Genomic DNA, 114,162 nt, shown 5'->3' on the forward strand with positions numbered 1-114,162 from the left:
ACATGGGCTGGTCCTGACCCTGCCTTGTACGCATTAGTGACTTTAGGCAAGTAACACTACCCTCTGTTGCATCATAATTATTATTATTTACACCTGTGGATTTATCCAACTAAAGCCCTCCAGAAAAGCCTAGAAGCAGAGAAGGCAAGACTACTGCTGGTTGTTTGTTCTTGCTGTCTGATATTTGAAGATAAAAGTTGCACCAGAGCTTGGACAGGGCTTGGGTTAGGCTGTTTATAAGCTTTATATTATAATTAATTATTTGTAGAATGAATAGATGCAATTTTCTTTTTGAAATCGTCACTTGCAAAAATAAAGAAATATTGAATTAAAATTAGCTTTGACTTATGGGATCAAACAATTCATGATTTCCCTGCAGAGGTTTTTGGCAGCCAGTGCTGCCTAAATAAAGAGTCTTGTCCCCCTATAACAACAACAACAGAGTAGAGGAGGAGGAAGCCTAAATTATTATATCAGTATAAATAAAGGAAAATTACTTAAGGCAGTGAAAATAGAGAATATTTTGAAAACAGAAAAGAATACTCAATAAAGACAGTTTGAAAATAAATTAAACAGCTGGAAAAATTAACAACTACATGGCCAACACCTGAGAAAATATTGATGGTAAGTATTATCATAATTCAACATGGGCATTGCTAAAACTGGGACCCTTAAGAAAGAAACCGAAGGTTTGCTTTTTGCTTCACAAGAACAAGTACTCCAAGCCAATGTGATGAAAGCTGAGATACGAGAATTACAGTACTGCCAACAGCATATGTCGACTCTGCCAAGAAAAAGATGAAACTGTGTCACACCTCATCTGTGAATGTCCAAAAATTGCACAAACAGATTACTAAATTAGACATGATAGAGTGGCAAAGTTAGTGCACTGGTCATTATGCAAAAAATATAACTTGGCAGCCTCCAAAAAGCCATGGGGACATCGGGTAGAGACGGTGTCAGAAAATGAGGAAGTCAAGATATTGCGGGTTTTCCAGATCCAAACGGATAGACATCTTGAATATAAGACATCATATGAAGTAACAGAACAAAGAAATGTCTGGATTATTTTTCTGAACATATCAAGCTCTAATGCCTATTATCTTGAAGTGAAAGGAGAGGGTATGTGAGTCTTGCAAAATCAAATGCTGAGTAAACATGGACTTAAATTATTGAAACAAAAAGAGAACTAAATGGGTGACACTTGGGATATCAAGTTCTTCTCTACCAAGATTATTTCCTTCCCTTCTTCTGCACTCAGTTGTTCTTGTCATCATCATCTTGCATTCAGTGTCACTCATTTGAAAAAGAGACATCAGAAGCATTTAAATAGAAATACTGTAGTGAGTCAGCTTTTGGAAAAGATGCACCATCTTCTAAATCGGGGTCTCCAAACTGCAGCCTGCCAACCACAACCTGTGTGCACAAGCGCGGTGGGGGGGCATGTGGGTGGGTGGGCATCCATGTGCATGTATGCATCCAGGTGTGGGTGTGTGCGTGCATGCAGGGGTGCATGCAGGTGTCCATGTGTGTGGCTGCACGTACATGTATACACACAGGCATTTTCCTGTTCCTTCAGCCCTCAAAAATGTTGGAAATATCCACTGTGGCCCTCAGGGTCAGCAGTATGGAGACCCCTGTTCTAAATGAAAAAGTTCTGTTATGCTGGAATAACAGTATCCTACTTTTGAAGCAGTCCCCTAACATTTGGTACTTGTGTTAGCTGGCAGCTGTCTCAGCAAGAAAAATAAAGAATGCTGCAATGGACTATTAAATGTCATCTCTGCTTCTGCCTCTAGCAAATGTTTACGAGATAGTCATGCATTTTTCATGCTAAGTAACCTAAAACTTTTATAAGAATTCTGAACAGTTATTCTATCCAGCATGAAAACCAATACAAGAGATGCATCTAATTACTCAGTTACTTGATAGTTTTGCCCGAACAATTCCCTTATATTGTTTTCAATGACTGTTGGTCATACCTAGTGCCATCTTAAAGGACATACTCCTGACAAATTGCATGTAAAAACACATACATTTAAAAACATATACAAATAATGCAATCCAATAAATTGATTGTGATAATAATCCTGATTTCATCTAAAGGGGCTTGATTCTCAAATTTCCCTTCAAATCAAGGAGCATAAGCTCACACAGAAAATATTTAATGGCTTAAAGCCTTTTGGCAGAGCTTCACCACACAACAAGGATGACATCTGCTGCAATTGTGCTGTGGCCATTTTGAGGCAATAAAAGCTGCCCCAGGAAGAAGCGGATTCCTAAGGATCCACGAAACCTGATGGGAGGGACAGGCTCTAGGAGGGCTTTTTATTGCCCTGAAATGGATACAACATGGCTATGGCTGATGACATCATGCTTGTTCCAGTGTAAATTTGCACAAGGCATCAGCCAGTGCATATTCTCTGACCAAGTATGCATCAGGATTGTATTAGTATCGCCAAAAAAGAAAACTTTCAACAGTGTGACTGGAGCACCTAATCTTCAAGGTGCTTAATGTTTCTATATCTTTTTAAGGCCCTAATGGTTTGGCCAATGTAGTGTTTTTCAAAAGGATGTTTTAATTGCATAAATTGTGCTACTACTATAGTTGGTGACTCTGCAATGGTAATATAGTACTGGTAAAGTCAACAGGACTGCAAAAGAGTAGCAACTTGATAGTACACTTGAACAATGATGCTTATGTGGGAATTAGGAAACAGTGCAGGCTGCTTAATCTATGTGTCACTATGAAGTATTTCAATATGTTTGCCTGTCTAAAGTGGGTTATCCCAATATATATCGATTTCTTGTTTGTTTTAGGTAACTTTTTGTATCTCAAATGTATCATTCAGCTGTTAGTATAAACTGACAACACATACAATTGTATTGTTTACACTTGGGATTTCACCTTCTCTTCTTTCCCCATTAGTGGTATTTTTAATAGGATTGCACCCTATTGTTTTTATTTGCTTGCTAACCTCTATTGCTCATGGTTTTAACATACGTTACTAGAAACAAATCAGCATAACGCTAAGTAACATACACTATAAAAACTCCGATGTCTTGACAGTTGTTTTCCATCATTTTATTAAAAAAATAGATCTATATCAACGTGTGTATCAGCTTGCTCCATTGCTTATTGACTACCATAATTTTAAGAGGGAAACATTGCAATCTTCACATCTTGGGAAAGGAACACAAGCTCCAGGCCATTCTCAAGATTAAAACTAAATAATCAGAAACTAAAGGACAACACAACTTGTTTAGAAAAAAAAGCAACTCCCCCCACATCTCATTTTGCTAAACCAAAAAATTGCAACAAGTAATTTTGCAATGGAAGATATATATTTTTCCAGACAGATCTCCTCTACTAGAATGTGTTCAGGAATGGGGGGGGAGGTGTTTCAAAAAGAACAAACTGTGTAAATTTGTTGTGACTCTCTTATGTGCACTCCAGCTAGCTTTTTCTATTTTTTCCCCTCATAACTGTCAAATAATTCAGGCACAAATACAGAATAATTTAATTTCAGTTATCCACTTTTTAACTGATTGTGTAAGAGTTGAACCTATTTGAATCTTAAGAGTGGTCAATTTCACTAGTATTTTGCAACACCAGCAATGTCATGATGGTGCTGCAATTTATCATCTGATGAACACAAATTATGCAGAAGAGTGTGATAAAAGAAGTCACCAAAGCTGCAGGCCCCATTAAACTTCTTAAACTACGGCCAATGGCATTTAAGCAGCTTGTGTGATGGACCAAAATGATACTGCCTACTGCCTACTGTCCAGGCATGTGATCTTTGGAACATCTTTCGACAAAGCAATCTTAATTTAGACAAAACAAGGCTGGGCTAGCTGCTTCTGCAAAATGTGATTACAGAGCAAGTAACACCACTGTGAGAATCAAGAGCTGACACAAAATGGTATAACAGTTTCCATGTAGAGTGTTCTCCTGTAAACAGACTGAAAAACTGGGCTGATGATGGGATGAACACCCTTCTTCATCTACAACCCCTTCTTCCATTCAACACCATTATCCCTCACCATAGAAGAACACAGGGTCTTTTTTTTTTTGACACAAAAATTTCTATTCCCTTATTTTCAGTACAATACTTTTTGAGTATTTTTTAAAGGAAAGTAGGTGCTTTCTTTCGAAATTTCAGAGAAGCTGGTATCATAAGGCTGTTGGTTTTATGTAACTTAAAATCCAAATTACGCTGTGGAAATATGCCAACAAGTTGACGCAGTAATATTAGACAGCTCTACCTAAAGTTAAGAAGCAAGCAAGCAATGAAGTCCAGCAATATTTTGGTTTTCTGGGCATTACAAAATATAGTACTCATACATTTAAAAAATGTTCATCAGATAGATAAAGCACATAGGAATGCAACATTCAGAATTCTGACACAGAAAAATGTGATGTGAGCAATTTGCTATTTCAAGCACAATTACCAAAAATACAATTTTATAATGAAAGAATTGTCAAAATACAGTTAAACAACATTCAGGAACCACAAAAAAGGATCCAACAGTATTACTTAAACTGACTGTATTTGAGATTGTATTAAATACTGCTTGAGTAAGATTTGTGATCAGAAAGCAGCATTATCCCAAGCACTTGTGAAGTTCCCTCTTTCATTATCTGAAGCATTCCTTACTCAAGATTACATTGCCTGCACTTGGATTTTAAATGCAAACCACTCACCTTGGAAACACAATGCATTTAGACACATTTTTACATTTTACATAGCTGAAGCAGAACATCTTGTAATGGCAACTGTAACTTAAAAGTATGGATCTGATTACCTTGCTACATAAGAATCCCCCATGCATTATAGAACTCTTAATGGAAAAATGTTGGATGACAACTTTAAACAGGAAAAGTTAACCAAATCATCCTATAAATATTTTCTTTATTTGCTTTGCCTCTAGAAGTTGCTATTAAATTCTATTAACAAAAATACATAACAAAGGTTTCCTAAGTAGTGAAAAACTTAATTACAAATGTTGAAAAAAGTTGGCCTAATTAACATATGTACATATTTGTCCAGTTAATACATTGAGGGGAATCTGTTCAATTAATGAAACATACTTATAAGGATCAACAGTAAGTCTGAACTGGTAATACTCCAAGTCCTTAGTTTGGGCAGAGAGAACATGGAACATTTCAGGGTTGTTGTTTTTTTTGTTAAAAATGTAGAGATAACATGCAACAGACAATAATCAATCTGAAAGGCTGCTGATAAATTGTTCTGTTCCTTCCTGAAAAGATTTTTCTGTAAAATTAATGTCCTTCTGTCCCTTCTTTTCCTTGTTCTGCTGTTCTTGTAGATGCAGGATTATGTTTCTTATTTCTTCTCGTTTTGTTTTCATTCTTGAGCGTGGAAACCAGTCAGTTAAATTCATTGGTAGTTCAAAACTTACAATGGGAGTCTAGTGGGGATAAATGAAGGAAGTTTAGAATAACTACCTTTATCGAAAGCTTAAATAATAATATTGTCTAATGTACTTAAAATATGAAGAAACAAAGAGCAGGAAATGCTATTGTCTTCCTCGTCTCCATACAGTCTGAATTACATTAGACCTTTTCCTTACAATACCAGCATTTCTTAACTTTTCCACAAAGGTTTCGTTTCTTCCATTATCTATGTTGCATAACCATTTTAATCTATAGTCAAGACTATTCTGCCCGTTATGAACAGTATCAAGGTGCTCCTCGTAAGACAACTTACCATCAAGAGATGTCTTCCTTTGTGATAGGCTACGAGGGTTATAATGGAAGGCAAATGTATGTATGCCTTCTCAGATCTAACCATGTGGCTCCCCCACTTGAAATGCACAGGCAAGATACAAAGCAAAATGAGACTCAGTGCAATTAAGAGTGCTTCTCTCTCTTATTTTAATTTTATACCACTATCAACGTTTCCTCTAATTTCTGTCCCACTGCATGGGAAACTCACTCCGTATACACAGGGGTGGGCAGGGCTTCATTTGAAATGGGAAGTAAACAAACCAGCTTCCTGTGTGCAGCCCCAACAGAGCATTTCACAGTTTTAAAACTTTAACATATAGGATTTTAAAAACTAGGGAGTGCTCGAAGAATTTGGTATTTCTGAACTCTAAAACTAACTCAATCTGCATATCACTCACTGCCACCAGAGTGGATTGGGACCTAGTTATGTAATCTGTTTCTTACATGGTCAAGTGCAGCTCAAAACAATTATTACAATACATTTTAAAATTGTCTATTTAAATATGCATTTTGGAGCTTTTAAAAAAAGCAGTAACCAATTCATGCAGAACTGAATTTCTCTCAGCTCTGCCCATCTGGGTTTGCTGGGCAGCAACAAGTTAGACCTGGGGTGCAGTGGGGGCGGAACTGCAGTGGCCTATCATGATTATATTCCCCAAACGTACATGGTGCCCTAACCTAGTCTTCTGGGTGTGAGTTTGCATACCTGAAAGTGGATGCCTAGGACAGAATTGGAATTCTGCTGATGTACAGCCCACCCCACTGCTCATCAGTCTCCCTTCTCGCCATAGCTGAACTGGTCTCAGGCTCATTGTCCTAGGGAACTTCAACATCTATGCTGAGGCCTCTTTGTTAGGAGTGGCTCCTTGACAATTATGGCTCTATCCCAACTTCTGAGCTTGTTCTCTCTCCCCCTTCCAATTCAGTTTAAAGACTTCCTAATTAAATTCTTCTTGCTGCAGCCAAACACATTCTTCCCAATCCTTATGAGGTGCAACCCATCACTTGCCAGCAGTCCATCATCCAGGAAGTGTAGCCTGTGATCACAAATTTCCAAAGCTCTCCTGTCAGCACCACCTTGATAGCCAGTCATTCACTTGGAATATCTTCCTTTCCCTTTCTATTCTTCTTCTGAGTACTGGTAGGCAGGACAAGAAAACTATCTGGGCCCCAAAGTCCTTGAGTTTCCTTCCCAGAGCTTCAAAGTCTGATGTGATTTCTTTGTAGCTCCTCTTAGCTGGGCCATTTGTTCCCACATGGAAAAAAAAAGGATTTTGAAGTTCCACTGATGAAGAGTGTCTTCTCCTTCTTTTGCTCTTAACTGTGACTCTTTTCCATAGTGCTTCCTCCACTATGTTGTCTTCCTTGGTCTTGTTTTTCCACCTCTAGTGTCTCCCTTGACTGCTGCTGCTCAACAGTTCTGTCTACATACTCTTTTTCTTATAAACTTAAGCACAACCACTTGCTGCTCTGATTCTTTTAATGGTGCTAACAGTTTGCACTCGCTGCACGTATACACTGTGTTGTTCTCAGGCACAAAGACAAACACTGCACATGCCTTGCAGGTCACCACTACTGAAGTGTCACTTCCTTCCTGTTAACCTTTTTACTTTCTTCTGTTTGTCTATGAGTGCTCTTTCCCTTGTCTGCCTTGAAGGATGCTCTCTGCCTTTGACTCCCCCTTTTTGTCTCTTCCTCCAGTAGACCCTTTCCTTATTACTTTTCTTTACTACCTCTCCCCCTTCAAATTCCTGTCCGCTTTCCCTGTTCACTCGCTCCCTGGGGTCTTTCTCTGTTTTATTCCTCTGCTGTGCTCTGTTAGGAGTCAGCAAATAGAAAGGAATCTTACTAAATATGGTGGTATCTGTGGAGATGTAGGTGACAATGACAACTAGAAATGGTTTTCAACAAAGTGGATGTTACATTGATTGTTCATGGACTAATTACATCTAAATTAGACTGTCATGGAGCATATAAGGTGTCAATGATAATTCAGCGAATACAAATGGTGCAAGATGTGATTTCTCATAAGTTGTTGATGATTATTTATGTTTTTACATCTGTGAATCATCTTGCCCAGAAATGCAGTCTAAATTCCTTTAATAGATAAAAATAAATAAATTCTATATTTATGCTTTGGAGAAAAAAATACATTCTGATTTCTCATTACAATAATAGTACTTCTGCGCAAAACATTTATACATTTTACAAACACCTGACAAACAAAGAGATCAGTATTCTGTTGAAGCAGTGTTGCTTCTATGGAGCTTGTGCAGGGAAGTAACCAATACCTCCTTGCACAAGCATAAGCCACCCCGAAAACAATTGGGATGATCTTTTACTTTCACAATAGGGAAAACTGAAGACAATGAGAACTCTACCAGCAAAGTCTTACATTCTGCTCATGATGAAAAGGACACTAGCCGAAATGTTTTATTTTGCATTTAAATAGGTGTTATGTATTTTTATTGTAAATTGCTAAGAAATATTTCTGTTATGGGGCAGGAGAAGAAGAAAACCAATCTTGTTGATAAATAATCAACTAAATGCCAAATTCCATGAATAGAGCACAGCAGAGATAATGGCTCTAGAAATGTGTACATTTGCTACCTCATTTGATGTGCTGAAGCCAATTATATTTAAAACTGTAACTAACAGTATTAATAAGCTCACCTCAAAAAAGCTCTCCACATACTGTAACACATAAACTCCACAATCACTGAAGTTGTTCTGCTGTGGCACTTTAGGGTTTGAGCCTTTCATGACATCTTTGGAGAAATGTCTTTTACTACCTTTCTTTACTCTCCACTCCACTTCCAAGTATCTGTAACACAGAAGAATGAGGCTTGGAATAATGTTCTTATAGATAAAGCATTTGAAAACTGAACATGAGGGTCTATACTAGAAATTAGCTACTCACTCCCGTAACGTTTTTACGACATTTGATCGGGATGGGCCTCTCAAGGAATCCATAAGCAGGATGCAAGGCCTACAAGAAAACACAGTCATTTTCTCTCCTATTATTATCACATATGCCAGTTCAAGATACATTGCACAGAGTTCAAGAGATAATATGCACAAATTACAGCTATGACATAGACAGGGAAAAGGTTCCCTGAAACTGCTTCACTGTAGAACATGTTTCATTTCCCTTTGCTACATATCCTGTTCTTTGGATTTCCTGGGTATTTGAAATGTAAGGATTTTTTTCTCACCAGCTGTATCAAACACAGGGGGAAGGAGGGATAAAACCCTGAAAATTCAAGCTGGGGCAATTCCAGCAGATTTCTAGATACTGTAGCTCAAAAAAATATAAGAACACCATTTTATTCAAAACCTATATTAATTTTGTTTTCATCTGAGTGCAAACTCCACACAAATTGAAAATTAAGCACAGTTAGATTTAATACATGGCTAAATGCATGTATTAAAGACATGTATTTGTATATGTCTTTAAATTCTACTTTTATTACAAAAATAGATGCATCCAGAATTACAACACTTCAGAGAAATATTTGCTTAGCATTCTTCCTCCAGTTTATGACAACATAAACCAGTTTTTCCTACTTACTCAGCAGTTTGAGATCTGCATACATATGCTCTAACTGTGATCATTTAGAGAAACCATACTATGATGTTAGAAAAATGTATATATTGCAAACTGCCATGATAAGATAGATGGAATCAAAGATTGTGAGAGAGTGGCTTGCTTAAGACTACCTATTCCATTCATGGCAAGGGGGACATTGCATATTTGGACTTCCTGATTCACAGTTCAGTCTAGCTGCAAACTAGCAGAAAACTAAATAACAAATAAGGTAAAGTGAATGGGCGGAAAGTTATTGAGAACAATTCCAAAAGAACAGATGTTGCATGGCAGTTCTAGTAGCAAGAGCTTCCAGTAACAGAAAAATATTACCATTATGTTTAGACATATTTTCAATTACTCAGTTTTTATGCATTCAGTATTTGGAAATGACACTTTTTAAAGTCTAGAGAACTTGCATATAAAGGGAGGAACACTGAAATTTGAGTAACAAAATATTATTTTTAAAAAGAGAAGTTCCCAATGTATTTTTGTGGCATTGTTCAATTGTGCATTTCATATTCAGTTTTTTTTTGTAAAAGAAAGAAATATGTAAACAAAATAAGGAACCTTGGATTTATACACTGAAGCCACTGTGTACCTTTTCGAAAACAAAATTGGTATTTGAAGAACACATAGGTCATTAAGTCTTTAGATCTGAACTGGACACAGAGATAATTGATCTGAGATCTTTGTAATACAATTCATGCCAAGCTACAGCCAAGATTACAGTAACTCCTGACTGTGATAATTTGAAAACTAGCAAAAATTAGCCAGCTTCTTTCTACTGCAATTGACTGGTAACAAAAAATAAAAATAAAAATATTTTATTCCATGTTTTCTTTGCCATTAATATGTTGCATGCTTGCTGTACATAGCAATAATTTTGTTTTATATATGTAACATAAAACTGGTGAATGGTGAGAGGGAGATAAATAATTTGTATCACAGCTCATACACAATTTGCAAACCTTAACAAGTCAGTGCAATTATTGCAACTTCCTGCCTAGGCAGCTTTGGAATGTATTTTTTCATTTGAATTTTTGATTTTAAAATAACAAACGTTGGAGATATATTTTTTGCTGTTTTTGAAATGCAGGTGAAACAAAACAACCTTCAGTGAGCAAATTTAGAGTCAAGACAAAGAAAATTTCATCTATATTTAGTAACATTTTTGTTATTAAAACTGTCTAATAAACTTTTGCTTAGAATGAATACTGCATCATAGCAAACCAATCTAGGCTGTCAGAAAACAGGAAAGGCGTACCCCACATGAGTGTACCCTCTAGAAAGGCCTCTTGTTGGAAGAAGAGAATAGGGTGTCAATTTTCACTGATTCTCCCTTTCCCCTTGCAGGTCCCCAGTTTGCACTTCTCATGCGGTTTCTTCAACAAGCACAGCTGAGAGGTCTGACTATAACCATATGGCTTTATCTTTCATCAATGTTATTATATAGAGAATTGTGCAAAAACTCCACACTCCTAGTTAGATATTTAAATATACTTGATCACTGAAGTTAGACAGGACTGATAATTCTCTTCTTTAATGAAACACTTGATTCTACAATGCAGCTATGATATTCACAGAAAGGCAAGAATATCATACAATAAACTTACTGTTTACATATAGTTGGTTTCAGATGCCACTGTCCCAATTCTGAATTACAATTATCATCTGCAAGACCATCATCATCACTGCTATTGTCCTACCCAAAAACAAAAAACAAAAAAGAAAGATGCTATCAGAATGGAGAGGATAAATGCATAAGAAATAACTGATCAAAGAACATACTAGAGATCAAGACTTTCCAAACTTGTGTTAAGAACAGAAAACGAAGTGATAAAAAAAAATTCTAAACAACTATCTTTCAAGTGTAGATTTGGGCAAAATGCCCAAAATAATTCTCTAGCTAGCTATTTCTTCAACATCTTCACTGAGCTTGGGAAATATATGCAATATCTACCAGGTATGTTTCCTTGCCAGACCAATAAATAAATAAAGGATCTTGAAACTGCTGCCTCATGACAAAGTGTGCTAGACCAGTGGTTCTTAACGTGGGCGATAATGCCCCCCAGGGGGCGATTTCATTTTTCAGGGGGTTGGTAGAACGAAAAGGGGCGGCGTGGGGGCGCTGGAGCAGAAGGGGGCGGTAGGGGGGCGCTGGAGCAAGCCAAACCTGTGAAGATGGCTGCAGCCTTTTTACAGTGTGCATGAATATATATTTTCCTCCAATTTTAATTTAGTTTCAGACTTTTTGTCTTGAAATTTTTAGTTCCTGCATTTGTTTTTATGCCCTTTTTATATTTCTTTTTGCGTCTTAAAATTCACTTGCTACTAAATCATTAAATGTTACTTTTTGGGGGGCATTTCATTTTCTTGGTATTTGTGTTTTCAGGGTCATTGGATTTAAGTGTCTAAAATAAATAAATAAATAGATAGATAGATAGATAGATAGATAGATAGATAGATAGATAGATAGATAGATAGATAGATAGATAGATAGATAGATAGATAGATAGATAGATAGATAGATAGATAGATAGATAGATAGATAGATAGATAGATAGATAGATAGATAGATAGATAGATAGATAGATAGATAGATAGATAAATAAATAAATAAATAAGATATCATCACCGCGGGGAGGGGGGGCGATGATAACTTCCTCAATGGCTCAAGGGGGCGTTTCTTTCAAAAAGGTTAAGAACCACTGTGCTAGACTACCAGCCACCACTCTGGGACATGATTCCCTTCTGTAATCTATAAACTCCCTCAAGCATTTTCACACAGAACATTTGAAAGAATTGCTACCATTACACAATTGTTCCTCGGACCTCTGAAGTGCCACATAATCTGTAGCATACACCTAGACAATATACTGTGCTATGCTCTGAGTACTTTGAAGACAAAAGAAAACAATACATCTTTTATGCACACATAAAAGGAATTGATTATAAATGTGGGTGCAACTGAAGAATAAGTTTCATAGTGGACTTCACTTAGTGGCATCCTAATTTTGAAAAGGAAGAATAAATGAAATAGTGTGTAGCAAGCTATAATGAAGGCCAGAAGTAACACAGGCAGATATTCTGAGGATGCTAAGAACACATAAACTACATTAAGGATAATATAGAAAGACAGATACTTCAGAGGCGGTGTTATGTGCCATTCAGTCGTCTCCATTTTATGTCGACCCTGTGAATGATCAATCTCCAAAATGTTCTTGTAAAGTAAACTCAAGCCTTTGGCTTCCTTGATGGAGTCAATCCATCTTGTATGTGGACTTTCTCTTTTCTGGCTGCTTTCAACTTTTCCCATTATTACTGTCTTTTCCAGAGAATCTTGGCTTCTCATGATGTGCCCAAAGTATCACAGATTCAGTTTCAACATTTTTTATAGTTCAGGCTTGATTTGATCTAGAACCCACTTTTTCATCTTTCTAGCAGCCCAGCATATCTGCAAAGCCTTCCTCCAGCAGCATATTTCAAATAATTTTTTTCCTGCCTCCTGACAGCTTTCTTTACTGCCCAACTTTCATACCCATACATGGTGACTGGGAATACAAGCATGTGGATAAACTTGGTCTTGGTCTCCAGTGACAGCTTCTTACACTCAATTATCTTTTCTAATTCCTTCATTGCTGCCTTCCAAGTCTCCTAATTTCTTGACTGCAGTCTCCCTTTTAACTTCTTAATTGTCAACATCAAAGTTCTTTTGCTGTCATTATTTTTGTCTTCTTAATGTTCAAGCGCAATCCTGCTTTGGCACTTTCTTCTTTCACTTTCACTAAAAGCTGCTGCAAGTCATTGCTGCTTTCTGCCAGTAAGATCGGTGTCATCAGCATATTTTAAATTATTGATGTTTCTTCAAACAATTTTCACTCCTCCTTCACCTGAATGTAATGTGGCTTTCCGTATGTTTGACACCTTTGCCTATAGGAAACCATCCTCTCTCTCCATATTATCTCCTCATTCTTGTCCACAACAGAGGTTACACTTCAGAGGTTACTGACCACAAAAATGAGGCCATTGTTCCATTTCAAAATGAATGAAACACCACGGAGGAAATGATACTATTCTGCTCCAAAATGTACTAAGGACAGAACATTCTTCTCAACTAATTTTTTTTCATTCCAAGACAGCCACAAAATGCATTCTAAGTGCCTCTTATGTCTCTCCAGAAAGAAATTACTGGCCACCAACCATTCTCACCATGCCTTACATGTACAGCTAATGAAAAGAAAGAAAGCAATCCTCTGAATGAAGGATCCAACTACTCCATGAATTTTTATTATTCTACAGAAGTCTTTTAACTTGAGCAGCCTGTCAATAGGTATTCAAATCAGGCTCCCATCGAATGTCAACACTGGAATACCATCTTTGAAGGAGGAAGAAGAAAAGCAGTACTTCCTTAGTGGCGAGTAAAAAGCTCCTCAAAATGGACCTTTATAACCCAGCTTTACAGCCAGTCTATCTACTTGTCTACCTGTAGTCTTTCAGCATGGATGTTAAGAAGCACAAGTACACAGGTTTAGTAATCACAATGCTGGATAAAGCTTGCCTTCTAGTGGTTGGAATCAGAAAAACAACTACAAAAATGGTATCTAGAGGGGATATTGGAGATTATATTTTCAAAAACATGCAAAGAAAATAATGCTACTAGCACTGGGGGAACTGTCTAATCTTACACAATTATTATTTATAAGCAATATGCTAGTAAAAGTTTTCTTCCATCTTCCAGTGCAAATCCACATAGACATGAAAACAGAACAAAATCCTCACAATCCCACTGAACTAGACTACAGTGGTGCCTCGACTTACAAACTTAATTGGTTCTGGGACTCCGGTCATAACTCGAAATGATCGTAAGTCGAAGCACCATTTCCCATGGAATGCAATGAAATGCAATTAATCTGTTCCAGCCAAAGAAAAAAATGAACCCCCCCCCAAAAAAACATGTGATTAATCCATTCCGTCTGAAGGGGAGGGGGAAGAAAAACAAACAAACCGTGCAAGACCCATCGGAAATGCAAAAAAAAAAAAAAAGCAAAGCAGAAAGCAAACAAACTGTGCAAGACCTATTGGAAATGCAAAAAAAGCAAAGCAGAAAGCAAACAAACCCTGCAAGACCCATGGGAAATGGGGGGAACCCCAAAAAGCAAACAAACCCCGCAAGACCAATCAGAAATGGGGAAAAAAACCCAAAAAGCAAACAAACCCCTCAAGACCCATTGGAAATGGGAGGAAAAAAAACCCAAAAAGTAAACAAACTCCGCAAGACCCATTGGAAATGGAGGGGATCCAAAAAGTAAACTAACCCCACAATACCCTTTGGAAATGGGGGGAAACCCCCGAAAAGCAAACCCTGCAAAACCCATCACAGCATAGAAACACCACCCAGCCCAAAACCACACTGCAAAACCCACCCAGAACAGCTTTTAAAAAGTAGAAAGCAGCACCTTACCTTACCAGGCAGTCTGAAGCCATCGAGGCCAAACTGCTGGGGCGAAAGAGCTACAAAGAAGCAGCTTCTTCGCCACCAATGGTTAACAATCTGAATTCCCCGCCTTTTTTCCCTGCCTTTTTCTGGTTGTAATTCAAAGCTCCGGCCACAAATTGAAGCAAAATTTTGCAGCCAGAGCGGTTCGTAACTCAAAATGGTCATATGTCAGGACGTTTGTAAGTTGAGGCACCACTCTACTAGTTTCAAATCAATGACAGTTGCAGTACATCTTCTATATTCTACTACAGCACAAACACACAGACACTTAATTCTTCAAAACATTGTTGTAAGATAAATTATTTCAAATAGGGTTTTTGCTTAATTGTAGTGGATGGCGCGGTTAAACTGCTGAGCTACTGGGCTTGTAGATCGGAAGGTTGGCAGTTTGAATCCAAACAAGAGTAAGCTTCAGTTGCTTGTCCCAGCTCCTGCCAACCTAGTAGTTTGAAAGTATACAAATGCGAATAGATGAATAGGTACCACCTTGGTAGGAATGTAATGGCATTCAGTAACTAGTCATGCCGGCCACATGACCACAGAGAGTGTCTACAGACAAACACCGGGTCTTCAGCTTAAAAAACGGAGATGAGCGCTGGCTTCTTGAGTTGGACACGACTTAATTGTCAAAGGGAACCTTTACCTTTAGCCTATATATTCACTAAGCTTTCAGGGTTTTTTAAAAACTTCACTGTTAAAACAGAACTTCACCTATTGTTGTTTTTAAATACTATTGGCTTTTTACCTGGTTATCCTGATCTTCCGAAAAATCTATAAGCTCATCTTCATTTAGTTTACTGCTGTCAGCTGAATCTTCGCTATAGTTTAGCCTGATTTTCTGTAAACCATCTGCATTGACCATAAAGAGTAGTAAATTATTTTAGAAATGACACAGACATAAAAACCTCATATCCCACATAGGAAGGGTAAATCACAAAGTGAAATAAGGCAGGTTTATGCCACTAGTCTATGTGAGAACATATAGCTGAAATTATTCTTGCAAAATAGTTTTAAACCTGAAGCAGTTTTGAAATAGTTTTAAACTTTAAGATTATCAATGTATTTGTTATAGCTGCTTTTCAAGAAATGCTTGGACTCCACAAATGACTACAGATGATTAGAAATAGCCAGAAACATTTTATTTATGCAAGGCCTAGTAAGGTAGATAAACCAAGTCCACTTGCTTTATCAAGGTTGCCCAAGACTAAGCAGTTTCTTCCTCGCCAACACTTATGAAACAAATAGCCTTCACTGCCATTAGTTTGTTAAAGAATATCTTCAACACAGTTTTCATCGCTTTTTGTCACCCCAATAAATAATATGCCCCCATCCTCACCAAAGTGGATCCCACTTCTTAGAGAGGAACACATTATGAACACTTGTTGAAGGAAAAATAATGTATGAAGAAAACAGTCTAAAATGATGAGTAACCTCTTTAAGGAGGACGCTTCATCTCCAAACCTTCTCTTTAACATACAGGCTGAATCATGCCCAGGGGGTAGGCAGGGGAGGATTTAGCTGTATGAACAAAAGCTATGCTGAAAGATGTGCCAAATACAGTTGCACTGGAAAGCACTGAAGACAGCTAAATGGTCCAGGTACTGACAAAACAAACTACAGGCACACTATCATCTTTATTCTAGACATAACTTTTTATGGCAAGCTTCTTCTTGGCATCTGGAGTTTTCTCCCTCATTTCACCTGTTTATAACCTTGTCCCAATTTGTTTGTGCAATACAAAAAAATCACATAGTACGTTTTGTAAGGAAGGTACAATTTTCATCAAGCATATACATTTTAAATTTAGAAACACTGAACAAGTTAACTTTTTGATAAAAAATACTTGACAATTCTGATTTTCTATGGGACACATAAAATGAAAGAGGAGTTGTAAGCTTGGAATACACAGTTCAGTGTTTTTAATGTGACAGGAATATACTTTTTGGGTTATTGTACTTATGCATTATTATATATAAAGCAATGTGATTATTGTTTTATATTTACATATTTCTCATTATATATTTCTCATTTCCTGATGCCATAAAGATACTGGCCAACTGTTGTGTAGTGTAATAAATTGCACTAGAGTAGGTAGATTTAGTGATTTTAATTATTTAACTATGCTGAAATAAGTCACAGCTGAGTATCTTATATCCACAAAAGTAATGAATAAGGCAGTGTGATTTTCACATCCACTGGTCTGGAAGATTCAATAGGAGGATAATCAAAAGAGAACTATCTTGTACTGACCAGAGAGAAGTCAATATGAATTTCTTTTGGCTATTATTTTATTGAAATAGTGACACATATTTTATATTTATTTTTTATTTATTTTATTTATATCCCGCTTATCTAGTCCCTCAGGACCACTCTAGGCGGCTTACAACAGACATATAACAATATAAGTAAAACAATTTTAAATAAAGGGAAAAACATTAAACAAGATGGGGCAAACACTAGGAGAGGAGAAAAGGGAATGCTGTGGTAGTTTTCTGCAAGAGGACATCTCAACAGTTATAATTTGGTGAATGTAATGGCAAATGAAATCTAAATGTCAAAGTAATCCCTGCCTAAAGTACAAAATCCTCAAATAAAACCAAATGAAACTGAAGAGAGTATGCTTCATTATCTTCTTCATTTTCCATTCCCTTTAAGGTAGCATGTCACATGTAACAGCAAATATTGTGACCCTCAGTATCACCTCATTCACTTGACAGAAAAAGTTGCCAAAAGAGGGAAAAGAAAAAGAAAACACTATAGCACTTTAACAACTATATTTCACTACTGTATAAGCTTTTGTAGATCAAAGTTTACTTCCTCAGATACTGGAGAGGAAATACACGACTGGTATATTTATACATATCTCCATTATGAGGTGCAGGTACAGATAGACGAAGCAACAGTGGTTCTTATTTGCAGGAATGGGACTATCAAACTGTTAATTATTTCACTTAGAAGACAACTGTTTATGCAGCCAATTTCTCCTGTCTCTCGAGTGTCCCTTTGTAATTCCCTTTTCTAGAACAGTCAATTTGAGGTCCGTAACAGAGTATTACGGGATGGTACAATTTCTGAAACTGGTTTCTCTGTGTTGCCATTCCTCATGGTAGGTTTGAGTCCATTCATTTTTTTGTACAGAAAAAATAAAGCTAACACTAAAACAAAACTGTTGGTATTTAAATTGCTATAATATCTTCTTTTTTTCTTTTCTTTTGCCAACATGCAGAGAGATGGATACTTCTACTAGTCGCACAACTGGTGCATGCCTAGAAACTCCCCAAGGCCATAAAAGGTGGTAAGGTTTTGCAACAGTCAAAGAAGCAACAGAATGGTCCTTATTATGCACATACACTCCAACCTGTTGCATTTCTAGTATTTTTCCAAGTGTACCTTGTTTAACCTCACTCTTTAAGAATTTCAGAGCCCTTTACAAGTGACCCCCAGCATTTCCCACACTGATTATACCCATTCCTACTTCCTTTCAACAATACTGCCCAGTGAGATCATTCACTGAGAATTATTTTGCTAACTTTGCACACAAAGTAACTGACCTCCAAGTTATGTTGTTCATTAATAGCATATATCCTTTAATCAGATTAGAATCCTGTATAGTATACAAGGTGGTACACTCTCTTCCCAAGAAATAATTTTCACTGAATTCAATGGGGATTACTTCTCAGTAGACATGTATGCATTAATAAGCCAAATGCTAGTAAACATTTAATGCAACAAAAAACAAAAGCTAGTACATACCAGCAGCTTGGATCTGAGTTTTATATTCACACTGTATGCCATTTGCCTCTAAAGTCCTCTGGTCATGTTTATGACATACGTATTCTACAATTCTCAGTTCTTCTGTGGTGTTATTTAACTGATTCAGTTTTTTAAAACCACCCTTGACAGAAGAGGTTTTTTTGCAATACAGTGACTCACTCTCCTCAGCTTCTGTGTTTGTTTCAGTTAATGCTGGACTGAGCTTCTTGTTCGCCACCTTCCTTGCAATCATTGCAGGGGACTGCTGTAATAAATCTAATTCACTAGGTAAAGGAGATGAAGTGCTTCTCTCAGGATCTAAAGAAGATGACTTAGTCTGTGCAGATACATGTTCCTGGTAATATGGATTAGCTTCATATATTGGTTTTTCTAAACCTGGAAAACAGATGACAGCCAAAAACCAATGTGCCCTGTAAAAGAACAACAACAAAAGAATAGTAACCAAGCTACACATAACAAATCCTTCTTGCCTAGATATGCTGTGCCACACAGTAGATACAACTGATAACATCTACGGTGATTTCTTAACTTCGGGCAGTTTCGCACCAAAAGCCATGGTATCTCTAGTGAGAGGATATTTTTGACTCACTTTGCTTCTAAGCATAACTGGCAGTTGCAGAATCCTTTGGGTCCCATAGGCAAGACATCTATCTGCTCACTGACTCCTTGCTGAGCAGAAATAAAGAAACAAAGATGGAACTAACAAAGAATTAGATAACTTGCTCCATCTTTGTATGGCAAGTCCACTTATCTTGGTCTCCTCCATTCAGCTCTGCACTGGAAGTGAAAAGCAATAGCGCTTGCTCTTTCTTTTTACAAGACTGATCTTGTAACATTTGCCTGGTGCAGAGGGAAACTATATACCTTAGAGCAATGGTCTCCAACCTTGGGCCTCCAGATGTTCATGGACTACAACTCCCAGAAGCCTTCACCACCTCCTCTGCTGGCCAGGATTTCTGGGAGTTGAAGTCCAAGAACATCTGGAGGCCCAAGGTTGGGGACCACTGCCTTAGAGTGGTACCTCGACTTACGAACTTAATCCGTTTTGGAACGGCATTCGTACGTTGAAAAGTTCGTAAGTTGAAGTACCATTTTCCATTGAAATGCATGGGAAGGGAAATAATAATAATAATAATAATAATAATAATAATAATAATAATAATAATAATAATAATAATAATAATAATAATAATTTATTGTCATTGTAAGTATATACACAGTATACCCATACAACGAAATTCACAGACACCCAGAGACCAGACACATGCACAAACATAAAATTCCCCAAACACTCCCCACCCATTAAAAGTCCCCCACTAAAAATACAAACATCTACACCGCAGGCCAAGTAACACAGTCCAACTAATTATTCACTACTGGTGGTCTTTAAGCTCATTATTAATTGCAATTATAGCTCTGGGATAAAAACTATTGAGAATCCGTTTTTAATCCGTTCTAGCATTTCAAAAAGTTACTTTCGGAGGTCTCAAAGGGCTTTCCCTCTGACATCAGAGGAAGCCCTTTGAGACTTCTGAAGGGAAAAAGGCAGTGAGAAAGGGTGGGAAATTCAAATTCCCAGCCCTTTCTCCCTGCCTTTTTGCCTTTGGAGGTCTCAAATGGCTTCCTCCAATGTCGGGGGAAAGCCCTTTGAGATTCCCGAAGGCACCCATAGTGGCGGCAGGGACCCCCAGGGAGGTCTCCAATGGTGGCAGGCAAGCCCTGGGAGACCTCCCTGGGGGTCCCCGCCACCACGATCAGCGCCTTAGGAGGGCTCAAAGGGCTTCCCCCCCTACATCTGAGGAAGTCCCTTGAGAACTCCGAAGGCAAAAAGGCAGGGAGAAAGGGTGGGAAAGTCTCAAAGGGCTTCCTCTGATGTAGGGGGGAAAGCCCTTTGAGCCCTCCGAAGGCACTGATCGCTCCGCTCACAAAAAATGGCATTGATTTGTGAATGGAGCCTCAACCTCATTCGTAGGTCAAGGCTCTGTTCACAAGTCGATGCCAATTTTTGCGAATGGAGCCGTTCGTAAATTGAAAAGTTTGTATGCAGGGACATACATAAGTCGAGGGTTGACCGTAATTTCCTACTCAAAGCAGGAGACTGGAGGAAGACTCTTTCTTTCCTATGTGGCCAGGAAGAACAGAGCTAAAGCAGGTTGCAAGCTTGGGCAAAGTTTTGAAGCTGCAAATAATTTTGTCACTGTTTTTACTTTTCAGTTTGAAAGAAAACTTGGGCTCATCTTGCTCCACAGAGCCGACCTCTCTCACCATGGTGCAGGTGACAAATGAGATTACTGAACTCTGATGACGTATTCAGCACTTATCATATTGTACTCAGTGAGAGCACCAAAGAGTGTGATGGACTAGGACGGGGGTCTCCAAACTACAGCCTGTGAGCCAGATCCGACCCACCTTGCCTTTTTATCCCAGTCCTGTGTGGGGCAGCCCTTCTGAAACCACCTACTTTCCTCTCTATGGTACTCACAGCAGCTGTGAGATGATTGGTGTCAGAGGCATCAAGTTCTTGTCAGAAGCGTGGCCTGGCAAGGGGGGTGTTGGCATGCGCAGTGGCCACCGAAGAAAGGAGGTAGAGCAGGTGAAAGGGCCTGCTAATGGTGACGCTGACAACGGCAGCAGCAGCAGCTGTTATGACTTGGGTCAGTGTGTAACATGGTGCCGCCGGGGCCACCTGTAGGGGTGGAAAGGGAGGTGGCAGTAGAGGCTCCTTCTCAGGAGAGGGAAGCTGGAAATGGCGGTGGCTTGGAGGGAACCATATTGGATGCTTTTGGTGGTGGCTGTGATACCTGCTAGTGGGCGCTGAGGGGCCCACCCCTGCTCGGGCCACTGGTGGGTGGGCAAGGGAGTAACAGGCAATCTCTCAAGAGGTGCTGCTCCGAGGGGTCGGCGTCGCAGAGCCAGGGCTGAGGCACCAGCCAGGGCAGGTGCGAGGTCTCTCCCTCCAAGGTGGGGCTTGGCTCCCTTTGTGCGGGTCTGTATTTCTGCCTCCCTGCGTGTCACATCCGGATAAGCTGGAGCACATCTGTGGCTCCTCTGTCTGCCCTTCCTGGTGGGAAAAGCCTGAAGGTTTCACCTTGTGAGGATTCCTAGAAATAGTCTTCTTCACACTCTGTATCTCGGCTTTAGGGGCGAACCCAAGGGTAAAGCCTAAAAATGAGGAGCCCAGACCTTTACAGATGAAAAGGACTTTGCAAAACCACTGAGATTTGAATATCAGAAAAGGAAGTCACTTATAGCAGCTGTTATCATCTTGATCGCCTTAATTCTTTATCAGCCCCATTTAGTTTAAAGAAATCAAAGTTTTTGTGGCTTTTGAATATTTTAAGTTTGCTGAATGTGAATGGAGAGCCACGGTCAGAAAGGTTTTCACTCTGAATTAATTTTTCTCTGATGTATTAGATATGTAGTATACAGCTTTATGGAGAGGATATCATTTTCCCATCCATCTGTTTTTCATTAAGGACATTCTGGAAAAGAGAGTGTGTTTTACTTTTTAAGAGTTTGTGTTAGACAAGGATTGTGCTCTCTCTCAGCTACCTGCCACGGGGAAACAATGAAGCTCCCACCCTTCCCCAGGCTTCTCTTTCTCTCTCTCTGGCTTGAATGGATGCTTCTTATTGGTGGTGACATGATGCAGGAAAGATACAGACCCTGAGAGGGATGGTGGAGCCTCCAGCACTGGAGGGAATTTCCTAGGGAGTCAATGCCATGGAACATTAATGGGGCTTTAAATCACAGTAGAGACGTCTAGGGTTGCAATGAACGTGCTAGAAATTAAAAAAGAGATAAAAACTTCGCTTTTTTAAATGAGGGAATATCTTTGTCTTCAAATTAGGTTGAGGGGGAATATGATTCAGGAGGACCCTGGGGACTCAGAAAAGCTTTTACTGCAGATATATAATCTGAAGTATTTTATTTCTTAATGGCATTTGCAATTGTATACCTAAAGTGACAATACTAAGGCTGTAGTCATACAGGAGGTAGCCCTGTTAATATGTGCATTCTAGATAGAAATAAATTTGATGAGCATGTTCAGTCCATTCTAATAACTGGCTCCTCAAGCTTGAAACCTGAGTTCAGCAATATTTTGAAATTAAACAAGCAGTTCCATCATTCCCATTAATATTGTAGTATACAAGTTTGTAGATCCAATTAAAACGTATTCATTCATTATAAAACTGTTATACTTTGGCCCTCGAAAATGTGTAAAATATAGGATGTGACCCTCATACTGAAATGTTTGGAGACCCCTGGACTAGGACATAAGAGACCTGAATTTAAAATCCCTGCTCAGCCATGGAAACTCACGGGAGCGGGGGTATGGAACTAGTAAAACTGTTCCTTAAATATCTCACTTGAAATCCCTATTAGGGTTACTGTATGTCAATTCCAACTTGATGGCACATAGGACTTATAGAAGTTTATATTATTTCTAAATAATTGGTTGGTGGTTGTTTTGCAAATCTTCTTCTTGGTGATCTTGGTCACATTCTGAAATCAATAAAAAGCCACTGCAACTGTGATTTGTACAAACTGCAGTCAGAAATTTTTACATTTCCTCCTCACAAGCATAAAGATGGAAAGGTGGGGGGGGGGAGGTATAAGCATATTCTCATGGTGTGGTTGTATCACTGAATGCAAGTAATAGGCAAAATCCAAAAGGCACCAAGGTTTCTGAGATTCTCCTTTGTCATGAGACTCAATAGAAATGAAATTCTACAACCACACATACTGAGGCAGAGTCTACTTACGCTTCATTAAGGGGAACAAAAATAAAATCTTTTTCAAAGATATCAACATGTCGTGTCCATGTTTTCACTCGGCCATGGCGTTTCTGCTGGATTCTGTGGATACATCAATAGAAAATAAACTATTTATAAAATTTCTGTTCACATTTAGGGGACTATGTGGTTTCTTCTTCAATTAATGAGGGATCAAATACTAGCATAATCTTGCAGCATAACATGTCTGATGATCAGGGCCTTTCTTGCACCTTGTTTGAGAATAAACAGTATCTTTGAAAAATGTACAATGTTAAGCAATTTTCCAACAGCTGATCAGGTTCATATGTAAATTATTATTTAACCTTATGTGCAGCAGCCTCTGGCTTCTCACACTCTCTGCTCCCCTCGCTTTCTCTAACAGAACAAATAAGATTAGATTTGCTTGCACTTACAATTAAGTATGGACCTATTACAGTACTTAGCTGTGGTTTCAAAGCCTTCCCAATTTAGGCTTCCTAGATGTTGCTGGAGTACAGTTCCCACTACCCCAGCTAGCATGGTCAATGAGCATCAATGATGTAAGTGGAAGTCCATCAATATCTGGGGCTTTCATTTGGAAAAGACTGGTTTGGAGAAAACAAGTCATGGTTGTAAACCTTAATTTGAACATTGCTTCTTCAATTTAACTATAATTAATATAAACCACCCCTTCATGGATTGCTGCCTTGTTGTGGCGAAGGGGCTTGAGTAACTCAGAGAAGCTATGGGCTATGCTGTGCAGGGACACCCAAGACAGACAGGTCATAGTGGACAGTTCTGACTAAACGCAATCCACCTGGAGTAGGAATTGGCAATGCAACTCCAGTATCTCTGCCAAGAACACCCCATGATCAGAAACAAAATGCTAAAAGATATGACGTTGGAAGATGTGCCCCTCAGGTCGGAAGGCATCCAACATGCTACTGAGGAAAAGAGGAGGACAAGTACAAGTAGCTCCAGAGCTAATAAAGTGGTTGTGCCAAAGCCAAAAGGACGCTCAGCTGTGGACGTGCCTGGAAGTGAAAAGAAAGTCCGATGCTGTAAAGAAAAATACTGCATAGGTACCTGGAATGTAAAATCTATGAACCTTGGTAAGCTGGATGTGGTCAAAGAGGAGATGGCAAGAATAAACATTGACATCCTGGGTGTCAGTGAACTAAAATGTACAGGAATGGGCGAATTCAATTCAGATGATTATCATATCTACTGTTGTGGGCAAGAATCCCGTAGAAGGAAAGGAGTAGCCCTCATAGTCAATTAAAAAAGTGGGAAAAGCTGTAATGGGATATAATCTCAAAAATGATAGAATGACGTCAATACGAATCCAAGGCAGACCTTTCAATATCACAGTAATCCAAGTTTATGCACCAACCACCAGTGCTGAGGAGACTGAAATTGACCAATTTTATGAAGATTTACAGCACCTTCTAGAACTGACACTAAAGAAAGATGTTCTCATTATAAGGTATTGGAATGCTAAAGTTGGGAGTGAAGAGATAAAAGGAACAACAGGAAAGTTTGCCCTTGGAGTTCAAAACAAAGTAGGGCAACGACTAATAGAGTTTTGTCAATAGAACAAGCTGGTCATCACAAACACTCTTTTTCAACAACACAAGAGGCGATTCTATACATGGAAATCACCAGATGGCAATACCGAAATCAGATTGATTATATTCTCTGTAGCTAAAGATGGAGAAGCTCAATACAGTCAGCAAAAAACAAACAAACAAACAAACAAACAAAAAACCTGGAGCTGATTGTGGCTCTGATCATCAGCTTCTCATAGCAAAATTCAAGCTTAAACTGAAGAGAGTAGGAAAAACCACTGGGCTAGTCAGATATAATCTAAACCAAATCCCTTATGAATACACAGTGGAAGTGATTTAAGGAACTAGTTTTGGTGGACAGAGTGCCTGAAGAACTCTGGACAGAGGCCCGTAACATTGTACAGGAGGCAGCAACAAAAACCATCCCAAAGAAAAGGAAATGCAAGAAAGCAAAGTGGCTGTCCAACAAAGCCGTAGAAATAGCAGAGAAGAGAAGGGAAACAAAATGCAAGGGAGATAGGGAAAGTTACAGAAAATTGAATGCAGACCTCCAAAGAAAAGCAAGGAGAGACAAGAGGGCCTTCTTAAGCGAACAATGCAAAGAAATAAAGGAAAATAATAGAAAAGGAAAAACTAGAGATCTGTTCAGGAAAATTGGAGATATTAGAGGAACATTTTGTGCAAAGATGGACATGATAAAGGACGAAAATGGGAGGGACCTAACAGAAGCAGAAGACCTCAAGAATAGGTGGCAAGAATACACAGAGGAATTATACAGGAAAGATTTGGATATCCCAGACAACCCAGATAATGTGGTTGCTGACCTTGAGCCAGACATCCTGGAGAGTGAAGTCAAGTGGGCCTTAGAATGTTTGGCTAACAACGGAGGCGGAGCTTGCCGGCAACAGCTCCCGGGAAAAGTTGGAACCGCCCTGTCTGGCATCCCTCTAGAAAGGGGGGGACGGAAGGGGAGGCCAGGAGAAGTCACCCTGAAGCAGATGGTGAACCCAGAAGGTAGAAGATTTGGCAGCAACTGGGTCTTTCTTCCCTCTGAAAATTCACCCAAGCACAGACCGGAGATGGGAGGCCATTTTATGGCAGAAAGCTGCGCGAAACTCCACCCCCAAATTTCCGAGGAAATGCAGCCGAAAATACACAATAACAAAATAAGCCTTTGATTTATGAATAACCTCATTAAGATGTAAAAGAAACTAAAGGGAAAATACCTGAAAGAAAGGGGAAAGAGGAAGCGGCGAGCTGTGCCTGCCAGCTTGTTTTTTCAAAGCGAACTGACTGTTAAACAGCAAGTTTATAATTAGCAAGGTCATTGAGATACACTGTGAGACAGAAAAATTTTGTGTTTCTGGAAAAAAATCCCAGAGGAAATACTACTCAACAGGCTTCAAGGGACTGTGGATTTTTCTCCCTAGTCTGAGTGGGACTTTGAAAATAAAATCTTGTCTTTGGAGCAGGAGGTATAAGCTTTGGGAATAAAAAAACAAGTGATGAATCATCAGTATGGAGACATAGATTGAAGAGCGGGAGAAGCCAGGACTAGAGTCGAATGGGACTCTGATAACAGAAATGCCTTTGGTTTTGGAAGGAAGAATAAATCTCTGGGAGCAACGGACAGTAAATTATCAGCTCATGAGCGAGAGGAATTTAACAGAATAAGTAGACGGAGGACCAAAGAAAATCAGCTCTGGAGTTATTAAAGGACTATGACTTTTTTTGGGGGGGGGGAGAGAGACTGGTTCCCTGTTTGATGTCTAGTCTGGAATCTCTTTTGGTTGGACTGTGTGGATTTTGATAATATTACTATAATATCTGGGCAAGGAGGGGAGGACATAGGGGAGGTTTATGATGATGGGTTTGGTTTGTTGGTAAAATAGTGGAATCAAAAAAATATTATTTATACAAACCATATGTATTGGAAAGATGGAAATGTTAAATATCAAAAATATCAAAAATGTTAAATATCAACGGTTGGGAATGTTGCCAGATAAAGAATGGCTGGTTAACATGCAAATGACAATATTAACAGGATTTCAGCAGGTAAATGAGCACCTCAGCCAGGTAGAAGACCTGATGAAAGGGAAACCAATAGAGGTCAAACAACAGCTAAATGAAATTGTATTAACTCCAGAACAGTTTTTATTGACAGTGATGCCTGGTAACATAGATGAGATTAAGAGTTACCATGTGAGCTACCCAGCTATAATAGTCAGAAAAGGTGATGTTAAAAATCAGACTACTGTCCTGGATTTAATTTTATCTCCCCAAAACTGGAAGAAAATAAAGGCATAGAAACGAGAGAAGGATACTGAGAAAAAATGGGAAGTGCCAGAAATGGATATCTTTCCAGACAGGCTGAATGTACGTCCAAGGCAGAAGGAAATTGAAAGAGGGGATGTATTTTATATTTGGTCTCGATTTCTTGATAGAGTTGGAATAACTTAGATTTAAATTAAAATATGAATATAGGCTGATATTTAGAGGATAACCAAACAGTATATAGATATATTTTAAAAAGAATACAAAGTTGTTTTTTGTATTGAAAAATGAACAGATCAGAGGCTTGTATACCTAATATGAATAGATTGGATGATTGTATACTCTGTGTTCCCCTATCCTCAAAACCTTTTCCCATCCCTTTACACTTCCTTTTACCTTTTGTATTCCCTACCCTATTCCTAGTAGTTTAAAAAAATAAAAAAGAAAGAAAGCTTGACTAACAACAAGGCCAGTGGAGGTGATGGCATTCCAGTTGAACTATTTAAAATCTTAAAAGATGACGCTGTTAAGATGCTACATTCAATATGCCAGCAAGTTTGGAAAATCAACAGTGGCTAGAGGATTGGAAAAAATCAATCTACATCCCAATCCCAAAGAAGAGCAGTGCCAAAGAATGCTCCAACTACCATACAATTGCACTCATTTCACACGCTAGCAAGGTTATGCTCAAAATCCTCCCAGGTAGGCTTCAGCAGTATGTGGACAAAGAACTCCCAGAAGTACAAGCTGGATTCCGAACGGGCAGAGGAACTAGAGACCAAATTGCTAACATGCGCTGGATTATAGAGAAAGCCAAAGAGTTCCAGAAAAATATCTACTTCTGCTTCATTGACTATGCAAAAGCCTTTGACTGTGTGGACCACAGCAAACTATGGCAAGTCCTTAAAGAAATGAGAGTGCCGGACCACCTTATCTGTCTCCTGAAAAACCTATACGTGGGACAGGAAGCAACAGTTAGAACTGGATATGGAAACACTGATTGGTTCAAAATTGGGAAAGAAGTACGACAAGGCTGTATATTATCTTATTTAACTTATATGCAGAATACATCATGCGAAAGGCTGGACTGGAGGAATCCCAAGCCGGAATTAAGACTGCCGGAAGAAATATCAACAATCTCCGATATGCAGATGATACCACTCTGATGGCAGAAAGTGAGGAGGAATTAAAGAGCCTCGTAATGAGGGTGAAAGAGGAGAGTGCAAAAATGATCTGAAGCTCAAAAGATCATGGTCACTGGTCCCATCACCTCCTGGCAAATCGAAGCGGAAGATATGGAGACAGTGACAGATTTTACTTTCTTGGGCTCCATGATCACTGCAGATGGAGACAGCAGCCACGAAATTAAAAGACGCCTGCTTCCTGGGAGGAAAGCGATGACAAACCTCGACAGCATCTTAAAAAGCAGAGACATCACCTTGCCAACAAAAGTCCGCATAGTCAAAGCTATGGTTTTTGCTGTAGTGATATATGGAAGTGAGAGCTGAACCATAAAGAAAGCTGATGGCCGAAGAATTGATGCTTTTGAATTGTGGTGCTGGAGGAGGCTCGAGAGTCCCCTGGACTGCAAGGAGAACAAACCTATCAATTCTAAAGGGAATCAACCCTGAGTGCTCACTGGAAGGACAGATCCTGAAGCTGAGGCTCCACTACTTTGGCCATCTCATGAGAAGAGAAGACTTCTTGAAAAGACCTTGATGTTAAGGAAAATGTGAAGGCAAGAGGAGAAGGGACAACAGAGGATGAGATGGTTGGACAGTGTCATCAAAGCAACGAACATGAATTTGACACAACTCCGGGAGGCAGTGGAGGATAGGAGGGCCTGGCATGCTCTTGTCCACGGGGTCACGAAGAATCAGACATGACTAAATGACCAAACAACAACAATATAAACCACAATTTGCCCTGCATCATATATAATAAATGAATGCAGTTCATTAGGAACAGAAGCAAAAGTTTACTATCTCCACAAAGGAGGATAAGGAATGCACGAGTCACTCTTACTAACTCATAATTTTAATCTTTCATCCGAGCAAGATGAGGTGTTCTAATGAGGTCCAAGTATCTGCAGTTGTACAAACATCTGTTTTAACATGACTTACGTGAGTTCTGAGGTTTCTTGAAGGTTTCTCCTTTCTCTTTGATTAAGGCGTTTGTAGAAGAATGAGCTGAACACATGAATCCTATCAGCATCTTCCTGTTTCAACTTTTCAAGGACAAGGTATCTTTAATTTGAAAAAAAAGAAATGAACAGAAGGTTTGCATTTCCAGTTGTTTCACTCCTGTCTGTAAATATTTATTTTTCTTGAAAAGGCTGCAACATTCTATCCAAACAAAACACATATTGTATCCAAACAAAACAGCTTGCCAAAGAGACATAGAATTTTTCACCAAATTCAGACCAAGACAATAAATTGTAATCATCTTCAAATTACATTTTCAACTCCCTAATTTGAATGTGAAATATTTTACAATTTCTTTTCACAACACAGGGAAATGTTTACTTTTTATTAAAAGACCACCAGATAACAGAGAACTAATATAGCTCAGTGGACTGCAAGACAAAGTTCTTAGAGTTTGAACCTCCACTGTACACCCTACAAAAGGAGCCAGCCGAGATCACTAGGAGCATATGTGGCTGATTGGGTTACGTGCCCTGCCAGCTATGTGGCCATGGGCAAGCTGCACAGTTCCAGATCCCACTAGAAGGGAAGGACTCTCAAACCACTTCTGCAGACTCTATACTCAGAAAACTCTGAGAGGGCTGCCACAAAAATAGTGGGGATGCTGTGGATGCAATATACCTTCACTTCAGCAAAGCTTTCAGCAAAGTGTTCCAAGATATTGTGATTAGCAAACTAAGTGGATAAAACAAACATTAAGTACATACACAGTTAGTTACAGAATGATTCTCAGAGCATGCTTATCAATGGTTCTTCAAAGACAGAGAAGATAACAAGTGGGCTTAGGCCTGGGCCCACAGCACTTCAGCATTATTACTATTGACTAAGTTGAGGATGTGCAGGGAATGCTTATCAAATTTGTGGATGACAAAAAAATGGGTGGAATAGCTAATACCCTGGAAGGCAGGAGCAAAATTTATAAAGAGCTAGGCAGGCTCGATCACTTGGTTTAAAAAAAAAATGAGAGAATAAAATTTAACAGGGATGAGTACAAAGTTCTACATCGGGGGGGGGGAGCAAATGCAGAGTAACAAGATGGGGGATACTTGGCTCAGCAAGATAGATAAAACCTTTATTGGCATAAGTAAATTGGACATAGTCACAATGGTTTGTTAGGTAACTACATGTATAGGCATGAAGATGGCAGAAAAGTGTTAGACATCCTTAAAGGGACAACGGTTCGTCTCCTAACAATAGTATCAAGGAAGTCTGTGACTCTTTCTGCAGTATCAGTCATCTTGGCCACCAGCATAAAGCGAACTTTATCCAGATCTGACCTCCTTTCCAGCTTTAATAAAATTGAGACTATCAACCTTGATCAGCCAATCACGTGCAGCAGGCAGTGCAAGAATATATGAACAAGGGTTTCCAACACCCCTTGTTCACATGGGCAGTGCCTTTCAGAATAAGGAACTGCATTAAATCTGCCATATAATATAGCAGTAGGCATGACACTGCATCTGGCCAAAGAAAAGGCCCTACATTTTGGGGGGGGGGGGGCTTTGAGCAAGGAAAGGTAAGCAGCAGATTTACCCATTTTAGAAGGAATATGGAAAAAATGGTGAGCAGAATTTATTGGCAGCACTACTTAAGTTCCTGGAATTCAATATCCAAAATTCCTCTTTTAATAATTTGGAAAGCTAGCTCTTGACTTAAAGCTCTAAGGTAAACACTATCTATACCAATTGATTTAAATTTTTTCAAGAAGATCGTTGACCCAAAAGGTGGGACCCAAAAGAGTCCCACAGAAGCTGGTATAATGAACTATCCATGTCTGGATTGTAATAGATACTTAACCAAAATTTGAATGATCTCAACCACGCTACAGTCTGTATTAAAGATACTCTGGACTCCAGACAGAGCACCGAGTAGGGTACACATCTAGGTAATCTTAATGCTTTGCATAAGAAGGAGGATTGTAACTGTCCAATCAATCGATCCATAGCACTTGCCCAAATTGGGAAACCATAGAGGGTTTGTGGCATATTTTTGGACTTGTAAACTTGTGATGCTGCCGGGACAAACTGATTTCCTGAATTATATTGATTTATTATAATTTAATTGCATTTTATTTTTGCTCAGATACTTTGCACATCCATTAATCAGGAATGTTAGGCTCAGCAATATTACAAATGAGAAGGATCTTGGAATTGCAGTAGACCACAAGTTAAATATGAGTCAACAGTGAGATGCAACGGTTAAAAAAAGCAAATGCTATTTTAGGCTGCATTAACAGAAATAGAGTCTCCAAATCCTGTGAAGTATTAATTCCCCTCTATTCAGAACTGGTTAAGCCTCATCTTGAGTACTGTGTCCAGTTCTGGACACTACATTTTAGGAGGCATGCAGACAAACTGATACAAATTCAGGATAACAAAGATGATCAGAAGACTAGAAACCAAGCCCCATGAGGAAATACTGGAAGTACTGCATGTTCCAAGACTGGAAGTACTGCATGTTTAGCCCTGAGAAAGGAAGACTGAGGGGAGACATGATACCACTTTTGAAATACTTGGGGTGGGGGGGGGGAGACAGAGATAATATACAGAGAAGGGGCAGGATCTGTTCTCAATCATACAGAGTACAGGGCATGCAATAATGGGCTCATATTTTAGGAAGCCAGATTTCAGTTGAATATCAGGGAAATCTTCCAAATTGTTAGAGCAGTACAACAGTGGAACCAATTACCTCAGAAAGTAGTGAGTGCTCTAATGCTGGAAGCATTCAAGAGAAAGTTAGACAGCCAGCTATCAGATATACTCTAACTTGGGAGACCTGCACTGAACAGCAGGTTGGACTAAATGGCATTATAAGCCCCTTCCAACTCTATTATTTTATGATTCTAAGTAGAAAATGACAGCACATAATTATTATCGATCAGATAATAGAACAACTCATAATCTGGAAGTGCACAACCACACACAATGCAAAAAACAGACCAAATGCCATTGCAGAGGTTAGCAATTCCCCCATGTTCCTCTCCTTTAATATTTAGTCCAATATAACATATAATCCAACATTATTATCACACCTGTCCTCCAAATCATAGGAGGGGGGAATGTCACAGAAATATACAATACAATGGTATCAAATTATGGATAAATTGACCAAGAAAAAGGGGACATGAGAACTTTCAGGAAAGGTCCACTTTTCTATTAATTCTAACTGAAATATATTAATGCAAATTAATGCCAGGACCTCCAAGATAAACAATATGCATGGACAGGAACCAATGGCAGATTTTGTTAGAAGAACAGTAGAATCCAGAGAAATATGGGAGATTGATGATTTCTCACTGCAGCTCACCATGCCCCCAAAACCAACTCTGGAGGGCTGGAGAACCTCTGGAGTTGGTTTGCAGGCAGTGTAGAAGGCTGCTAGGGAGGGGGGGAAACCCCATTAACAAAACACTGGTTCCTCCCCATATATAATAGTAAATAAAATTATTAAGTGTAGTATCCATGTATTAAATGACAATACACTAAGTAAATTTATTAAAAATACATGTAAAAGCTGAAACATTAGCCAATATGAAAACATGCAACTGTCTAACATCTGGACTGCTATTATACTAACTGTACATTTTACCATTACTTTTCGCAAGTATATATTTCTACTATTAAGTGATATAATATTGACATCAATTCTAATAGTTAAAGAATCTAAGAGCAATATATTTTAATCAGAATGCAGCTATATTTTGGAAGAAACATCTAAACCAATGGTGTCCAACCTTGGCCCTCCAGATGTTCTTGGACTTCAATTCCCAGCAATCCTGGCCAGCAGAGGTGGTGGTGAAGGCTTCTGGGAGCTGTAGTCTAAGAACATCTGGAGGGCCAAGGTTGGACACCACTGATTATTGATTTACCCGTACATATGCAGTACAAAGGTTCTTAAAATGGCTACTTATTCATTTAACTTTTTTTAAATCACAAATTTAAGACTGAGATAATATAGAACTTTATATTGCCTGTATGAAATAGATATCATGCAACTTACTTTAAATAAAAATCAATGATGACGTCATTTAAAAATTCTCCTTCATTTAAACAATGAAGATCTTCATTGGTCACAGAAATGCCACCCTTTGATGGAGGAGCAGGATAAACTATCAATCTGGAAAGAAAAAAGAAATGCATTAAATACAGAATTTATATGATCTAACTATTCCCACAGCATGCCGAAATATGTCTTACTTTTCTATAGGACCAATAAAAACTGTATGGGGCTCCCCACTTTCATCATCATCAAAGAACTGGAACTCTGTTGCATTTCGCAGTTGCATCCTGGACTCAGAGACAACCTTAGAAAAATAATATGCAATACAGAAGCCGTAAGTACTAAAATGCTTCCCAACATTGAAACAATACAGCATGCCTTTCTTTTCCAGAGAAAAACTAAAAAGAACACAGTGGTGCCTCGCTTAACGAGTGCCCCGTTTAACGATGAATCCGCACACCGATGGAGTTTTTGCGATCGCAAAAGCGATCGCATTGCGATGTTTTAAATGGGGGGAAAGCGCATTGCGATGATTGTGGGGAAGTGCTTCCCCACGATCATCCCAAAGGCCCCGCCAATCAGCTGTGTTGCGAGGGGTGGAGAGAGAGAGAGCCCCGAAGCCCAGCTGATGGGCGCGGGTTTGGGAAGCTGGCTTCCCTGTGATCTTTGCAAACAACCACCCATCAGCTGTGCTTTGGGCTGCTCTCTCTCCCCTCCCAGCCTGGGCTGGAGCTGGGAGGGGAGAGAGAGCAGCCCGAAGCACAGCTGATAGGCGGTTGTTTGCAAAGATCACGAGGAACCCAGTTTCACAAACCGCCGCCTCCGCACGCTCTCTCTCTCTTTCTCCTCACCCCTTTCAACTCCAGCCTCGGCAGGGAGACTGAGGCACTGCCGCCGCCACCCCGGCCAAGAAAGACCCTCTGCGCCTGCAGCACCCTTTGCTGCAGGCGCAGAGGGTCTTTCTCGGCCGGGGTGGGGGCGGCGGTGCCTCAGTCTCCCTGGAGGAAGCACAGCTGATCGGCGGGTTCCAAAACAGCAGCGGCTGCTTTGCCTCGCTTTAGAGGCACCCAAAATGGCCGCCGCTATGGAGGAATTTTGCTTTAAGGTAAGTTTTTAGCCCATGGGAACCTATTGAACACGTTTTAATACGTTCCTATGGGCTTTTTAAAATCGCTTAACGATTAAATCACTTAGCGACGTTTTTCCTGGAACGGATTAACGTCGCTAAGTGAGGCACCACTGTACATTCTAACAGAGTGGATTGGCTCAGATGTAATATTAGCCATTTCATAAACTAGTGGTAGGCCCATATACAGTGGTGCCTCGCATAGCGACGTTAATCAGTGCAGCAAAAATCGATAAGCGATTTCATCACTATGCAATTTTAAAAAGCCCATAGAAACACATTAAAACCTGTTTAATGCGTTCCTATGGGCAAAAAACTGACCTTAAAGCGAAGATCCTCCATACGGTGGCTATTTTTGCTGCCTCTTAAGTGAGGAATCCGTGCAAAAACACAGCAGGCGGCCATTTTTTTACCCGGTGGCCATTTTGGAACCACCGATCAGCTGTTAAAAAATCATCGCTTTGCAATGATCAGTAAGCGAAACAGGGAACCGATCATCGCAAAGCGAAAAAAAACCATTTAAAACATCGCAATGTGATCGCTTTTGCGAGCGCAAAATCTTCGTCACTATGCAATTTCATCACTAAACGGAGCGCCCATTAAGCGAGGCACCACTGTACTTCTCACTTCCTGTTCCCAACTCCTACTTTCATCCTTGCTTCAGCAGAGAGAGGCAGGATTGATAGTTCCCTATTACATCTGGAACCAGATTTAGTCTGATGTTAATTTACTAGATACAAGAAATTATATAGTAGCTTCCCAATCCAACCCATTTCAGGGTCACAAGCACAGATTTATGTCTCTAGTACTATACTTTGTTCCAGATATGTTCTACCTCCAACAGAATTACCTTCTGCTTGAGGAATACTTTCACCGTCAACCAATCCTGAGCAACCAACGTATCTGCAGGTTAGGATCTGATGGTTGATAAACCAACATAACTCAAAATTTCTACTTCTGATGAAGCACAGAGGTGTGATTCAAAAACTTGCCCCCAGCATCATGAGCTTATATGATAAAGATCAGCATGTCAAAACCTTCATAAACTCCGTGAAGATATTAGTCCAAATGAAAAATACAGATACGAAATCAAATTGACACTAAGGGAAAGTTCAAAAGGAAGAAACCTTCCCCCCCTTTAGACTTTATAATCATATTTTCATTTTTTGCAATTTTGCAATTTTACAAGCAAAGAGATAATTAACAAAATATAAGCTATAACATAAAAAAACCATTGCAAGTAACATTTTAAAGTTAATGACATAAAATATTTAACACTAATCCATAAGTTTAAAAAGGAAAGAGTACATGTTTTGTTTTGCCTTCTTTATGAGTAATGCTTCCCCTTGAAGTGTCTTCAAAGGATTTTGTAAAGGCCACAAGCCTACTATTTGCTTCTTCAAAAGAAATCTTCATAAAAAAATCAGGAATGTTATTTCTGACACCAATATCAGTGATTATTTTTTCAAATACTGCATTTGCACGAGGGTCAAGGCCTGTATCAAAAATTAAAATTATGTATTGTTCTTCTGGGTCTATGGAAAAAATTAAACAGAAAGAGAAAGGTAAGGTGGGAGACAAAGAATGTATACATTTAAAAACAAAACATTCTGTAATTCAATTTGTTCAATTCGATCTATAATACTGCTTAATAATGAAGAATAAATAAAAACATAAAGGGAGGTGTCCATTAAATTTCAGATGACATTCAAGTGCATCTGAGAGGGAAACAGGGCAGTTTGAATTTAAGAGTGTGCATATAGAACTAGGCCTCTGAACTGAGACCAATGCAAGGAAAAATAAACTAAGGATATTCAGATTTTCTTTTTAAAATAATCATCATTGTTCTGTTGCATATGAACTACTTCTTATGCAAAAGGGAAACCCTCTTAACTCCTTGGACATGTGAAAATCCTCACTGCTATCATAATTGCAAATGGAACAGAGCAGGGCAAATATGGAACAACTCAACAGGATAACCTTTAAGCTTCACATTGGTTAAAAAGGATTCTGGTGAACTGCTAATAATCTATTGTTTTTTTCCTCTAGAAATCCAATCCATAGATGGAAATGTGTACACATTACAGATGTGTAATGTTCACCAACCACACATGATTTGGTTCAAAATCTAATTGGGAAATTTTAAAAGAAGTCCAATTTGCAATGAGCTGCCTCAGACGCCACTAAATGAACTCTGATCTGAATCAGAAATTTGTTTTAGAAAAGACAAATCTCCATGCCTTCTTATTTTTCTAACTGCAGCTACCAGAATATTCCAACTAGCATGACTAGTGAACACCATAGCAGTGGCATATGCAGGGAACAGTAGTAGGAAAACAAACAACTTTCCCATCTCCAACAGACATTCCCTGTTAAGAGATCCCCCTCAATTAAAGCATCCAGCATCTGTGAAAACTTCTTGAATATTTCCAGTCAGCAACATAGTGGCCTCCCCCTTCTTCTTCAGTCTGTGAGTTTCCATTACAATACTGCAGCTACATCCTCCAAGGAGTAAATATATATATACTGTACAGTGGTGCCTCGTATAACGAGGGCCCCATTTAACGATGAATCTGCATAGCGATTTTCCCCACAGGCCCCGTTTGCCCCCAGCTGACCGGCGGGCGCTTCGGAGCACACGGTGGAGGATTACTGGGCGGTCGCTCCGAAGCCAGCGCCGCCCAGCTGGGGGAGAAGGCTTGGGAGCAACCGCGGTGGAGGCTTACTGGGCGGTTGCTCCGAAGCCAGCGCCGCCCAGCTGGGGGGAGAGGGCTTCAGAGCGACCGCGGTGAAGGCTTATCCGGCGGTCGCTCTGAAGGCAGCGCCGCCCAGCTGGGGGAAAATGGCCGCCCGCAGCGTTTTCGCGCCTCGCTTACCAAGGCAGCGAAAATGGCAGCCGAATGGGGGATTCTTCGCTTACCAGTGAGTTTTTCCCCAATAGGAACGCATTAAACGGAGTTTAATGCATTCCTATGGGTTCCCCCCCGCATAGAGAAGAATCTGGATAGCGATGTTAATCCTGGAACGGATTAACATCACTATGCGGGGCACGAATGTATATACAGTGATGCCTCGCATAGCGAGGTTAATTCGTTCTAAAAAACCATCGCTATGGGAAAACATCGTTAAGTGAAACGAGTTTTCCCATAGAGATGCATTGAAAACCAGATAATCCGTTCTAATAGGAATGGATTATCTGGTTTTCTTCCTCCCCCCGCGGCTTGGATCTGACCCGCGCGGCTACCTCAGCCATGGCTGGACTCCCTAGAGTCCGGCCATGGCTGGGGTAGCCGCCGCGGCTCGGATCCAAGCCGCGGGGGGCAAGTCGGAAGCATAGCCGGACTGTTCGGCAGCCGCTGCGGCTCGGATCCGAGCCCCGGCGACTGCTGAAGAGTCCGCTCCCAGCCTCCCCCCATGGCTTGGATCCAAGCCGTGGGGGGAGGGTCGGAAGCATAGCTGGACTTCAGCCGGCTAAGAGGCCGGCAACCGGGCAGGAGGAGGTGGGAAGATTCCCCCGCCTCCTCCCGAGCGAACGCCCGCTTGTTCAGCCGGCTGACAGGCCGGCGATCGGGCAGGAGGAGGTGGGAAGATTCCCCCGCCTCCTCCCGAGCGAACGCCGTGTTTTCAGCTGGCTGACAGGCCGGCAATGGGGCAGGAGGAGGTGGGAAAATTCCCCCACCTCCTCCCAAGCGAACGCCCGCTTGTTCAGCCGGCAAATGGTGCCTATGGGGAAAACATCACAAAGCGATTTTTTCCCATAGGCAACATCTGTATGCGATCGCAAAAGCGATTGCAAAAAAGCCATCGTTATGTGGATTCCTCGTTATACGAGGCACTCGTTATACGAGGCACCACTGTATATTTTTACAGTAGGAATGTGCTGCCTCCCTTTGGTAGCTAAAAACAGAACAAAACAGAATCTGATGGAATTTTTTTCTGCCACAAACTGTCACTGCTCCTGCCTCCAAGCAGTGAGACCAGCATGTTTCTGTTTGATGGAGGAAAATGCTTTTTGCTTGTGACAACCCCTTGGCTATTCTAGGGACAGGACAGGACATCACTTGCCACCAGGCATACATTTCATATTAAAGAGTTGTATGTAAAACGTTGATTACTGCATCAAAAGGTTCACTTACTTGCTCCTTTGCAGTCATACCAGACATTATCTTTCTCTTTGTTCATCTTCAGTTGAGATCTCAAGCTTTGGCAGGCAGCAGGTATAGTTTGCAGAAAAACAACTGGCAACTTTCGTACACCACACCATTCACATTTCGTAAGTTCAGACGTTTTTAAATTAATTTCCCTAGTGTCATTTTCAGATGCTAAAAAGTTAAAAAAAACATATTACAGGTTCAAAAAAGTTCAATTGCAAGAGCAGAAACTGTCATCCATAGGATATTCTTGGCTGATTACCCCTCTTCATGGCAGCCCAGTGGCTCTTAACCTTGGGTTATTCAGGTGTTCTTGGACTGCAACTCCCAGAAGCCTTCACCACCAGCTGTGCTGGCTAGAGTTTCTGGGAGTTGCAGTTCAAAAACGCCTGAGTAACCCAAGGTTAAGAACTACTGGTCTACACCATGCCTGAGCCACACTAGAGCATATTTGCTTTCTTCTACATGCAAAGAACATGGCATCTGCAAGGGCAAACTAGCAAATGGAAGGCAAAAAACTACTCCTTAACTCACTCACCACTTTTTTCCTCTGCCATTATAAATTACTTCCCTTTCCCAATTCATAAGTTGTTGGAACTCTTCAGCAGAGACTTCATTAATTACTTCCCTAAAAGGGAAGTAATTAATGAGAATTAATGAGACTTCTAGCCAGTCCAAAAAAGTCAGCTTGTTCATAGCAAGGCAGGGTGGACAAAAATGTATAATTTTTTTTAAAAAAATCAATTTGATTTAAATGACAATTTAAATTTTTTTTAATGATTTGAATAATTTTAAAAATGCATTTTTTAAAAATTGGATCAAGTCTGCCCTGCAAGGAACACATCTATAGTTCCATCTGTAGGCATGTAGGCATCCTTCAATCTCGAGAGACTATGGTAACATGCTCTGAGTAGAGGTCTTGGAACAACGTCTAGTGTGTCTGAGAAGGCCAATTCAAGAGTGACAATCCCTTCCACACTGAAGACAAATACAATCTGTCCTTGTCCATCTCCCTGATTTTGCTGCTTTTGTGGCTGCCTCTTTGCCTCAGCCTGCTGGACAAGGGTCTCTTCAAATTGGGAGAGGCCATGATGCAACGGCTGCCTCCAGGCTGAATGCTCAGATGTCAGGGTTTCCCATCTGTTGAGGTCCATTCCTAAGGCCTTCAGATCCCGCTTGCAGATATCCTTGTATTGCAGCTGTGGTCTCCCTCTGGGGTGCCTTCCCTGCACTAGTTCTCCATACAGGAGATCTTTTGGAACCCGACCGACAGTCATTCTCACAACATGCCCGAGCCAACACAGCCGTCACTGTTTCAGTAATGTATACATGCTGAAAATTCCAGCTCGATCTAGGACTACTCTATTTGTAACTTTGTCCTGCCAGGTGATACCAAAAATGCATCATAGAGACAACGCATATGGAACGTGTTCAGCTTCCTCTCCTGCCGTGCACAAAGGGTCCAGGACTCACTGCAGTACAGGAGAGTGCTCAGGACACAGGCTCTATAGACCTGGATTTTGATATATGCCGTTAACTTCTTATTCAGCCATACTCTCTTTGTGAGTCTAGAGAACATGGTAGCTGCTTTCCCAATGCGTTTATCCAGCTCAACATCTAGGGAGAGAGTGTCAGAGATTGTTGAGCCAAGGTACACATGAACAACCTCCAATTCTTGCATGGAGATGGTAATAGATGGAGGTGAGTCTGTGCCCTGGCCCATGACTTCAGGCTGATTGTTAATCCAAAGTCTTGGCAAGCCTTACTAAAACGATTCATGTGTTGTTGGAGTTCTTTAGCAGAATGGGCAGCAATAGCTGCACTGTCGGCAAAGAAGAAGTCCCACATGCATTTCAGCTGGACTTTGGTCTTTGCTCTCAATCTAGAAAGATTAAAGAGCTTTCCCTCTGATCTAGTCTGGAGATAGACACCTTCTGTTGCAGTTCCAAAGGTGTGCTTCAGCATAACAGCAAAAAAGATCCCGAACAGGGTTGGTGCGAGGACCCAGCCCTGCTTCACTCTGCTTTGGATGTCAAAGGGATGTGATGTTGAGCCATCAAAAACTATAGTGCCCTTCATTTCCTCATGAATGGACCTGATGATGTTAAGGAGTTGAGGTGGACATTCAATCTTGATGTATTTTAAAAAGGCTGCCCCTGCTAACCAAATCAAAGGCCTATGTAAGATCTATGAAGGCCACAAAAAGTGGCTCATTGTTCCCTACATTTCTCCTGGAATTGTCTGAGGAAGAATACCATGTCGATGGTGGATCTATTAGCTTGAAATTCACATTGTGACTCTGTCTGCAAGCACCTGAAGTCTCTTCAGCACAACAGGAGCAAGCAGCTTCCCTACAACGCTGAGAAGAGGGATGCCATGGTACTTATTGCAATCACCCGTCTCCTTTGTCCTTTGTTCTTATACAATGTGACTATGTATGCATTCTTCATTTCCTGTGGTACTCCACCTGCCCTCCAGCAAAGAAAAAAGATTTCATACAGCTCAGTGGTGATGATCTCCTTACAGCTCTTCAACAGGGATGTTATCCTTTCCAGGTGCATTGCTGCAGGCGAGGGAATCCAAAGCCGCTTTTATTTCTGCTAAAGTTGGTTCGCTGTCCAACTCTTCCAAGACAGGCTGGCACTCAATGTTATTTAATGTCTCTTCAGTTACTGCATTCTCTCTAGAATATAGCTTAGAGTAGTGCTACACCCAGCGTTCCATCTGCTGTACTCAGTCCTGGATGATCACGCCTGTAGTAGTCTTCAAAGGAGCCGATTTCTTCTGTATTGGACCTGAAACCTGCTTGATACCATCATACGTTCCTTTGATTTTACCTGTGTCTGCTGCTATCTGTATCTGAGAGCAGAGCTGAAGCCAATAATCATTAGAATATCTCCTGGCAGCCTGTTGAACTTTGCTACGATCAACTTGAAGAGCCTGCAAGTTTTTGAAATGTTGCCATTGTTCAGGTGTATTTGCATCAGCTGAACCTGGAAGGGTTTCCTCAAATGCTTGGGCAAATTCCTCCACTTTTCTTTGATTGCGAGTTTTGCTGATGTCAATACATGGTCTACCTTCCTTTCTCGTGTGATACAATCTCTTTGTTCGCAGATTTACTCTACTACACACCAGGGAGTGATCAGTATAGCAATCAGCACCCTGATAACTGTGTGTGACCATAATACTAGGAAGGCTAGAGCATCTAGTGAGGAATCAAGCTGATGCCAATGTTTCGATCTTGGATGTCTCTAGGAAACTCTGTGTTGAAGCTTCATATTAAAGAATGTGTTGCTGACACAAAGACCATAATACCGTAACAGCAAAACGGCAGCATAATTAGAATTATAGTTCCATCTATAGTTCTAAAATTAAGTGCAATTTTGCAGAAGAAATAAAATATTGCCCAGTTCTCCTCCTCTTAAGAAAAATGTATCAAGCTAATTTGTATGGAAAGCTATTGTAGAGGCTGTTACGTAGAAGAGAGTAGGACATTCTGCTTTGTCTTAATGTCTTGAAATCCTTTTGCATGGTGTCACAATTAAAGTAGGCCCATTGAATAAATAGTACTTATGGAGAAGCTAACTCATCAAATCCCCAATGATTCAATGGGCCTACTCTAGTTGCAATTCACCATACCAAGAAACATGAACAGTGATTTAAATCTTTGCTTATCCCACCCTCACATGTGAAAAAAACGCACAAAAATTGTCCTCATTCCCTTCTGCCCATTTTGATAACAGTTTTTGCAGTGCAAGCATGATTTTCTCAAAGTTGCAAGTAACAAACCACACTCTTAAACTATAATACCTGCTACTTTCTTGGACTGATTCTGAAAAATTAAAAAGCAAAGCAAAGTGTGCTGCTTATATACCGCCCTATAGTGCTTAAAACACTCTATGGGTGGTTTACAATTCAATTATACAGGTTACACATTGCCCGCCCCCTGCAGCGAGCTGAGTACTCAATTTATCAACCTTGGAAGGATCAGATAGCTTGTTTGTATCTTTCTGATCAATTAGCCATAGTTCTTCTGTGCCTGCTGTGTGTGCGTGTGTTTCTGTGCTTTGCTTCATAAAGATAAGGTGTGATTTCCCAGAAATTATGTGAATAGGTGAACTGCACAAACTGCAAAAACCACAACAAAAAAGTGTTCAATGCTACATACTTGCACTGAGGGCAAGACGTTAATGAACGTTTGAGCAGCTGCTTTGACATTTTTTGAAAAAGAATGTCTCATTAAGAACAAGTAATTTAGCAAGATATCTTAACTACACTGGAAGAGTACAATTACCTAGTGTGTTTGTTGTAATGTGTGTTATTTTAAAATCAAGATATTTTTATACCATCCTGGTATCTACAAGACTGGCTTCATAGAGAAATGAACAACTAAGCCTCATTTCTCTGCCTTTCCTTTTTTAAACACCATTGTAAAATATCCCAAGCAAAAGGAGATGCATAGGTAAATTTCCTAACATTTTAAGTTGTCTTCATTGATATGCACACTGAATTTCAAATCCAATTGGCAGAGACTGGGAAAATTACTTTGTTGGACTACAACATGCAACAGAATCCTGGTTGGCAGATTCTATAATCCAAAATGCAAGTTTTCCAAGTACAGCCAAACAGATTACCCATTCAGCATTCTCGGTCCAGCAGACCATTTGGTCCTAAGCAAGGCTTAAATTACAGTTGTGCCTCACTTTACGATTGCCCCACATTATGACAAATCCGCTTTACGACAATCTTTGTCTAAATGGTCTAAATGGGGGAATTTTGCTTTGCGATGATCAGTTCCCTGCTTCAGGAACCAATTCTTCGCAAAATGATGTTTTTTAAACAGCTGATCGGCGGTTTCAAAATGGCCACCGGATAAATGAAATGGCTCCCCGCTGTGTTTAGAGACGGATTCCTCACTATACAGGCAGCAAAAATGGCCGCCGTATGGAGGATCTTCGCTGGACGGTGAGTTTTAAGCCCACTGGAATGCATTGAAAGGTTTTCAATGAGTTTCAATAGGCTTTTTATTTTCACTTTACAATGTTTTCGCTTAACGGCAATTTTCCTGGAACGGATTATTGTCGTTAAGCGAGGCACCACTGTATTTGCATTGGGATTTTTCAGTGGCAGCTTCTTGCAACCTGGGCAAGCAGCAGAAAAAACATTCACACCATACTTCCAACTGTATTTTTAGAACAACCATAGACAATGACACAATTTGTTACTCTGGGTCCTTATTTCACACAGAACAAGCATAAAAAAACCTACCACATGTGCAAGTCAGTTAACCATCATGAGAGAGAAGAAAATACTAACCTTCCAAGTATATCTTGATAAAGTCTAGGCAAAACTGTAAAAGAAGATCTAAATTACCAAAAATGTCTCAGTAACAACCTTCCCAATTAGCATTTTATATTTGGAGAAAGAAATGAAAGAAACCTCAGCATTGCATATTTTAACCCAAAAGCCATTCTCTGACTTTCAGATATCTCATTCCATGACACATCACAAAATCTATTTTTAAAAAATCCCCAGGACATAATAATGTATTGTGTGTAGTTGTTACACTCTGATGAGCTACAACGAAGAAACTGTTTTAATTAAAACCTGTGAGCATCTCTCCCGAATATCTACTAAGTGGGGCGTGGATCCTTTTGAAATTAACTGCCTATAGCTTAAGCAACTCAGCTGAGCCTATAGATAACTAACATTTGCTCAACTGACTGCAAGTACAGATGGAATAATCTTATTGCACATCACTGAGTGTCACCATCTGATTTGCTAGGCATACAAAGTAACACTGGCACACATGCATAATGCACGTAAGTCATAATTTCCTTGTTACAGGAAAAGAAATTAGAAAATCCAGACAGAGTAGAATGTGAATGTTACTCTTAATTTTAAATTACAGTACTACATTAATGCAATCCCTCCAAACTAAGACCATATTTGATAAAATGTTTCACTATTTACCATCCAACATGCTTGAATTTCTATGTGGAAAAGAGGCCAAAAACACTGAGAAATATCCATAGATACTGCATTCTGTTTGAAGTTCAAACAATTCCAACAGTAGCCACTCCTGTCCACATTTCTACATTGCAGGATTACATACAGCACACAACAGTTCTAGCTCAGTGTTCACCTGGATGTCAGATCTGAATACCTGTTTTCCCCACCCCAACAAGCTCTTTCATTTTGCTCCTTTATGATTTAAACTTTCATGTTGGAGACATATTTAAGTCTTGCTTCCCTCCCCAATCTCCTCCCTTTGACGTCCATATCTACAGTTACCATCTACTGCCACTGTCATTCTCTTGATCTTATCTTCAGGAACTATGGTCTGGGAGCTGCTGTATTGTGGAATTCTCTGCTTCTGACATCACTATGCCTTCTTCAAACCACATGTACTTTCTATCTTCCTCACAACTCCTTCCATGATGCAGCATTTCCGTCTGTAGCTCAGAAGCACAACTCTTCTTCTCTCAACAACATCTATCAGGGCAAACAGCATGTGGCATGCCACCTGCATGCAGCCGTGAAAGATACAGTCATGGCCAAAAATATTGGCACCCTTGCAATTCTGACAGAAAATGCAATCCTTCTCTCAAAAAATTGTTGCAGTTCCAAATATTTTGGTACTCACATGTTCATTTCTTTGATTTGTTTTGGAACAACACAAAAAAAGAGAAGAAAAGTCAAATCTGATACAATCTCACACAGAAACCCAAAAATGCACTGGCCAAAATTACTGGCACCCTGTGTAAATTGTAAGAAAAAATTGCTTTTCAAGCATGTGATGTTCCTGTAATTTGTATTTATCGCAAATAAGAGATGTGGGCAATATAGTAATCCCACTTGCAACCAGTTAAGATGGAGAAAAGTTGACTCAACCTTTTTGCTGTGTGTGACACTGAACATGGAGAAAAGAATGAATTATAAAGAGTTGTCTGTGGATTTGAGAGAAAAAATTGTGGACAAACATTGACAATCTCAAGGCTACACCTCCAGAGATCTTAAAGTACCTGTGTCCACTGTGCACAATATCATCAGGAGGTTTACAGCCCATGGCACTGTAGCTAACCTCCCTGGACGTGGATGGAAGAGCAAAATTACTGAAAAATTACAATTAAGGGTTGTAATTCATTACAATGAATGGTGGATACAGAACCTAGATTAACTTCCAAACAAATTCAAGCTGATCTGCAGACACAGGGTACAGCAGTGTCAGAAAGCTGTGTCTCCACCAGAGGTCATGGGTCTTCCAGCAGGACAATGACCCGAAACACACTTCAAAAAGCACTCAGAAATGGTTACAAACAAAGCGCTGGAGTGTTCTGAAATGCCCAGCAATGAGTCCAGGTCTGAATCCCATAGAACACCCGTGGAGTGATCTCAAAACAACAGTGGGGAGAAGGCATCCTTCAAATATGAAGCCCTGAAGCAGTTTGCAAAAGAAGAGTGGTCCAAAATTCCAACAGAGGTGAAAAAAACTCAGTCATGGTTACAGGAAGTGATTGATTTCAGCTATTTTTTCCAAAGAAGGTACTACCAAATATTAAGTTAAGGGCACCAATAATTTTGGAGAGTGCATTTTTGGGTTTCTGTGTGGGATTGTATCAGATTTGACTTTTCTTCTCTGGGGGTGTGTGTGTGTGTGTGTGTGTGTGTGTGTGTGTGTGTGTGTGTGTGTGTGTGTGTGTGTGTGTGTGTGTGTGTGTGTGTGTGTGTGTGTGTGTGTGTGTGTGTGTGTGTGTGTGTGTGTGTGTGTGTGTGTGTGTGTGTGTGTGTTGGTCCAACGCAAACCAAAGAAATGAACATGTGAGTACCAAAACATTTTTTACTGCAACAATTTTCTGAGAGAAGGGTTGCATTTTCTGACAGAATTGCAAGCATGGCCATAACTGTATGTTTCAAATCCCTAGCATGCCCTGCCCAATACCATTTGGGCGGGGGGGAGGGGGAATTAAAGAGCCACTAGTGCCATCTGGGTGAGCAATTTTATCACTCCATACAGCAATTTCTTTAAAATTTATTGTGGCCAATGGAGGCAACAAGGTAGTTTTATCAATTTAGAAACATGTTTGTAAAACCCTTTTTCAGTTATTAAAAACTCACAGTAGAAATGTTGACAGTATGTGACCACTGCATTTAAAAACAGAGTAATTTAAAAAATCAACTATACAAACTAACCTCTTTGATAATATCCCTCCCCTTTATCCTGATGTCCTCGATAGCACAACCTTTTGATAGCTGGTCGATCTAAAATTGGCCCTCAACCCCCCTGCGATTACCTACTTTTGCTTTAAATTGTTCAACATTTCTTCATCTCCTCAGTAACTTCATGCTTTAACACAGATGCACAGCAATTCCATTTGCCATTCAAACAGAAGAAAATGCTAAATCACAAAAATAATTTTTTACTTACAATTACAGGTTCTATAACCATTCTTCGCAGAGTTCCTATTCTTATACTGCGGCAATTTAGGATGACGCTTTCTTGGTATTTTAAGGGTGCACCAACATTAGCTGCAATCTCATGGGGAAGAACTTTACGGCGTTTTACTGGAGCACTGGATACAGTATTGCCAAACTGGAAAACAGTCATTATTGTCATTAATATATTAAAACACTGGTTTATTAGACGTTAAGTTCTAATGGCTGTTGCTTAGCTTGGTGAATCACATTAGAATAGGTCCATTTAATCAATGGAAATTTATTGAGTCAACACCTCCATAAGTTTCATTGATTCACATGGGTGTACAGTACTCCAAATGCAACTTACTTTAGTATAATAAATTGCAGTTAGATTTGACCCATTCAAATCAATGGAAATTACAGAGGAGTTACCAAACCCCCACTGGCACATAACCAGTAGTCAGTACCTCATTAATTAGCAGAAATTCAACACTGCAGCATATGTTAATTCATTTATACATGTATAAATGACGAACAGGATTCTGCCTGTTGTTTCTTAAATCCATGATTAAAATCTAGGATACTCAATACTGCATTTAAAATTACTGTCCCATGTTTCCATGACTGTTCATTTTTGTCGCTTGAATGTTTATACAGTGCTTTGATATTCAGTTATGTATGCCTAATATTTTGAATATTCTGCATAAATATCAGGGCATCTTTGCACGCCTTTTCGTTTTTAATTGATGTATCTCTGTACAATATTGTTTCCATGCTGGGTATGTAATACTCACAAGAATCTCAAGAAACTAGACATTTTAAAGCTTTATAAAATTCTTAAGTCAGAGGATCAATTCAATTATTAATTATGGATACTCCTTTACAGAACTGCTGTCATGACTATTTAGTCTTGAGATTAACATACCGTGAAAGTTGTCCCCCTTGACAGCACTTAAGGAGCCTGTTCATGGTGCATTTTTGTCTTTGTTTATCCAATTCTTGCAGTGATGCTCAAACTAAAAAACAAAAATCCCCACCATGAAATCCTGACAATAAAGTGCTATTAATTGGGACAATTTTCAATGTGTTTTATATTAAGGAATGTAGGTGTCGAGTTTAATGACATCTGATTCACACTTACCATCACCACCTTTGGAGCCAATTTCCTGTGGCTCCTTGATATTACAGAAACCAAAAATAGAGGAGCTGGACCACCTGAAAGACACATACTCTTCCCCAAGGACCAGTTGCTCACACTGTTAACACTGATGTGGTGATCCCGCTCCTCTATCATGGCCCTAACCACCTTAACTGCCAAAACAAGATGGAAAGCAGGTACATGAAGCGTACCATACTGCTCCATACTGCTAAGGCCCACATTTATTAACAGCTTTAATTAGGGCAAAAGATCTGACAGCAGCCAGTAGGGACTTACTTTCTGTTTTGAAAGAAGCAACCCTACACAACCTCCAACCCTGCCCCAAACATTGTACAGTGGTGCCCCTCGCTGTGTGAAAGCATTGTTGAACCCATTGGATGAACCCATTGGATGAACCCATTAAACATGGTTTAATGTGTTCCAATTGGGCCGAATACTCACCGTTCAGCGATGCTTCAGGATGGCCGGCAGCCATTTTTGTGCCCTCCCCTCCCGAGGGCGCGAAAACGCTGCACGCGGCCATTTTGTAGCCGCCGAACAGCTGATCGGCGGGTCGCAAAGCGAAGGTCGGTAAGCGAACCGCTTACCGACCTTCGCTCTGCGATTTTTGCCCTATGCAGGCACCGTTTTGCGATTGCATTTGCGATCACAAAACCGGCCTCGTATAGCGAATTCATCGCTCTACGAGGTGCCCGTTGTGCGAGGCACCACTGTATTTTAAAAACTTCCCAAGTTCCAAAAGCATCTTCTTATGCAGTCTGGTAAATGTGATGCCTTCCAAGAGATGTTTGTGTGTATTATTAGCCACACAGTATTCCAGACCATGGATTACTATAATTAGCCAATATGCAAAGAGATTAAAGACAACCCAATATGCATAAGGTTGGAGCTAGAGCAAGTCAGCCAGCTTAGTCAGTTGAAATCAATAGAACAAGCTTGTAATTAATGCAACCCTCTGGGTCCAGCTAACAATTATAGTGCTATGCCTACATTATTAAGAGATCCAACTGTGTTTCTACTAACAACTGCAAAGTATATGTGTGCATTCATCAGAATACATTAATATTTTGTTAATACTGCCTGTGCTTTCAAACTACTTATGAAGTGGCTACCTGATCTTTCATTCTTGCTTTTCTTGGTAATGTAACAGCAGGTTCTGTGTCAGCTGTAATACCAGTTAACCTTTGTTCCAGTTCATGAATGTTCTCCTTCAAGGCTGCCTCCACTTTTCCTGTGGAAGGTGCAGGAGAAGAACAGGCTGAGTCAGCTGGCCGTGGTGATATGCTCTCCATTCTATTTGTGATGCCAATCTCATCATCCTCTTCATCATCACTGGACAAAACAACTGAAAGAAAAGAAAAACAGTTTGAACCTCAGAAGTCAATAACTGAAACTATGACCTTGCAAGAGGTATACTATCAAAGATTATTAAAGGTCCTTTCTGAAGTTTTCATTTGAAAGATCCACTGACTGGACCAAAAAAGGTGCCAATTTAAATACAAGATAACAGAACTCTCTGGATGAAATCCTGTTGCTTAATGTAGCAAGTCACACTAGAATTAGGCCCATTGAATAAGTGGGGATTTGATGAGTCAATTCTTCCATAACTTCCACTGATTCAATGGGCCTACTCTAGTTGCAACTATCTAAGCAACAGGATTCCAGCTATTAAAACATACAGCAAAATGCTCTACTGTGTTTATGCAGCAGTCTCCCCAAATGCTTTTCCATACAAATTAATTTCATATGTCTTTCTTCAGGTGAGGGAAGATGCTAAAGCAAGTCACAACTTAATGTAGGCCCATCTGAATCAACAGAACTTAAAAAGCAGTTGACTCACAAAATCCCCACTGATTCAAGTGCAACTCACTACAAAAAGCAACAGGATTTCAGCCTGTCTGCTCAACTATTTCTCAACTGGAGGTAGCAAAGTGATTGCATTGTGAATTTTCAGAACAACCTCCCGAAACCATTCAGCAACATATATCATTTTGTTGTTCTTCAAAAGCATCTCCAAAAGAGACTTTTCTGATTAATGAGGTATAAAAAAATCAGGGGAAAACTTACTTGGATCATTTAAATCAGATGTTGTCGTACTTCTCTGCTTTAAGTTTCCCATAATTTTGGAGCTAACTTTTCCATTTGGTCGCAGCATAGTAGGGCCTACATTGCGCCTCACCATGAAATGAACTGAAACTGTTCCTGATGGAGATCCATAAAACTTTTTTGGGTTTACTCCTGCACTTAAAGATTTCTGCCCTGATAAATTCTCAACATGTATTGATTCTCGTGCTAAAGATCCCAAAGAATCATTTACTGCCATGCTTTGAATGCACTGTCTTTGTGAGCCGCCAACACAACAGTTTCCACAAACTTGACATTTGGGCTGACTTTCACTGGTCTTCCCAGCACATGGGCAAACTGCGGAGTAATTATTCTGTTCTGAGCCCTAGGGCAGAAACAAAAAGACAGGCAAATAACCAAGGATATCTTTTAACCATTTTAGAAATATAATAGCTAAGTGAACTTGCATAGATTCTTTAAGATGGGAAAAGAACATTATAAGAATCTGGAGATTTGTATTTGTGAAATCAGGGTAAAAATATTGCCACCAAAATACGAATACATAATTCAAATTAATGAGCCAAATTCTACTCCCTCTTTAGTCTCAAACCTGTGTCATCATCCCCATTATTCTATCATGTCACTCCTCTTCAATTATCTGTATTGTTTACCTTTGCACTTTCCAAGCCCTCTACTCTTTACTTTGAACACACAGCCCCTCTGCCACAACAGGGCTTCTCACCATATTCCTGCTTAGCTACTGAGTGATCCTATCTAGCTGTCACAAGTTCAAATTTGTTGAAGGGCATTTGTTTAATATGGAATGGAATAGTTACTAAAATTTTCTACATTTATACACATGCATGTCAAGAAAACAAAATCCACCACTTTGAAACTCAGGGATCAATAATGAGGAATCAAGCTGTTCATTTCAAAATAAGTTTGCATGCAAATGCAGTAAGACAAGAACTTTAGATTTTACTGTTATTACTATCAGGGTTCCAAAATCACCTGCAGACAGATTGTCAGAACTCTAATTACTCTGTACTGAACATCTCAAATGCATTGTAACTTTCTAACAATGTCAACATCTGAATTTAACAACACTTAAGAATAACTTAATATATAACCCACCTCTAGGTGGGTAGCACATTTTTTTGTAGCAGGAGGTGGAAGCAAACCAGAGTGATATAAAGTGCAGTGACGTTTCAGTTGTACCTTCCTTGTAATTCCTGAATCTGATTCTGACCCAGATTCTTCTCTGTTCTCCATCACACTTTCTGGAAAGGGAAAGGAAATTCATTACCAACAATTACCCTATGTCCTCAGCTGTTGGCAGCTCTAATTACTTCCTTATCCCTGTTCAAGCAGTGGATGAAATTCTGCTAAATGCTTCCCTCCATGCATTTATTACATGAAAAATTAAAGAGTGAAAAGGTACTTTTTTGAAAGTATCTACTGCACACTGTAAACAAACAAAATGGTAGCACCAGATACTAAAACAGAGAATTGCTGATAAACTTCCTTGAAATAATTTAATGTTTCGTTCTGAAAATTATATAAGTAACAACATAGTCCAAAATGCTATTATTTCCCTGGATAATGATTCAAATTCATTAAACAATGCAATAACCCAAGATCTAGCTGTGAAAGGATCCTTAGGATATTAAGAAAAACAAAATATAAAAACACACCAGCACAACCCTGAAAGGGGTGACAAGAATGTCATCCAACAAGACAGTACGTGCGTAACTGTGAGATGCTTCTACTTCACCTTATAGAGTTAAAGACTGTAATATGGGCACAGTTTCCACACCAATAGCAGAGAAAAACACCTTACAAAAATCACTAATCCACTTTTCAACCAAAACCAAAATATTCCTTTTTGAGTTTTCAAATATTTTAAATGTTGTGCCCTAATCAAAAAAAAGATTATCTCAACACAGGATCATGTGGTACCTTTAAAATGAACAGATTTGTTACAGTCTAAGCTTTTGTGGATAGATTGCCCACTTCCTCAAAGTGGGTTATGTCCAAAGAAGCTTATGCTATAACAGATCTGTCTCCAAGATGCCACATAGCTCTTTATTATTTTGCTTCAACACAGCCATTCCTATGGAAAATAAAACATCATAAGCATTCTAAATAAACCAAGCAATGACAAAAACTGAAGAAACAGCAAAAGGTACTGCTCAACAGCAAAACTAAAATAAAGGTCAGGGATACGTTCAGAATTTTCAAAGCCTTTCCCAAATATGCTTTTTCTCCATACAGAACTGCTTTGATTGAAGGAGACATAAGTGAATTCACAGAAGCTGAAATCCTGTTTATGTAGCTGCATCATATAATGCTGATGAGAGCATCAGCAATTTTTTGGAAATTAAACATTTTCTCTTCCTCTTGCGTGCTCTGGTCCATGGGGTCACGAAGAGTTGGACACGACTTAACAACTAAACAACAACAACCTCCTCTGTCCTAGTGCTCCCATGTAATCCCTTTCATCATCAGGAACCTGTGGGAGCCACACAATGGGAGGAGAAAGTCTTTAATTATTGAAAATCACTGCCACCAGGATTTCAGCCGGAGTTTATATATATTGCACAACAGTTTAATATGGGCGTTTAATAAAAATAAAGGCAAACTTACTGATCTCCTGAAGCCGAGATAATCTATTACATTCATTATCCATCTTCATAATATTAGGGGGATACTCTTTTCTGGGAAAAAGGAATCACAAGCAAAATTGTCAAAATATATTTGTATATCTAAAAATATATTTATACTTCAGAAAAGGGCAACCAAAATTATCAAGAGACTGGAGCAATTCCCTTACAAGAACACATTTGGGGTTGTTTGGCTTAGAAAAAGTGATGAAGAACGAGGTACACATTGTGGGGAAAAACTAAATAGGGTGTTTTTTCCTGACTCCACTAATAGTAGAACCTCAGGCTATCCACTGGAGCTACATGGCAGAGGACTTGGGATAGATAAAATGAAGAGCTTCCTCACACCACACAAAAATAAATTGTGGATTTCTACAGAAGGCAGTGATGGCTGCGAAATCAGTATTAAAAGGAGATATAGCAAATTTAGGACATTGAACAAATTTATATTCCTGAGATACAAAAGATAGTTAGGCCTTCATGTAACAACTACTAGGAAGAATGGTTGCAAGGGTGCTGTGGGACTCACATCTTGCTTGGGGGGTGGCTGGCTCCATGGGGGGCACCCCCGTTCTCATGAGTGGGTGTGTCATGCTCACATGACACACCCACTGTGCATGCATGGGGGGGCAGAGATCCATGTCCGCAGCCCAGTTCAAGGAAGCCCACAGACCAGCACTGGGCTATGGACCGGGGGTTGGAGACCCCTGCATTAGAGCTCTTTATGCCATATACAGGGGGTGTTAAAAATGGGTTACAATTTGCCCTAACGAACTTCACCCTAACAAAGCATTGTACATTATTAAAAGATTGCCTTCTGTGAGGTTCGCAATGCAGTTACTACAGAAAGAAAACTAATCTATTACAATTACATACTGTACATAGATGAAAACAAGGTTTAGGTCAGCATTAGCATTTTATAAGCCATATGTTACGTTCATCTTGTCATTACAGCGGCACCAACTGGCTATTTCTGACACATTATCTATTATGATATTACTAGGATAGAAGTAAAACATTTCATGTATTTTCTGACTAATTAAAATTTCACTGTCTTCCTTCCTTTTAGATGCATTCCTGTAATGATTATTCTGAAGTATTACAACCTTGTGTTACTTGTGTTCGCTGCATGCACAGACATGATGCAAAGTCTATGTAGCTAGACAAATTCAAATTTAACAATAACTACATATTAAAAAATAAAACTGGTTTTATACATTAATCAGTTTATTGCAGATACAGTATCTGATTTTTCATTCATCCTGGAGCTTTTCAATTCAATTTTTTACTTTTTTGTACCTAATTTCCTGTATTACTAAAGGTATATAGAATTGGAAGACTATGCAATACTGGAAATATAATACATGAATACTTCAGTAATTACCACTAACATTAATTGCTTATGGTTGTTGTGGGTTCTTCGGGCTCTTTGGCCGTGTTCTGACGGTTGTTCTTCCTAACGTTTCAACAGTCTCTGTGGCTGACAGCTTCAGAGACCGTGAAAGCCTTCGCGAATACATTAATTGCTTACTTTCTAGCCAAACCCCTACTATTTAGCACGTTAAATCACACCAGAGCAGGCCCATTTAATCAATGAAGACTGAGTCAACTCCTCTGTAAGTTCTAGTAACTAAACGTGGCTTGTTTTAACTACAACTTACTATTTCAATGTAAGTTGCAGCTAGACTAGGCCCATTTGAATCAATGAAACTCATGGAAGAGCTGATTAATTGAGTAGGCCTACTCTAGTGCAATTTACTATACTAAGCAGTAGGATTCTGGCCTCTATTATGAAGACAGGTAACTACAATAGGACCTCCTTATCCATTGGATCAGTTTCCACTGATTCACATATCCAGTCTGAAAATATTAAAACTATTAAAAAAGAAATATGCCCCACAAAAGACCTGTTTTCACAGGTATGACCAGAACCAATCACTAGTGGGAACCAGAGACTGTGTTATGAATACTTGTTAGTGAAGAATATGGTCTCTGGCACACTTTAGTGGTCAGTTCCAATAATGCATGTGAAATTACTTTTTTCCTGTTTTTTTCCTTTTACCATGCTCTATATATACAATATTTGCTGTTATCTGTGGTTTTCAGTATCCACGGGAGGCTTGGAACGAATCCCCAGCAAATAAGGGAGTCCTAATGTACTGTAAAAACATGAATGGCTCATTGAATGATCAAATAAATCAAGAAAAGAAGGTGGCAAAAAATAAATGGAAAGGTAAAATGGCTCCTTATTTGTAGAAAATCTTCTCGTATTAAAGTAGCACACCATACTTCAATGTCTTCCTGTTCACATACTATCTTTTGCATATTCCAAAGAGGGAGATAAATTATACCCTCCAGCAAAGCACCACAATTGAGATATACTTTCACAGAAGAGGGCAGAGATGCCAACAAGATGGACTGCATCATCAAAAGGGATGAGTTTGGTGTATATGGAGAATTGCTCTGGAGAGCATAGCTTCCATATACCTTCACCAGCCAATCCTAATACAGGTTTCTTCTGGAACTAAGGAGTCAACAAGCTGCCCAGAGTGAGCAGACCAAGAAGACATGCTCATCACAGGGATAAAGCCAGGACCACAGAAGTATCTCAGAAACTTTGTTTTACTTATAATGGACCAGTGTTGTTCATTTCTTTTGTTTGTAAAAAAAATCAAGCTCAGGGATTGGTTGAACTAGTACTTCCTCAGTTAATATGTATATCAGCTTCCCCTGACTGACCTGGTGCCTTAAAAATGTTCCAAAGAATTCCTCCTCACCAGCCTCATCCAGCATGTTAAGAATTATAATCTGAAGATGCCAAGAAAATTAATTCTGCAGACTACACTTTGCTGAATAATTACAGACAGCTCTTTTCCCCTTCCCTCTGCAGCAGGAAGAACAGGTAGGAGCACCTGACACATGGATACTGTTACAGGACACAACAGGATACAACATTAAACTGCTTTTTTATGCAGCTGGAAAGTGCAGATTTCCAGGGTCTTCGCTCCTATGCTGAAAGGAGAGATGAGAAGCATTCATGCCTGAAGCTCATCCTCAATTACAAACTGTATGAGTGATGTTAAAGGTATCATTATTGCAAAGAGTCTTGTTGTGGAGGGAACTGGGAAATCCCCACACCCTTGCATCAAACAAATAATGTAAAAAGTACTGCCCAAAAGCCCATTCCTACCCACTGACATCAAGCCTCATTCCCTGCCCCAGCCATTTTTATTCCACTGTGCAGACAATGAATCCTGTGCATGGTTTATGTATCCCTTAACATCCTCAATGAGATACTGAGTGACATAAGCACAATCAACAATTTGATATAATAGGAGGTAGTCCACTATCACTGAAAAAGAGGGTTAAAGAAAGTCTTTGTGGGCCAGTTGAAACCTGTGAGTCACAGATTGCCTGCTTTGGCTTTATAACTGAATGCAGCCAATGCATAAACCATGCATAAACATCTTTGGGAAAATTCTGTTTTTTTCTTTTTACTCTATTGTATCAAAAGGAGAAACTGAGACTGGAGAAAAAAGGAAAATCAAGGCAGGAAGAACAACTCCTTAAAAATGCATTTCTCCCATACAACTGGTACAGATATGCCACTGGGTTCTAGTGTGACATGTTGCATGCAGGACTATACTTTATCAAACTTCCGTATGTCTTCCTAAAGTACTGTATTTTTCAGTGTATAAGATGCTACTTTTTCTTAAAATCGTTAAGACTAAAAATCTAGGGTCGTCTTATACACGGAAGTTAGCTGAGGAGAGAACAAAACAGCCCATACCTTGGCGCTGCAAACAGGCTTCTTTCAATCACAAGGCTTAGCTTCCTAGTCAAGAGACTTAACTGCCTCTAATCATGAGCCTTATGTAACTAACGTCAGCTGATGCTGAATAAACCAATTGGAACACACTTCATTGGAGATGGAGCATGTAGGCAGTGCTCAGACGTGTTCTGAGCCCAGAGGCTTGATGCATAATATGACAGTACTGGTATGTAAATGTTACCTAATTACTTTTAAAAATGTGTTATGTTTCCTGTTTAAAATACTGATGTCTTAATTTGGGGTTAGAAAAGTGGGGGGAGGATGTCTTATACACAGAAAAAACGGTAACTAAAAATAACTGGCTTTTTTCTCTTATGATCATACATGCCTATGAATGTACATCATACAATTTGATCTGCACCAAAAGCAATTAAAGAGCCTTGTGTTACGTTAAAATCTAGTAAGTTGTATTTGGAATAGGTTTTGTGAACTGCAGCACACTTCATGCGTGGACTGTATTAACACACACATTTACTTGCACCACAGTTTGCCCTTCAAAGCATTTCAGTGGGTCAACAAAGTTTCTGTCTGATTTTATTTTCACATTGAATAAATGCCAAACATATAATTGAATAAAACCATGTACAGCTTCTCTTTCAAAATCTATATTGTATTATTTCTTGCCGCAGTACAATATTATTCCACACAATACAGAAAAAAGACTAAATTTTTAATACTGTTGTTCAAGTTACTGATGACCCATATGAATTAGCATCCTTCCATGGAAAGGACCAAAAAAAACCTCACTTGTCTAAACAGTTACAACATATTAAGGAGAAAACGACCTGGAGGTTTATTTTATTTTACTGCTGAACATCAAACTTTAACATGAATTTAGTAAGCTCTGTAAAACTTTCTGTAGTGATAACAAATGGTATAGGTTGGACGAATTTCCATTGTCATCTGTTTTCTTGGAATTTCCGCAGCCCTATCTGGTAAGTCAAGCATGGCAGAAATCTAAGATAAAAAGATGTCCCTTTCTAAATTAAAAAAAAATCCTTGAAATGTTCTTTTCTAAACAAAATGGGCAAATCTCAAAATGTTCACATTGCAACACACAATACATTGGCTGAAATCCAGAAATAAGTCACAATTAGAGTAGGCCCACTGAATCAGTGGTGATGTACTGTGTCAGCTCTTCCACAGGTTGAATTGATTCAACAGGCCCATTCTAGTCGTGACTTATTTCTGGATTTCAGTCATTAATTGAACTGAGCCCACTTATTAACCAAAATCAATTACTTATAAAATGTTTCAACAAGTACAAGAATTGTTTTTCAATAATGGTATTATTGACACTGTTATGTTTTAAAATTATACTTGTGTCAACTGACCCCACAATTCAGTAAGACCCAACAAAACTTTGCTCTTTCTGTTAGCAAGGTACTAGCATGATCATTTTAAATGGTCTACCAATTTTTAAAGAAACAATTCCCCTTCCAAATACAAATGTTCAGAAAAAACACACAAGTAACTTTCTGTTCCTATCTTACTTATCTATATAAAGTATTTCCCAATTTGCTGCCCAACATAACTCTCAAAGGAATATCTCTTCATTTATATGAATATAAATAAAAAAACATGGGAAATTAGTTTCAACCAATAACAGTATTTATACTAAATTCTGGCTATCTACAAGCTGCAAAACAAAATATTCTGTTTTTTCTATACCCTAACAAGTTTATGTATCTATGGATATAACAAGTTTATGTATCTATGGATATGAACTTTTCAGCAATAGTTGAAAATTACAAAATTACAGCTATTACTGAAAAGGGACCCAGCTCCTGATCTCAAAGAATAATCCCTCTTCCCAGCACACAGATCCATGGCAAAGACTTCAGGTGAGCTCAGCATTAATAGGAGGAATTAACAGGAAATAATTTTAAAAAACAATAGCTGAAATCCAGTAGTGACGACTAGAGCAGGCTCACAAAATGAATGGAACTTGCATACGTGTTTGGCTCACCAAATCCCCACTGATTCAATGGGCCTACTCTAGTTGTGACTTACTACTGTACTGGATTTCAGCCAATGAGTTCTTATAAATGACTGCAGGTGTACACACTCCCCTTTTGCACCCCATTATTCTACATTTGGTGCTAAAGCAACTGGCCAAAAAATAAAATAAAATCAGGACAATACCAAGGGATGTCTGCATTTCTGAGAGCTGCCAGCTGAGGATAATGTATATATTTTTTACTCACATTTACCAGAATTAGTATCATTCTAGTGGCCCCACTCATAATCATATAGAGCACATGGACTTTCAAATAGTACTAGAGTGTAACTCCTACTGTTCATCATCACAGCCTATGCTGGCTAATGGAAGATGGCCATAAAGGCCAGAGGTACCTAAAGCCCTGATGTAAGGCTAGAGATGGACTAGGAGACTCTATGACATCCACCACTACTTCTCCTATTTCTCTTCTAATGCCATATCTTCTCCAGCTCAAAATCATCCCAATGTTTGTTTTAGTTAACATTTCCTTCCCTTTGGCCCCATCTGCCTAACCCAAATGGAAACACATTTCTTCTTCCCATTACCTATCACAACCAAGTCACCAAACACACACTCTGTATCTCTACATATATATTGCATTTCCTTAAGAAAATACTTAACCCTCTGCCAATGTAAACATAATTTAAAATGCAACTCAATATGTAGTTACATTTCAGCAGCACCTTCAGCAAAGCAAGCAGACATACATCTATTATAATCACATTATCTACCATACTTATTTCACTATTGAACTTACCTTTCTTTTCGATCCAGACTGCTTAAAATATGAAAGAGAAAAATATCATAAGATACAACACCTTTTAACATCAGTAGATCTTTGAAAATGTTTAGTCGGCTACTTATATGCCAATATTTAAATCAAATGGAACATTCATTCATTTTCATAGATACGATTATGCTTAAAACTAGTCACCTAAACAAGAACGAGAAGCCACTGATTCTGGTCAGAAGATATTAGGCATGAACCATTTATAGGTTCTTTTGCAAGTTTTTTAAACTTCAAAACTCAGAATTCTCCATTCTGGGAGTTCCAGCTGCCAAGCCCTCACCAAATTGTGTTCATTTGGAGAAAGGCTGAGCTGGAAGGCTTCATGGCCTAGAACAGGTATGAGCCTGGCAGCAAGACCTCCCAGAATGGTGAATTATGGGTTTTGGAGTTCAAAAAACAAACAAAACAACTGGCATTTGCCTAGGAGACATATCAGAATATTTAAGGTAGGAGTCTTTATTTTAGATCTGACCCCGCTATTCAAGCCAGAAACTGCCCCATTCCAGAAAAGCCTGTTCTTTGGAAAGGGGCAGGTATGGTCAGAGATCTTACCTCATTGGGCTCTGCTGTACAAAAGATGTTCCAAGTACCTTTTGACAGCAAGACCCATAGTTCGTTACCCCACAAACTTCTTCCTGACCAAAAGGTCAAACAGGAGAAGAAAGTGCCTTCTTCTCACTGCCTTGCTTTCTCTGGAACAGAAACAACTGAGGAACAGCAGTTTGGCTCTGTGCAGGAGGCAAATCCCCTCTAGGCTTTCTTTCAGCTCTGGGGTTGGAGAAAGGAGAGGGAGGATCACTGCACAACTACCCAAATAATATCTGATCACGTTTCCATTTTCAAAGCTGAGGAAAGCTGGCAACTACTCACTGGCAGGCAGTGGCAGAGAATACATGGCAAGAACAGTGTGCAGATTTACAGTGTGCAGATCTGCAGAACACTCATTTCAGTTCATGGTTCTGTTCAGAAAGACTGTTTAAAGAACACTGTGAGAAACGCTGAAATGTCTGAGGACCTGGACTTGTCTATGAAAGTTCACATTAAAATATAGCTGTGGCTTTAAGGTGCCACAACATTTTTTCTTTATATTTTATTTATGTTTTGTTTTTGCCTGATATAACAATTAAATGGTTATAGTTAAGAGTCTCATTTTGTGAAGAAGTTGCAAGACAAATTATTTGAAGATAAGTAAATGTAAAAAAATATTGCCAGAAAGATTAAGCAGAGATCTATGGTGCAATGACATCTAGAAGTGCCTTCAAACAGCAAAGCTCTAAAGGTTCCCAAGATCTTCAAAAAGAAGGACAGAGGCTGAGACAGAGAGGGTAATTAACTACATATATTATGAAAGAATCACTCAAACTAAACAAACAGAATGTGCTTCTACTTAAAAGTGTCATGTTTAACTCAGTTTTCTCTCTTTAAAAACATGCCGACACTCCTTATCCTTCTACTTCTCATTTTGCTTCTCTTTTTAAAAAATAAAGCAGAAAAAACTCATTTTAAATACAATGATGGTTTAGCAGCTGTAATATAGCTTTGATTCAAAAATCAGGATCAAAAAGATTTGGGGAGTTCTCAAGCACCACATTTGGGAGAAATTCAGTAGAAAGTAACAATGTCAGGAATACCTGAAATATCTCTCAGAAGATTCTAAACTGTTTGGAAAACCAATGCTCTACTGGGCACACTGAATTAAAATATGATTTTTCACGTATTTGAATTTTTTTTTGATAGGAGCATAGGGTGCAATAAAATGTGCTGTACTATAGCTCCAGTGAATTTACTAAGTTAAAGCTAAGCAATTGTGTGGACTGTCAGTGACTATAAAAGGTAAATATAGCAGCACGAATTGAGAGAGGATTTCTATGACATTTCACATTCTCTCTGCAACCTAATAAACTCATAAGCAAGTTCAAACATGTTGATGAGTAATCTGGCCTTTCTCACTGGATTACTCATTACCATGAACGAACTCATCAATAAGCTCAAACGTACATTTCAGAAAAAATATGACATGTCATAGGAATCCTCGCCCTACTCATGAAAATTGTCTTGGGCTTACAAAAAAGAAGTGTAGGTCATACAAACCTTTCTATATACAAAGAGAATACTGTTAGTGCAAAAAGGAAGGTACACTGCACAAATAAAAGGCTTAAAATGCGCTTCCAAGCAGTAAAAAGGTTCTGTTTATTTGTAAATAAATAGATATATACCAAGTAGAACACATTAATACTTAGAAGTACAGTGGTGCCCCGCATAGCGATGTTAATCCATTCCGGATTAATCGTTGCCATCTGGAAACATCGGAATGCGGGTGGGAATACCCCATAGAAACGCATTAAACGCTGGGGCAAAAATTCACCGTTATGCGAAGATCCTCCACAGCGCTGCCATTTTCACACCCTCGGTAAGCGAGGAAATCGTGCAAAAATGGTTGTGGCGGCCATTCTGGAACCGCCAATCAGCTGGCCGAAAATGGGGCCGGGGCTCGGGCAGGAGAAGGCTCCCCTGCCCTCCTCCTGAGCGCACGCCGGCTTTTCTCCGGAAGCGCTTCTCCGGGAGAAGCCAAAACGCCCGCCCGTCAGCTGTTCCAAAAGGCAGGCATTTGGGCTGATCCCGGAGAAGCGCTTCTCCGGGAGCAGCCGAAACGCCTGCCTTTTGGAACAGCTGACGGGTGGGCCTCTGGGCTGCTCCCAGAGAAGTGCTTCGCTGCGAGCAGCCCAAACGCCCGCCAGTCAGCTGTCAGTGGTTCCCCGTGAGCAGGGCAAAGCCCGTTTTTTGGAACAGCTGACCGGCGGGGCCTTTGCAATGATCGTGGGGGAGCGCTCCCCCATGGTCATTGCAAAGCGAATTTTCCCCATAGGGGCCATCGTAAAGCGATCGCTCTTGCAATGGCAAAAAGTCCATCGCAAAGCAATTTCATCGCTAAACGGAGCGATTGTTATGCGAGGCACCACTGTATTTACCATTTGTCACAATCTGAATTATACTTAAAATTGCTTTAATTAACATACTTACATAGTAACAAAAGGAATAATACAAAATTACACAAACACACTACAGAATACAGTGGTGCCCCGCATAGCGACGTTAATCCGTTCCAGGATTAACGTTGCTATCCGGATTCGTCACTATGCAGGGGAAAAAACCCATAGGTACGCATTAAACTCCGTTTAATGTGTTCCTGTTGGGGAAAAACTCACCGGTAAGCGAAGATTCCCCCAGCCAGCCGCCATTTTTGCTGCCCGGTAAGCGAGGGCAGGGCGTGAAAACGCTGCGGGTGGCCATTTTCTGCACCCGGCAGCCATTTTGGAACCACCAATCAGCTGTTTTCTAAACATCACAATGCGAAGATCGGTAAGCAAAACGCTTACCGATCATTGCAATGCAATGTTTAGCCTATCCAAACATCGCAATGTGATCGCAAAAAACGCTTCGCTATGCGGATTCGTCGTTAAACGGTGCGCTCAGTAAGCGAGGGACCACTGTAGTTCATACAGTCCCATTGTTTCTTCCCACTAGAACTTAGAATGTCAGTACAAGAGGGTTAATTTATTCTTATGTTAGTGGACCCTAAAATTTAATTTGATTTAGATTCTATATATTTCACAGTAAATTAAACATAAAGCAATTAAGTTAATTTTAAAGGAAATTCTAGAAGAAAATGACATGTTACCATTCAGGGTTTTTAATAGTTTATGTCACTTCCCAAACCTGGAACTTCTTGGATGCATTTGACTAGAAACCCTTCCATTTGACTTGGCATGACAGAATTTGCAGTCCAACACAACTGGAAAATGCTATGGTGGAGAATGCTGCCCTGAAGCATGGATCAGAAAATTTGTTCCATTATCTTCACCTCTCTTCTCTCCCACTGAAACAGTTTAACCCACCTCCCAAAACTATTTTTTTCACTCATTCTAAAACCACTTTAGTCAGTTTGTTTGGACTGACAAATATTAATAAAAATGATGTCCCTATTATAACTAGAGGCCACCGGTCCAGTGCAGGACTGAAATACAGTAAAGAGGCTCTATTTTGAGGGCCTCAGACCACATGCAAGACATTTTTTTCTGCACTACTGAACAGATGAATCCCTTACATTAGTATTGTTCTGCTTGTAAAAGATGGTTAGCAACTTCTTCAAATCCCTCCATTATCATCTAATTGAAGTTCTTGGCTCTCCTCAGATTTCTCCACCTACTATTTTCTATAAAGCAGATCTGGGGTATTCTTATATGCAATGCATATTTTACCCACTGTGCTTGACTCTGTCTGTTTCTGCCTATTCCCATGTGATAGAGTCAGTTTCATACTGTAGCCAGGAAATTTAAAACACCCCTCAAGCTGCCACTACCAACATAGCCAGCTTCAATTCTCCTTCTTCTGGTTATGGCTCAGACTTTTTCCATGGCTTCACTTCTAGCTACAGCCCCAGCAAAACAAAACAAATAATCCAAACAATTAAAGTTGTGGGTAAATATTAAACCAATTAGGAACGAATTAAGTTTACCTACCATGTTAATAGTGTTTGACCATTACTGGGTTAAGATCAATCTAATTAGATTAGCCTGGCTAGTTAAAATAAATAGATTATTACAAGCCTTCTTTCTAATTTTCGATGCTTTATTTCTCTCTAATGCGAACTTCATGTCTGTCCTATCAACTACAAGCAATATTGGATAAAAACTGCCTAAAATGTTATAATAGAGGACTTCTGGCCTCACAAAAAGTATAGCAGTGGAATATGGATTCTTCACAAAACAAGTTCATATTTTTGCGTCTCCATCCTCCATTTATGGGTACTACCTGCTACTTGAAAGCCAGGGATGGTCCTAAATTATTTTTACAAGGAAATGTACCAAATCTACCAGCAAAAAACAATTTATGGTGGAGTGGGTGTGGGTGTTACAGCTTACTTGACTATTATAAAAGGGGGCCACAAGCTGAAAAAGTTGGGAAACACTGCTCTAAATATAACTTCTCCTGAATTGCTGACTGCCTCCATATTCTGCAAGCTACAGAATACTGAAAGCCTCTGCCTATTAGCTGACAACAGTGGTAGTGGAAGGAGGACATAAGGGAATAAAAAAGAGGAGACAAAGAACTGAACAGCAACTGGATGGGCCAACATACACTACCTGCTTTTCATCTGTGTTATCCTTGTTATGTTATATAAGAAGAGGACTGCCACAGAAATATATTTCCTTGGGTTCTAGGGAAAGTTAATACACTTCAAAAATCAGAATGGACTTTCCACATTAAAACCTAGAGAGAAATGTCAATCCTCACTTCATGAATTTCTCTCTAAAACATGCAAGAATCTCCCACAATTCATAAAATAAAGCATCTCTACTGGCTCCAGACTCTCCACTCTCTCCATTTAGATCTGAGCCTTAATGACTGAAGAGAAAACATGAGTACCGTACACTAATAACACAGTACAGTGGTGCCTCGCTTAGCGATTTTAATTGGTGTCAAAAAAACCATCGCTATGGGAAAACATCGCTAAGCGAAACGCGTTTTCCCATACAGATGCATTGAAAACCGGATAATCCGTTCCAATGGGAACGGATTGCTGTCCTTAAGCGAAAATCGCCATAGGAAACATTGCTAAGCGAAACGCGGTTCCCCAATTGAAATGCATTGAAACCTATTCAATGCATTTCAATGGGGGGGGGGAAATTACAACAAATTCAAAAAGAGTCAGAACAAAGTCAAATTAGTTTAACAAAGGGTTTATTAAGTGCACTTATGATTTCAAGCATTCTAAACCCTTTTAAAACATTTTTACACATTTAAAAAACAGCCAACACAGGGCTGTCAAAACCATCGTTAAGCAAAACAGAGGGACGCAAACTGTCATCGCTAAGCGAAGCAAGGTCCCAAACATCGCTATGCGAAAATCGCCCATAGGAAAGATCGCTAATCGGAGCACAAGATCGCTCCGAAAAAGCCATCGCTAAGCGAACTGTCGTTAAACGAAGCAATCGCTAAGCAAGGCACCACTGTATAAGCAAGAACAAGTTGTGACGTTGTACCACATTATTACTGGTCACAGAGAATGTTTGTTAAGGTATCTGATTTGGCTTTCAATTTTCTCACTTTTTGAGGTTTCGACCAGTGGCTTTTTCACTGTATACTCTGTCTTTCTCTATGCATGCAATGAGAGTTGAAAATTCCAAGAAGGAAATAGCATTTTTGGCTGTCCTTTACTTCATTCATTTTACCTATATTCTACCCTTCTTCTAATAAAGTGACTCAATGTGACCTCTTACTACAAATATTTATATGTGCAATTTCCCTATTCATTTTACAAGTGTGAGCACTTCCAGCAATAATAAGTTTGTCCTTCATTTTCGAAGATGACCATCTCCATCAGATTCACCATTTAGGGGAAAAAGAAGTGAGTTGTTAAGGTTGAGCCATAGCATGTTGACGGGCCCACAAACAATTAAGCAGCTCAATATAAAGAGAAGGACATACACAGTTTATATGTCCCTTACAAGTACAAATACCAAATATTTCTTACAAAAAAAGCAAATGTAAGTTTTATAAAACAAAATATACAGATTGATTGTAACAGAGAGAAAAACTGTATTTATCCATCACATCTTACCTTTGAGCAGCTGTTTTTACCATCGGTGTTTGTCCATGAGTGTGGTGACGTTTAACTTGTACCAGTGTTCCAGGGCAAGATATATTCTGGACATTTTCACTGCAAATGTAAGCATCAAGTTAAAAAGATGTTAGCATTCACAATATGTCCAAATTGTAACTTTGTTTGGAGAAACTCTTATCCTTCTCTTCATTCTCTAAGTCAGTGGTCCCAAAACTTTTACCAGCCATGGACCATTTTTGGGGAGTGGTGCGCCCGCAGGGGGGCAGAGCTTGCTTGCTTGCATGCATACACACAGTGCGCTCACGAGGCAGAACATGCTCACATGCATGCATGCGACGGTGCCCATGGGGGCGCACGCACAGGGGCCAAACATGCTCTTTGCTATGTGCACAGCATACGCACAGGGGTGGAACGTGCATGCACACGACAGCATGGGGGAGTAGGAGATCTATGTTCGTGGCCCGGTCCGGATAAGCCGCGGACCGCTACCAGGTCGCGGACTGGTTGTTGGGGACCTCTGCTCTAAGTGACATTTTTCGGTGGTGAAATGTTTGATTGGCCAGCAACACAAAACACTGTCAACCCACATAGGAAATAGGAAAGAGACCTTTGTACCCAGTTGTTACTTTTGCCACTTCTAGTTATTTTTAAGCACTTCAATGATTAGAATAAAACATTCAGGTGAAACCTACCCCATTTCCCCAAAAATAAGACCTAACCTGAAAATAAGCCCTGGTATGATTTTTCAAGATGCTCGTAATATAAGCCCTACCACAAAAATAGGCCCTAGTAAAGTGAAACCCCACCCTCCACCATTGTGCAGCAGCCAGTTGACATAACTGTATTTGAATAAATGTAGATTGTTGTACATGAAAAAAATAAAACATCCCCTGAAAATAAGCCCTAATGCGTTTTTGGAGCGAAAATTAATATAAGACTCTGTCTTTTCAGGGAAACATAGTAATATGCCACCAAGCTTGCCTCAGTTTTCCAGAACATTTGGGATTTTTAAAGCAATAATGTAGCAAACCTGTAGCATCCAGTCAAAAAACTTACAAAGACAGCATCTCAGGGCTTAGTCCACAAAACATCTGATAATAGTAACATAGCATTTTAACCAATTGTGAGAGTATGTCAGCAAAATATAATCATTCTTTTCACACTGCTACATACACCACTGCTACTTCCATCAGTAAAACACCACTAACTAAACTACTTTGAGTATATTCAGAAGCACTGTACCCTATTTTCTTAGTGCTTCCCAACATGTTGAGTCCAGTTGAATTTCCTTTTAAAACCCTAGAAGTGTCTGTTTTGTTCCGTCTTGTGTATGTTCTCAAGCAATCACTTCTGGTACCAAAAGTTACTGAGTTGTAAAATGGTAGCTGAAACAGAACAATTAAGGAAAATTTAAATGTACACAGCATGTACCAAATAAAGATAGAGTTCTACTGTACATTTCAGTTAATTTCAGACATTAAGATACTCTCAATCCATTTTTCAAAGAGCTGCATGCTTCAAGTGTCAGATGTTTACGGGCCTGATGCAAAAGATGCAAAGTACATAGTTACAAGGTAGAAGTGGGGAACCACATCAACAGTTCCATTATATTTCAAGGCTTATCTTTCATCAGAACCAACCTCTCGCTAGAATGCTAATACCACCAATGGTGGCTAAACATCATAATCACCAATTAATGAAAATTCCACATCAGGAAACCTCAGACTTGAGAAAAGTGATCTGAGCAAAGACAATAAACATTCCATTAAAAATACGTTATCTTTGGGCAGGATTTTTCTCAGTAAACTTTGCCTAAGAGGGTCTTAAAAACAGGGCTGCTGTTTGGCTGATAGACAATGTCTGTGGTTTTGTTTGTGGGTTGTTTGTTTTTTTTTAAGAATGGTTTTAAACTGTTTTCATCCACCAGTTTTTAAAACAATATTTGTTTAATTGGCTGTTGTGGGTTTTTCGGGTTCTTTGGCCATGTTCTGAAAGTTGTTCTTCCTAACGTTTCCCGGCCGTGAAAGCCTTCGTGGATACATTTGTTTAATTATTTTTTAATATTATAATGATTATTGCATGATTTATTTTTTAAACAAGGTTTTAATACTGCTTGACCTACTATTTACTATAAGCTACCTTAGATCCTTTGGAGAGAGAAATGAGGTACAAATATTTATGAATAAATAAATGACATCTGCTAAAGAGGAGCTCTCAAATAAAGTGATCTGCAGCTTTTTTTAAAAATGTGAGAACATTATGAAAATCTGCTTTATTGGTGCTTCCTACCCAAAAACATAATCACATTAAGTTCTTCTAAATGCATCCACATAGACACAAAACCACAAGTTCAGTCTTGGTAGTCTACTGTATTCAGAACTCTGTCAGCAAAGGAACAGATAACATAATAATGTACTACTAAAACAATACTCCATACTGGATTTTTTAAAAGGGTTAATTACTAAAATATATACACTTCTACATACACATATCTATGGTGTGCACTTGATGAATTTAAATCATAATACACGAATATGTACTCATGCACATGTGTATAAATATTCACCTTTTTTTCACCATTGGGGCTGCTGGTTCCATCACTCTCATCTGCACTCAGCACACTGGCTTCACTAAAAAGAGAAACAGGAGAAGATATATACCATAATTCAACAACAGAAAAAACACTGTTTTAAACAACCTTGAAAAAAGTAACCATGTCCTGGTAATATTTCTGTGATCTAATATACAATCTAAACAGTTCACACACTTCTCTCTAAACAGTTATGGTGCTATTTCACGTCCAAATAAACTGTATATGAAAACTGTGCTGAATTAGAAAGGGAAACAATGATATTCTTATGAAATTATTGAAAATACAGTATGTAAAATACTGTATGACAAGGTTTCACATGCTCTCTTTTGTATGGATTTCTGGATAAACTTTAATTGTTGCTGATGTATGCATAACACAGAAGATGAGATACAAATCTGAAGCTTTGTAACCATTATTTGGCCTGTGGATGAAAAGCTTTTGCTATGTTGCTGTAAATTCAATAAACCTGGCTTGTTTCACAACACACATGAATATATAGCTGTCAACAACCACCTAATTCTACATGTGTTGTACTGATATTTTATTTAAACCTTGAAACTCTTGCTGCATTTTATCAGGACTATGTTATACTTGATACCCAGGGGTGTGTGATTCCCTCCTCACTCAGTAAATCCAGTGACTTACCAGCAAAACTCTTTCCTACCAGCTATATGAAAGCTACGGACATTTTAGATACCTGGCAGATTACATTTTCCAATACAGATCCATGTGATCACTAAAGTTATTTTAAAAAAAAGCCTTGCTGATTAATTCACTACCTATAGTATGCCATTTAGTTGTCTTCTCCATTGTAGTTCCCATCTCTTGAAATGTTCTCCCATCCACATACTGGGACAGTATCAACTGCACAATGCATTTTGCACCCATGAAAGACTCACATCTTCACTTAACATTGACTGCACTGCCCAGTTTATGAACTGTGTTTTGAATATCTGATTTTAAATACTTCAACTGATTATTCTAACGGAGATAGGGATCCTCCAATAAATTATATGCCTACAGCGTAAATCAAACAACATTCAGTATGATATGGGGCAATTTTTTTCCTGGCTTTTATATTATTTGTTTTAATATTGTATCTTGGGTCTTCTTAAGGGGAAAGGCAAGGTATAATTATTTTAACAACAACAACAACAACAGATTAATGCATTACTCTCAGATTAATACACTCAGGGAACAGGGTATATAATACACTGGCAAAATAAAGGGGGGGAGGCAAAATATTGTAGCACTAACAAATCAAACTGAGTGTGAGATTTTGTGGACCATGTTTTCAGACACACATCTGAAGAAGTGAATTCTGATCTATAAAAGCTCAAACTCAAATAAATCTGTTAGTCTGAAAAATGCTATAGTATTTTACTACTACTACTCCCCCTTCCTTTTCACAACATATCGAGACAAATTAACACAACTTGGAAAAAATTATAAAAGTCTTGAAGTTTTATAAACATTGAGAATAAGAGGGACTAGTGGCACAAGGAAGTAGAAATAGTGCGAAAAATAACCAACTGCTGCTGAAAGAACTAAAGTTCCACTGCAATCTTGTATGTCTCCTCCTTGACCAGCTCAAATTATTTCCCTTTTTAATCTATTGAAAGATAACTGAAGCTTGGCTGCATAGAGCAGATCAACATGTTATATAGTTCCACTGAGATACTCTACTGAATTTCAGGGAATGCTTCCCACTTGCTATTCAATTAGCAGGGAATTTCCAGGTCAAATTATCCACCTACCTCCAGTCTTAATTTAATCAAAACATCTCAAAATAATGCCTTATTTATATGTTACAAAATTCCTGAGAAATCAAGGGAAATCTGTAAGAAGTATTACAAAGCATACTTCAAAACCCAGGAAAAATTACTTAGGAACTAAGCCCCCAGGAGTTCTCTATTCTTGACTCCCTTCTCTCTGTCTCTTAGTTCCCTCCATGTGCCCTTTCTTTCTGCCAGCTCTCTACTGGTATTGACTCGCACCTTGAATAATCTCTTCCTCCTGTGTTCCAACAAAACATAAAGGAAGGCATTCATTCCCCACCCCAACCTGCTTAAAAATCATTTTCCCTTTTTATTCCCATTGTACCATCCTCATCCATCTACTTGCCCTGAAGAGACATTGAACAACCACAAAATACAATCCATTCATCACCAAAACTCTGCCTCCTCCTCCATTTTCACCAAGAAAATGTCATTTGTTAATTATACAATAATATGACAATGCTTCATATTTCTAAAATCCTTTTTCAATAAAATAATAAAGGGAGAAAGGTTATCATGGAAACAACTGATAATATTAATACTGAAAAATAATAAAGATCCTACTGATCTTGAGGCTTATACATCTATTTATTTAATAAATCACAATGCCAAGATATTTACAGTAATATTAGCAAAGCAAATGAATAATTTATTACTAAATATATTGAAGAAGAGCAAGCTAGTTTTAAGCCAGGACAACAAATGTCTTACATGGTAAGAATATTAAATGTAATAGAATTTCAAAAGAAAATTTAAAAACAGAATTTCAAAACAAAAGATTGATATGTATAATTTTATTAGATATTTTAAGGCATTTGATTCAGTGGAATGGCCATCTTTAAAAATGATAATTAAGGTGTTGGGTTTTATCAAGCAATTTTAAAAATTAATAGAACTGTATTCGGAGAACACTGAAGCAGTATTAGTTAATGATGTGATAACAGAACAGATCTCTCTAGGCCAACGAACTAGGTAAGGGTAACCCTCATCCCCTGTACTGTTCCCTTTAGTTACTGAATTATGCTATTAGAAAAAAATAAAGAGCTTTTACATAAGGAGAAAGTTAAGATTAATTTATTTGCTGATGATATTTCTCATGATACCTTGGTAACAAAAGAAAATCCTTTAAAGGCTGTAGAGAGGATTAAATTACATTTAAAAGAATTTGGAGAGGTAACTTGGTTTACAGGTACATTGGTATAATGTTGGTTTTTAACTATAGTAAAGAGGAAAAAGGAAACATCTGAAAAGAAATTAGTGTTAATTAGTGTTAATTTGGAAAGACTAAAAGAAGAGATCTTTACAGTACTGAAACAGGTAAGTTTGAGTAAGCTAGCTGACTTAAGGAAAACTGGAATGTTATGGTTTGGAAGAGTTGCAGAATGTAAAATAAAGATATTATCTAAGATTAATTTTTTAAATTTATGATGTCACCAATAAATATTGGTGGAGAAGAGTTAAAGACTGGCAAAATATGATTAACAACATTTTAATGGAAATAAGAAACTATGGGTTAATAAGAAATTATATAAATTTCAAAAAGGGGGGGGGGTCAAGGCTTCCTAGCTGCCAATCAATTAAGACATATATCAAATGTTACCCCTCAGCCCAACAAAATTAATTTAGCTAAAAATGGAAAGGCAAGTGTTGCATTTGAATTTGATAACTATCCTCTTTTTAAAAGACATTAAAAACAAAGTTAAAAATAGAAAATCCTTTTCTTAATAATTTGGAATATAGAAAATTGTTTGTTCTGTCAATATCTCAATTATCCCTGGTAAGACAGCCGGAAAAATTCCCAGAGAATCTTAAAAGCCAACTGAATATTTTCTTAATTGGCAGGTTGTTAGGTTAAAGGAATGGCTAGAAAAAATGGTGAATAAAGAATTAATAAAAGAAGTGCTAGGCAAAGATGAAATATCTTGGTGCAATGTCATTCAGTTAGAACACTGGACGTAGAATGGATAAAAAGAAATGGTAAAAATAGGTAATTCATGAAATACGAAGGAAATACGACAGAATGGAAGTGTAGGAGATGAGAAAGTATGGAAGAGAATAATAAGTAAAATTCACAATTTATTATTGGAAGCAGAAGAATAGGAAGGTTTACTTAAAATGTTGTGAGAATTTGATTTGGGAGAACAAATAAGCTGTAGTGCTTGGAAAAATATGGAACATTAGAATATTGAGATCCACATCAATAAGGACAAAAGAATTTTTTTATAAGTTAGTGTGGAGATGGTATTTAACTTCAGTGAAACTTAGTCAAATAGACAACAGCTATTTTAATATGTGCTGGAGAGGGTGCCAGAAAATATACACTTATTTTTATATGTGGTGGGAATGTGAAGATAGATATAGCAATGGTTGTCAATGTTATTTTTTTAATGCACTAGGATCTAAAGTTCAAGAACACTTCTACACACATTTCCAGCTTACCGCCAAAACTCTCTCATTAAACACACAAGGACCACTGCACATCATTCCTTAGAATATAAGATGTTGTAATGAGTTGGGTTCCTGGTTGTTGTCACCATAAATAAGTCCCACTACATTAACATAGCCAACATGTAATATTATGTTGCTGCATTAACATTCTGCATTCCTAGAACAAAATTTCATTAATATCTTAACTGGGTTTCAATGCTCATCCGGTCCAGAACTGGAGCTATCTGAATATTTATTTTAAATATGGACTATTACAAGAGGGCCATAGGATTACTTCACACGTGATTTCTTATTGGACTTATCCTTATGTAGGAAAACTATATTGGACCTCTTAACTGACCCAATTCTCTTTCCACCTCCTTTCTCCTTCTCTTCTCTCCTCTTGCTCTATCCCCCAACATTCTGTACACTATAACCTTTTTAAATGTAGAATATATTGCCACACATGCATTAGGTCAAAAAGTAGTTGTGTACATCAACCTCTACACATTGGTGCTAAATGCAGTTTGTGTGTGTGATTAATCTAGCACAGCCTCTAATAACATATATAATGTACTATAGTCTCATAAAGAACTCATGACAGTACATACACTATTATCTTTGCTTTCAAAATTTTTATTCAACACACCTCTTTGCTGACTCAGGAATTTTACAAGACTAAAAATCTTGGGAAGATGTTTCCAATTAGACCATTAACATAAGCAAAGACTAAAACAGCTCACTGCACTAAAATCTGTACAACACCCAGCAATTGACACAAAGACAAAAAAAAGATACCAGGATAGCAGTAACTTTGCTTTACTTATACATTTCAAATGTTTTTACTACAAAACAAGGGTGAACAATTTCTGAGAATCCCAGAATTATTCTTGCCATCCTCAGAGAGGGGGCCACACTCAACCAATCCAGAAAATCTGAGAAAAAAAAATATACACAACAAACGAAGGCTTTTACTACTTACAATATCTTTAAAATTCCCAGCTTAGTTGTTTTAAATCTAAGCCATGTGAGTTACATAATTTCACATTTTCCTACTTTGATTCCAGATATTACAAAATGTGTGTATATGTATGCATAAACACAGCGATACACTTGCTTCTTAATAATGTACAGCTTTTTAAAAAAATAACTAGCCTGAAAGCAGCCTTCATATTACATGAATGTGTGTGCATGTATGTCAGAGACAGCTATGCTGTGTCAGCATTGCTGTATTAGAGAACTTGGATGTCTAAGATGAAACTAATAGCTTACTAAATAATTGCTACAAATCATGACATTTTACTTTTAATGGCCTAAATTAAAATATCCTTACTCTTTCTCTGTATCTCCTTCACTTTCTTCTGAATGATTAAAGCTCCAGTTATTTTTAAAACCTCCATCCCTCTTGGATTGTGATCTATCCAAAGCTGAAACGAAAACAAGGTAGGTCAGTTTTGATTCCAAGCCAAATCAAATCACCAGTCAATACACAGTCAATAACAATCCCATCTGCTACTGAAAGCAAAATAATAATTATTGTTTATTGTTTAACAGTTTTGCAGTGTTTAAACTTAAGAATTTATCTTCAACTCAATCTTACAAAGATTAGATTAAAAAACAGTGATTGGCCTTAAATTGTTTCATTTTTATCAACCCAGCACGCTACCAAGAGCATTATGCCAACAGTCAACCAAACTAATATTGCAAAAGTGAATACACCATATCCCATAGAATTCTTGTCAATACAATACAGTACATCCACCTGAAAGGAAAACACACACAGAAATTCAGGCTGGCTTTTCATAGCTGCTTCGAAAGAACATTGCACATAGGTATCCTTACCCCAATTTCATTAACTGCCCTAAAATCCACCAAGTTATAATGAGGAATCTTGAAAGCTAGTACAAATGATGATTCGTCACTGCAACTGCCAAGATCCTGTTCACTTAACTTTGCACAGTGGATGTAGATAATGTCATCAGCCTGCACCCTAAAATTTATTTTAAATTACAGTGGTGCCTCGCTTAACGAGCGCCTCGCTGAGCGATAAAATCGCTTAATGAGGGGCTCTGGGCCATCGCTGGAGCATTCGCTCAGCAATGGCCCCTATGGCGTTTTTTCGCTTTGCGATATTCGCTAAGCGATTCGCTTAGCGAATATCGCATAATGAAGCAGGGGAGAACAGCTGATCGGCGGTTCCAAAATGGCCGGCGGAAGGTCCGCGCCGCATTTTCGCGCCCTGCACTCGCTTACCGAGGGCGTGAAAATGGCGGCACTGTGGAGGAACATTGAACAAAGTTCAATGCGTTTCTATGGCTTTTAAAATTCTGTTTAGCGATGTTTCGCTATGCGAGGCAGCACTGTAAATGCTTCTTATACCCCTCCTTTTAGTCTCCGAGGCTCCCAATGAGTCCTGTTCGCTCTGGGGAATCATTGAGAGTCTCAGGATGCGAAGCAAGCCTTCAATCACCAAAAACTGCTGCCAGCTTGCCAGTGGTGAGATCAGAAATACCAGCATTTTTGGCAAGTAAAGAGTCCTACCATCATCCTGAGGCTCCCAAAAGCAAAAGGGGGACCTAGGGAACCTCGGAACCTAGAATAAAAATCCTGCAATTAATTTAAAACAAAATTTAGCAGTATGACACCATCAGCTTTCAACACACAAATTACTTACATTTAAAATGTGGATCTAATAAAAGCAGTCGCATAAATAACTGAAAAATCACCTAGGTAAATAAATGAATCTTCCTCTTCACAGGTTACACTTCTGTCTGTGATGTCAGCTTCCTTTTATGGTGCTAGATGTTAACTGGCATGTCTCAAATATATCTGTTGCAATTTGCCAGAGCAGCACCATTTCAAAACTTCTACCTAGTGGATTTCACCAATCTGATGTATATGGATAAAGAAAACCGCTTGTATTTAGAGCAAATAACAGAAAGGGCAAGGTACCTTCCACTGTTCAAGTGAATTTAGACACATGAGCATATCACTTTAGTACACATGCTGCTTTACCAGTTGGTACAGAAAAACTGACAAAGTTTAATAATTCTCTAACAGTACTTCAATTCTTGCAGCAAACTAAATTTAATCTGTAACACATTGCACTAGTGAAGGGAAACTCACTTATGTTATCTGAACTGGTGTGAGTGTAAGGGATCAGGATGTTTACAGTGGTGCCTCGTTTAACGAGTGCCCCGGTTAACGATGAATTCGCATAGCGATGGCAAAAAAGCAATCTCTTTTGCCATCGCTTTGCGATGTTGCCTATGGGGAAAAATCGCTTTGCAATGTTTTCCCCATAGGCCACATTATCCCCCAGCTGAGTGGCGGGAGCCTCCAAAGGACCGCTCCCGCTTCTCAGCTGGGGGGAAATGCCGGTGGTAGCCTCGGAAGGACCCTTCCGAAGGGTCGTTCCAAGGCCACCGCTGGGATTCCCCTTCGGAGGGGGCATTTTCCCCTAGCTGAGCGGGAGCCCCGCTGCTCAGCTGGGGGAAAATGCCGGCGGAAGCCTCGGAAGGACCCTTCCGAAGGGTCCTTCCAAGGCCACCGCCGGGATTCCCCTTCGGATGCCTGAAAGGCATCCGGACCCCCGCCGCCGCTGCTTGTATCCGCCCCGCGGCCGGCTTTCCCTTCCATGGTCGGACTCTCAGGAGTAGCCGGCCGCAACGCGGATCCAAGCCACGGCGGCAGGGGTCCGGATGCCTATCAGGCATCCGGGGCTAGGATCCGCCCCCCGGCCGGTTCCCCTTCCATGGTCGGACTCTCAGGAGTCCGGCCATGAATGGGGTAACCGGCCGGGAGGCGGATCCAAGCCCCACCGCCACCGCTTGGAACCGCCCCCCGGCCGGTTCCCCTTGCATGGTCGGATCCGACCGTGCAAGGGGAACCGGCCGGGGGCCGGATCCAAGCGGCGGCGGCAGTGGTAGGAGCTTGGATCCGCCCCCCGGCCGGTTACCCCATCCATGGCTGGACTCCTGAGAGTCCGACCATGGAAGGGAAAGCCGGCCGGGGGGAGAATCCAAGCTCCTACCGCCACCGCCGCCGCTTGGATTCTCCCCCCCCCCGCCGGTTACCCCATCCATGGCTGGACTCCTAGTCCGGCCATGGAAGGGAAAGCCGGCCGGGGGGAGAATCCAAGCAGCGGCGGCAGCGGTAGGAGCTTGGATCCGGCCCCCGGCCGGTTCCCCTTGCATGGTCGGATCAGACCATGCAAGGGGAACCGGCCAGGGGCCGGATCCAAGCAGTGGCGGCGGCGGTAGGAGCTTAGATCCGGCCCCCAGCCGGTTCCCCTTGCATGGTCGGATCAGACCATGCAAGGGGAACCGGACGGGGGCTGGATCCAAGCGGCGGCGGGGGCAGGGGGGTTCCGAATGGCTTCCAGTGCTTTGCCTGGAAGCCATTCGGACACCCCCTACCCTGTCCCCGCCGCCGCTGAGAGCCTTCCGAGCTCTCAAAGGGCTTTCTCCAATGTGTGGCGGGGAAGCCCTTTGAGAGCTCGGAAGGCAAATGTCGGCGGTCGGCAGTGGCTTTGGGATCCACCCAAAGCCACCGCCGACTGCCGATATTTTCCCCCAGCTGAGTGGCGGGGCTTTGAAGCTCCCGCCACTCAGCTGGGGGAAAATGCCAAAGGCCCCATTTTCGGTCAGCTGGTCGGCGGTTCTAAAATGGCCGACCGGCTGTGCTGCCTCGCTTTAGAGGCACCGAAAATGGCCGCCCCTATGGAGGAACATCGCTGAACGGTGAGTTTATCCTCCATAGGAACACATTAAACAAAGTTTAATGTGTTCCTATGCCTTTTTTTATTCCGTTCAGCGATGTTTTCGCATAGCGACGATTAATCCGGAACGGATTAACGTCGCTATGCGAGGCACCACTGTAGTTGCCCAGGAAACAAAGTAATTTGCAGTTAAGCTTCTGTAATTAAAAAGAATGCTGTGAGTTTCGTCAGAAATTAAACCACACACGGGAGCAAAGAGAAGTCAAGGTAGTATTCCAGGAAGAATGCTATGAACCAGGGCATCATGACCACAGAATGCAAGTTAGAAAATGGTTTCCACCACATTTTCCCTCCTTTTTGCCTCAGGGGGGCTCTAACAGTAACCTTAGCAGATGGTCTTAAAACTCTAGGGATTGGTATCAGATAGGCACTCTCTTCAAACTATGAGGGGCTGCTGATAAATACTGAGCCTTTCCCAGAAAAAAACTGAGCTAGGAAGCTGTAACTGCCACACTATTCTACATATTCCCTCAGGAAGTCAATGCACTTGCAACATCTGTCCTGCAGCTTCTTAAGTCCCTGCAAATAAAATTCTTCCGACTGCTGATGTAACCATTCATTTGCAGAATTAGTTGCCTCCAGAACACTCCCCAATCATTGTCCCTTTAGGTGTTTTTTGAGTTTGAGCAACAGATAATAATCAGGAAGGAGCCAGGTCAGGAGAATAGAGTGGATGGGGCATCACTTGAAAGCCTACGGAGGTCAGATTTGCCATTGTTTCACCTGCAGTGTGTGACGAGGCGCTGTCATGCAACAGGATGACACCTTTGGAGAGTTTTCCTCAATGTTTTTCCCTGATGTTTTGCCTCAACTTCATCAATAAAGCACAGTAATATTTTGCATTGATGGTTGAACCGTGTTGGAAGTAGACCACCAGCAGAAATCCCTTCTTATCCCAAAAAAACTGTTGCCATTTCCTTCTGCACCCACCTTTGCACTTGGAATTTCTTTGGCCTGGGGGAACCACTGTGCCTCCATTCCTTAGACTGTTCCTTTGTCTCAGGATCATAACAGTAAGTGCAAAGTTAAAACTAGTGCACTAGCTGCATCCATTCCTGGACAGGCCTCATCTGGGCACAGTGACACATGACTTACTTACATCCTGGTTGGATTACTGTAACATGCTCTACATGGGACTGCCTTTGGAACATGCCAGGGAATATCAAATCTGCTGCAGCCAGATTGTTAACAGACTGGTTACAGTGATCGCATAGTCCTGATGTTACAGGAGCTCCCCTGGAGCTGTTTCTGGGCATGATTCAAAGTGCTGGTTTTAACCTTTAAAGCTCTAAACAGCTTGGTCCAAGCTATCTCAAGGACTGCATCTGTTTTTATGAGCCTGCTCAGGTGTTAAGATAATCGGGGAAACCTTCCTCTTAGTCTCACCACCTTCACAAGTGTATTTGGTGAGGACAGAGCGGGCTTTCTCTGCAGCTGCTCCAAGACTCCAGAACTCCCTCCCTTTGGAGGCCAGGCTGGCCCCATCTTTATTGTCCCTCAGCAAGCAAGCAAAGTCCTTTCTCTTCAAGCAAGCTTTCCTTGTCTGAGAGGGTTTTAAGTGAACTGTAGTGCCTTGTTGCTTTTAAATGTGTTTTTAAAATTAATTTTAGCTACCTTTTTAATATATTTGTTTAGCTCGATTAAAATATTTGTATGCTTACTGTTTTTTAGCTTTTAAATGTTGTCTTTTCATGATGTAAGCCACCATAGGTACTTTTGAAGGAAAAGGTGAGGCTAAACTGTTTTAAATGAATGAATGAATGAATGAATGAATGAATGAATGAATGAATGAATGAATGAATAATCCGCAACATACGTAAGTATAAAGAACACCGTTAAAGCCATGTTTCTCAAAATATAAGGCAGGGATCCCAAATGTGAAAATGGTGCTGCAGAAGGCACTACCTACTCCAGAAAGTATAAACAAGAACTGGGAAAAATTTTGGATTTATTTTTGGATATTGATGTTATTTTAATCTGTTTATTTCATTTAATGTACACCGCCCAGAGTAGTCGAATGACTAGATGGGCAGGAGATAGATGGATAGATGGATGGATGGATGGATGGATGGATGGATGGATGGATGGATGGATGGATGGATGGATGGATGGATGGATGGATGGATGGATTCCAATCCCATTTTTTAAAAATTCCAATGCCCCCATCATTAAAAAATCTTTCAGAATTGCAAGTGTCTTCTACATATGTTCAACTAACCTAAAAATAGGCATCTTCATTTCAGCCATACTTCAACCCACTTGCTTTGTCAAAATATGGTGAACTTCCCCACTTTTTGAAATGCAGCATTACTAAATGGCTCCTGACGTAAATACAACCTTCAAGCACTGAGGGGAAAAATCATTCTTTTGCTCTAATTCATCATCCCTAGCACAGAAACTGTTTCAAATGTAGAACACTGCTGAGTAGAGGGCAGATGAAAATTAGAAAGCTATTGCTCCACCACAACCCTGGGGCTGCTTTCAGAAGAGTACATTCCCATCAATGTATAGTGGACCCTCAACTTATGCGCGGCTCCACTTATGTACTTTTCGACGTACAGACTTCTCCTGCTGCAAAATTTCCCATCAACTTGTGGCCGGAGAATCGACCTACGGACCAGAAAGGGGAGGCGGGGAAAGCGCCAAATTCAAATTTGGCACTTTCCCCGTCTCCCCCTTCTAGTCCGTAGGCCGCCGATCGTGCCTCCGGATGCCTCCGAAGCATGACTGGCGGCGGCAGGGACCTCAGACATGCCTCCATGGCTGCGGAGAAGCCCTGGAAGGCCTCCGGAGGTCCACCTCGCCACCAATCGTGCTTCAGCGGCGTGCTCCAGAGGTCCCCCTCGCCACACGATCAGTGGTGAGGGGGACCTCCGGAGGCCTTCCAGGGCTTCTCTGCTGCCATGGGAGGCATCTAGGAGGTCCCCCGCCACCGCTGATTGTGTCTCCGAAGTTCCCCTGGTAGGCCCGGTCTACCAGGCTTTCTCGGGGAGCAGACCAGGCCTACCGGGGGAAGCCCTCCCCTGGTAGGCCTGGTCCACCCCGGGGAAGTCTGCATCGGTGGCAGCGAGGGACCTCCGAGAGGCCTCCGGCAGCGGCAGGAAAGCCCTCGGAGACCTCGGGCAGAGGCAATGGCATTGGCGGGGGACCCCTGGAAGGCTTTGAACAGATAAAGTCTATTTATTTCATTTTTTTTTGTGTGTAGGGGGGTATTTTTTTCTTGGGCCGGATACGGATTAAAGGGTTTTCAATGCATTCCTATGGGAAACGGACCCTGAACCTATGGACTTTTTGACCTGCGGCCACCGTTCCAATATGGATTAATTCTGTAAGTCGAGGGTCCACTGTAGTAATTTTTCAGTGGTAGCTAGCCCATTCAGTGTGGAGAGTGCTACTCCCAAATTCAATCTTCTCAGGAAAAGAGAAGGCTGCCATTCATTCATTTTAGGAACGTGCTAAACATGCTTTCTGTCCCTAGCAGAGAAATGGCATTCTATTTGCAAATACATCCCCCTGTATCTTGTTTCTTGGGAATTTCCAATCCAGTTCCTGGAGAGGCAGATGTGTTCATGGAGGCCTGTTCTCATCTTTGTGCAAGGGTCCGAGACGGTAGACTCAAATGCACCTATACAAAGTCTTTTTCTGCCCTTCACGACCTATTCTCCCTAGCCAAGCTTGATGCCAGACAAAAAGAGAGATAAAAAGTGAACCTATGACAGTGGCTCTATTTGTTACTGGAAAGGAAAGCAGAAAAAAACCTGGCCATACAGTTGAGTGCAAGGAAAGTGGCTGGCCAAGAATGGGACTGCTGCAGCAGCTCCAGGCTAGACTAAGGGACTGGAAAAAGGCAAAGAATCTGAATAGAGAATTAAACACTGGCTGTAAAGACTGTATATAGGCACAATGCAACACATACATGGCCTACAAATAGGGGTTTTTTAGGTTTTAAATACCATTTTTAAAAATAACAACAGGATAAGATACCTAAACCAACCAACCAGATTTAACTAGGCCTTTGAAAGAGTGGACAGAATCCATGGGGAGGAGGCTGGCCAATAAGTTCAAATGTGGGAAACATTTAAATGCCCCACAGAGTCACCATTCAGCGCAAGCACAGCTTCCAGGTGGGACTTTGCAGGCTTTACATACCACTTTCTCTAAAACAGGGTTGGTAACAGAGAACAAAGAAAAAGCCTGGAATGTGCTACAAGCTGCCAGCAGCAGGCAGATAGACAGAGTCAAAAGGGAGACAGAGAGCTTTTATTTTAAAACTGAAAAGCAAGCATGAGTACAGAGCTTAAAGGAGCTTCTGCTCTCCCTCCCCTTTTTCTCTACCCCTGTTGGGATATTTTCCCCCTTGCTGATTCTGGAGCTTTTTCCACAACTGTTTTAGGATTTTCCTCAACCTATTCATAAAACAGAGATGGGAAGTGCAAAGCAGCACAATTTTCAGAAGTAAAGTCCAAACTGTAACTCTGCACTTCTGAGAACAGGCCAACAATATAGCTAAAGATTCAGGCTGGCATTCCCCCCTCCCCACACCACTGTTATTCAGGTTCTTTCCCCCTTTTTTCTATTTGAAAACCAGAAAGGAACAGCCAGCCCCTCCCTCCCTTCAAATTTTTTTCAGGGCCTAGAACAGGGCTCACAGTAGCCCAAAGACCTTAGGGTAGAGTGGGTGGCATATAAGTTAAATAAATAAATAAATAAATAAATAAATAAATAAATAAATAAATAAATAAATAAATAAATAAATAAATAAATAAATAAATAAATAAATAAATTGAGCACGGAATGCACTGTGCACCCCTGAAGTTACTGGAGGCATGATTTGCATTTGGGAATATTTTGGGTGGCAAGGGGAGAGTGGCCTTCCATGGTCCAGGGTAGGGGAAAACGGCACCCAGTCCTTTGACACTGCCCACCCATTTAGTATATCCCTGATACTATTTGGGAGAGCCTGACTGGAGCAGGAACTCCAGAGAAAGTTTAACAATGCACTTCCAGAGCAGTGGATCCTCACTCTCTGTTGGCTGGATCAAGCCCATGTGCTGGATCTTGTTCCTCCTCTGTTTTATGGTACTCAGCTTTAGAGACCAGCAGAAGATATCACAGCATGCAAGCTTCAATGAACAGTAGTTATTCCTTAACAAGATAAAAGTCAAGTATTAGCTACAGAAAAAAATAAGAGTCGTCCAATCAATAAGTCATTCCCTTATTTCATAGTTTTTTAAAAGACAAGTCCTCTTGTTTTTGTTAAAAACATTAATTGGGAACAGTATCACAAGACTGGCGTATGTAGACCTTGATAGCTTAATCACCACTGACAAGAACACTTATATGAAACCTGCACCATACAGACAACCAGTATTTGTTCATAAAATTATTACTAAGTTATCATAAACTGATCACTGTGATATACCTAAGGAAATATTCATAGCCTGAAAAATTGTACAAGTTGCTGGTCATTGGTATCCTACAATGAAACAACTCAACATTTAGAATGGACTTTTAGCTAAAAGGTGGCTCATGTAATCTGCTAGAAGGTACACAGCAATTTAACTTCAACATTTCACTAACAGGATTAACAGGATTATTAATATTATGAGACCCCTTCTTGCAGTATAGAACAGCAGCTCCCAGAAGCAAAGACAGGGACCAAGGCATTCTGCAGCCAGACTTGTTTTATTATTTAGTGTAATTCTTTTTATGCAGCTTTGATTTTTTTAATCCCCTCCAATAAATGTACAAAAAATCCATATTTTACTTCATTTAATTTAAAATAAAATAAAATAAACAGAGCATATAGAGGACTGTCACAACACTATTTTTTTTATTCCAAACATAAGCCTAATTGTCCAGTAATTACATTTAATCCTTTTAAGCTTTTCTGTTTAGTACCATACATTGAAAAGTGCACCTCTGCCGCTGCTGTTTTCCCACCATAGTCTGAGAATAGCTGGCATATAGAACTTCTACCTTTCTTGCCTTTCAGCATCCCGCTTATTAGTCTGGCTTAGACCTAACCAATGTGATTTAATAAACCCCCCTCTAAACATTGCAAATCACTGTGTGCAAGTGAAGAACAAAAACGCAACACATGCTATACCTGTGAAAGCAAATAAATACACAAATCATGAAGTCCAGCTGTACTCCATCATATCAAAGGCCTATTTAGTCCAGCACTCTATTCCCACAGGTCTCAAGCAGATGTTTCTAGAAAGACCACCAACAAGAGAGGAGATGCCAGGTCTCCCACTTGTGTTCCTCAGTAACCAAGTATAAAGAAGCATACTACCCCTTATATTAAAGGTAATTAATATACAGCCAATGTGATCAGCAGCATCAGCCACCTTGTCTTCCATAAATTTGTCTAATCTTTTAAAAACTGTCTTATGTAGCTGGCCATCACTACATCCTGCAGTAGCAAATTTAAACAAGTCTTCTTTGAACATTTTTTCAGTGTTTCTGTACAAACAAACATAAGAAGCGGGGAGTACTGTGTCACCTTTAAGACTGACAAATGTATTTCAGTGTGAACTACCATGAATTACTATCCACTTCATTCCAGAGGTGGTGAAAAAAGAGGTTGTAATTCACAAAAGTTCATACTGAAATAAATCTTCTCACTTTAGAGCTGCTACAATGATTCCGGTTTGTTGTTGTTTTTTCTTTTCATTTTTGTTTGAATATACTAACATGGACATATCTCTGAAAATTCCTTGCACCTATTCTGAATCTCTCATGAGTAAGCTCCATTGGATGACTCCAGGTTTTAGAATTACAAGACAGAGATAATTTTTTCCCTATCTGGTTTCTCCATACCATGCATAGGTTTACACACCTCCATCATGCCCCTTTTAACTGCTTCCCCCCCCCCAAGTAAGAAGCCATGAGTGTTGTACCTTTCCACACAGGCCCTAGATCATTTTGGCTGCCCTTTTCCTTCCAGCTCTACCATATCCTCTCCAAAACTGAAGTGCCAAAAGATAAACCATGGTCCTAAGTTCAGATATAATGGAACAGTATGATTTTAACACTCAAAAGTATTGAATTAAGGCATGCAACAAAGGGAGAATAATTATTTTCAACCTTATAAACCACAGTTTATCAACAGAAGATATTTCGTCCAAATTCTACATGCCGCCACTTAAAATTTTAATGTGGGAATATTTCACTGACGGAAATTACAGACTCCTTGCCTCCATTCTGAATTAGGCCTCCTAAAACAGAAGATCCGCCTGCCCCCTAAGTTTCCTGAAATAACAATCTAGATTAGGTCTTTGTGAGCAGCCACAAATGAACTCATCATGCCACCAGATGAAGTAGAAGCTGCTATGCCTATAAGAAGATGCAAAAGACAAAGGTTCAACCTTGACAGATTAAATGTTGTGGTATCTGATACAAATTATAGACATGGAAACAGCATTACCAGAACTTACTGTGACAAACATGTTTCTCAGTGTTTGCATTCTGACACTAAGCTATGCTTCAGCACAGGGGTGGGCAACTGCAGTCCTCCACAGATAGACAGTTCACCTTAGACTGTTCTGGGAGCTGCAAGCCAAAACATCTAGAAGGCCACAGCTAACACCTCACCTCATTAAGCATGAGGAATATCCCTGAATTGTCCCACCTCTCTGGCTCATATCTTCTTCCTCCATTTGCATAGACACAAGGCTGAGTTTTAAATCTTTCACTTCTGCCTGACATACCATACAAACATGGAATATAAGTTAAGATTAACTATGGCTAGGTTTTAAAAGCTAGTTGCATACATTAGATCTGAAACTGGCTTGTTTGAAACCAAGTACAGTATGTTTCCTTCATTAGCTTAACTGGCCAAATGCATATGACAGAAAACTTTGGATTAATCCAAAGTGAAAACAGAAACTTCTGAACTCTCTATGGTTGTGCAGAAAAAGAATGCAGGAAGTTAGGCTCATATATGGCCCATTAAATGATAGTTTAGCCTGATATTCAAATGAAACCCTTTGCCCAAAAACAAAGCAGCTCCTGAAAATGATTTTTGCAACAGTGTTATACTTTGCTTGCTGTTCTCTGAACATGCATTTAATTCATATATCTGACTTACACTGTGAAATATGACAAATTACTAATGCACTGCAACTTCCTCTCATTGTCATAAGTGTCCTCTAAAAAGAATGCAGGTTACAATGTGGTGAAAACAACCACAACCAGCAGAGTGAATCAATTCACTAAAATAGCTTCTCATATGGAATAGCCAGCAATGTGGGTGGTTGCACTGTGAGCCCAGTTTAAATCTTTTTCTTTCAGCTTGCTTCAATAATGCAGTGTCATTTTCTGACACTGCACTGCTACACTGTCCCAAGTACTTATTTTAGGGATCCTTCACATGTTATTTTTCAGGTACAAGACCCATTTATAAAAAAGAACTGGCATACTGTGAATGTTATCAAGCTATACCTACTACCTAATTTATACACCCACGATAGGGGGGAAAGAGCCATCAATTTTGCTATTTGCAGTTTAAGACAAATCACCATCTTCCTGCAGAAACCTCTGTGCGGAGAACATGTAACGTTCTAACCTGCTCTCAGATTGTTCATTTTACAACCTGAGCCATCAGACCGAAATCTAATTACCTGATTTCATGGAATGAATCAGTAAAAATAATATGACCAAAATAATTATCAGTAACTAGAGAGATAAATCTGTACTATAAATGCATGCTATAAGAAATTAAATAAATAACTAAAGAAAGCTTTTAAACTCTTTTTGAGGAGATTAGAAGCAAGTATGTTTCAAGATTATTACAGAGAGATGCTAGATGCTGTCATGGAAATGCCTGCATATTTCTTTAGGTGCTCTGCCCTGGAAAAAAAATAGAATTACCTAAAAAATTAATTATACTAGTATGAAACAATGAACTTTTTATCTTTTTACATACAGTGCTGCAAAGCTTCCCTCTACACAAAAGGACTGAATTTGCAATCCTGTACACACTTTCCTGAGAGTGAACCTTACTAACACAGTACAGTTTACTTCTGAACATACAGGTATAGGACTATCCTGGGAGCAGCCCCTTCCTTTTCTTTCCAGGTGCAGTACTTCTGAGTAACAGTGGATGCATAAATCCTAGTTTGGCCACATTCTCACGTTAGGATTTCTTACCAAATGTTTGTTCTTTCATCCCACCATCTTCAAGATGGCATTTCACTTTTTCCTTAAAAAGCATGGAAAGTAAAAGTGTGATGGGGCTGGGGGAGGGAAAGGGATGGAAGACAGACCACTGCCCACAGAAACCTGCCCACAAGGCACAGCCACCACAAGTCTTGTATCCCACTTCTACCTAAACTGACTGTCCCCAGGCTCTTTTAAACCCCCTGTGTTATATCCCCCATATCCACATACTGTACCTTTCTCCCCACCCCCTCAAATAAAACCCACAGATTAAACTACCCACGTCCTTCACTCTGCATTTACAGTAGGTCCAGAAATTAAACCGTGGGGACTCTCCCCCATACCCCCTCCGGGATATGTGCAATACTATCCACGTTTACGAGGAAATAAGCCCCCCCCCCTCCAGCCGTTCAATAGGGCTTGCTCTCAAGGAAAGCGCGACTACGGGTTGCAACCGAAGAGCTCCTCCGAGGCGACACACTCACCGTCGAGAAAGTCGCTCTGTCTCAAGCCCCCGACGCTCCTGCCGATGCCTCCCCCGCCGCCACCGCCGCCGCCGCCACCACCGGCCATCTTTCACTCCGACGCGGCTCCCTCCTCACACCATCGCGCTGAGGCGGCGTTGTCGGCCCAGAGGCCGGCTCCTCAGGACTAGGCCTTCCCTTACGGCCTGCGCCTTCTGCCGCCTTGCCTCACCTACCGTGTCAGAAGCTGACTTAACACTGACTAGGACCGGAGCCCGGGTGGAGGTGGGGAGAGGGCAGAGAGAGAGAAAATGCTCCAACAACCCTCGGAAACCAGACTCCCAGTCGCCCGCCAAGGCCTGGGGAGCACGGGGGGGGGGGAGGGAGAGAGAGACGGAGGAAAAGCCGCGATGCCTTCGCTCCCCTCACCCGCCTTCCCTTATTGTGTCCGGCGTCACCAAGCACTCCCCCAGCGCTTCGTAAGAGGGAGACAAGAGGAGGAGGAGGCCCGGCTAGTCACGCTGGTTGCCTGCCCGGTTTCCTTTCCCTGGCCGCTACGCCGCTTGCCACCCAGAGGCGGGGTTGGTGAGGAAGAATGAACCCGACCGAGCCGGGCGATTCCGCTGGCGGCGGCTTCCACCTCCCCCTTCTCCGCCGCGGTGGCGGGCGCCGGTCACTGCGGACAACGCTTTCCCTTTTCGCCGCTCTTCTCGGACCGCCTGCCCGGCTGAAGACTGGCGGACATACCGTTCAGTTCACGTCTACCAGCCCCTTTCTTCCACCCACCCACCCCCACTTTTTTGGGGGGAGGATTCCCCTCCTTACCTAAATAAGGCCAGCCCTTCACACGTTTAGAAAGAAGGTGTCGCCAGTTTGCCGACGGAAAGCAACACCTTTGCCCCCACCCCTGTCTGTTGCTCTGACGCCCCCCCTTCCATATATAAAATGGCCGCAGCTGAACTGGGCTACTAACGTTGGAACGACTAGCCCTGGCTTTCTTTGCTGGTCGTCCCCCATCTCATTCCATCTGCCCTTAAAACTTGTGGGGAAGGCAACAGAAGAAGAGGAAAAGGGGGGAAAGTTGGGAGAATCAACTTTGAAATTGTTCTAGGAACATGTAGACCTGGAAGGACAAGGTCTTATTGCTCCCTTCCCCTCCAGGCCTTTAGGACCAAAGATAAATATTTAAGCACTATGTGTATAGAAGTGTTGCTATATATCTGTGGCTGCCTATTTTGACAAATCTGTAAATATATATATTTATTTGCAAGCCAATCTTCTCTCCAGCTCTATGGACACGAGGCAGCTAAAAGTGAATTTACCCTAAACATTGTAAAATATGGTTTCTGGTAACATGAATGCTCAAGTATCTTTTTTTTAAAATGTTTAATGTCAACACCCTATATTCAGACATCTTCTAGTAAAGGGAAGTTCTGAATAAATACATAGTATCAGATTCTCAGGTGATACAAGCCTTCTTCTGTTCAATATCACTTATTCCACCATTATTATACAGCTATGATGAAAAATAGAAAATGTGCACGTTTAGAAATTAGGGATTGCTCTGTTTTCTACAGCAGCACCAAGGACTTCGGATCTGCCAAATTCCACCTTTTGAAAGAGACTTTTTTTGATATCGGACTTGACGTTCTTCCCCATTTTGTAATCTAATTTAATTCCTGGGGAGGATAAAATTTAGAGACATTTTCAGAGATGTAGCCATGTCAGAGCCTGTCCAGACAGGGATATGGATTGGTATGTGGATCACTGTTGGTATGGTTTGGTTCAAACCAAATTATAGTACCCACACATGTTTCTAATTAGATTGATTGATCTTCTTTGAGAGCTGTTGCACACCTTTCTTTGAGAGCTGCTGCACTCCTTTTTGGCATAGTGCTAGGGCATGTATTCTTTTTGGTACAATTCCGCATGATCCTTATTAAGTTATTGTGTAGCCAGTGCAGTTATCTCACACTAAAATGAAACTGGGTGGCAGTATCTGACATAATAGGTAGGTTGTGACATTAAAATGGAGGGTGAAGGAAAGCCCCTCCTTTGTTTTAATCTCTTTTTAAAATATTTCTCTGATACAACACAATTCTAATACCATGCTAAGTTGATGTACTGTCCTTTTGATACTTTAATTAACAACAAAAAAGGAAATCCATTGTGGCCATCTGAATTATGGTTGCAAGAAAAGGTGGGGAAGGGGGCATGTTGACTCCATGGGCTCCACCCCCTAGGCGCACAGCCCTAGTAGGACCCCAGCCAAGAAGAAAGGTGGCAAAAGGGAAGGGTTTGCCTCCTTTACATCTCCCCAATCTTCTCAGCAACAATTTCCCTTTGAGCTGCCTCCTTTCTTGCAAACAAACTGGGTAAACTTACATGTAAGTAAACCTTACTCATAAGTAAACCTGGTAAGACTGCTCATGAATAAATCAGCAGTCCAAAGGCCTGTGGGGACCTTTCTCCAGTGTGAACAGAAGGATTGCCCAAGTGAAAGATAAAATAGTTCACACTGAAGATAATAACCTATTAAGCATGAACCAGACTACTCCAAATTCTGCTGGCTGGACAGGCTGTAAGCTCCTACCAGTAATTTCTCAATTGTTCATTGGTCCCATTTTTGTTTATTTAAGTTACAAGCAATACGGAGATGTTTCCCTGAAACCATGAGTAGTGGTGGTAATAAAGAAATTTCTTTAAAAAATGACAAATTTTTACTACATCTAAGATGATCAACTGTGCTGTTGTCATTTATCATAATGATAGCATCCAATGATGCTGCCACCTATTCTCAGATTAATGATCTTATAATATATTTAATTTATTTTTGCAATAGGACAGCTTTCAAAATAACCATTCAAAGTATCTGAGATGAGATGAAAGGGCTGCAAGTTCCAAGTAAATTTAAAGGCTTTAATATTAATTTTAATGTTATTTACTAATTCCTTTGTCATAAAATTCACAAGAGTCTTCTGTGATCATTCCTTTGAGCCTAGGAATAAAGACCTCTCTCCTTTAAAAATTACTGTAATGCACTAGGTACATTTTAGGGCATTCAGAGCTTGGTTGTGGATTGAGATAAACTGGAACCTATGCAACCATAAGTAATCATAACATTCTGCTTGTTCAAATTGGCTAACATAACCTTGTCTAAGACAAAGAGATACTGTATTCTTGAAACCAAGAAAACAACACCAAACTGAAGAGGAAAAATAACCACCCACAAATAAAGTATTTCTGCCATACATCAAAGGGGTCACGGACCATGTGTGGAAGCTTTTAAAAAAAACAACCTACAAACAGTATTCAGGCCCACCACAAAAATACAACAAATGTTACAGTCAGCAAAGGACAAAAAGGGACCACCTCACCACTGCACGAGTATACCGGGTACCTTGCAGTTCTGGCCGGGTATATATTGGAACCACAAAACATAGCATCCACACCAGAATCAAAGAATATGAGAGACACTGCAGACTAAAACAACCAGAAGAAATGTATTTTGATTTGTGTATTTTATGTTTATGTTTATGTTTATGTTTTAGTTACAGTGGGGTCTTGACTTAAGAATGGCCCGAGTTAAGAACATTTTGACTTACAAACCACTCTCATAGGAAAATATTGACTTGACTTAAGTACTTAGATTTGAGTTACTAACTGAAAAAAAAACCCACGTGGGAGGCAGGGAAATTGCAAAATTTGAACTTTCAGTTAACTGTTGGCCAGTGAAAAGGGTGCCTGTCTGCTTCCTCACTCCTCCCAGCATTTAGAGAGTGGATTGGGAGACAGTCTTCGGACTGCCTGGTACTTGTACTGCCTGGACTGTATTTTCCCTGCCTTCCCTGAACCTTTCTTGACCTAAGAAAAAAAGAAACAAAATATCCCCCTCTAGTGGTCGAAGGCAGAATAGCAGCTTCCCATTAGTTTCTATGGACAGAAAAGAGCAAATACGGATCAAATGGTTCTCAGTGCATTCCTATGGGGAAATGCAGATTTGACCTGAGAACTTTTTGACTTGAGAACCGCCTTCCAATACGGATTAAGTTCTCAAGTCAAGACCCCACTGTAATTTAAAAAAATTTAAAAAAAGAAGAAGTACTGGACAACACCAGCAATCATTATGTTAGACTGCACAGAGAAGCCATTGAAATTCATGAACACCAGCAGAGCTTCAACAAAAAAGAAAGTCTAAAACTCAACAAAGCCTGGCTCCCAGCACTGAAAAATAGAGCCTGCAAAAGGTCAACGAACTCTACCCAGGCACAAGGACCAATGATCACTGCACACAAAAGGCCAGCTAATGACACCCATCAATCACAGTGACAGATCATCTCTCCCTATTATCACAACAATACACCCACAACAAAAAACACGCTGATCACTATAATCACCTAATCTCCTGAAAAAGACAAAAGCTGATCCCACAGCTATAAATACTGAACTATCCCACAAAAACTGCACCAGAGCACAGAGTTCTGACTCCTGTCCTCTGAAGATGCCGGCCACAGAGACTGGCGAAATGTTAGGAAGAACAACCTTCAGAACATAGCCAAACAGCCCGAAAAACCTACAACAACCAACAAAGAGATATTATTTCCTTATTTATTTGAGAAAATAAATGTATGCTGGATTGACAGTTTTAAAAGGAGCATGCAACAATTAAAATTACAAAGTAATTGTGAAGTTTAATTGCAAAGTTGGATGCTGGGACAGGGTGACCTGGGGGGGCTAGATATAGTGATGAGCATCATTTTAAGGGGTTGAATAGAGCAGCAGGAAATGATTGGATATGTTTATTCAGATTTATTTGTATATTATATATTATCCATTGTATATTATCTCTGCATTGGTGTATGCATGGGTGCATGAGCATGTTTGCATATTTCTCTCAGCATCTCAGTTGACCACATTTCCTTCTGTGTAATTAATATTGCGTCCTCATATTTCGTCCTCAAGTGCTAAATGACACATTTAATTTGGTCCCAAACAATAAAATGTGTGTGTATTCGCGCACGCACGCACACACACACGCACGCGCGCACATGCACACGCACACGCACACGCACACACACACACACACACACACACACATTTTACTGTTTGGGACCAAATTAAATGTGTTATTTAGCATTTGAGGACAAAACCCAACTTTTGCTGTGTGGTTCTCTTTCTGGGCCAGTTAGATCTTTTTTTGGTTAGTCAAACTCCCATGTCAAACAAATTGTGATGAGCCATGTGCTCCTACATAGCAGCCATGTTGTGAGGCTGGCCTCATCAGTTTTACTTTCTTTACCACATTGATGCCTTGACTTACGAACTCCTCGACATATGACCATTTCCACTTACGAACAGCTCCGTTTGCAAAATTTTGCTTTGACTTAAGAACGGAGCTTTGACTTACAAACAAAAAACACGGGGGGAGTGGGAAATGGACTTTGGACTGCCTGGTACTGCCTGGTACTGTAATTTTAAAATGTAAACATTGTTTTAAAAGGTGCTTGGTTTGTTTAAAGCTTCTTGGTTTTAAAGGTGTTCTGTTTAAAATGTGTTCGTTCCCTCCCTCCTTTCCTGCCCCTTTTTTAAACCTAAGTCATCTTAGGTTAAAAAAAATCTCCCCCAGTGGTAGAGTACGTATTAACCAGTTTTGCATTAGTTCCTACGGGAACTTATGCTATGACTTACAAACGGCACCTCTACATACAAACAAAAAAACAGCCGGAATGGATTAATCAGGTTTCAATACATTCCTCTGGGAAATGCTGATTTGACTTATGAACATCTTCTGGGACAGATTAAGTTTGTAAATCAAGGCACCACTGTATTTAGGATTGATGAAATAATGGCACAAAACCTGCAAAATTCCTGTCTAAATACCTAAAAATGCTCTTTAACTGTACCTTTTAATTAGAAATGTTTGCTCATTACACCTGAAAGGTACCTGTTGCATTTCCTATATGGTAACTGTGTAAATTATCCTTATATGGCTCATTACCCAAAAATAACTGTGTTACTGGAAACAACTTTTTCTAAGCTCTGGTTCAGGGATATTGCAGTGATTCTGCCCATGCTAGACAGTTGTGCAAGTGTATTTGTAAATAATGTGAATAACAGGTTTGTATGATTAATAGCTGTGAATGCCTGAATAGTATGTTGGAGTTTTTACAAGCTTGCATATTGCCTGGAGAAGATGTGGCTGGGAGGGACTTTCCTGGCCTGGGGTGACTGTCAATCTATCCAGCACTAACCAATTGTTCTCTCCATACCTCTTTTTCAACTCAGTGTTCAAAGTGTTTTCTTTTCCCTCTTAGTTTGCTATTGATCAGTTCCCAACCGTAAGTAAATGAAATGGTTTTATTCTTTCTACACTAATGCCTTAGAAAGAATTATTGAGACTGTCAGTGCCAATTCATGAGAAAAGGGGTGGACTACTCTAGGGAACTTGAAGCTACTATGCCCTGTGAATCCTTGCACTTCTGCTGTACAGCTAGAGGAATTTAACCAAAATTCAAAACTCTGCAACATAGTGAACTTGCATAGGGTGAGTATGAATGTGATTGGCAGATGGATGATAGAATGTTGAGTGCAGGACTGAATGGTGATTTATTGATGTGATTAGAATGCATTGGGCAGTGGCGGGCGTCAGTCTGTTTTAGATAGTCTTCTTAAAATCCAGACAGATTTTTAAAGTCATTTAGTAAGGGTCTGTTGAAGAAACTGGTATAAGAGAATCTATCTTGTGATAAAGAGTTGAAAGAAATCTTATTGAGGGCCTATGAAAGTATTTGTTCTGCATCTGAATACAGAAGAATATATTTCTATTTTACAATCATTTAACCCTTTTTGTAATATACCCTAGAATCTACTTGTCCCTTCCTGTCATTTACCTGTGTTGCACTAATAAAATCCTTTTGTTTGTTCGGAATGAAAATCTCCTTATTATTTAATTTTGTGTGTAAATTATAAGACGTTAAGCAGTCTACAAAGAAAAACTTTACACCCATTTCACTCCCAGTAATATTAGAGGAAGAAGTTGACATTATAGCAGGAAGGGAAACCTTTTCATGAGGGAGATACCACTTGGGGGCAAAGGAGGCTCTGAGTGGGGCACTGTATCACCACTTGGTACAAATTTTAGGAGTAGTTGGCCTTTGAGCTAAAGCCTAATCTAGTTAGTGCTAAGGAATGGTAGCTAGGTTTAATGTGAAGCTACCAGAAAGGAGCCTGCGGCTACTTGGGGAGTTTGTGACCTGCTAATGTGAAAGTAGGAAGGAATGCCTCTCTGAGGAAAAATGGTGCAGATACAATTAACTTTTTTTACTGTTGATGATTTTATGATTGATTGATTGATTGATTGATTGATTGATTGATTGATTGATTGATTGACTTTATATCCCACACCATCTGGCAACTAGGCCACTCTGGGCAGCTAACAACAATAATATCACCAACAATATTAAAACACGATAAAAAATAAATTGCTTCTACTAGGGTTGTTTTAAGGTCTTATTTTGTTTATCAAGTAACGCGTTTAATACAATGTTGTCATCAATATCAGTGTCACATTCTCATGTCATTTCTGTTTTCCTTTACACACCAAAAATCTCTAATATTCTAATATCCGTTGTAGCTATCAATTACAATGTTCCCACTGTTTGCATGATACTGTGCTTAACACATGTATCAAGAATGCTTTTATTATGTGAAACATGTAATCAGCACAGATTTTACGCCTTCTGTTAAGAGCAAGATTTTATATTCTGATAGAACTGGATGTACAATAAAATTATGGATACTTTAGACAGAGACAGTCCACCCCACACTTAAATGGAATAAAAGAATTATTTCAGACCCATTGATTATCTAATAAACATCCTAAATGCTGCTGCCTTCAGTTCTCACTCCACCATGTAGATACAGTATACCCTTCAGAATTTGACTATATTGACATTAAAGAAAATACTAATTATCACTTCTCTTTGATTTGAGTTGGAATTCCATAACAATGTCCAGATATTTTTTGAAGAATATTACAATAGCTTTGGTTAGATATTTTTCTTCTTCATTCCTTCATTTCCGAGTTAAGTATTCAGCATGGCACTGGCAGTATTATCTTAAAGAGCTATATTCAAGCTTTAAGTTATTTCTTCTAAATAGTATACTCCATGGCCTAGGTTTCCATCCTGTGGTCTGCAGATCCCTGGGAGCCCGCAGTGTCCTTGCAGGGAGTCCATTAAGGTCTGAATAAATTTTCTGGTCCTTTGCAGTTAAAATAGAATGAATGAACAAATGAAAGAAAACAAGAAAGAAAAGGAAATGTGGAACAAGATCTTAATTTCCCTTGTTTGTTTGTGTACAACTTGGCTTTTATAACCTACTGCCTCCATTAAAAACAAACAAAACTAAAAATTGGTTATGAAAACTCTTGCTGCCTAGAGTGGCCTTTTAAGCCAGATGGGCGGGGTATAAATAAATAAATAAATAAATAAATAAATAAATAAATAAATAAATAAATAAACAAACAAATAAACAAACAAACAAACAAACAAACAAACAAACAAACAACTGTTCTGATAGCAAATAACTTTGATATTTCTGTACACCGTGAGAACATGCAAGTGAATGATGCTGAATGGCTGAGAGACAGAATGTGATGTTTCTTGCTGCTGCACAGATACTCAGAAGTCATGGGAAGAGAGAGTCAGAGTCAGTCAGTGTCAGTGTGAGTGAGTGTTCAAATGGACTTTGTAATCGTGTTTCTTGTTTGATTTTTGCTAATAAAACCATTTGTTTATTGTTGCGTAATAACCTCTTAATGAGGGTGCAAGAGGAGAGCGCAAAAAATGGACTGAAGCTCAACATCAAAAACAACAACAACTAAGATCATGGCCAGAGGTCCATCACCTCCTGGCAAATAGAAGGGGAAGATATGGAGGCAGTGACAGATTTGACTTTCTTGGGCTCCATGATCACTGCAGATGGTGACAGCAACCGTGAAATGAAAAGACGCCTGCTTCTTGGGAGGAAAGCGATGGCAATCCTAGACAGCATCTTAAAAAGCAGAGACCTCACCTTGCTGACAAAAGTCCGCATAAAGCTATGGTTTTTCCAGTAGCGATGTATGAAAGTGAGAGCTGGATCATAAAGAAGGCTGACTGGCGAAGAATTGATGCTTTTGAATTGTGGTGCTGGAGGAGACTCTTGAGAGTCCCCTAGACTACAAAGAGAACAAACCTATCCATTCTGAAGGAAATCAATCCTGAGTGCTCACTGGAAGGAAAGATCCTGAAGCTGAAGCTCCAGTACTTTGGCCATCTCATGAGAAGACTCCCTGGAAAAGACCCTGATGTGGGAAAGTGTGAGGGCAAGAGGAGGAGATGGTTGGACAGTGTCATTGAAACTACCAACATGAATTTGATCCAACTCTGGGAGACAGTGGGAGACAGGAGGGCCTGGCGTGCTCTGGTCCATGGGGTCACAAAGAGTCAGACAGGACTTAACGACTAAACAACAAAAGTGACTTTTTGATATGATCACAGTGAATTTCATAACAATATGTGTTGGCTGAGCCTTAGAATGGATCACTGGCTGAATATGAAATATAAAAGAACTAATGCTGTTGAAGAGGGTGCAACTTGTTCAATGCAAAATGAAGCTTCTTCCAGTCATCTTAAAAAGTGTCACGATTACAGTGGGGTCTCTACTTAAGAACGTCCCTACTTAAGAACAATCCAACTTAAGAACAGCTCCATTTGCTAAATTTTGCTTCTACTTGAGAACAGAAATCTAAGATAAGAACATGGAAAAAAACCTTTCCTGCTCTTTTTTTAACCTTAGGTCATCTTAGGTTAAAAAAAATTCTCCTCCTAGTGGTAGAGTACATATTAACCAGCTTTGCATTAGTTCCTATGGGAACTAATGCTTCAATGTACGAACGCACCTCTACATAACAAAAAAACAGCCAGAACGGATTAATTGGTTTTCAGTCCATTCCTATGGGAAATTTTGCTTCAACTTAAGAACGTTTCAACTTAAGAACACCATTCCAAAACGGATTAATTTCTTAAGTAGAGGTTCCGCTGTAGTTTCTATGGACGGAAAAGAGCAGATACGGATTAAATGGTTTTCAGTGCATTCCTATGGGAAATGCAGATTCTACATGAGAACCACCTTCCAATACGGATTAAGTTCTTAAGTAGAGACCCCACTGTATAGCAAGGAATATTTGTTGATTGGCTTTACATGTACTGGTCCCGAAGACAAGTAACTACCACACTGTGTGTGGTATTACAATATATTGGCCAACAAGGCATAAAGCTGTCAAAATTATGAAGACATCTTAATACTAAACATAAAGAACATTGATTTTTTTCAAAAGGAGCCTGAACTTTAGGGAAATAAGAAAATCGGGGGGGGGGGGGGGAAGAGAGGCTGCAACTGGTTGTAAAAGTGAAAATGCAGTGAGAGCCTCCTTTAAACTTTCTCAACTTAAAGGAGAAACTGGAAAACCGCACACAATAGCTGAAGAACTTTTATTACGTGCTGCAAAAAGCATGGTTTCTGCATTAATCAAGGAAAAAGCTGCCAAGGACCTTTCCTTAATACCTTTGTCAAATGACACAATTAAGAAGTGAATTGCCAGCTTGTCAGCCAATATCAAGGAACAATTATTAGAAAGGATTTGCATGTCCCCCTACTTTGCACTGCAATGGGGCGAAAACACAGACATAACTAACAAAGTGACCTTGACTATGCTACATTAGATATGAGCAGGAGAGAAATGTTTTCAAAGACATATTATTCATCTCTTCATTGGAACACACCACAGCTAGAAAAAGTGTGTGCCTTAACAGGTTAACTTATTTCTCCCTTCTCTCCTAATTTGAAGGCCCTTTATGAGAAATTTTAAATAAGTATTTGGTGCACTTTAGAGTTTTAAACCGTGAGTTAAATCTTGGTGGTGTGAGGCAATGAAAGATATTTAAAGGGTTTGGTGGTAAACAAAAGGCTAAGAACTGCTGCTCTATGGTCAAGTTTTATTTGATGTCATTAATATTTGACTTATACATTGTTATACGATGTATCAGAACATTTTTCTGCCCTTTTTTGATTGTATTGTATAAACTGCCATTTTTGGATGGGTGCCTAAAAATGCAGATTATTTTCTACATGGTTGCTTAGCAGACTGTAGTAACGAAGAGTTACTGTGTTGGCTACTGGAGCAAACATCTCTTTCGGTTGTCACAGTTCTTGCAACATTAAGCAGGAAACATGGAAACCAAGTATATGGGAGAGTAGCAGCTGGTATGAGGACTATAGTTGCTCTCAGACAAGAGTTATTTCTGAGAAAATAAGCAACTGTAGAAGATAAATAGAAAGTATAAACATTGCAGTACTTGGTGTCAGTGAACAAATGTGGACCGGAACAGGATACTTTCAGTAAGACAGCTGCAAAATGTTCTACTGTGGACATGACAAACCCAGAAGAAATGAAGTGGCTCTAATACTGAGGCAAAATGGAACACAAGCAGTTGGAGTATATTGTAAGATATGACCAAATCATATAATCAGACTCCGTAGAAAATGTATCAACATTCAGGTCTATACTTCAGCTACTGATGCTGAAGAATATGAAATTGAAAGCATTTATGCAGACATGTAAGAGAACATCGCTCACACATCAAAACACTGCATGCTTATAATCATAGTTGACTGAAATGCAAAAGTAGAAAACAAAACAGAACCAAATGTTTCTGGGAAATTTGGCCTAGGGAACAAGTGAGGCAGGAGAAGGACTTATAGTATTCTGTGAGGCCATCGATCTGTTTATAGCAAAAGCATACTTCAAGCAACTGAACAGACATGTGGACATCACCAGATGGTCAATATAGAAATAAAATAGACTATGTAATTGGAAGCAGTAAATGGAAAAGCTATATTCTCTCTATCAAAACAAGGCTAGAAGCAGAATGTGGTACTAATCACAAACTATTAATATCAAACATTACAATAAAGCTGAAAAAGAACACTAAAAGAATTGTATTGCCAAAATATAATTTAAACAACATTCCTGATAAATGTAAAATCCACATAAATAACAGTTTTCCATTATTAAACTCAGTTGACTACAAACTGAAAGAACCGTAGACTGAAACCAGAGATATTATTGGGGAAGAATGCAAAAATACAATTACAGTAATAAAAGGAAAAGAAAAACCCAGATGGATGACAGAAGAAACAAATTATAAAGGATAGGTGAGAAGCAAATGTAAAAAGTGACAGAAATAGGGTCAGAACTTTCAATGCAGTATTTCAGCAACTGTTACATAGAGACAAAGAGTAGTGTTACAAAAGGGGGAAAACAAGATATCACTTCTGGAAGATCCAAGAAATCAAATGGAAATTCAAGTTGGACTAGGGATGCTGAAGTACCAACAGGGAAGCAGACTATCTGACCAGGAAAAAAAATAAAGAGAAGGTTGAAACAGTATGCCAAAGACCTATATGGATGAGATAAAGGGACAACTGACTCCCTTGAAGAGGAATCCTTTGAAGGAAAACCTGCAGATCTAGAAAGTGAAAGCTGCTCTGAAAGCACTGGAAAGAAATAAATCACTGGGGGAAATGGGATACCAATAGAACTATTTCAACCCACAGAAAATGAATGTTTAAAAATCCTAGCAAGAATATGCAAAGTAATATGGAGAACAAAATTGTGGTCCACAGACTGACAGTGTACAATATACATTCCAGTCCCCTCAAGAGGAGATTTCAAGTACTTCGGTAACTATAGGAGCATTGCTTTAATTTCTGATGCAAGTAAAGTGATGCTCAAGGTGTTGCAACAAAAGCTTTTACCTTATATGGAGCTAGATATATCTGATGTTCAAGCTAGATTCCAAAGAGACACTGTATTACAAATCTTTGCCGGCTACTGGAACATGCAAAAGAATTTCAGAAGAAAGGAGATCAGTCTATTCTTTATAGACTACAGTAAAGCCTTTGACTGTGTGGATCACAAGAAGCTATTGGTTGTTATGAAAGTAATGGATGTGCCTCAGCATTTGTTTGTCCTGGTGCATGAATTGAATTGTGGACAAGAAGCTACTGTTAGGACAAAATCAGGAGAGACAGAATGGTTTCCTGTAGGCAAAGGTGTCAGACAAGGGTTCATTTTATCCCTTTATCAGTTCAACCTGTATGCAGACTATATCATACGGAAAGTAAAACTAGGTTCAGATGAAGGAGGAGTGAAAATTGGTGGAACTCCATTATTCTATGATTCTGTGACACCATCTTAGTGGCAGAAAGCAGGAAAGACTTGAAATGACTTTTAATGACAATGAAGGAGGAAAGTGCCAAAGCAGTACTGCACCTGAACATTAAGAAGATCAGAATCATGAAGAACTACAGAGCTGTAACACTGACAATGAAAAAATTAATAGTGAAAGAGTTCGTATATTTTGGTTCAGTCATCAATCCAAATGGAGACTGCAGCCAAGAAATCAGAAAACTAAGACTCGGAAGGGCAGCAATGAAGGAATTAGAAAAGGTAATCAAGTATAAGAATCTGTCACTGGAGATCAAGACCAAACTCACACTTTTGTATTCCTGAACATGTGTGGGTGTGAAAACTGAATAGTAAAGAAAGCTGGAAAAAATGATTTGTTTTGTCATTGAGCCTCGTGGTGCAGTGGTTAAACTGCTGTACTGCAGCCAAAACTGTGCTCACGACCTGGGGTTCAATCCCAGGCAGCCGGCTCAAGGTTGACTCAGCCTTCTATCCTTCTGAGGTGGGTAAAATGAGTACCCAGCTTGCTGGGGGGGGGGCAATGTGTAGCCTGAATAATTAACTTGTAAACCGCCCAGAGAGTGCTTGAAGTGCTATGGGGCGGTATATAAGCAGCACACTTTGCTTTGCTTTGCTTTGTTTGAAATGTGATACCGGAGGACAGTTTTGCTGATACCTCAAACTGTCAGAAAGACAAACAAGTGGGTTTTAGATCAGATCAAGCCTGAACTCTCTCTGGAGAAAAAATGATGAAACTGTGGCTATCCTACTTTCGGCACATCCTGAGAAGGCAAGAGGATGATGACAATGACAACAACAAGACCTGTGTCTTTTGTGGGAGAAGAAACAGGCCTCGTTGAGGCAGAGTGGCTTGTATGCTTCAGTGAGGTTGAGAGCTATGCTGGCAGTAGTGTCGATCCCTGAGGGGTCTCCCAGGCCAGACATGTCTCAGCTGAGAACCCAGACCAACTGTGTCCACCAACCATCAGTTATGATGAGAGGAAATCAACAGAAATCCATACCGGATCAATCGTCGCCCAGGTCAACAAGGACTGCGTCAGATCTTCTTCCATTTTTTTTACATTTCTCTCTTTAAATTTTTTAATTTAAAGGATACTCTTATTGTTATTCCTCTTGTGATTGCTTTCATTATGTCCCACAACAGACCTAATTTAGTACCTCCTGCTTCATTTATTGTCCATAGCTTTAACCATTCCTTCTTTATCTTTTCTATTACCTCTGGGTACTGTAAAATGTCATTATCCTTTCTCCACCTTTTAGAGTCTTTATAATCTTTTTTATTTCAATCTCTATTAACATCAAAGCTTGATCTGCTATTTTAATGGAATTAATTTCAGTATTAACTATCTTAGAAATTAAATATTGAGATGTAAATATATAATCTATTCTACAGTAACTGTTATGTACAGTTGAAAAATAAGTACAGTATATCTTTTGTCATCACCCCTCAATTCTCTCCAAATATCCTTCAACTGGTTATTTTTTACCTTCTTGCTCAATATTGTATTTCTTCGATAAATATCATTCCAGCCATAAAAGGTTTTATCTTTTATCTTGTTCATAACCATATTAAAATCCCCAGCCATAATAACATAACCTTTCTTTACTTTTTCTATTTCTTTAAAAACTATATCATAAAATTCTCCCTGTTTATTATTAGGTGTATAAACACTGACAGATGGGAAATAGAGTAATCAGAACAATCCCAATCAACACACTAAAGGAAACATACCAGCTCATGTATAGCACAGCTACCATACAGCTATTAGTTACAAGCTACAAAAAAAACACAAAAAACTCCTGGCATTCCCAAATGGAAAATTGGCTGGGGGAAAAAACAAATTATGTGCAGACATTAGTAACTTAAAATACTTGAAAGTTTAAAAACCTGAAAATGAAAAAGTAAAAACCAGACTATGCAAAATATATGACCTAGAAAGGAATTATGGAATTAAAACAACGGGTAACATCTAACAACTACAGCAAAGAAAATGCACATTTAAAACAATATAGAGAAAACACACAATTTTGGAAAAAAAACAAGGATTATTTTATAAATCGCTAGAAGAAAATGCAGAAGAAAAGAAATCAGGCCCATATAAATATGACACTCTAAAATGTTGGAAAAAATTTTTGGGAAAGCCTAACCAAACATAACAAAAACACCTCATTGATTAAATACATTTGTAACTCAAGAAAAAACATATGAATGATATTGTAATAACAACTGAAATGATTAAGAGGCAAGTAAAGGCTGTGAAAAACTGGAGTGCACATTGGGTCCAAATGAACTTCAGGGATTTTGGTTAAAGCATTTAACAAGTTTCCATCAACGTATAGAAGTGCAATTTAATCACTTCAAAATTCCTGAACTGAAGATTGGATGACAACAGGCTGCACATTTCTAAAGATCATCAGAAGGGCAATGAACCCAGTAATTAACAACCAATTACATGCTTTTCAACAATGTTCAAACTCTTCACAGAAGTACTTGCAAGATCAATATACTGTACTGTATAAATTATTTAATTGAAAATGCCATATACACAAAAATGGAACAAAAAAATCAAGAGGCATGAAAGATCAGCTGCTTATTAATAAAATAATACTAAAGAATGCAAAAAGATGAAAAACAAATATTAACATGGTACTAACTTTAATCTTAAATGGCATGGCATTTGACTCATTGCCACACAGCTGGATTAACACCTTCCTAAAAAATTTTGGGATCAGTAAAAATATTCATCTTTGGCCATCTCATGAGAAGAGAAGACTCCCTGGAAAAGACCCTGATGTTGGGAAAGTGTGAAGGCAAGAGGAGAAGGGAATAACAGAGGATGAGATGGTTGGACAGTGGCATTGAAGCTACCAGCGTGACTTTGACCTAACTTCGGGAGGCAGTGGAAGACAGGAGGGCCTAGCATGCTCTGGTCCATGGGATCATAAAGAGTTGAACATGACTTAACAACTAAACAAAAAAACAAAATATTCATAATTTTCTCTAGAAAAACATGGAAAAATGGAAAACTGTCTTAATGGCTTATGGTGAAGAAATTGAGGAACTTAGCACCAAAAAAGGAATATTTCAACTGAATTCTTTATCATCACTGCTGTTTAACACCTCACAAATCCCCATGTCAATAATTTTAAATAAAACTGGATAGGGCTACCATATTTCAGAACAAGCAGGAAAAATCAACCATCTATATACATGGCTGACCTAAAACTATATGGAAAAACTTCCATGGAGATAGAATCACTGCCGAACACAGTACAAATATTTAGTGAATATATTCAAATGAAAATTTTATTGACCAATGTGCAGCTCTGTCTATACAATGTAACAAGATCCAAAAACTAGATGGAATAGAGTTAAAAATTGTGAGATTATAAAATTGCTATCAAATGGTGAAAATTATAGTTAGGAATACTAGAAACAGAAAAACATCCTGCACACAAAAGTGAAAGAATTGAAAGATTTTATTTATTTAATTTTTTATTTATTTAGATTTATACTCCACCATCTATTTTATTTATTTATTTATTTATTTATTTATTTATTTATTTATTTATTTATTTATTTATTTATTTATACCCCACCTATCTAGTCATTGCAACCACTCTAGGCGGCTTACAACACAAATACAAACACAAATATATATTCTCATACTTAGAAAATTAGAAAACTTCTACAAGATGGAGAGCAAGCAACATAACAAAGGGCAGCATTACAAATTTAAAAACAGTAAAACCAATAACATTCTATAAATCCAAGATGGTAAAATGTGAATTTAAGATACAGCAGGAGGGAAAGCCTGCTCAAATAGCCAAGTCTTGAGTTTACTTCTGAAGACACCCAGAGAGGAAGACAGACGGATCTCCATGGGCAAGTTGTTCCAGAGGTGAGGGGCCACTGCCGAGAAGGCCCGGTTCCTAGATCTTTCCTTCTGGACCTCCCTCAGCGTTAGGCCCCTCAGCCGCCCGGCCTGGCTGGAATGAGTGACTATGGCAGAACTGGGTGGGAGAAGGCACTCTGCCAGATATCGAGGTCCTAAACCATTTAGGGCTTTATATGTAATCGTAAGACCTTTGAAATCAACACAGAAATGAATGGGCAGCCAATGCAAATTAAATAGTGGAAACACAATCAAGGCCATAAACACATAGGCAGTTCCAGTAATTAGATACCCAGCTGGAATAATAGATTGGACTCATAATGAATTAGAAGAACTGGATCGAAAAACATGGAAACCAATGAACATGCATCACACGCTACATTCAAAAAGCAATGTGGACAAATTGTATTTACCATGAAAAATCGGAAGCAAATACAGGAGGTAGTAGAGGAAGAAAAATGATTATATCAGTACAAATAAAGGAAAATTCCTTAAGGCAGTGAAAATGGAGAATATTTTGAAAACAACAGAAGACTCAATAAAGACAATTTGAAAAGAAATTAAACAGCTGGAAAAATAAGCCACTAGATGGACAATACCTGAGAAATACTGATGGAAAGCATGATAATAATTCAACATGGGCAAAATGGGAAAATGCAAAAACTGGGGACCCTTAAGAAAGATACCAAAGGCTTGATTTTTGCTGCACAAGAACAAGCACTCCAAACCAATGTGATGAAAGCTAAGATCAAAGGAATTCGTGCTAACAGCAAATGTCAACTCTGCCAAGAAAAAGATGAAACTGTGTCACACCTCATATGTGAATGTCCAAAGATTGCACAAACAGATTACAAAGTTAGACATGATAGAGTGGCAAAGTTAATGCACTGGTCATTATGCAAAAAAAGTATGTATTTATTTATTGCATTTATACCCCGCCCATCTAGTCAATCGACTACTCTGGGCGGCTTCCTACATATATAATAACAATTTAAAATATAACAAGATTTTAAACATCAATAAACAAGTTGTTCAAGATGGGAAAATAAGGAAAAAAGAGGAAGAAAAAATCAAGTGTTAACTGGAGGGAAGGCCTGCCTAAACATCCAAGTTTTCAGTTGGTTTTTAAAGATGCCCAGTGAAGGGGCCGTATGAATCTCCAGAGGAAAGATATTCGAAAGGTGTGGAGCTACCGCCGAGAAGGCCCGGTTTCTTGTTTTTTCCTTCCAGGCCTCTCTCAGCGTCAGGCTCCTCAACCTCACCTCCTGACTTGATTGGGTGATATGGGTAGATTTTGGTGGAAGTAGGCATTCTGCCAAATATAACTTGTCAGCCTCCAAAAACCCATGAGAACATCAGGTAGAGAAGATGTCAGAAAATGAGGAAGTCAAGATTTTGTGGGATTTACAGATCCAAACAGACATACATAGTAGTAAAAGAATAATAAGCAAAATAAGATAAAGGTAAAGGTTCCCCTTGACAATTTGTCCAGTCGTGTCTGACTCTAGGGGGCAGTGCTCATCTCCGTTTCCAACCCATAGAGCTAGCATTTGTCCGCAGACAATCCTCCGTGGTCTCGTGGCCAGCATGACTAGACATGGAACGCCGTTTACCTTCCCACCGAGGTGGTACCTATTTATCTACTCGCATTTTTGCATTTTGCATGCTTTCGAACCGCTAGGTTGGCGGGAGCTGGGACAAGCGATCTTACGAATACAGGTCTTCTGACCTTCCAACACAGAGGCTTCTGCCGTTTAACCCGTAGCACCACCACATCCCTTACAATAAGCAAAATAAGTAATTTCAAAAAAGAAAAAAAAAAGAATTAACCAATTGCAGAAAACCAGCTAAAAACTTCTAATAAAATACATTGGTCACTGTCCTCTCCCCACACCGAACACCTGTGGCTCCAGGTAGAGCAAATAGGTTTTCAAACCTCATCTGAATTTGTCCAAATCGGATTTCATATGAAGGTGCTGGGGGAGAGAATTCCATAGCATTGGAGCCACATGGGAAAATGCCTGAAGCCTGGAATTTGCCATGTAATCACACCAGCTCTGATAAATAATTAGGGGAGGAAGAATGTAGGGCTTTAAATGTTAAGTGTCAGGACAAGAATTTTAAAATATGCCCTTGACCTGATAGGCAGCCGATGCAACATCCTACAATGATGAGAAATATGGAAGTACAGTAATGTGGTAAGTTTAAAGCAGGATAGGCACACCATGCAGCACTTCCCTCTTGTTGTTCTTTGTATTGTGTTGATGGTGGTTGCTTTGGTGGGAGGGTATCTCTTAGTGAGTATTTCTATGCACCAAGTGTCTTGCTGGCTGGCTGTTTCCTTGCCTTTTTTCTCTTGTCTGAGCCAGGTGTCTGTGTTGCTGGATGGGTGATACTGAACTCATATTGTTGCTTTGAACGTAGTAATATAAACTAGTACCTACATAGGTCTGAGGGTGATTTTTATTTCTCGTGTACTGTTGTCTGCTTTTGGAGTAGACTGGTTCATTATTACCTTGTGACTCCTTTGTTTTGTAGTAGTTTTTGAGAGTTCTTTAGGGTTTTTGAAGTGCCAGAAAATACAAATAAGAAAACATGAATGGGAGACCCTAAAGAGGCTTTTTCTCTTTTGTATAAAATGAAAAGACTGATACACGAAAAATACGAAAAATGAAAGAGGCACCCAAAGAACCCAAAATGAAATAAATGCAGATATATTTGCACATTCTTAGTTGTATGTTGCAAATTGTGCTGGCTCATCTCTGTTACAATTACGCCAAAGCCAGTACTTCTTATTACTAATATTTTATTTTAATCCTAAAATCCTACTTAAAATTAATAAGCAAAGATTAGCTAAAATAGTTTCATTGTGAACTCCTCCAAGGGAAATATTAAATCTCTCGCTAGATCAAACTATTAAAAAATGGTGAAATACAGTTCCATATTTTTCTGGTTATGTAACAAAAAAGTTTAAAATATGTTTTTTGGAGTAGCTTGATATGAAGAATGCCTTTGTTACTCAACCTAATCTCGTAGGCTGTAATCTTAAACATCTTTCCCAGGAGTAAGCCCTACTAAACACAAGGAGCTATGCCAATTTAAGATTGTATTGTTAATTAGTACATTATATGAACTAAATCCAACAGAACACCACAAGGTGGCATTCTCTTATTATTTAGTAGGCTGAGGACAATAAAGTGCCAGAAAAGAAAATTCCATGCTATAATTTCAAGATCTCCTAATGTAAAGTTGAATAGTTGGCAGTACATGCGGAATAGGCAGAAATGATTAAACTGATGGAACTTAAAAAATTTTTAAAAAATGGAATTTGATGCTCAATCCTAACGATTTTTACAGAGGATCCTGTAGGCTCAGGGTAGGATAATTTGGAGAGTTTTAGTTTAACTAAGAAATAACAGAAGAAGGAGAGGGAGAAGGAGATGGTGGTGGTGGTCTAGGAGGAGGAGATGAAAAAGAAATATCAACTTCAGGGTATAATTTAATCATCAAGAAGAAACAGAGCTGGCATGTAAAGGAAAACTCATATGGCTCTTTATAAGGTTACATGATTTTACAGAGCTCTCTGCCAGCAATAAGAGGATGTCCACCACCAGTCATCTTTTTATAGGATGATCCAGAAAGCTCTCACTGAGCAATCAAACCTGCTAGGTGGTTTTGGACCAGTCATTTGCCGTCAGTTTGACTTACCTCAGAGGGTTGTTGTGAGCATAAAGTAACAGGAGAATGTCACATTAAGCTCATTGGGGAAGGAGTGAAGTATAAATGTAATTAACAAAGAAAAATAGCATAAGCAGCAACCACCACCACCACCATGACACCTGTTTTTGCCAGGAGCCAATCCAACATCCCTTTGTCCCCCAGGCATGTGTGTGTCCCTCTCCCCCCCCCCTCCTGGCATGGGCCCAGCAGGGCTTGAAAGGAGTAGTTCTTCCACCACCAACTGTTCTCCCCTCTCCCCCCCCTTCTGCCTGTCTCCTTCCCCTTCAGAAGGAAATAGCTATGTTAGTCTGTTCAAGCACAAACTACAAAGAACCTTATGGCATGCTGAAAGTCATTATGTTTTATTCATATATTATAACCCTCTTTGTCATGGGCTATCAACCCACTGCATTGGAAAAAAGTAGTTTGCAGTCTATGAGAGCTTATGCAAGATGAAAAGTGTTAATAAACCATCAGTTGTCTTTTATTTTATTCTATTGTTTTTATTCCATTTTTTTATTGTTAGCCACCCAGAGTAGACTTCAATCTAGATGGGCGGGATAGTAAATAAATAAATAAATAAATAAATAAATAAATAAATAAATAAATAAATAAATAAATAAATAAATACATTTATCTTGCTTTTCCTTCTGCTAAGAAGGTCATCCCATTAATAAAAGCCTCTGTTAGTGGCCCCTGTTATGTACCTCCTAGAAAGTTCTGGAGAGCTTGGAAACTCACTGGAGATTAATTTTGAGAGAAGCAAAAGGGAACAGGTGGCATATAGCTTCGTTTGCTAACCTAGCACTGGGTGCAAGGCATTGTGTTCAACTATTGCATGCTATTATATTCAAACGATCAACAAATTTTAGCAAAAAAGGGTGAGGTTTTTGAGGAGCTACTGCTCACTTTGATTTTCAAAACATAGCACATGAGGTCATGGTATAAAACGTGACATAAATAGGACTAGGCAGTGACTTAAATAAACATTCCAACGATTATCAGTACACTTTACGGTCTCCTAGTGTTCTGCGACACAGAGTCACTCCTTATTTACATTGACTTTGGCTAACACAAAGAGACAATAGGATTCTTTCGTCAAACAACAGATTTAATCTGAAAGCTAGAAAGACATGTAATTTGCAAATGACATCGCAGATCATCTTTTAAATGCCCGTTATAACTTCAAGTAACTCACCAACCTTGATTTTTTGGCACAGAGGATCACAGCCAAATTTTAATTCCGGGTAAGTTTGATTTAAAAAATCAAGGGTTTTCTCCAAGATCCCGCGTGAATTGTGCATGCCTTAGGGTTCAAGTTTGGATATAAAAACATGAGAAAGGAAAAAAGATCAGAAGCAGGAAATGTTGAGTGCTTCCTGACTCCTGGCCCTGCCAATCTGTGTGCTGCCTATTATGCCAGTTGGCATTGGAGACATACTACACACAGTGAGGTGCACACAGCAAGGAAGACCTAGATCTGGTGAAGAGATTACAGTTAATGGGGATATGGCTTTTAGTTTACAGTTTACAGAGGGATAAGGGTCAGTGCAGTGAAGGCCCACTTCTGGAAGCATCACCCCCACCTCTCTATGGATGGTTATTGTTGGCCCAGATGTTTGCAGCTTGCTTGTCACCATCTCTTTTCTTCAAGAATAGGTAGTTGCCTAGTGCTGTGGATTTTAGTACACATTGGTGAGAAGTTATGACTTCCTGGTAGTCTTCAGGATGTAACTAAAGCTACATTTACAGGGGAAACTGTTTCAGGGGTAAAAGCAGGTTCCTGCTAGCCTTCAGAAATTAGATAACTTGGCAAAAGAATTTTGAATGGTCTCTGGAGCAGACCGCTTTGCACTTGTGCTTGGCAGTGAGTCACAATGAGCATTGAAGAATTGGCCGAAACATTAATATCTCATCTCTCTATGCTATGTGACAGCTACTTAAGAGAACTGAAGCAAATGAAGGTGAAAACAACATTGTTTGGTCTGATAATCAGTCAGTAGAAAAAGAAAGTGTAGCATCTACCTTAAAAATGCAAGCAACTTCAATGATTACTGAAAAATTCTACCATAGACAAGATAGACCTTCTCCATGAGATTAGCAGAGGTAAAGAACACGTGGCTTATTTAAAATGAAACTTCCATTTACCTTTCCTCTTATTTTATTGTAACGGAGTGCAAGATTTACTTGGATTGCGTCCAAAATTCCTGTTAAAAACTCCCTGTCTTCTCTCTAAGAAAAGAGCTTCATTTTACAAAATCTTTTTTACAAATTAAGTACCCCACTTCTCATCTTCATCTTTATGGCCCCAATCCTCTGTGAAGTCTGGGAGATGATGAATGCCAGTTAGGAGACATTGCCTCGATCTTCCTATGTTGTTGTTCTTTCCATAAATATTAAAACATTTGCTTTGCTGTTTCTCCTCAATAATAAACAGATGGAGGATCATAAGTTATTGAATGATTCTCTGGATGCCCATTTGTAAAATAGTCATTTACCTATGTTTCCTCCACTTCTTTTACCTTATTCATGGCACACAGCCAGCCCTGATTTACATTCTCCTATTTTATTGATGTTGAACAGTGGATGGGTTGCCATATTTTTGCTTCATTTCTCCTAGACATATGCTTCTTGAAGCCATACATTTTAAAAACACACACAAAACACCGCTTCTGTGTGCTTTTGGAAAACTTCCCAAAGAATTTCAGGTATACCAGCACTGATTTAAGTTTTTTCTTTAATGGGATCTTATCCTCTGTAACCATTCATTTCCTGCTCATTCTTGCAAAACAATACCGCTGATTAATACTGCATATTGTTTAGCCGCCTTGGTAGTAGTTGGGTGAATGTCACCTAGCTGGCTTTACACTGAAATTAAATATTAAATATGGATAATAAAATACTGTTAGCAACTCTGGGTGTTTCTCAGAAAGATTTTTATAAATCCCAGAATAAGTTGTTATTCAGTAACTTATAAAGAAAAAAAAATCTTTATTTAAAACAATAGCCCAAATACCTGAGGTTATTGTGAAGAAGTTAAGAGACTTATATAGACATGTACAGTAATGAATCCTGAACCATTGGTCTCTGGCTATCAGGCCATGTTACCACATGGCCATAATCCCATGAAAAAGGAATGCCACCTATTTTCTCTTTGGAATAAAAAGGAATGCTTTCTAGCTTTTTATTTAGCTCAAATTATTGCACTAGCAATTTGGATAACAACAAGATATAGAACAGCATATTCGTATTTTTATGAGAAAAGTGAATAAAAGGGAAATCAGAACTGTCACTTTAATATCAACAATCTCATATGTTTAAATAAATAATTTATTGAAATTGATATTAAATACCGTATGTTGCCATGTATAAAATGATATTTCCCCCCTAAAATCATTAGAGGAAAAATTGAGGGTCATTTTATATTTGGAAGGAGGCAGAGGTGAAGGTGAAGGAGCAGCCGCGCTTGGCCGCCTCTCGCGGCTGCCCATTGACTGCTGCCTCTGCCTCCAGACGGCCTCCTCCAGCGCCATTCGCGGGCTCCCTTCGGGCAAGGGACAAGGTGGCGACATGAGCTGGAGGTGAGCCCTGGCAGTCGCACTGGAGGAGGCGATCGGGTGGTGGAGGTGGCGGCAGCAGCAGGAGGAGGTGGAGGAGCAGCCTCTGCAGTCCACAGACTGCTCCTCTGCCTCCGGCAAGGGTCAAAATTGGGGGTCATCTCATACATTGGGGGGTTCACATACACGGAAAAATACGGTATATTGACACTCCTTAAATATCTCACTTTGAAAGCCCTATTAGGGTCACTATAAGTTGGTTCCACCTTGATGGCACAAGACAGCAACATGTGAAGGGAAAAACAACCTTGAACATTTCTTACCTTTCTCCTTCACAACAAGGCATTGTGGGTCATTTTCCTCTTCCTTTAGCAGGATGTTATTGTTTCTAAAAATTGTACACAAATGTTAATATTGGAACCGTAGTCTATAAATATATAGAAATAAATAAAAAAAATCTTTTAGGCTGCCATCCTAAGCATACAGTGGACCCTTGACTTACAGACGGCTTGACTTACAGACTTTTTGAGTTACAGACTTCCCTGGCCGCAAAATTTAGGTTTGACTTGCAGACTGAGATTTGACTTACAGACCCGAAAAAAACCAAAATGGAACAAAAACGGCCTGTTACGGGATTAATCGGTTTTCAATGCACTGTAGGTCAATGGAGACTTGACTTACAGACTTTTTGACTTGAGAACCACCTTCCAATATGGATTAAGTTCTCAAGTCAAGACCCCACTGTAGTTTAATGGAAGTAAAACCCACTGAATTCTGTGGGACTTCTTTCTATGAATGCCTGTAACTGAGTTATTAAAATGAAATGGAGGTGTTGTATTTTACAGTGCACTTCTATACATGTTTACATTGCTCAGTGGGTCCTAAGTACTGGAAAGAGTGCAAAAAATTGCACCTTTCTAGTACATGGTAGCATTTTATTGTTTACATTTTGGATTGAATACTCAAGCATAGGAGGGAGTGATCTAGCCTGCCACCTCCATCTCTGTATTGCTGTTTTTTTAAATCTCCCACATGTGGAGGGTGCTGTGTCTGCAGAAGGATTGCGCTGCTATCTGTGGATTCCAGGGGCTCACCCTCTTCAGATTTATTGGCTTCCTTCTGTCGAAAGGTGAAGATATGACAATTGAGTCAGCCAAGCTATGTGTGAACAAGCTATATTTGAAACAAATGAATAGGACTCTATCCTAAGCAATTGTATGGCAGGTGTTGCAGTGTAGCTCCCACTAACCCATGAAGTAGGTTTATGTGAGCAGGGTTAATAATGTGGTTATTCTCCCTTATGGTGACCCTATAAAAAAAGGGAAAGGCACCTGCATCTTTAATAGAAAAAAAAAGCTGTGGGATCCATGCATTGAAAGTCAAATAAAGCTGGTAGTCATTAGGAATGGGACTTTTGTTTCAAAACAAAATGAAAAACATTGCTTTCAGGTTCTTTTGTTGATTCCTGAAAGAGAGTCTCTTATATGCAAAAGATTCATTTAAACAAAACTGGAGTACATGAACATTTCATGTTTTTTTCATGTGTCCCCCTTTTGTTAAGCTTTTCCTTCATCCTTTGTCTATCAAATCACCTGGGAAATTTTTCATGCAATAATGTCAGCAGCCAATCTAGGAGCAGGGAACAAGATTTTGAAGGTCTAAAACAGCTTGGATTGGATAAATGAGCAATTCCTCCTGTTGCTTCACCTTCCCTCCCTGTCCTCAGCTTCCTGCAAAAAATCATCCTTTTCCACATGAGGTGCACCATAGTGAACAAAATATAGGTGCCAAGTTGGTCTCTGGAACTCTGAGCATGGCTGGCCAACCTCTCCTCAAGAGTCACCTTCCATTCCTGCAACTCAAAGGTCTTGGTGCTGACGAGCAGGCAGGCACCCACCAAGAGAAGTGAGAAAAGCAGTGAAAGGATGATGGAGTCCTGCCCTTGCCTGCCTTCCAGTGCAGTAGCCACAGCCTTGAGGCAAAACCATGGCGGCTTCCTCTATGGCTCACATTGTGCATGCTCTTCCAGGGCAACACCAGCGCCTCATGTGTTCAAATAAGGTTCCTCTTAGGGAATGAAAGAGTAGTGCTCACTACCACTCACAAAATGACAACAATTGTTAAGGCCATTTTTTTAAAACAAGTTTGAATGGGAGTGAACACAAGAAGGTATACTAAATCATTTTGACTGCTGCCATTGGTGTTGTCAACATTCAGCCT

At 39.6% G+C, this 114,162-nt stretch overlaps 1 protein-coding gene across 9 annotated transcripts; it reads right to left on the reverse strand.

The window, feature by feature from the left end:
* Nucleotides 1-3,070: 3,070 nt before the first annotated feature.
* SENP6 (SUMO specific peptidase 6) lies at nucleotides 3,071-88,377 on the reverse strand. 9 transcript variants are annotated; one of them, XM_078385654.1, is made up of 24 exons: nucleotides 88,280-88,377; nucleotides 74,379-74,472; nucleotides 68,814-68,877; nucleotides 67,490-67,632; nucleotides 66,245-66,343; nucleotides 59,590-59,610; nucleotides 52,982-53,052; nucleotides 51,470-51,615; nucleotides 50,339-50,720; nucleotides 49,384-49,616; nucleotides 47,123-47,287; nucleotides 44,011-44,044; nucleotides 38,680-38,865; nucleotides 35,852-36,078; nucleotides 33,615-33,721; nucleotides 33,418-33,534; nucleotides 29,338-29,460; nucleotides 23,382-23,474; nucleotides 18,595-19,025; nucleotides 15,587-15,690; nucleotides 10,958-11,046; nucleotides 8,676-8,744; nucleotides 8,429-8,579; nucleotides 3,071-5,436 (listed from the first exon to the last, which is right to left on the reverse strand). In XM_078385654.1, the coding sequence occupies exons 4-24, from the start codon at nucleotides 67,513-67,515 to the stop codon at nucleotides 5,227-5,229; spliced, it is 3,084 nt and encodes a 1,027-aa protein (XP_078241780.1). In that variant the 5' UTR covers nucleotides 67,516-67,632; nucleotides 68,814-68,877; nucleotides 74,379-74,472; nucleotides 88,280-88,377; the 3' UTR covers nucleotides 3,071-5,226. The 9 variants fall into 9 exon arrangements, with proteins under 9 accessions (XP_078241780.1, XP_078241774.1, XP_020641539.2 ...); XM_078385648.1 differs by lacking the exon at nucleotides 88,280-88,377 and adding an exon at nucleotides 87,476-87,701 and having other exon boundaries at nucleotides 51,554-51,615; nucleotides 59,590-59,607; XM_020785880.3 differs by lacking the exon at nucleotides 88,280-88,377 and adding an exon at nucleotides 87,476-87,701 and having other exon boundaries at nucleotides 59,590-59,607.
* Nucleotides 88,378-114,162: the final 25,785 nt, after the last annotated feature.

Source organism: Pogona vitticeps, chromosome 1, assembly GCF_051106095.1.
Source record: "Pogona vitticeps strain Pit_001003342236 chromosome 1, PviZW2.1, whole genome shotgun sequence".
NCBI lineage: Eukaryota > Metazoa > Chordata > Lepidosauria > Squamata > Agamidae > Pogona > Pogona vitticeps.

What these genes read in the sequence shown, in the direction of transcription:
- SENP6 (XM_020785879.3), bottom strand. Translation starts at nt 87,563, where the DNA reads ATGGCCGGTGGTGGCGGCGGCGGCGGTGGCGGCGGGGGAGGCATCGGC. An exon ending in TTTATTGGTCCTATAGAAAA is followed by an intron (nt 33,535 to 33,614) that starts GTAAGACATATT and finishes TTTTCTTTCCAG; the next exon opens with ATTGATAGTTTATCCTGCTC. An exon ending in AACTCAGATCCAAGCTGCTG is followed by an intron (nt 15,691 to 18,594) that starts GTATGTACTAGC and finishes TGGTCAATGCAG; the next exon opens with ATGGTTTACAGAAAATCAGG.